Raw genomic sequence first — 144179 nt, forward strand, 5'->3', positions numbered from 1 at the left:
GGATAGGACAAAAACCATGTCAAAACAAAACAAGCATTAACAGAGCCAAAAGGCTGGCATCCAATGCTACATCTTGTTATATCACTGCCCCCAAGTCACAATTTATTCAGCTTAATTTCTTATGGCTCTGCTTCCTGTCAATTCAAATATATAAATGCCAAGCTTCTTGGGGCTCGCATTCTGCAAGGTCACGGTGGTGGTGTCTTTGTGTGTTTTAAAAGGAAAATGTCTTCCTCTGTATATGCACGTGTCCCTCTTTTTTGCTTGCGCGCAGACACTGGCTGGGGTTCATGTTTGATCAAAAGTGATTACACAACTGTACATAAGCAGTTATGTATTCTTCCAGCAGCCAGCTTCCAAGATTGACTGTGTTTTTTAAACATTATTAGTTTGAAGCATCTAAACCTTGAGTGGCAGCCACCTTTGGACCCTTCCACTTTCTATTATTGATGAGAAGCATGAACATCTTGTAAAATACCTTCCCCTTTTGACTAACAAGTTTTTAGTTTCTGTACTCCATGGGTAACAGGGTTTGAAGGATGATTATGTACACAGGAATTATGGAGCAGAAACGTATTCATCAGACTATAGCATGGAAGGGTTTCTTGAGTTCTGTTTGTGCAAAAATGCATTTAGCGGAAGTATATGTCACTCTCCGGACTATTTTGCTCTTGTTTCTAAATTTATTCTACTGGTGCTATGGTAATAATGTAATATTTAAGGAAACATAAAATGCTTAGTTTACAGTCTTTTAATTGAAATATTAAATTTATTTTGTAGCGTTAATCTGGGGTAATTATGCCCTGTTTTGATTGAAAGGGGTTTTAGTAATAATTCAATATATTGACACTGATAGTGTAGTCAATGGCATGTTTGTGTTAATCTCCATTATTGTATTTCTGCAATTTGTTCACCCCTCATCTCAAAGATCACAATATGTCCTTATTTGAAAGTCATTCCCCACAACCTAACAATACCAAGGGCCCGATTTAGAGTTTGGTGGAGGGGGTTACACTGTCACAAATGTGACGGATATCCCATCTGCCACATTAAAAGTTCCATAGGCTATAATGGAATTGTAATACGGCGGACAGGATATCTGACCCATTTGTGACGGAAGCCATTCTTCCAAACTCTAAATCAGGCTCCTAATCTCCATTTCATCTAGTAGTCCCACATACCATTTTCATTAACTCATATACTATCCCACTAAAAGTCACACCCAATGCCTACTAATTTATTCCACCACAGAGACACTTTAGTAAATCCATGGAGTGACCGCCTTGAGAGCATGGACATCATTTAGGGATCACCAGGGGTCGCAACTGCTTGCCCCTTATTACACCTGGCACTGCTTTTGCGACGCCTGTCCTCAGAGGTGTCAAAATCCGTGTCCGGAAACACAATGGATAGCTTGTCATTATAGACATTGTTTGGGTTTCCATTTACTTTGTTTTCTACAAGTTTTTTTTATTTCAATAATAATTAATTATACTTCATTATTCACTATGAGTGTAATAGAAAATGGGGTACAATAGCTGGAATATGGTTTTTCCATGCAATTCAGGTAAGTAATAAAAAATGCCTTTCAATCAATGTTGTGTGCGTGCTTGCGAGTGAGTGTGTGTTTACGTGAGAGAGTGTGTGTGAATGTGTGTGTATGTGTAAGCATGTGTGTTTGAATGAAATTGAAGGTCAAAGGGTGTGTGATGTCACTTCTGCTACCCCTGGCATTTTGGTGAATTGACGTTCACGCTTGAGAGCACAAGTTTGATTCTGATAACCAACAATAACCAATATGCACCAAATTAACTGCTAACCTTGGGTTCCAGAACAATGTATTGCCAGGTATAAAGTGCTTTAGTGCCTCATCAGAAGTAGTAAGAGATATACAATCACAATTACAATTATACTAACTCAACCGATGTACATTCTACATACCAGTCTTCTGAAGACGTCATATTTCTGCTCATTGTTTTCTGCCCAAGGCTCTCCACAGCATCATGTATTCTGTCTTACAAGTAATGGAGATCGTCACTGTCTAATGTGGCAGAGGCTTGCCCTGTATTAATGTCATATGAGCATTCACTGTGCCCCCTCCCACATACATACGGCCTTTCTCCCACCAGAACCCATCTTCCCAGGCGTCTTTGGAAATTTGCAATGAAGTGCAGCTACTAAGCCTGATGCATGTATAGAAGGCAGGTTCCCATCACACATTATACCCCTTCCATGCCAGAAGATATTGTAGCTGGACATGACATATGTGAGTTCCCACTATAACCTCAACTTCAAACTGAGGGGACTCATCCACTAACACAAGAGTAGAAGGTCTCCAACAACCCTAGCCATTTTAACTCACACTAGATTAATAATGCGGGGAATGACCCAATGAGGTGTAACGATGACCAGAGGGGTGATGTCCCTCATACGTCAAGTCCATGAAATGGAGAGAGAACATTTGGCGTGGAAGCGAATAGTAAAAAAAATAAAAATAAGAATGCAAGCACATCTTGTTTGTGCAGTAGTGAGGCACAGACATGCATTGTCTCCCCACATTTGCTGATGTGCAACATATGAATTAAATGCCAAAACCTTCAAGCCTGATGTAGGGAAATATATTTTTCTAGCCCAGCTGACGAGACTATTGGCTGAGCCCAGAAGAGACTATCCTGGCCCAGCTAACTTATCAGATAGTCGAACCCGGGAGAAACTGTCCACGCACAGCTGATTTAAATTGTTGTGCTGTTTATGACAAGAGGCTAGCATGAGCACATGGAAACAACGCAAACGACCAGAACCTGAAAACAAGCTGTTTGTGGTGCTTATGTTTTAGCGATTTATTAGCGCAAAAAGCATTTTGACACGAGGATGCATTTTGCTCTAAAATATAGCGCCAAATGCAAGTTTCGCTTTTCATGTAATTTCGGATGATGCTATTCACATGGGCTGAATGGCAGTCTCAAAAAAGACACCGAAGTGGTAGATTCCGAAGTAAAGTACAGCGCATGCCCTCTACTACAGAACTAGTGTAAACACTTGTAAATTACTCGCAAACACTTGGTAAACAGTTTTTTTCTGGAAAAATATGTTTTATGTGCGAAAAACCCAAAGCATGTATGGTTTTGAAAAAATAAAGTTGCTCCTCCTGATTTATTGAAAGGATTACCCTAAGTATCATACCCCCGCATATATGAGCACATCTATAGTTCCCATATATTTTCTAGAAAGTACATTATGTAACAACACTATTTTTATGAGAATTTCAACACTTGAGTGGGGGGGAGGGTTAGCTGGTTGGAGATATTATGTTGTGATAAGCCACTCCGGCACTTGTCTTGCTATCTATACATACATTACAAGTGCAGTAGACTGCGCTAATTTGAAATGACGGTTGTTTTCTGATTGATGATGGAACTTAAACTTAATAAAACATTTATGGTAAAAAACATGCGTTGTGATGCTATGTGTTGCCTTTGGTGCTTCAGTGCGACTTTATCTTTTTCAATCCTGAAAACCATTCCTACAGGCAGACAAGTGAGGAACTTCCGCTGTAAAACGAAGCCAGGTGCCTAGTTCCAGGAAACAGAACACCTAAATCAGTGATCAGTAAATCTAAAATCAAATATACAAATTTAATTTGTCCGTTCAGAGGTCTCTTCATACAAAAGAACGGCTCTGTTATAGCTCTTGCAACACAAACAATGCTGCACACAAGCCGGACTGGTCATTTATCCTTTGGGGCATTTCACTAGCTGTTCGGGCAATTGTTGGTTGGTTTTGGAAGGTCCTCAGCTATTGCTAGCACCTCTCTCCCTCTCTCGAGCTTATGAATTTTAGGACAGTTACAAAGGGGGCTGCACTCAGTGGATCCCCGGTTCAGCTTTAACATGTACTCCACAAACATAACTACCCCTGGGCACAACTAGCAGCAACAATTGATTGCTGACCACCAAATTCAGTGCATGAAGGTCAAGCACATTAAAATTGCCTCAAGCGCTTGATGTAATACTGTGAGATTGGGAATTAAGCAAATACTAAGTGAAAGGTATTCAAGATCCCAAGATCCTGCAAGGGCTTCAGACGTAACTGGTTGAGAATTAAGTTGACTATAGAGTTAGACATCACCATCCCATTACCACGAGGAAATGCTGACAATGGCAGTAACAGGAGAGACCAAGAGCTAAACGAAAAGTGCAAGACAGTCATCTTCTGAAAAACACATTGGGGAAGATTTACAAAATTGTGACGCAACACAATTTAGCCGGGGAAGTTGCTGCGCTGCTTTGCCTCAAAGGAAGAGAGCAAAAAGGTGCCATACTTACTAAGATATGGTGCAGTTCTGCTCTTTCATAGTGCTGGAGTACTTCTAGTTGCCTAGTGCCCTGCCACACACCCTTGTTCCACCATACAAGGATGCCTGCATTGTGGTCAGAATAGTTTTTGTGCAGGAAAGGGTATCTTCCTGCACATATGAGATACTTTCCTTAACAAAAACTATTCTTAAAGGCATATGCCTTTTTGTATGTGTGCTACAAAATGCAGCACACATGCAAAGAGAAAATAATAAGGAGAAATAAAGATATTTTTCCTTGTTATGCCAGCCTCGGGTAGAAATGCCATTTTGGCGCAAAGCCATGTCTACTGACTTTAGAAATTACCTGTTTGCATCAAAATGCATGTGAGGATGTGCAGGAACGCCCATGCTCCACCCATATAACGTCTCCCTGGCACAAGGTAAGTCAAGATCACACATTCTTTTTCCTATAAAGTCACGTGAAGCCGCACAAATAAGGCTTTCAGTGGCTTTGTAAGCACCAAAATAGATTTAGCATCAGGCTGTGCCAAAAAAGAGCCGCAATCCTGGCACAAAATCTTAGTAAGTCTAGGATGTAGGACGCAAAAACTGAACCACTAGAGAACAAAGTCACTGAGCAGCTTAAAGAAGAAGTCAATGGTTTGTTGAACAAAGATAGAACAGTTACGTGAAGCCGTACAAGGGCTGAGGTGCAGAAAAAATGAATCATTAGCAATGTCTTGTAATGGATCCTTCAGCTTTTGTAGTACCCCGTGTTCAAAGAATCCCATTTCCCAGTGGGTGGGATTACAGATCGTGAGTACAAAAGGGAGCAATGTGATTGATAATCATAGAATAAATCCCTTGGTTAATATAGAGCCGTGTGCATTTTTGTGCTAAATGTCATCCTCACAATAGAGCAAGGAAAAGCCAAAAGCTAAAAGAAAGAACAGCAAAACTAGGATCTGAAGACAGACTGCAATTGTAGACAAAAACTGGCCAACGGGAAAGTGGAAAATGTTACAAAATCGAAATTTGAGAAAACAACAACACGTAAAAAATACATGTAAATAATAGTTTTGAATATACATTTACACACACATACATACATGTCCCACTATTATATACATTTTTGGAACAGGAAGGGCAATGCAGTGATATAAAAGGCATATTAATTAATGTACCATTACTTACACGTGCTGTCCTTTGTCCCTCCTAATGACTATATGTGAGGAGTTGCGCCTTGCAGACACAAATTTCATTATTTAAAAATGATGATCCTATATAAACCCCACCCATCCTTTCCACCTCCTGATTTTGTTGTGTCTGCTAGACACCAACCTTCTGTGGGCTGTGGTGGAGCAGCAGCTCCCGCTTTGAGGACAGGATTGCAGGCCGCTTCGTGGAGCAGGTGGTCTAAGCCAAATGCCCTGGTAATTGTTTGGATTAGAGGCCAACAAAAGCTCTTTCCACCTTTTCAGTAAATGTGCAGCCCTTCTGATTGGATCATAGAAGCTGGGCATGTGCATTGCCCTGCTTCTAGGTCGCTCAGATGCAGAGAACTGGAGGAGGATAGAGGCAGCAGCATGCCTCTACTCCAACCAAGTAGTCTAAAGACAGTAAAAAAGCTGTAATTCTTATTTTAAAACATAGAGAATCAGAGGCGAAGGAGTTCCAGGCTGCTGCTATAGAAGGAAAGTGGCTTCAGAAGAGAAGGGATGTAGGATTGGCATATCCTCTCCTTACATGAGGAGGAGCAGAGAAGGAAAAAAAGACAGAAACAAGCTAAAACTCATGAATGGTGGTCTGTTTTATCAGTAAGCCAAGTACAGAAAATGATCCAAGAGGCTGTGTCTAAAGCCTTGAGTACACAAAAGGATGATAATAAGAGGAGAGCACCGGATACACCTCAAACCTCTGATTCAAACTCGGCGGGGGAATGTCCCAGTACCATTGCAGATGGAAAATATATTGCAAAAAAGCCTTAGTTCACTTCGTGGAACTTAACAGAGAAAATCTAGATTTGGAGAGTACTCCTCACCAGTAAGAGAAGGCAGCTTATTCCCAGAATATGCAACACCCTTAGTGCAAGCCCTGCCACTGCATGACAAAGTAAAAAAATGGAGTAAAAGGATCTTGATCAGCACAAAGTTCCACGACTTATGCAAAAGACCTGTGCTCTGGCTGAGGTGGAGGATGCAATCCCTCTCACTCTCATATGGTCATTAAGAGTGATAAAGGACAGTGCAGGTAGGTAATGGTATATTCAATGTCAAAGTGGGCTCTGTATTGGCTCCTTTTATCGGCAGATCTTCTTTTAATGTGGATGAATGTACTCCTTCAGATGCAGTTGACTGAAAGGTTGATAGTGCTTTAAAGAAATCTTTCACAGCAACAGTCTCACTTTGAAAGCAAATTACCTATTCGCGTCTTATGCATCACAGTCTATATTGAGAGGTTTTGAGATATTAACTGAGGCTATTGAAGAGGAAACAGATTGCTCATACATTCTGCCACAGATGGAGTTGCAAGCCAAATATTTAGCTGATGTTTCCTCTGACATTATTAGATCAACAGCTTTGGCATCCAGAGTGGCTGTGATGGCTTGGCGTATTCACTGCATACAGGATTGGAAGGTTGATTATTCAGAGAAATCAGCTTTTCTTAAAGTGCCTTTTGAAAGGAGAAAGTTGTTTATAAACATTAGATGACCTTATTACAAAGTCACATGAGGACTGCAAACATACATTGCCTTATAAATTTGCCTCATCGAAGAAGTTTAGATCATGGAGAGATGACTAGAAGGAATATTGAAGAAGGAATTCTAAGAACTATCAATCCCAATGCAGAAGATTCCAATCCAGGAAATCTTCAAAAGGACAGGAGTCTATTTCAGCTTCCGAGTCAAGTAAACAACACTTCTGAGAAATTACCTCCTCTCAAGGTAGTTTCTGAAGGGGGTAATTTGTTAGGATGTGTCGAGATCCGGGATCAACACATTTTTGGACCATATGTGATCAAATTCAGATCATTTGCTCCAGAGTCTGGCACCATTCCTACAGCCATACCAAAGGATCCATTAAAAAGAAATTTTCTATGGTCTGCCATTCAAGCAATTCTCAACAAGAAAGCAATTACTCCTCTACCTCTAAGAGAAAAAAAGGGCAAGGCACTTACTCTATCCTTTTTCTAGTAAAAAAGGTATCTAGTGAATATAGATCAGTGATGGACCTCAGAACTGAAAACAACAGTGGCAAAATCATCTACTTTAGAATGCTTTCACTCCAATTGGTAATCTCTTGGGTACCAGAAGGAGATTTTCTTATGACTATTAATTTCCAGGATGCCTATATGCAGATTCCAATTCATCCTGCTTATCAGACGTTGGTGAGCACCAGGATAAAGAATGAGCTGGCTTGTGGTTTGAATCCCTCAAATCTTCTAAAGGGAATAATTCTGTCAGGGAAGGAAGAGGTCATAACAACTGATGTCAGTGCATCAGGTTGGGGAGCATGATCTGAGAACTGACAAGTCCAAGGCTTGTGGCTAAAAGCACAATAGCTCAAGTTGTCCAATTGGAAAGAACTGAAAGTGGTACATCTGGCGTTTGAAGGTGTTTTTCCCTACTTGACGAACAGGACTGTTCTTGTCCGAACAGACAAGAACACCACAATAATGTATATCCACAAACAAGGGGTCACAAGAGTTTGTGTCCTCTGTCTGATAACAGATTGTATCTTTAAGTGGGCACAGATATGATGGTGTCTTTAGAAACAACTTTCATCAAGGGGACACTAAATGAGAGAGCAGACAAGTTAAGCCAAGAACTTCATACATTATCAAAGTTCTCCCTCAGTTGTCTCATGTTCCAGCATCTATGCCACAGATGGGGATGCTAGTGATCGACATTTTTGCTACACAACACAATGCACAAGTGCCATACTTTTGTTCAAGATGGATGAAAGAAGAAGCCTGTGGAATCATTGTCTGTGCTGCCAATTGCCAAAAGGGCTTCTGTATGCCTTTCCTCCCTTTACGGGCTCATTCAACTTGGTACTCTTAGTGACTCGGACTTAAGACAAGGAGTGGCCTCTCCCTCTGAAACCTTCTCTCTTGTCTTTTCCCCTGTTGCAGATTGCCAGCCTGAGGAAGTTCAGACTGACAGCTTCAAACCTGATTGACTAGGGTTTATCAGAGAGGTTGGTAGTGTCCATTCAAGCTTCTAGGAGAGTCTCTACATTGTGATCTTAGAGAAGACATTGTATCAGCTTTGCGAAATGGTGTGCTCGGGCACACTTAGGCCCATATTTATACTTTTCTTGCACAGCATTTGTGACATTTTGTGACGCACAAGCGGCGCAAATTTACAAAATATAATTGTATTTTGTAAGTTTGCGCCGCTTTTGCATCAAGAAATGGCGCAAATGCGATACACAAAAAGTATAAATATGGGCCTTAGTTCCTCAATTCGCCAGGTTGATTTACATTCTAGAGTTTCATCAAGATGGTTTTGAGTTAGGATTAATACTTTCAATTCTAAGGGCTCAATGGGCATTGTTAAGGGCATTTATGTTTCCACTATGTGTTTTAAGCAAGGATCGGGAGTTGGTGATCAGATTATTTAAGAGCTTTCTAATATACAACCTGTTGTTAGATTAGTAGTCAAGGCATACGATTTACTGTTGGCTTTGAGGGTATTAAAAATTGCTCCATTTGAACCCCTTGATTCCACAGATTTTAGATTGCTCACTTTTAAAACAGTGTTCCTTCTGGCCATAACGTAAGCAAGATGTTTGGGGGAATTACCATCTCTTTCTTTCTTTGCGTTACCCATTTTTGAGTTTTTGATGACAAGTTAGGTCCCAGGGTCCAACAGTCTGTTTGTCAATTTTGGCCCAATCAGAAAAGGAAGTAAACCCTCAGAGCAAACTCTGAGTAAATGGCTCAGGGCTGCTATTGCTTTGGCATATAAGGACGCTGTTGATGTCCCACCCTCTGGGGTAGAAAGCAGATTAACATGCAGCATGTCCACTTCCCTTGCTGAAATCCAGGGTGCCTCTTCAACAGAAATGTGTCAAGAAGCCACCCGGGTGGCATCCTGCACTTTTATGAGACATTAAACAGTTCTCCAAGAAACCGAATTGCAGAAGGTGTTTGGTTCTAAAAGTTCTGTAATTTATGCTGTAAATAGAAGAAGAGCGTTTTGTCAAATTAAGTTTATTTTGGTGTTATGGTATTTTAAAAATGGTTGTCCTTGTTATCTTCTGCTTGCTATGTTTCACATAGTAATTCAGAGGTGCAAAGGACAGTCCAAGGGGGTAATAACTAAATTATTTACTGATAATTCCATTACTCCATATGAGTGCGTTGTCCAAATTAATTACATATATTTGACCAGGTCAACCTGGGTGGTCGGGTGGGGTTTACCTGGGATCGTCAGTAATGAAGGGTGTGTCTATGAGGAGCAAAGCCCCTCATATAGTAATCAAACTGGGCAGAGGAAGCACTCAGAGTAATGTATTGTAATTACTGGTAAGTAATTTAGGCATTTGTTTTCTGTACACTACCCTGCCGCTCCTACGCGTGTCCGCTCCCCCTTTTTAAGTCCAGTTGATTTCAGTCCTGACGTCGTGTGCGAGGTCACATCATTTTGTTCTGGGCCTCCTCTTTCTGTCTGTCATCTGTTCCTGTCTTTCTCTGCCACCCCTCCCACTCACCCCCTGCCCCTGTACTGCAGTGTGCCCAGGAGTCCTGTCTCTTCGAACAGCTCCAGGAGAACTCGCTGCTCCTCCCGGCCGAAGTCTTCATTCCGTCTGGTAAGTTTCGGCGTCGCTTTCAAGCGAATTTGTGCAAACGCGCATTCTAACCATAATGTTAATTTTCTGCCTTATGACACATGACAAATCTTGTGCCGCATACGGTATCTTTCAATGCCACTCTTCATAGCGGAGATGACAAAGCAAAAAGTGCCTTCGTTGTTAGGAGAGACTTAAAAATACTAGAATTGTTGGTGTCACTGGAAAATAAGAGAGCACTCGGTTGAAATCCCTGTTTCCTATCTGTCTGTGATGATTTATTTTTTAGAAATGAGAAATGCCGTACTTTAAAATATGTTCACTTGACGTAAGAGACTAATTCTTAACAATAAAACCGTCTCGTGAAATTATGAAGTCACGGTAAAATGAACAAAACTGACTTTATGCGTTCTTGTGCCGAAAAGCATTAGAATGGCCTCCTATCCCTAACACATTTAACAGAGTGCCACGCGCATGCAGCTTTGGCTCGAGGACAGGGGTGCGGTAGGCCTCAAAAGTTGGAAAGCTTCTAGCTCTCCTTTGTGCATCTCTGTGACAAGGTGTCCGGGCAGAAGAGTGCATTTTACTTCATAATTCGTGTGCCTGGCTATCATATTGTTTGACTTTTCCATTATTCCCGTTTTCAGTGATAGTGTAACGAGCCATGTGACGCATTTGAAAAGGGCTTAAAATAGCTCCCGGGTGGACAGCAGGTGCCATGCATCTTTCCAACAGAAGTTGAGGCAGTGTGAGTTAAATATAGACTGCTTGTCAAATCTCCAGTGAGGAGAGGACAGCCATTCCTGGGATAGCCGAAGTGAAGAATGTTTGTATGTGCGTCAGCTGCTATTAGACAACTGGTGCCTTTTGGAAACAAACGTGTTTCCAGAAAATGACAATGTAATTAAGCTGTGGGAAACAGAAAAATGCACACTTTTTCACCCGACTGCCAATGGACGACACTCAAACTGTTACACTGCAAACTGGTTCGCCTCTGGGTGACTGCCACTAACGAGATTTTTACATGTTTCTGCTTCTTTGTTTTTTGTTTTAAGCCTAGTAATGTCATCCGGTCTATTTCTAAACATTCCTATGTTGTCAGCTTTAAAGAAAACGACATCACGGAAAGGCCTAATTTACAATCCGCTAGGGCAGTTAGTTTCTCATCCAGTGATATTTAAGAAGTTAAGCAGCAAATAGTGACTTAGTAAGAATGTTAGACCGGTCGTATTAGTATAAATGTTTTTAAGATTATCTTACCTCGGGTTCTGGATAAACCCATATGGAAGTTTTTACAATGAAAACAGAAGAATATAGAATGAGGAATAAGTAAACAGTTTGATTAATACAGGATGTGCAAACTGTCTCACGTCTTAAATTTACATTGGCAGGATTTAAAAACTGCATTGCAAGGGTGCTTGAAAGCTTTCCACTGAATTGTTATTTGGTAAATTGCGCACATTTAAACATATTAGGCGAAGAACAATGCTATAGACAATGAAAGGCCATGTGAAATCACCTGTATCACCTTTGGATTAGTAGGTTTTTTGGTGGGAGGGGGGATTGTACAGAAAAATCACATTTTACATCATTTTCTCAAGACAAAGTACCATGTAATTTTGGGCCAGAGTTTGCCAATGTTATTATTCCTCCTCAGCCATAACATTGATTCTTTCAGACTTTCCCCCACTTTAAAGCATAATGGACGATCGCTCTATATGCCTGTCAAGAAAGATCGAGCCCTAACTGTGAATCTAGTACCAATTTTCTTAAAATTCTCATCACAGCAAAATGTTGAAATATTTTGAAAGCCCAAGTGTCAGAACACACGAGTGGGAGATGACAGATCACGTTCGAAAGCTGTGGCAAACTGGTGACTAAGAACACCCATTTATTCGACATCCCTCTTCTGCTGGTGCCCAAGACCAGGATACGTTCTCTGGGAATCCTGTTCTCACTTGTGCTGAATATTGTTCCTTTGTTTTCCCTTCTTATGTTCCATTTTTTATCTTTTGCCCACTTAATTTTATCAATGCCCAGTGTTACTTCTCCTTCTCATCGCCATTATCATTTGATGCTTGTATAGCAGTGCAGAAAATCACAATGGACACCAAAGCACATTGTTGTGTCAGAATTTACACATTGTGAAAAGCAATTGTCTAAAAAGGTAAACAAACCAAATTCAATTGAAATCACAATTTGTTGATATGCCTCTTGCATACAGTTAGTTTTCTTTTAAATAATTTTGTATGAGTGAATGTTGTGATACAAGTATCAAATAGCATTTTTTGGCAAGAATTTGGCCCAAGATCGTTTTATACGAGCAACAGATTACATTACACAAGGTCTGATTTATTTTTAGGAATGGGAAATTAAAAAAATTGTCCACAATCTTAGAATGTTGAATCAATGCTAGGAGTTAAACTTGGTTTCCCACTTCCAAAGTTGGAAGCACTGGACATTAGGAAACTTATTCTCAATGTACCTTATTTTGTGAGGAATGTTAGAACTAGTCAGGTGATGCCATCTGTTTGTGAACCAGCATGTGTTAGGATGCAAAGACTTACCGTATCTATTTAGAGAGCCAAATAATTCATACAAGCTTGATTAAGAAGTTTCAAAATGTTTGGACACTCCATATTTATACTTTTTTAGCGCCGCATTTGTGTTGTTTTTTGACGCACAATCGGCGCAATCTTACAAAATACAATTGTATTTTTTATGTTTGTGCCGTTTTTGCGTCAAAAAGCGGCGCAAATGCGGCGCTAAAAAAGTATAAATACAGGCATCCATGTTTTACAAGAGACATTATACCTTCTATAAGATTTCACTGGAGGTAATTTGTCTCCAGTAAAACTCTAATTAAGGGAGAATTTCTCAACCAAAACATGATTTGTTGGTGTGAAGTTTGATATGTAGGATACTGGGTTTTCCCAAATGGAATGGCATGGACGATTTTAATTTTTCAAACATAACCTTAAACAAGTTTCTATGGATTAATTGGTTCTCAATTGAGTGGATGTCAGCCAATGAAGAAGTTGGTGTTTGAATAATGTGCACTTCGCAGTTTTCCATTATCTCGTCCCTCACTGGCACTGCGGTTTCAGATCCTTAAAATTTGTTCCCTAAGTGGGCATTAGTGAAGCACAGACAATGGGAATTTAAGTAAAAGGATCTTTTAGTTGCACTAAAACTTAAGTCATGAGGTTAGGCTAACTTAGATCGACTAGAAGAACGGAGTGTATTTTTTGCAGTGTCTCTTTATTAGACGTTAAGGGTTACTGCCCAGTGGACTCTGTGGGCCATGTTCAGAACATTTTTCAATCAGTAGTTTTGTTTTTCTTCAGTCAGAAATGTGACTTCTTCCTGAATTTGCAAGAGTAAAGCAAGCTCTTTCCCTTGAGCACGTATGGTTTATATAACAAAAATAACTTCTCTTCAGAAAATGTTTTGTGAATTGGGCTGCTACTGTCAAAATGCCACAGTGTTTCTAAATGGGCTGCAGAATCATTTGTTTGCACAGTGGTTCTTTATATTTTTTAGAGTTAATAAAATGTTTATTGAAATTGCAATTCAGTACAAACTTGGCAACCCTATGAAAAGAAAAAAAAATACCACACTTACCCACTGTTGGTATTTGGCTGGTTTGTGTTCTAAGGTTTGTTTTTCTAAAGAGCGTTACGACTTTGGAGTGGTATGACAGAGAACATTGTGCAACACATGGAAGGAATCCTGTAAGTAACTGGTTTATTTGTTGAGGGGGATGGAAACCCGACTCAGGCAACAACCACAGTCCTTGTCAGGGTGAACAAAGAAAAATCAATAAATTAATCTGTGCTTAACCCTCTGGTAGCTTGGCACAAAAGCAGTCAGGCTTAACTTCGAGACACTGTACAAAGCATTTATACAGCACACAACCAGTAATAAAGTGATAACACACCACAAGAAAAATACCAAACCAAGTTAGAAAGAATGAGTAAATGTAATAAATATAATGATACCAGAACAACAACAATTCAATCAGTAGAACTAGAGATGTGCAATTTCAAAGTTTTAGATGAAAATGACACCACTTACTCTCATTTGGTCATAATACACCGGGTGAAAGTCAAAAGTTCAGGTTGATAGCAATGGAGTGCAGGTCCAAAGGGACCAAGGTAGTCCCAGTGAGAAAGTTGCCTAGTCCAGCTGAAAATGTTACCTTCGCACAGTCAAGCACAAAGAGTTGCGTTCGTGGTGGAGGACGCCACTAAGAGCAGGGAAAGCATTGCAGATGATTGTCACTGTTGTATGAATAGCATGCTGGGTGCAGGGGGCTGTTATCGTTGTAGCACAAAGAGTCAGTTGGGCATCGCAGACAGTTGATGCTAGAACTTGAGGTTGGTGTTCACCATGGGCTGTCGTTGCTGTACTGTGGAGTGCAGATCTGAAACTGCTGGTGGTCATTGACTGTCAATGTAGAATGTACAGCAGGTCTCAACAGAGTTTCTCGTTGCCGGCCTTGGCACGAAGGGGTGTGTTTACAGTCGTGAAGAGGGAAACTTCACAATTTCACCTCTTCTTTTTTGGAGGAGCTCAAACCAATGCCAGACAAGGGTCCTGAACCTGGTGGGCACCTCTTGGGGATCAGGTACATATGTATAAACAAGTGGTACACTCTTCCAGCGAAAAAGAGTTAAACAAAAGCACAGGGAGACCCTAAAGTCAGAAGCAAGAGCCCTCACACATCCAGCTGGATGTCATGCTTCATCATAGGGCATGTTCCTCGTCAGACCAGCGCTGCAATGTCTGACGGGCTCTCCTAGAAGTGGGATCTTTGCCAGAGATCTTTTCCAGTGCTTATTCAAGATGACAAAACGGGCACTGCCGCCTCATGACATCAAAAGTGGAGAGTAGAACTAGAGAAGTAAAATTGACTCTAAACCCCTCTATCAATCATAAATTTATTAAGTCAGACTGGGGTTTAGGCCAAGATTATAAGAAAAACGGAAGGAGTGTCGTGAGTACAATGCTCAACCACTCACTCAGATTAATAACATAGAAGGAAAAGCACCATTATGTGAGTCCCTCTCTAATAGGTCGACATATTTTCACGTCTAACCGGTCCCAAGGGATCCAATGACGCTTCTTCAGGATCAAAACAAAATATTTCTCCTAAAACAGGGTACATAGAATTCTAATATTGTCTGTGAATGTCAGTCACTCTGTCTACAGTCATTTACTTTTCTAAATGCTGTATTCTAAATCATTACAATGTATAGTAGTCGCCCGTACTAGATTCAGTCAACGGCTCCCTAGGTAACACTTGCCATGGGACTGTTGCATTTTTGGCAACCGGTCCTGGTCTGCAGCAGACCTACCCCTCCAGCAACGGACATGCATAATGATGCTTTTCCGTCTATGTTGTTAATCTGAGTGAGTGGTTGAGCATTGTACTCATGACACTCCTTTCATTTTTCTTTTAATGTTGGCCTAAACCCCAGTCTGACTTAATAAATGTATGAGTGATAGAGGGGTTCAGAGTCAATTTTAATTCTCTAGTTCTACTTTCCTCTTTTGATGTCATGAGGCGGCAGTGCCCATTTTGTCATCTTGAATAAGCACTGGAAAAGATCTCTGGCAAAGATCCCCCTTCTAGGGGAGCCCGTCAGACATTGCAGCGCTGGTCTGACGAGGAGCATGCCCTATGATGAAGCATGACATCCAGCTGGATGTGTGAGGGCTCTTGCTTCTGACTTTAGGGTCTCCCTGTGCTTTTGTTTAACTCTTTTTCGCTGGATCAGTGTACCACTTGTTTATACAGATTTCATTTGGGAGGATGTACACTGGACCATTTAGTCTCCCAGCCCCCCTCTTTTTTGTTTGATGTAGATCAGGTACATACTCCAGCAGAGACAAGCAGGGCATGGGCAGGTCTAGTTGCGGGTCCAGGTAGGTCCAGTGCCACAGTCATCTGGCAGTTGGACTCTGGAGCTTGTTGTGTCAATGTAGCTCATACAGGAGGTCAGCCTACTAACCTCTGGAGTCTGTTAGACCTGGCATCTTTGGCATGGTCTCCCCTAAACCTTTTGGTTTCTGACCTCCTGCGTGATGACTTCATTTTTTCTGGCTTTAGGAGTCCCAGCACTTTACCACTGCTGACAGGAGGGAGGAGAATAAATTTGAATTAGACCTGGCTAAACTCAGATTGGAGAAGGAGATAGCTTAGGAGTAGAAAAGATTGGCCATGGAGGAGACAGAATCTTGGCTCAAGAGCTGAGCCTGAAGGAGCTGGACATAAATGCCAGGAGGGCTGAGTCCAGCAGTGATGGTGGCAGCAATTCTTCAGTGCCCCCTGCCAGGACGGTCCACATATCCAAGGGTCTGGTACACCTTAAACAAGTTTCTATGGATCAATTGGATTAATTAAATTGATTAATTGGACTTTGTAGTGGGAGACAACATAGACAGATGGTTTAAAGCCTATCACATATCTTTACAGATGCACAAAGTCCCTAAGGAGGATTGGGGAGTTAGTCTATGGAGGCACATTCCTAGTGAGGTGAGGGCCACTCTCCTGGCACTAAAAGGCAGAGACAGGATGAGGTATTCCCCAATGAAGGAGACACTAATCAGGAAGTTTGGTCTGACCCCAGAAAAGTACAGACAGAAGTTCAGAGACAGTCAGAAGCTATCCCAACAGACCTGGGTGGATTGTGTGGATTCCTTTTGCAAGACACTGGATGGTCGGGTGAAGGTAAAGGATTACCTGGGGCTGTATAACTTGATTGCAAAAGAACATATGTTCCGCCTTTCTTTTCCCAATCTGTGGCAACACCTTGTGGATAGTAAGCTCACTGACCCCAGGGAGCTTGCCAAGGAAGTAGATCACTGGATCAGTACCAGGGTCTACAGGAATGTACCTGGCAGTTACCCCAAAAAGAGTGGTGCAGGTTCCCCCCCAGAGACCGAGGGAGAGGTCATGGGAGACACAGACAGGTCCCAGAGTAAAGGGGGAAGAAAATGTTCTCATGACCCTTCTGAGAAACAGGGGAGGGTGTGGCCAAACTGGGGAACCTGCCTGAGTTATCCAACTGGCAGCAGGAAGGGCCCCACCAGGGAGGAGTTCTGCAAGGTGCAGGGTAAATGCCCTACTCTTGTGGGTCTTTGGCAGCAGGCTGAGACCCAGGCAACTGGTGATGCCACTGGCACACACCTGAATTACTGGAAGAATTGTCTCCTTTAAAGTGAGCCTAAGGCTCCTGAGCCTGGTGCAACATATGTGTTAGTGGTCCCCCAGTGCTACCGGGCCTTCCTACTGAGGCTGGCTCTCGATGTACCACTGGCAGGTCATTTGGGGCCAGAGAAGACCTCTGACAGGCTTGTCTTCCACTTTTATTAGCCCCACATGTTGAAGGCCACAGATGCATTCTGTGGGTCCTGTCCTCCCTGCCAGGTGAGTGACAAGACATGAATGAAGTGCAAGGTCCCCTGCAACCTTTTTCTGTCATTGGCACCCCCCTTTGAGAGGGTGGGCAATGGCATCATTGTGCCTCTGGATCTCAAGACAGCCATGGGCAACAGATTCGTTCTGATCTTAGTGGACCATGCCAGCCGGTACCTGGAAGCTACCCCCCTAAGGACTGTGACTGCACCTGCGGTGGCAAGGGCTCTCATGGGGATCTTTATTCTTGTGGGGTTCACCAAGGAGGTGGTTTCTGACTGTGGTACCAACTTCATGTCCAATTATATGAAGGCCGTGTGGGGTAACCTACAAGTCCTCCACTCCTTACCACCCCCAAACTAATAAGTTGGTTGAAAGGTTCAACTGAACCCTCAAAGTCATGATTATGGGTCTACCCGGATTCATTAGGCATAAGTGAGATGCCTTCCTGCGGTGCATCTTGTTTGCATACTGGAAGGTACCACAGAAAGGGGTTGGCTTTAGCCCCTTTGAACTTCTAGATGGGTACCCTGTGAGAGGGCCTTTCAATGTGGTAAAGAAGGGTTGGGATCAAGCTCTTGGGAGAGCCTCCGAGAATGTGGTCAGCAATATGCTGGCCCTTCTAACCAAACAGCGGCTTGCAAAAAGTCACCCAGGAGAATTTGGAAGCTAGCCAGGAGGACATGAAGTGCTGGTTTGACCAGAATGCCACTCTGGTTGAGTTTCAGCCTGGCCAAAAAGTGTGGGTGATAGAGTCCGTGGAGCCCTAAGCTCTGCAAGACAGCTGGTCTGGGCTCTATGAGGTAAAGGAGTGCAGTGATGTCACCTACCTGTTGGACCTCAAGACTCCTAGGAAGAGGGTCCTGCATGTCAATTGCCTCAAGTCCCACTTTGAGTGATCTGAGATTACCATGCTCCTGGTTGCAGATGATGGGATGGAAGAAGAAAGTGAAACTCTCCCTGACCTCCTATCTTCAAAGAAGCGGGATCAAGGGAGGGTGTCAGCCTCTCCCCTACACTGACAGAGAGACTGCTACCAGTTGCTAGGACAGTTTGCCTTTTTATTCTCCCTTAGCACAGGACTCATGACATGATGTGCCCATGATATTGATACTAGGGACAGCACACCTATAAAGAATAAAATGTACAGCTTGTATGATAAGGTGTGAGCCAACATTAAGGAGGAGGTCTCTAAGATGCTGGTGTAAGGGGTAATTGAGCCCTCTAACATCCCATGGTCCAACCCAGTGGTGTTGGTCCACAAGGCTGCCCCTCCAGGTGTCACACCTGAGCTTAGGTTCTGGGTGGACTATAGTGGGCTCAATGCGGTCACCAGGACTGATGCTTACCCCTTCCCCAGAGCTGATGAGCTCATAGATCAGCTTGGAGCTGCCAAGTTCCTGACTATCACAGCCAGTAAGTGCCAGACAGGGCATGGTTCAGTGGTTTACTTGGGTCACCAATTAGGAGGTGGCAAAGTGCAACTCCTCAAGGCCAAAGTTGAGACCATTCTGGCTTGGGAACCCCTCCTCCCCAAGACACAGACAGAAGTGAGACCCTTTTTAGGCCACATGGGTTATTACAGGAGATTCGTCAAGGGGTATGGCAACATTGTTGCCCCCTTGACAGAGCTGACTTCCAGGACACAGCCATGTCAGGTGATCTGGACAGAGGTGTGCCATAAAGCTTTTGACACCCTGAAGGAGGCCATGTGCACAGCAACTGTGCTCAAAGCCCCTTACTTTTCCCAAGAATTTATTGTCCAAACAGACACCTCCGAGCAGGAGCTTTCTCTCACAGCTAAATGAAGAGGGCCTGGATCAACACGTAGTCTTCATCAGTCGGAGGCTATTTCCTAGGAAACAGAGGGGGAGCACAATAGAAAGGGAAGCCTTTGACTGGACATTGAAGAAGCTAAGGCCATACCAGTTTGGTACTCACTTCTGCTTCAGGCAGACCACAGGCCCTTCAGGTGGTTAATGCAGATGAGGGGTGAGAATCCCAAACTGATGAGGTGGTCCATCTCCCTACAGAGACTAGACTTTCCGATGGAACACCATCCTGGAACAGACCACACCAATGCTGATGGCCTCTCCAGGTTTTCATGCCTTAGCAAAGAGAACTTTTAAAGGTTGTGGTATCTCTCCCCACTTTCAGCTGGGGGGAACATGTGTTAGACCTGGCATCCTTGGCTTGGTTTCCCCTAAACTCTTTGCCTTATGACTCCCTATTTACTGACTTCGTTTATGCAGCCTTTAATACTTTGGGCACTTTACCACTGCTGACCAGTGCTCAAGTGTATGTGTGCTTTCCCTAAAAACATGTTACCATTGGCTTTCCTGCACATGGCATAGATAATTTACGTGTAAATCCCTAGTAAAATGTACTACATTTGCTTATGGCCTGTAAATTGAATGCTACTAGTGGGTCTTTAGCAACTAAGTAGCCCTTTACACATGACTGAGACCTGTCATTTCTGATCCTGTGTGTGAAATTTTAAACTGCCATGTCGACCGGGCAAGTTAACTCTCATGCTAGGTCCCAAATCTTCCTTTTTAATACATTTAAGTCACCCAGAGGTAGGCCCTGGACAACCCCAAGGGCAGGGTGCAGTGTTTTTAAAGGATTGCACATGTACTTTTAAGTTTTACTTGTCCAGGTATGGAGAAACTCTTAAAATCATTTTTCACTACTGCAAAGCCTATCTCTCCCAAAGGTTAACATGGAGATTGCCTTATACATGTAAGTGTGATATCCAATTGGGAAGAGATGGGACCCCCCCAAGTTTTGTGTCGCTGGAATCACAATTTAAAATCACAACTTATAGTGAAGTCAGATTTTAAATTGTAATTCAGAAAATTAAACTTTTTGGAAATTGGCATTTTCGTGCTTCAAATCATCTAGTGCCTTCTGCCTGTCTCTGAATACACATTTAGGTGGGTGACAGCTGGGCTTTTCTGTATTCCCTACAGACAGCCACACACAAAGGGAGATTAGGTGTGGCTGAATGGCCATCAGCATGTTGATGGTGCATCCTGGGCAAGACGGGAGGGAGGAGCTGACACTTACACCTGAATGGGCTTGGTCCTGCGCCCTCACAATGGGCTGCATAAACTCCTGTAGTGTGTCTTGAGCCAGGGCAGGAAGGTCAGGGAATGTGTGGCCTTCAAAGGCCTCTCTCTAAAGTCACCCCCCTTCAAAGGCACCAGTGGGTATAAGAACTTGATTTCTGACCCTACCAAATCAGTACACTTCTGGACCTGAGAACATTCTGTCAGGAAGAAGGACTGCTGTGCTGCTGAAGGGACTGTCACTCTGCTGGAACTCTGCTGGACTTTGCTGGACTCCTTCTTTCCTGTGGCTGCCCTGATGCCTGCTGCCCTCCTTGCCTGGGAGTGAGAATGACTGGACCTACATCCCCAGGACCAAAGTGACTCCAAGGGTTTGCTGGCTTGCCTCCTGTTTGAAGTCTCAGGGGCATCAAAGACTTCTCTCAACTCTGCTACAGCTTCTGGACTCTGACAACTGTCAGTCCTACCCTGCCAAGTGGTACCACTCTAGTCCTGGGCCCTTGGAAGTCGGTTCTCCAGCGGTTTCTACAGAAATCCTTGCATCGTCGCCACTGCACCGATCAGAACCCCCGAATTGCTCCTTGATGCCGAAGCATTGCCGCTGAGGACAAGGACATCGCAGCACCACTGAGTGACTTGGAACCACACATCACCCTCGTTCCGATGCATCACCTGACAAGTGCACAGCTCGATGACGATGCATCCCTGACTGGATGGGCCGGAACCAACGCATCACCTTTGCATTGTCCCTTATCTGATCTTCAACATCGACATAATACTCCAGACAAGATACTTTTTCAGGGAAACAAGGTTGTTCCCTGTAGCCGGCCTGTGCTGCACTGTGGTCAGCCTGAACTTTTGGATTTACTGTGGTCTAGCATAACCAGATAGCCCCAGTTGGTGCTTTCAGTTTCTAAGCACTATATCTGCAGATAATCTTTAAAAATGTAGATCTCAATTTCTATTGATTGGATTTTTGTTGTTGTGGTCTTGTTTTGTCCATCAAACTAAGCTATATTTGTCTAACCTGGTGTGGATTCTTATTGTGTGGTGTTTTCACTGTTGTACTGTTTTAGGTTTTGCACAAATACTTTACCAATTGCCTCCTAAGTTAAGACTGCCTGCTCTGTGCCAAGCTGCCAGAGGGTGAGCACAAGTTAATTTAAGGTGGGTAACTGTCTTACCCTGACTGGGATTGTGGTTCCTGCTTGGACAGGGTACATACCTCTTCCAACCAGCAACCCAATTTCTAACAGTTACACAGGTTATACTGGGATGAAGGTAAGCAGGGCCAGTCTTCCTTCTCAAACAGCAAGGCAGTTGTCAGCAGCAGGGCAGTCCTTTTTCTGTAATGTCTAGAGGTCCAAGAGCGTTCTGATGAGTAGCACTAGTAGTCCAATACTTATACCTTGGTTCTAGCTTTTGCATGGGGGGCTGGATTCCCTGTACTACTCCCATTGCTGGAAAGTGCTTCCCCTGTCAAGGCTCCAAACCTTCTGGGGTGAAAAAGACACGGCAGGCCTGGTGTCAGTTTTGTTTGCGAATGCAGGAGGTACACCCCTTTGAAGAATAAGTAGGACTGGATACAGCTCCTCCTATTTACCCTGCCAGGACCGCCCATCCTGTCCTTTGCATCACTGTTTGGGAGGAATTCACACACCATTACAGCAGAACCACTTACAGTCATGTGACCCAGAACACTGTCAGAAGGCAGAATTGGTTAGGACAAGAAAATGCCAACTTTCTAAAAGTGCCATTTTCAGAACTGTGACTTAAAATCCGACTATACCATTAAAGAGGATTTAAAATTACAATTAATTTGAGTCTAAACAGCATATCTTTATCTGCTTCCAACCCAAAGTTAGCACCTATTAAACATAATAGGGTAACCAAATGTTAGGCAATTGGAGAAACAGACCTTACAATATTGAGTAATGACTTCAGGAGTTGTTTTACTCACACTACATGTAAAACCTAAACCTGCATGTCCTACTTTTTAAAAAATACAATACATCCTGCTACCTTAGGGGTGACCTCTATGTAACAAAACAAAGGTTTATTTTGCCAGGTCAAAATGGCAGTTTGAAACTGCCCTACAGACTGCAGTGGCAGGTCAGAGACAAGTTTGCTGCAGGCCCATTAGCAGCATTTCATTTATAGACCCTGGGCACATGTAGTACCATATACTAGGGACTTACAAGAAAATTAAATATGCCAATCAGGTGCAGGAACGTTTGACCATATTTTAGGGAGAGAGCACAAGCACTTTATCACTGCTTAACAGTGAAGACAAAATGTTTGGGGGAATATCACACCAAGGATGTCAGGTCTAAAACATTCAAACTACCTCAATAAGAATTCCTTATTTATTAGATCTCACCTACGGACAGTGTTAGCTGCCTGTTGTCAATGCCCTGCTTCTTATTTGATGTCTATCCTTACTAGTCTTGTGTTCATCACCTCAGCAGAGCGTCTGTGCATTCATTCTGATGTGAAGACTTCTATCCTTTAAGGAGACTTGAGTGACTGCTTTTTAGTTCTGTTTCAGCACTCCATGGGAGTACATCGCTTTTCTCTCTTTCTATATCTTTGTCTCAAATGCTCACAAAAACCCCACACCCTGACTTGTCCATTGATCAATCATCCATCCCCACCCCTGCTTCATTATTGTTTTATACTTTTTTCATATTACCTGCAGATAGCTTTTAGTTGTCTGTTGTCAAAGACCTATCGTGTACAATGCAAATAGAGAGTGGGCTTTGGGTCAGCCCATTGCGTATAAGTTGTTTGCTTCTTCAAAGATAATTTTCCTTATTCTTCATGTCTTTAACCCTTCACTGGAATATTATGGCCCTCATTACAACTCTGGCGGACAGTGTAATGTTGGCGGTAGGACCGCAAACAGGCTAACGGTAAGTACTGCCACATTATGACATTGGCGGTTTGGCACATGCCAAACCGCCAACGTACCACACCGTCCGCCACAGCGGTAATGACCGCCAGGCTGGAGACAGCCGTCTCCAGCCCGGCGGCTATCACTAGTCCGCCTGCGGGATCATGACCCCACATACCGCCATGGACTTTGTGGTTTTTGAACCGCCACCAAAACCATGGCGGTAGGCACCATCAGTGCCAGGGAATTTGTTCCCTGGCACTGATAGGGGTCTTCCCCCCTCCCAAGACTCCAACCCCAACACCCACAACCCCCTTAACACCCCCCCAAAGGTGGTAGGGCCCTCCCCCGACCTCCATAGGCCCCCCAAACATACCCCCACCCCTCACTCACGCACGCACACACCACTCACACACATACACACACACATGCACACATACATACAAGTTACATCCCCACTACACACATCACCCCCCGCAAACATACACGCACCCACACACCCCCTCTGAACACTCACACCTCCATTCACGCACACACCACACAACACCCTCTACCCCCCTCTCCTGTCGGACGATCACCTTACCTGGCGCTGTGGTCCTCTGGGAGGGAACGGGTTCCATGGGGGCTGCTCCGCCGCAAACACCCTGTCACCAGAACACCACCACGCCGAATACTGGCACGTAATTCGGTGGGCGGTGTTCTGATGAAGTGGCGGTGACGGAGGAGCAACCTTCACTGCATCGCCGACCGCCAGTAGGGCGGTTGGCAGCTCTCCGACCAGAAAATGGCTGAGGGTCGCCACCAGTCATAATATGGTTGGCGGGATATCGCCAACACTGGCGGTCTTTGGTCCGGCTAGACCTCGGCAGTCTTTCGTGAAGAACGCCAAGGTCAGAATGAGCGCCTATGTCTTTTCCATCTTTTTGAAAGGATGCCTTGTATACATCCATGGCTCACATTATGGACCTATATTCTTCTGTTTTTTTTGGAGCACTCCGTGGGAGTGCATGCTTTTTCTTTCTTTCTCTCTCTCTCGCTCTCTCCCTCATGTGCTTCTTCCTCCTCATTTCCTCACTCAGTGCTCAGTGTCCCTTCCCAGCTCATCTTTAGAAGCAGACCAACAGGTATATTTTGACAGATTTGATTAAACAGCAGACTTTATTGGGTTGTTTTTCTTTTATCTCCTTTATTCCATATATTGCATGAAAACCCAGGCACTGGCACACAGAGGCAGCATTTATGATGCTAGGGAAGCACCAGGCTACTGCAGTCATTCAGCCTGCATTTGAGGCACACAGGGCCGTATTTATACTTTTTGGCACACAACTGCTCCAACGCAGTTGTGCGTCAAAAAATTTAACGCCGGCTAACGCCATTCCAAAGCGCCATGCGGGCGCCTTATTTATGGAATGACGTTAGCCGGCGGAGCTGCCTGGTGTGCGTAAAAAAAAATGACTTACACCAGGCAGCGCCGGCGTAGGAGAAAATGGAGTTTGGGCACCAAAAAATGGGGCAAGTCAGGCTGAGGCAAAATTTTCGCCTCAACCCGATTTGCGCCATTTTGTTTGACTCCCAACCCCCATTCAAATGACTCCTGTCTTAGCAAAGACAGGAGTCATGCCCCCTTGCCCAATGGCCATGCCCAGGGGACTTATGTCCCCTGGGCATGGTCATTGGGCATAGTGGCATGTAGGGGGGCACAAATCAGGCCCCCCCCATGCCACACAAAAATAAAAATAAAAATACTTACCTGAACTTACCTTAAGTTCCCTGGGATGGGTCCCTCCATCCTTGGGCGTCCTCCTGGGGTGGGCAAGGGTGGCAGGGGGTGTCCCTGGGGGTATGGGAGGGCACCTCTGGGCTCCTTCCGAGCCCACAGGTCCCTTAACGCCTGCCCTGACCAGGCGTTAAAAAATGACGCTAAAGCGGCTGGACGTCATTTTTTTTGACCCGCCCACTCCCGGGCGTCATTTTTGCCCGGGAGTGTAAATACGGCGCACATGCCTCGGAGTCATTTTTTAGATGGGAACGCCTACCTTGCATATCATTAACGCAAGGAAGGTGTCCACGCTAAAAAATGATGCAAACTCCTAGATCTTTGGCGCTAGACGGGTCTAACGCCAAAGTATAAATATGGAGTTAGTTTTGCGTCGGATTTGCGTAAAAAAAAACGACGCAAATCCGGCGCAAACAGAGTATAAATATGCCCCACAGTATACTCAATCTGCTGAAGAGCCCCAAATGGACAAAGCATTTTTTCCAGTTCTGAGTAGTGTGGAAAGTAAATTCCAAGGTTTCCCTGCAAATTTCAAATTCCCTTATTCTTTGCCTTAGGCATCTGTTAAACTCTGTTATTTTTAAGCTGGATCACCTCCAAATGGCTTTTTAAATTCTGCTCAGTTTTCTGTGTGAAATTTGAAAAATAAACCATCCTGCTCATAAAGATTGAAAATATTGAATTTAGTGTTCAGTTTGGAGATAGTTTAGATAAAATATGTGTTTGCATTTCCTCAAGTCTTTAGATTTTTTTTATTTTGCTTTTTATAATAACGATTTACTCGCAATATGTTGGCTTTGCAAATGCTGCCTAAGGACCAAGAAGAAAGAGTTTCTATCTTGTTGAAAGACATTCTGGAACTGTAGCTAAATGGTGGCAATAATAATATTTCAACTGAAGGTGTAGTTGTATTTTATTTATTAAAGACTTTAATTTTATTTATGGTTTTTGTTAGAGATGGAATGACATAGGATTTGTTTAAATCCAGATTAAAACATGAATCTTACCAATACAAAATAATTATGTAAAGGATATCTGCAAAATGAAATATCCTTCCTGAGATATTAAAGGGTCAAATATGTTTTATTCAGGAGTACAGGTACAACACACAAGAGAGGTTTGCTACGTAAAGTCTGTAACACATACAACTCATATTAGCAAATTATTGAACATGGGATGTATGGTCAGTATGCCTGCTGTCAACATAATATTGTGAAATTAGTCCAAACACATAACAAAGCTCCCCTATCATAATTTAGTGCATTGGCTACCATCTAAGATACAGATAAAATATTTATTTATCTTCTGCACTGCAAGATGGCACAGAGACTAGTGCTTGCTGGTGACAGCTGGTATTATTCACCGGTCACAAGTTCTAATCCAGACAAGCTAACTTTGCTGTTCATCATTTTGAGGTCTATAAATTAAGAGTCATTAGATTGGTTAATAGTATAATTTGTTATTTACAGCACTTATAGGCAGCACAGCATTAAGTGCTATTTAAAAGCAGGTCACTTATTATTATAAAAACTTTGTAAAATAGATCCTTGTGTGGTGATGTGGAAGAATGGGCTGTAGCCAAGAAGTCTTGCCTATGCAGAGTTAGTACTGATGAGAAACAAGATGAGAATTTGAGAAGATGGAAAATATGCTTGACGCGGTAATTGATAGAGAGGATAGTGATGACCAAAAATTAACAGCATGTTTGTTCTGTGTATTACTTATACCAACAATTTGAAAACGAGTACCCACAAACTAATGTCACAGATTGAACATGGTAACTTACTGAATATGCCATTGGAGTGTAGAAGTTGAATGACATATAGGGGGTCATTCTGACCTTGGCGGTCCATGACCGCCATGGCGGAGTGCGGCGGAAGCACCGCCAACAGGCTGGCGGTGCTTCCTGGGCAATTCTGACCGCGGCGGTAAAGCCGCAGTCGGAAAAGGGGAGCCAGCGGTTTCCCGCCGGTTTCCCGCTGGCCCAGGGAACCCGCCATGGCGGCGCTGCTTGCAGCACCGCCATGGGGATTCCGACCCCCTTACCGCCAGCCTGTTTCTGGCGGTGTCCACCGCCGGAACCAGGATGGCGGGAACGGGTGCGTGGGGCCCCTGGGGGCCCCTGCACTGCCCATGCCACTGGCATGGGCAGTGCAGGGGCCCCCTAACAGGGCCCCACAAAGATTTTCACTGTCTGCTTAGCAGACAGTGAAAATCGCGACGGGTGCCACTGCACCCGTCGCACCCCTTCAACTCCGCCGGCTCCATTCCGAGCCGGCTTCATTGTTGAAGGGGCTGTCCCGCTGGCCGGAATGACCGCCGCGGTCTTTTGACCGCGGGGCGGTCTTTCGGCGGGAACCGCTTGGCGGGCGGCGACCGCCGACCGCCGCGGTCAGAATGTCCGCCACAGTGCCATATTCTGAATTAATTTATGGATTAAAATCCGAGCAATGTCAATATTTGTATTTTTTGTGCTATATGAAAAAAATCAAAAAGAAGCTGTAGAAATGTGGAAATTCTCTGGGGCTACTTAATAAAAAAACTTTGAGGGGCTAAACAAACCCACCCGGGCCCCTGGGGACCACCACCTCCCCGGAGCTACCTTAAAAAATGTGGGGGGTCCATGCGAATCGCCCCGGGCACCAGGGACCACCACCTTTCCGGGGCAACAAATTAAACTTAGGGGGGCCGCACAGACACTGCTTGGCCCTGGGAACCACCACCTACCTGGGGCTACATAACATCACTTTTTAGGGGGGCCGGGTGGCCCCTTCAGGCCCCGGGGTCCACCATCTCACCGGGGCAACATTAACTAAATATATGGGGGGGCGTACAGATTCCCTGGGCCCTCGGAACCACCATCTCCCCGTGGCTACATATTTAAAAAAGTTAGGGGGGCTGCACAGACCTCCTGGGTGTTGTGGACCATCACCTCCCCAGGATAACATTTAAAAAATATATTGGGGGTTGCACACACCCTCCCTCCAGTCCCGGAGACCACCAACACCCCTGGGCTACATCATAAAATGTGTTGGGGGGGCCATGTGGACCCCCTGGGCCCCAGCACCACCACCTACCCAGAGCTACATTAAATAAGTATAAAGGGGGGTGCGTAGACCCCCGAGGACCTTGGGACCACCACCTCCCTGGGGCTATATACCAAAATTCTTTAGGGGGGCAGGACAGACTCCTCTGGGCCCTGGGAGCCAAGACTTCCCCGGGGCTATGTAACATAATGTTTTAGGGGGTCTTGTGGCCCCTCCAGGGACCACCACCTCCCAAAAAGTACTTCCAAAGTCTTAAACTACCTTATTGTTACATATAAGTCATCGCTAAGGTGGCCATATGTGCCCCTAGGGTTGGGTACCATGTAACTATAAGCAGGGACCTTATAAACATTGTTTTATAAGCCCTGGTGAGGTAAAATAGCCAAATTTGCTTTTCCCTCACTGTAGTGAATGGCCTCCTTAGGCTAGAATGGGGAGACTTTATTTTAATATTCAATGTCCCCCTAAGTGACAGATACCTCAAGTTTGGTATCAAATGAATTGTTATAATAAACCTCACAACTTACAATCGTTGGATTTAATATAACTTGTTCAGGTAAAGAGTTTTAAATTCTACCTGAAAAGTTGTCAACTTCATCCCTGAAGTGCCCTTCTCTGATTGGCCTGCCTCTGGCAGCCTGGTCAGGCTGCCTTGATGAGGTGTGAAGTGACCTGGGCTGAACACAAAGAGATGTGTCTTGGGGAGGAGAACTCCCTTCAGCAGAAGGGGAAGCAGGAAAGGGGAGGGCTGCCAAACTGGTCTTCAAAGGCAGGGAAGGACATTTGGAGCAACCCAGCTCCTCCCTCACATCCTGCAAACCCAGACAATTAGGTGCCTTCTTGATTAGAATAGGAGAGGGCAGAAGAGCGGTGTGTTTAGGATTTTTAGCCACACCAATGGGTGGGCTCAGCCAGATGTAACCTCCAAAAATCAGTTTCAGCCATGATGGATTTTTGAAGAATGTTGCTCCCTTGGGATTGATTTTTGCCACACATACCAGGAAGTAGTCATCACGGGGGAAGGACCCTGCATCTGATTGGAGAACCAGGACCCCCTGTTTTTCACCCAGAAGCAAGGATAAACTGGCAGAGCTGCACCTACACATCAGATCCCTACAAGGAAGAACATCAGAAGAAGAAAGACTGCCCTGCTGGACCCCTGACCTGCACCTGGACACTGCACTCAGAAAGACTGCACCAGCTGCACACTTGGGCTTCACCATAAGAAGGACTTTGCCTGGCTTCAACTGGTTCAAGGAGGGACTCCCTGTTTGCTACAGGTGAAAAATTGCTAACCAGAGTCCCCTGCACCAACTCCTGAAGAAACTGACCAGATGACCACTCTCCAGTGGCCAATTTTCTCCAGATGTCCGCACCCTCAAGGAGCAACTCAGCACTTCTGGAACCTTGGGGTGAGCTGTGGATTCCTAAAATATCTTCTGGAAGAAGATCCAGAAGTTTGGAGAAGTTTGGAGAACTTTTTGGAAAAAGCTCCCTAAAGGGACCGACCTGCCACAGCAACTCTAGCCAGCCTTCCTCAACCATGACCTGGCATGACTTCCAGGTTCGTCCCGGTGAAGAATATCTCCCCCAAAAAATTGACTAAGTCCGAACGCAGAAAGTTGATAGGGACCTCCCGCACATGGTATCCGAATAGGGCTCCAGAGACATCGGATCAAGATTCAGGTTTGACCCGGTCAAAGGATTTTCATCTAAAAAAATCATCTAAGTCCAAAATTAGAAATCGGCACCAAGGGCTCCTGCAACGCGTATCCCAGGAAGGGCTCCAGGAGGTCGGATCAGACTGGCAACTTTGTCCTACTGAAGAAAATCTTCAATAAAATGACAAAGTCCAAAGGTAAACTTTTTACCGAGGACTCCTGCTTGATGTAGCTGAGCAGGGCTCCATCGGAGTCGGCCTTAAACGTTAACCCCGGTCAAGGTGTGACCAGATGACCAGATTGGCACTATTAGTTTCTAAGCGCTAAAAACATGAATTCTTTAAAAATTCATATCTCCGTTTCTCTTAGCATAGCAGACAGTGAAAAGCGCGACGGGTGCAACTGCACCCGTCGCACGGCCGCAACACCGCCGGCTCCATTAGGAGCCTGCTCCTATGTTGCGGCCTCATCCCCGCCGGCCCAGCGGGAGTGTCGCAATGGGGGCCACGGGCGGCCGCACGGCGGTTACCGCTTGGCGGGCGGGTCTTAATGACCCCCATAATCCCTCTCTCTCTATATATATATATAATATGTATATATTACCTAGTGGCGGTCGCCACTAGGTATTTATAGTTAGGACCTAGTTTCTATTGTATTTAAAAAGCATTTTTATACTTGCCTATATCTTTGGCGCCGCTTGCGAATCTTCATGAAACTTTGCAAACAAATTGCCAGTCATGTCAGCTGCTGTCTGGAAAGTTTCAGGTGATCTGTCCAGAGAGGGCCGAGAAAAAGAGCGGGTCCCAAAACACGTTGTCTCCATTAATTTTTCCATAGGGATTTTGAACAGCTATAGCACAAAAAATAGTGGATGGAATTACACCAAATGTGGCAGGAAGGTAGGTCCTGGTCCAGAAAGCAACCTTTTGTTGTTTTGGTTTAATTCTGTTCAATAGTTTTAGAGAAATTAAAGAAAATCTAAATTTGTATATCTAGGGAAGCAAAGGATCCGTGACTCCAGAGATCTGATTGGCTGATAAAACTATAACAACAAAAGTAGTTGAAGTGTTGTCAGCCATCTTGGGACTCTTTTTGTATAAACAAAAAGTAAAAAATAAAGAAAAGGGGCCAGGGCATGAACACCCTGACCCATTAGCTCCAAAGGGACCCCTGCTGGGCTAACACTCATTTTTCTATATTTTACAGACGGAGTCACAGTGGATCTAATGCCCCCGGGTGGGCCAAGGTTGGGGGCTTTCGTGTAAAAAAAGCACAGGGGCTCTTGGCCCCATCCCACTGCCCCCGGGGACCGCCACTTCCCCAGGGCTTATTAGTTTTACCCTGAGGACTGCCACCTCCCCAGGGCTGTTAACTATTGTGTCTGGGGGTGCTCTGCCCCCTTTCGCTGCCCCAGGGACCAACACCTCCCCAGGGCGTTTAGATAATAATAAGCTGGGGGCCTGAGGCCCCCTCGCACCCAGGGGCCCACCGCTCCCCAGGCAAAATGCAATTTATTTTCAGGGGGGCTTGCCCCCCCGATGTCCCAGGTACCACCACCCCGGGCAAATATTTAAAATAAGAAAGGGGTCCCTTTAGGACCCCCGCACCCTGGGGACCACCACCCACAGGGGCTATGTCCAAGTTGGAGGGTGGCCGCGTGGCCCCCCTCAGGGAACCCATGATGGCCCAAGGGACCACAACCCCTTGGGTGACCCGGCACATAGCTGTTTGCTGTGGCTTGACTGCAGCTCTGCAGCCAAGCCAAGCCACAGCAAACACTTTGGGTTTTCACAGCTGGACCTGTAAAGCGGGTCCCACTGTCAAAATCCGAAGCTTTCATCTCTGTCCCCTGTACACGTGCTGTCAAATCAGCTCCATGCTTGCTGAAGCAATGGCACTGCGAGGAAAGCCTTAAGTCTTCGCCTGCAGTGCCAGTTATTCCGTAAGGGCTTTTTGTTATTAAAAATATGTTTTCTTTAAAAAAACTATTAAATAAATAAATACATATGGACCACGTGGGAACCCTTGAGGGCTCAGTCACAGTCCTAGATAGCTGATAAAGAACTAAAAAATAACAAATAATATCAAACCAATATCTCTGTGTGAAGGTCACAGACCTTCACACTGAGCTTTGGGGGTTCGAGTCCAGCTGGACTCAGTTCTCTTTTTCTTTTCCTTTTTTCTTTTTTTTTTAAATTAAATATACACAAATATCTCATTCTAAGTATATGAGATAGATATTAAAGCCTAAAAAACCTCTATTTCCCTCTCACTTTCTTACTCTTTTCTGTCTCTCTTTCAATAAATTTCTCCTACTCACAGACCCACTCAGACACATACGCATCCACTCACAGACCCACTCAGACACTCAGGCACCCACTCACAAACCCACTCAGAAACTCACCCACCCACTTCCAGACCTACTAACATCCTCATGCACCCACTCACAGACCCCGCACACATTGACACACCCACTAAAACACTGATGTACACAGTCTCATACCCAGACAGATAATCTGACAGCCACTCTCATCCCCAGATACACCCTCTAACACCTATTCTCACACCCAGAGAAGCCGCGGACAACTCCCACTGCGCACGGCCAAAGGGCTGCGCACAGCATGGGTGGTTACGGGGTGTTGGCTGTAGGGCCTTACTGAAGGCCAGGTCTTGAAGGCAACCTCCCCTGTGCACGAGTGAAGGTCATGCCCGGTGCAAGGTTGGGTGCTTATAGGTGGTTGGCCTCTGGCCAACCTTTCGGCCGTGCGTGGCAGTGGTTAGATTAACATATAGTAATTAAAACTACTCTAGGTTAAAAATCCAGAGACATTTACTGAAAAAAACAAAGATTACAGGGACGTTATAGTTAGGACATAGAAAATCACTTAAAAAACCTAAGGTTACAGGGACGTTATAGTTAGGCTCACATTTTAAACTTACCAAGCCATTGAAACTTACCAGTTATAGTTCGAATTATCAAAAGGAACTATATCTTGTGCCCTAAGGTAACTATAACTTGCACCCTCGTCATGAACTGCTAATTACTCCACAAATTATGGCACTCATGACATCTTTGATAAGATCCTTGATAATATCTCTGTAATATTTGCAGTAAAATGTTTGAGGAAAAAACTGTGCATGGTGGGGGCGCGAGTTATAGTTACCTTAGGGCACAAGTTATAGTTACTTAGGATAACTCTGACTATAACTGGTGAATTTCTATGGCTTGGTAAAATGTGAGCCTAACTATAAAGTCCTTATAATCTCAGGGTTTCAAAGTGAATTGTATATATATATATCTATGTATATTATAGATAAATACATACAAACACATATACATAAAAATCTCTTCTCAATCATATGCCATGTTATGATTTGCTTCCATTACTTTTTCTTTTGCACCTGTGTAGCAATTGACAGCAGGGGCAGATGATTTTGGGAGCCATGCATGCCATAAGAGTATACTTTGGTAAAAGGTGAATAACAGAGATGTTTTTCAACTCAGAGTCATGAGTGACATCATAAACAGCTCAAGCATTGTTCTTATTTATTTATGTCACTTAGGGCCATATGTAGCAAAGGGTTTTCCCCATTCTGTGTCAATGGGAAAATGTGTTCGTACATATGGCCCTTAGAACCCTTAAGTGAAAACCATCACCAGTATTCAATGTGATCCACCTATTATTGTACATATTACATTTGAAGCCCTCTGCTCTCCACTTGTACCATCGTTACAGATTGGAATGATTATGGAAATGATTGTAATCTGTGCTTAATTTATAAAAAAAAAATTCAGGCCCTGTTTTTTTCATGGTAGCCCACCGAGCTGCTGGTAAATGCCGAGTTAGCCAAATACCAAGGCTGCCTAGTCTTGTTTCGGGCTTGTGGCTTTGTCTTCCACCACACAACACTTCTTGTCTGTTTATCTTACTTTTGCAAGTTTGTTTTAATCCCTGCTTTCTCACTTTGTCCCTCTTTTGCTATTTTTTGTTTTGTCCTTCTTTTTCACTTTTCCACCTCCCTCTTGCACTGGTTCATAGTCTGATGATAAGAAATAATTCCTGGTCATCAGGACGTTCAACCATCGTCACAGATTTTGCACTGACCTTAAGCCTATAACCTAAATCAGAAGGACACACAGAATAAAATTATTTTTACTCTGTAGGAAATGTGTCCTTTTCAAATACTAACACTAAATCCTAGTAACAAAGCTAAACACAGTGTTCGATTCTGAGTGTATCCCTGCTTAATGCTATTAAATACATTAACCAATCTCATGTTTTAATCAATATATTTGTGTTTTCTATTAGGATCCTTCTCCAGCATGGACAACTCTACCCAGTCATCTGACCCCAACCAAGAAGAAACAATAAATAGCACTGATAAAAAAGCGCTAAGTCAAAATATCCCCCAGGAACAAAATAGCGAGCCCCTTCTTCTTGATGCGGTAGTCCATGAGACGGCAGCAGGCGACAAGACAGTAAGTGCTGCCTCAGATCTTTCTGATGAATTGAGTCGACAGTTGGAGGACATTATCCAAAGTTATGGGTCCTCCTCTGCCCTGGAGGAGCAGACGAGCACTGGTGCAGTAATATGTCAGTTGAAGGAAGAAGAACCAAGTGTCACTGAGGATGGCGAGTGTGAAGAGGCAAGCGATGAGGCCGAGAAGGAGCAGGCTGGTGCTGAAGATGCCTCAGCATCCAAGGAGACTGGCACCAATAAAGAACACAAACTGGAGAAGAAACTTCTCAAAGGACTAGGTAAGCAGTAGTGCATGAACACGTGGTAGGTAGCCAGATGTGCGAAAGGAGTTGGTGGTGCAGGACTAGGGGCAAGAGGAAAAATTACGTAAGATTTAGACAACAATGAAACGTCCAAAGGTGCTAAGCGGCTAAGAAATCAGAAGCTCTATGCTAGGTAGCCCCAAATTGGTTACTTGGTTTGCAGTGTGACCTGTGTTTATTTATGTATTCATTTATTTAACCTCTTAAATGCGGGCGTCGGCACACACCCTCCCTGGTGCGGGTCACGACCAGTGGCCGACACCAGGAAGGGCATTAATAAATCCTCGGGTGCGTCGCACCCGAGGATTTATTTTTTATTTTTTTTCCCCCCCCGGGAGACACGGAAGCTACCGTGTCTCCCCCCGCCCCCCACCCGCCCCTTTGTGACGTCAGCGCGCCGCGAGGCGCGCTGACGTTGCAAAGGTGTTTTCCCCATGAAAGCAGGAAGCAGCCTTGCGGCCGCTTCCTGCTTTCATGGGGAAAACGGCCTTTTTCACGTTCGGGAAGGCCTCGTAAGAAAGGGGAGAGTCTCCCCTTTCTTACGAGGCCTTCCTGAAAGTGTTTCCTGGCCCCCGGTCGCAGCTGTGCTGCGATCGGGGGCCAGGAAACACTTTCAGGTTTCCTGGCTCCCCCGATCGCAGCACAGCTGCGATAGGGGGGGTCAGGAAACATTTTGAAAAGGCCTCGTAAGAAAGGGGAGACTCTCCCCTTTCTTACGAGGCCTTCTGAAACTGTTTCTGGCCCCCGATCGCAGCTGTGCTGCGATCGGGGGCCAGAAACAGTTTCAGAAGGCCTCGTAAGAAAGGGGAGAGTCTCCCCTTTCTTATGAGGCCTTCTGAAACGGTTTCCTGGCCCCCGATCGCAGCACAGCTGCGATCGGGGGCCAGGAAACCCCACTAGACACCAGGGATTTCACTTTTGGGGGGCAGCCCCCCCCCGGAAAACGGGCCGCCCCCCCCCCGGCATAATTTTCCTAAAAAAATAAAAAGGTAGGTGCCCCCTGGGGAGGGGGGGGGGTCGCGATCAAAAAAAAAAAAAATGAAATGACAGGGGGTCGCCCGTGGGCAGGGTGACCCCCTGTGGGGGCAATTTTTTTTTAGATGTTGTAGGGTTTCCCTGGGGGCCATTTTGGCCCCCAAGGAAACCATACAACAACTAAAAAAAAATATATGTATATATCTATATATATATATCTATGTAGATAGATATATCTAGGTACATGGATATATCTATAGATATATCTATGTAGATATATATTTATATATATATATATAGGTAGATCTGTATCAAAGAGATTTATAAAGCGCGCTACTCACCTGTGAGGGTCTCAAGGCGCTGGGGGGGGGACGGGGGGGAGGGAAAGGGGCTAGGAGGTTCACTGTTCAAAAAGCCAGGTTTTGAGGCCCTTCCTGAAAAGAAGTAGGTTTTGGGTCTTGCGAATGTGAGTTGTGAGTGCGTTCCATGTTTTGGGTGCAATGTAGGAGAAGGATCTGCCCCCGGTGGTGGTGTGTTTGATGCGGGGGTCAGAGGCGAGAGAGAGGTCAGCTGAACGGACGTTTCGTGTGGGGGTGTGGAAGGTGACTCTCGTTGAGGTAGGCAGGGCCTGTGTTGTGGAGTGATTTGTGTGTGAGGATGAGGATCTTGAAGGTGATCCTTTTGTCAATGGGGAGCCAGTGGAGGGATTTGAGGTGTGGAGAGATGTGTTCGTGTCGGTGGAGGTCGAGGATGAGTCGTGCTGCTGAGTTCTGGATGCGTGTAGTTTGCACTTGAGTTTTAGAGTGGTGCCGGCGTAGAGGGCGTTTCTGTAATCAAGCCTGCTGCTGATGAGTGCGTGAGTGACAGTTTTTCTGGTCTCTGTGGGGATCCATTTTAATGTTTTTCAGTATACGGAGTTTGTTGAAGCATGAGGAGGTAAGAGCGTTGATTTGTTGGGTCATAGAGAGGGAGGAGTCTAGGATGATGCTGAGGTTGCGTGCGTAGTTGGCGGGGGTGGGTGCAGGGCCTAGCGTGGTGGGCCACCATGGGGGGTCCCAGGTTTTTTTGGTGAGGGCCAAAGAGGATTATTTCGGTTTTGCTTGAGTTGAGTTTCAGGTGGTTGGCTGTCATATATACATCACTTTTGTCAATATGTGTGTGGTTTCCCTGGGGGGAAAAGGGTCCGACTTGTCTAGTGGCAGTTTTAGTGCCATAAAGAAGCGCAGAAGGTTTATATGCCTACTGCAAAGAGCACATCTGTATTTTATGTAAATAGCTGAGTACATTAGTAAAGTCTATGGAGAGATGAAGGGCACTTTTGCTGGGTGGTAATGAGGGAATCCGAGGAGGAGGGAGTGGGAGCACCAATAATGATTGTTGGACTGGGCGCAGGAGGTGCTAAAGACTGTGACGAATGGTATGTGACAAGGTGTTTTTTGAGTGTCTTGAAAGTACGTGCTGATTGAGGGAAGAAGCGCAGGTAAGGTGGCCTCTACTGTTGCACGTATCTCACACACACCATCGATTTTGTGACTGTCTACGTAGGCTAGTGTTTTAGAGCAACAGTTTAGCCAATAGCAGAGATGGCATCTTGATGGATGACTGCTGCCTGCACTCGGGTTATAGAGGACCGCTCTGACATAGGATCAGAGACTGAGACATCAGATACTGAGACAGCATCTGAGGGATAGGACAATGGCGCAGACTCTGGGAGTGATTTTTCAGTCAGAGGAGTCCCATTCGAAAACTCCTCTTCCAGTACATTATGAGGGAGGTGATGAGGACAGTCCTGCTGTCCCTTCGCAAGCTGTTCATGCAACTGGGTAATAGTGGGTTAGGCCAACCCAGAGAGCAGGTGAATGCGGCGGCAAGCAGAGAGAGAGTGCTCTCTTGGGAGCTCACCAATTTAGTTCAGCCCCAAATTCCACCACCCAAATCATATTGTGGAGACATCAAAATTGTCTATGGCAAAACAAACTGGTTTTGTAAGGCAGGCACCTGTGTTTTTGGTCCTGGATTCGGCGGCCATATAGAGAAACACACTAAACCCAAACATTTCTGGAAACTAGACATTCGGGGGAGTCCACAGAGGTGTGACTTGTGTGGATTCCCCAAAGTTTTCTTACCCAGAATACCCTGCAAAGCTGAAATGTTGAGAAAAAACTCTATTTTTCTCGCATTTCTGTCACACAAACTACAGGAATATGCTGGGATCCACAACATTCCTACCACCCAGTGACTCCTCACCTGTCCTGATAAAAACACTACCCCACTTGAGTGCCTACACCTAGTGCCTGTGTCAGGAATGGATCACCCCAGGGTCAACAGCTGCCTCACGTAAGGACCAACATTGACCGTTGTGTGATCTATTCCTGTCGCAGGCACCAGGCCTAACCACACAAGTGAGGTATCATATTTATCGGGAGACTTGGGGGAACGCTGGGTGGAAGGAAATTTGTGGCTCCCCTCAGATTCCAGAACTTTCTGTCACCGAAATGTGTGGAAAACGTGGTATTTTAGCCACATTTTGAGGTTTGCAAAGGATTCTGGGTAACAGAACCTGGTCCGAGCCCCACAAGTCACCTCATCTTGGATTCCCCTGGGTTTCTAGTTTACAAAAATGTGCTGGTTTGCTAGGTTTCCCCAGGTGCCGGCTGAGCTAGAGGCCAAAATCCACAGGTAGGCACTGTTTTCTATGAAAAAATGTGATGTGTCCACGTTCTGTTTTGGGACATTTCCTGTCGCGGGCGCTAGGCCTACCCACACAAGTGAGGTATCATTTTTATCGGGAGACTTAGGGGAACGCCGGGTGGAAGGAAATTTGTGGCTCCTCTCAGATTCCAGAACTTTCTGTCACCGAAATGTGAGGAAAACTTGTTTTTTTGGCCACTTTTTGAGGTTTGCAAAGGATTCTGGGTAACAGAACCTGGTCCGAGCCCCGCAAGTCACCCCTCCTTGGATTCCCCTAGGTCTCTAGTTTTCAGAAATGCACAGGTTTGGTAGGTTTCCCTATGTGCCGGCTGAGCTAGAGGCCAAAATCTACAGGTAGGCACTTCTCAAAAAACACCTCTGTTTTCTTCCAAAAATTTGGATGTGTCCACGTTGCGCTTTGGGGCGTTTCCTGTCGCGGGCGCTAGGCCTACCCACACAAGTGAGGTATCATTTTTATCGGGAGACTTGGGGGAACGCCGGGTGGAAGAAAATTTGTGGCTCCTCTCAGATTCCAGAACTTTCTGTCACCGAAATGTGAGGAAAACTTGTTTTTTTAGCCACTTTTTGAGGTTTGCAAAGGATTGTGGGTAACAGAACCTGGTCCGAGCCCCGCGAGTCACCCCTCCTTGTATTGCCCTAGGTCTCTAGTTTTCAGAAATGCACAGGTTTGGTAGGTTTCCCTAGGTGCCGGCTGAGCTAGAGGCCAAAATCTACAGGTAGGCACTTCTCAAAAAACACCTCTGTTTTCTTCCAAAAATTTTGATGTGTCCACGTTGCGCTTTGGGGCGTTTCCTGTCGCGGGCGCTAGGCCTACCCACACAAGTGAGGTATCATTTTTATCGGGAGACTTGGGGGAACGCCGGGTGGAAGAAAATTTGTGGCTCCTCTCAGATTCCAGAACTTTCTGTCACCGAAATGTGAGGAAAACTTGTTTTTTTAGCCACTTTTTGAGGTTTGCAAAGGATTGTGGGTAACAGAACCTGGTCCGAGCCCCGCGAGTCACCCCTCCTTGTATTGCCCTAGGTCTCTAGTTTTCAGAAATGCACAGGTTTGGTAGGTTTCCCTAGGTGCCGGCTGAGCTAGAGGCCAAAATCTACAGGTAGGCACTTCTCAAAAAACACCTCTGTTTTCTTCCAAAAATTTTGATGTGTCCACGTTGCGCTTTGGGGCGTTTCCTGTCGCGGGCGCTAGGCCTACCCACACAAGTGAGGTATCATTTTTATCGGGAGACTTGGGGGAACGCCGGGTGGAAGGAAATTTGTGGCTCCTCTCAGATTCCAGAACTTTCTGTCACCGAAATCTGAGGAAAACTTGTTTTTTTAGCCACTTTTTGAGGTTTGCAAAGGATTCTGGGTAACAGAACCTGGTCCGAGCCCCGCGAGTCACCCCTCCTTGGATTGCCCTAGGTCTCTAGTTTTCAGAAATGCACAGGTTTGGTAGGTTTCCCTAGGTGCCGGCTGAGCTAGAGGCCAAAATCTACAGGTAGGCACTTCTCAAAAAACACCTCTGTTTTCTTCCAAAAATTTTGATGTGTCCACGTTGCGCTTTGGGGCGTTTCCTGTCGCGGGCGCTAGGCCTACCCACACAAGTGAGGTATCATTTTTATCGGGAGACTTGGGGGAACGCCGGGTGGAAGGAAATTTGTGGCTCCTCTCAGATTCCAGAACTTTCTGTCACCGAAATCTGAGGAAAACTTGTTTTTTTAGCCACTTTTTGAGGTTTGCAAAGGATTCTGGGTAACAGAACCTGGTCCGAGCCCCGCGAGTCACCCCTCCTTGGATTGCCCTAGGTCTCTAGTTCTCAGAAATGCACAGGTTTGGTAGGTTTCCCTAGGTGCCGGCTGAGCTAGAGGCCAAAATCTACAGGTAGGCACTTCTCAAAAAACACCTCTGTTTTCTTCCAAAAATTTTGATGTGTCCACGTTGCGCTTTGGGGCGTTTCCTGTCGCGGGCGCTAGGCCTACCCACACAAGTGAGGTATCATTTTTATCGGGAGACTTGGGGGAACGCCGGGTGGAAGGAAATTTGTGGCTCCTCTCAGATTCCAGAACTTTCTGTCACCGAAATCTGAGGAAAACTTGTTTTTTTAGCCACTTTTTGAGGTTTGCAAAGGATTCTGGGTAACAGAACCTGGTCCGAGCCCCGCGAGTCACCCCTCCTTGGATTGCCCTAGGTCTCTAGTTTTCAGAAATGCACAGGTTTGGTAGGTTTCCCTAGGTGCCGGCTGAGCTAGAGGCCAAAATCTACAGGTAGGCACTTCTCAAAAAACACCTCTGTTTTCTTCCAAAAATTTTGATGTGTCCACGTTGCGCTTTGGGGCGTTTCCTGTCGCGGGCGCTAGGCCTACCCACACAAGTGAGGTATCATTTTTATCGGGAGACTTGGGGGAACGCCGGGTGGAAGGAAATTTGTGGCTCCTCTCAGATTCCAGAACTTTCTGTCACCGAAATCTGAGGAAAACTTGTTTTTTTAGCCACTTTTTGAGGTTTGCAAAGGATTCTGGGTAACAGAACCTGGTCCGAGCCCCGCGAGTCACCCCTCCTTGGATTGCCCTAGGTCTCTAGTTCTCAGAAATGCACAGGTTTGGTAGGTTTCCCTAGGTGCCGGCTGAGCTAGAGGCCAAAATCTACAGGTAGGCACTTCTCAAAAAACACCTGTTTTCTTCCAAAAATTTTGATGTGTCCACGTTGCGCTTTGGGGCGTTTCCTGTCGCGGGCGCTAGGCCTACCCACACAAGTGAGGTATCATTTTTATCGGGAGACTTGGGGGAACGCCGGGTGGAAGGAAATTCGTGGCTCCTCTCAGATTCCAGAACTTTCTGTCACCGAAATCTGAGGAAAACTTGTTTTTTTAGCCACTTTTTGAGGTTTGCAAAGGATTCTGGGTAACAGAACCTGGTCCGAGCCCCGCGAGTCACCCCTCCTTGGATTGCCCTAGGTCTCTAGTTTTCAGAAATGCACAGGTTTGGTAGGTTTCCCTAGGTGCCGGCTGAGCTAGAGGCCAAAATCTACAGGTAGGCACTTCTCAAAAAACACCTCTGTTTTCTTCCAAAAATTTTGATGTGTCCACGTTGCGCTTTGGGGCGTTTCCTGTCGCGGGCGCTAGGCCTACCCACACAAGTGAGGTATCATTTTTATCGGGAGACTTGGGGGAACGCCGGGTGGAAGGAAATTTGTGGCTCCTCTCAGATTCCAGAACTTTCTGTCACCGAAATCTGAGGAAAACTTGTTTTTTTAGCCACTTTTTGAGGTTTGCAAAGGATTCTGGGTAACAGAACCTGGTCCGAGCCCCGCGAGTCACCCCTCCTTGGATTGCCCTAGGTCTCTAGTTTTCAGAAATGCACAGGTTTGGTAGGTTTCCATAGGTGCCGGCTGAGCGAGAGGCCAAAATCTACAGGTAGGCACTTTAAAAAAAAAAAAGCTGTGTTTTCAATAAAAAAAATAGGATGTGTCCATGTTGTGTTTTGGGGCATTTCCTGTCGCGGGCACTAGGCCTACCCACACAAGTGAGGTATCATTTTTATCGGGAGACTTGGGGGAACACAGAATAGCAAAACAAGTGTTATTGCCCCTTATCTTTCTCTACATTTTTTCCTTCCAAATATAAGAGAGTGTGTAAAAAAGACGTCTATTTGAGAAATGCCCTGCAATTCACATGCTAGTATGGGCACCTCGGAATTCAGCGATGTGCAAATAACCACTGCTCCTCAAAACCTTATCTTGATCCCATTTTGGAAATGCAAAGGTTTTCTTGATACCTCTTTTTCACTCTTCATATTTCAGCAAATGAATTGCTGTATACCCAGTATAGAATGAAAACCAACTGCAGGGTGCAGCTTATTTATTGGCTCTGGGTACCTAGGGTTCTTGATGAACCTACAAGCCCTTTATATCCCCGCAACCAGAAGAGTCCAGCAGACAAAACGGTATATTGGTTTCAGAAATCTGACATCGCAGGAAAAAGTTACAGAGTAAAACATAAAGAAAAATGGCTGTTGTTTTCAGCTCAATTTCAATATTTTTTTATTTCAGCTGTTATTTTCTGTAGGAAAACCTTGTAGGATCTACACAAATGACCCCTTGCTGAATTCAGAATTTTGTCTAGTTTTCAGAAATGTTTAGCATTCCGGGATCCAGCATTGGTTTCACACCCATTCCTGTCACTAACTGGAAGGAGGCTGAAAGCACCAAATATAGTAGAAATGGGGTATGTCCCAGTAAAATGCCAAATTTGTGTTGAAAAATTCGGTTTTCTGATTCAAGTCTGCCCGTTCCTGAAAGGTGGGAAGATAGTGATTTCAGCACCAGAAACCCTTGGTTGATGGCATTTTCAGGGAAAAAACCACAAGCCTTCTTCGGCAGCCCTTTTTTCCCATTTTTTTGGAAAAAACAAAATTTTCACTGTATTTTGGCTATTTTCTTGGTCTCCTCCAGGGGAAACCACCAACTCTGGGTACCATTAGAATCCCTAGGATGTTGGAAAAAAAGGACGCAAATTTGGCGTGGTTAGCTTATGTGGACAAAAAGTTATGAAGCCCTAAGCGCGAACTACCCCAAATAGCCAAAAAAGGGCTCAGCACTGGGGGGGGAAAGGCCCAGCAGCTAAGGGGTTAATGACTTAATACTTGTAGTCTAAGTGTGTTTTCTTCTGCCTATTTCGAAATGAGAATTCTCATTTACACACAAACAAACCTCATCAAAAGCTGGTTTTAAAAAACTGATTTTACTCAAAGTGTAATTTCGGTATTGATCCACCATTTAATAATCCTACTGTCTATTCTGACGTCCTCAATTTTTGAATCACAAAAGTTTTGTATATATAGCATTAGCTGCCTCACAACATCAGCCCACCGAAAGTCATCTGGCAAAATCCCAAGATCAGGCAGAGAGACGTCAACCATTGAGGCAGATGCCCTAAAAGTCGAGCTCCACTGTTCCTATTAGAAGCACACGTGCATAAGGTTTGACAGTCTGTAATGACTCACTGAACAAAAAACAGTGGGCTGGAATATGGCTCTGAGTACTAACCCATGGCTGACTTTAATTCAAGCATTCCACCCATTTCTTTTTTGTCTGGGTGGCATTTTCTTTTCTCTTTTCATGCTACTTGCCGTTTTATGGGGAACAAGTGATGTGCTCAGCAGGTGAAGTAGGCGTTTCATGGGTATACCCTCATGATACCTTTCAAGAGCTCATTGACATTTTTCACGCAGAGCTGCACTATTGTTTGCCTACCTGCTTTTCAACATGTCCTGGAGGAACAAAACTGCCAAGCTTCATATACAGCTGCGTGCATTGTAATATGTCTCCAGGGATCCACTTATCCAACCTCTTTGGGCTGGGTTCAGAACCTGTTTGCCAGCCATTATCCTGGCTGGAGCACTTGATCGATTGGGGAGACTGTAGGGTATAGTGGCAGCCTGTCCATTTAATGTATGAGCTAAATACGAACAGTTGCGTGATAGCCTTTGGAATGGTCACCTTCTGCTTTATAACTGCAGCACATCAAATGATCACTGCCCAACCTTCCCTCCATCACAAATATCCTATATAGAAAAATAACAATACACTAATATTTGTTTTAGCTGACCTAGAGGCAAAATATTAGGAGCTGGTTTGTGGATGAGGGTTACTGTGCTGCAGCATGCAGGCCATTCAACAGACACTTCTGTTACCAAGGGCTTGCACCGCTTTTGTGTCATGCAAGGTAACAGAAGCCCTTAACTGGGAATTACTAAACCACACAAAGCCACATTGCGTGACTTTGTGTAGTTTAGTAAATCCAAGGTAATGTAAGGGAGTGCATTTTGCTGTCTTTGTGTTAATTTACAGCAGGGAGGCGTTCCATGGGTGGAGTGTGGGATTTCTCATGCATCCACCGATGGATTCTGGCACATTCCCAGATTAACAACAGTTGTAAACCTGGGAATGTGTCAAAATGGTGCTTTTTCTTTTTTTAGAAAAATTAAGGGCCTACATGTTGTCCCAGACCCAGGTGTAACACGGAGAAATACCTATTTCTCCTCCTTACTTCCTTTAAGGATTGTATTTGAGCAGAAAGATGTCCACTCCTGCACAAAAAATAATCCTACCCATAACTTAGGCACCCTTACACAGTGGTGCAAGGGTGTCTGCGTTGGCACTAGACAGGACACAGTGCACCAGCACAGAGTGGCGGGAGAAATGTGCCATATATTAAAAATGGCACATTTCCAATGTCTCCCTTTCACACTACGCACTGCAGCATGTTGCCTTGCAGAGCTGCATTGTGTAGCAATGTTTGTAAATCTGCCCCTTAGGTCAGGGATGCCCTTGCATAGGTCAGACTATGCATAGGCCTAGCAGAGTACAAAAACAGACCATGCAGCATTACCAGTGCAAAGAGCTGCCAGCATGCACTGCTTCACATTGGATATAAGAGGAAAAACTCACACTATATCCCTGTTAACATTCGTCATGTTATTCATCTTTTATAGAAAACACTTTCACCCCATGCGCATCTTGTTGCTTAGTTGCACATACACTAGACGAGCAGTGAAAATATCTAGAATGTTGTAGTGTGAACTGCAAAGTTTCAAGGCCCTACGAAACTGGAGGTTTCTGGAAACGATTGTGCAGTGGAAGACTGCTTCATGTGGATGGTGCTAGGTAAGCCTGGTACTTTGGCCATGCTTGCAGAAATAGTGAATTTTCAATTGAACTTGGTAAGCCGACTGCAATGTTCAAGAAGGCTGTAAGAGAGGACCATGGCCAATAGAAATGATGGAGCTGCACAACAACTATTTCGATGTGCACTACAAAAGGCTTTTAGTGCAACCCATGAGATGGTTTGCAAACACTGCAGCAGTGTGAGGGATAACATGATTACATTTGTGTGCACCTACTGTTTTGCTTACTGTAAGCAGTCCAACCCCAGGAACAAATCATTAATCCATCACATTGTGCTAGATCTGTTGAGCAATAGCACCCACTGTGCAGCTGTTGAGGGAGATGGTATTCCGAGCAGCCATATCCTACCTGGGCAGCAATGGGAGGCACATTGTGCCCTGATGCTAGAGGCATTCACTATTACCTTCATAGTGTATTAGCTCTGAAAGCCCTTCTCCCCCAACCCTCCCTTCGATCACTTCCCGTAGAACTCACTTCTCACACACTGCTAAAGCTCAGTACTTGGAAAATGATCTTACCACGATTGTACACAAAATCTGTTCTGTTCTTTCATTTCCTTTTCAGCTAAAAGGCACTACCTCAGACGTTTCATTACGTGTCATCATGCATACAGACAGCACTACGTTTACACAGGCATATCTGTTGTGGTGGCAGTTCAATGAGAAAAGCACAGTGAAAATCTAGGCCCTGGTTCAGAGTTTAGCAGGCCGGGCACTCCACAACAAATGTGGCGGGTACACTGTCTGTCAAACCGTTTGTGCACTTGCCCTACTTTAAGCTGGCCAAACCGTCAGGTTTCTGACAGCAGTGCTCCTGTCCCTCAACTGTTGGAAACCTTACACCAATGGCCTGATGGAGAAGGGGCTGTCAATGTAAGACCATCAAACTGCCCTGTTTGGAGTGGGCGGTCGAAAACCTATCTTGAACAGAAAAATAATACTAATGACCTCACTTCCTGGGAGAAAACACCCAGGGTGTCTGACTCATTAGTATTTTGTTTGCCTAAAACAAAATTCTGCTTTTGGAATTTGTTTTTGAAAACCAAAAAAGTTTGATGGGCAACTATGCCACCTGAAACATGGTGGCTGTTCACCAAGCTTTCTGTTCCTATTCTGGAGACACTAAAGCGGGAGACGTAGGGCAGGAGAGGCAGGCGAGGCGGTGATCACATAATATGGCGAGTGGTAGTTCATCGGGGTGGTAGATTTAATGTCCTCCGCCTCCCTGACAGATGGTGAGTGTTGGGAATGGCCCTTTTTTGCAGGGTCATCCCTAAACGTTTTGCCACCTTCCTCCTATTGCTTCTGATCTGTTTTTGCTGGTTTATTGTCTCTGTGCACTTTACCACTGCTAATCAGTGCAAAAGTGCAAGTGCTTCTTAGGTAAATTGTATTGGTGATTGGTTTATCCATGATTGGCATATATGATTTACTAGTAAGTCCCTAGTAAAGTGCATTAAAATTGCCCAGGAACTGTAAATCAAATGCTACTAGTGGGCCTGCACCACTGGTCGTGCCACCCATATGAGTAGCCATGTTAACATGTCTTAGACCTGCCACTGCAGTGTCTGTGTGTGCAGTTTTAAATTGCCATTTCGACCTGCCAAGGGCACCCACTTGCCAGGCCCAAACCTTCCCTTTTACTACATGTAAGGCACCCCTAAGGTAGGCCCTATGTAGCCCTATGGGCAGGGTGCAGTGTATTTAGAAGGTAGGACATGTGCTGGTGTGTTTTACATATCCTAATAGTGAAATTCTGCCAAATTCGGTTTTCACTGTTGCAAGGCCTATCTCTCTCATAAGTTACCGTAGGGGCTGCCTTTAAATAACTTTTAAGTGTAGTTTCCCTTTGAGAGCAGATGGAGATGTGGAGTTTGGGGTATCTGGACTCACAATTGAAAATACATATTTTAGTAAAGTTGGTTTTAAAATTGTCTGTTTGAAAATGCCACTTTTAGAAAGTGGGCATGTTCTTGCTTAAACCATTCTGTTCCTCTGCCTGCTTGTGTATTCCACGTCTGGGTCAGACTGACAGTTGGGCCGTTGTGGATTCACTCTAAACAGTGGCATAAAGGGAGCTGGGGTGTAGCCTGCATATCCTGATGGGACATTTGGGTTAGAGTGGAGGGAGGAGTGTCACTTACAGCTGAAAGGGCTGTGCCTGCCCTCACACAATGCAGTCTCCGACCCCCTGTTGTGTGTCTGGGGCCAGGCCTGGGCAAGGCAGGATCTTGTCACCAACAGAGACTTTCCTTTGAAATCTGCCTACTTCAAAGGCAGAAAGTGGTATAAGTAGTGGACCCAAAACCTCAGACTTTTAGAATCTTTCTGGATCAAGAGGAACCTCTACCAAGGAGAAGGGCTGAAGACCTGGAGGAGTACTGCCTGTTAGATGTGTTGCTTTGCTGGGTTGGCCTGCAGTTGCTGCTTCTGCCTGAAAAGAGAGCAAAGGGTGAACTTTGCTGTGTATCTTGCTTGACAAAGTTCTCCAAGGGCTTGGTGTAAAGCTTGCCTCCTGTTGGAAGTCTCAGGGACAACAAAGACTTCAGTTTCATCTTCCTACAGCACTGGGAACTGTGTGTTTTGCACTGTTCAGGAAGAAAAAACACTGCAATGCTGCCAACGACACCTCTGGCCTGCACTGTGACCTGCCAATGCTGCACAGAGCTGCAAGGCCCTGCTTTGCACCACAACCCTTGTCTCACGGCCATCTGACGCTGCCACTGAGTCGCTGCTTGCACCATTACCTGTGGGCCCCGCACTCTGGCATCGCCTTGCTAACACTGCAGCCTGGGCATCCCCGACGGTGACACTCCTGCTGACACCGGCGCCGCTGCCGTCACCGAGGCCTGTGGACACTGCTCGTGAGATACAAAAAACACCATCCCGTCCCACACTGCAGCCCCGGTCCACAGATGCTAGCACCATCGACTCCAGTGTTGTCAGCAATCATCCTGCCTGCACTGTGACCCGTTGGTGCCGCACGGAGCCTGTCACATGCCACACCGCTGACTTGGGCCTACCGACGACAGGCCTTCAGCAACGGTGACAACGCTGCCTGCACAGTGACCTGGTGACACTGCACATCGCACCACCCTGCTTCACATCTCAGCCCTGGTCTTACCGACGGTGTTGGATGCTATCACCGAGCCGCTGCCTGCACCATGACCTGTGGGCACCATACGTCGCATCATCCAGCTTCGCACTGCAGCCCTGACCCCATCCACGCCAGCGCTCCTGACTTCATCAGCCCAGAGTTCAATCTGCAGTGCATAGGACTTCAAGGGCCCGACGACCCCCGCACCGGCCTCCAGAACTGACACTGTGACGCCAGCGACATCGCTCTCCAGATCTCATTGCGAGGATCACAACATCCTGCATTTCCAAGGTAATGTTTACGGGGTCTTCTCAACACCATTGCTGGCTGCAAAAAACTGCGGCCGGCTTGAACTGTTGGTTTTGTTGATCGCCCAGGTGGAGCTATCAACTTCAAGGAACTGTATTTTTAAGTAATTCTTGCAAAATTCATATCTTTATTACTGTATGTTGGATTTTTCTCATTATGGTCTTGTTTTACAAAGATAAATATTGGCTATTTTTCTAAAACTAGTGTGGTGTCCTTTTGTAGTGTTTTCCACTATGTTACTGTGTGTTATGTGCAAATGCTTTACACATTGCTTCTGAGATTAGCCTGACTGCTCGTGCCAAGCTACCAGTGGGGTGAGCAAGGGTTATCTGAGCTAGCTATATCCCTTAGTAGCCAAAAAAATCTGATTTGTTGCTCCAAACTTGTTATATAATCCAAGGTCAAAGTTCAAGTTCCATCAATCCACCCCCACTAACCTCTATATTTAAGCACCAATTTTACGACTTTATGTTTGATATAGTAGCACGTCATCTAGTAACAATAATGCATGATGACACAACATACAGTATCCTCGCATGTGGGTACAAAGATGTTCTAAGAACCTGCATGACTCTCTATACCACCTTTTGTATCACAGTGGTGGTGGTTTCCATACTTAAGTATGTGGACCGAGACTATAACAATAGGTAATTATACGATTACAGCCCTGATGAAGTCATTGGGAAATTCCCGAACGAAACACGTGTTGGCTGTGATTCTGAACAAGGAGTGAAATAAACACTGACTACAAGATATTTCTGAAGAATATAATTTAATCTGGATTGATGGAACTTGAATTTTGACCTTGGATTATATAACAAGTTTGGAGCAACAAATCTGTTTTTTTGGCTACTTTGGATTTGGAAATTGATACTTATTTGGAGGACATTGATACACATGATGAATGTCATTCTATTTTTTTTTTTTTCTTTTTTTTCTGTAGAAATACATAAATCCAATTATGATCTAATGATTGCTTGTTTATGAGTACTGCCTTATTTGAATTTGTAACAAATCTACGAATATTGAATTTAGAGTACTGTATTTTACTTGTGTAAGAGTGCATATTGTAGTCAATGGTATTTACGAGTGCTTTAGCACATATCAAGACCCAGGGGTGGCTTTCGAGGGCGCACCATCAGAGGATATAACTGGTGTGATTTGACCTTATTACCCATAGCGCCTAATATTCTCCCAGTAAAGTACACCCACACTTAATTAGAATTTAGGTATATCTCTTATCCTGACTAGATTGAGGGTCCCTATTTGGACAGGGCGCAAACCGAATGCCAATTAGAGACCCCATTTCTAACATTGGTTGTCAGTGGTGAGGATAGGACTAGCATTTGCACTTGGCCCACAGTGACTGGTGTACACTACTACTATATCACAGACCATTACATGACCACATATTATTTTTATTTGTTTTCTCTGGTGTCCTTCTGGATATATTGTTGATACTTGGACTCTGGTTAGAGGGAGCACCGGTGAGGCCTTGGCAGAATGGAAACTGACTTCTGGCACCTATTCATCCATAAAAAGAGGGAGCTAAAAGGTTTCTGCAAGGAAAGGGGACTGACTGTGAAGAGGAGGTCCAGAAGGGAGGATCTTGAGTCAGCCCTGTTTTGGTATGAGTTGAAACACTGGCAAGCAACACTACCAGATAACTCTGAGGAGGAGGAGTACTCTGAGGAGGAATGCAGTTGTCCTGAAAGGGAACCAGAGAGAGAAGGATGGGTCCTAGCTCAGAAGCAGTGGATGAGAGAGTTGGATGAACAGCTCAAAAGAGCTGAGGCTGAGAGAGCCTTAGCCAAGGAAAGAGCAATGTCTGTAGCTCATGAACTGAGATGTGAAGAGCTAAAGCTGGAAGCCAAGAGGGCTGAGTCCAGGTCAGATGGTGGCAGCAAAAGTGTTACATCCAGTACTGAAGAAGTACACATGCCCAGAGACTTGGTGCCCAATTTGAAGGAGGGGCTTAACGTACACTAGGAGGTTAATGGGTATGAGTTAGCTCCAGTGGTGCACAGGGTCCCTGAGGTGGATTGGGGAACTGGCATGGGAAGTTATATTCCTTGTGGTGGGAGGGACACTCCACTGGCTCCAGGTGAGAGTGGCAGGGAGAAGGGTTCCCCCCAGGTAGAGGTCCTGGTTGTGGAGTGTGGAGACACCCCAGAAGAGTGTGCACTGAGTGTCAGGGACAGTCAGGTACTGTTTCACCAGTTTCAAGAGGGTGATGTGGGGTACTTTTTCAAGGCAGAAACACTGAATGGTTGGGTGAAGGGTAGTTTGGTTAACCCATGTGAGGGGCTGTATGATGTGATTTGCTGGAGAGCATATATACAGTCCTTGTTTACCAGAGCTATGCCAACACCTGGTGGAGTGTGAGTTCTCTGAACCCACAGAGATGGCATTGGAGGCAGGCATCTGAGTGAGTATCAGATGGTCCAAAGAGGCATTTGGGGTGCTCCAGAAAGGAGTGGTCAAGGTATTTCCCAACCAGGAGAGGCGGGAAAGGGTTGCAGTGTTCCAGGTAGGTCCCAGTGTTGTGGGATGGGTGAGGGATCCCATGTCCAGACTCAGCAGAGAGGGAATGGGGATGGGCTGAGTCCCAGGATGCCCAAGAACCAGTCCCAGAATCTGGATGGTTCCATGAGTGAACGGCAGGAGGGGAGCCTAGCCTGTACCGTAGGGCCATCCACTGAGAGGGACCCCATAGTGACAGGAGAAGTTCGGGGGGCGGCAGTCGCCAGCGTCCCACCAGTTCTGGTGTCTGGCAGTACCACTCCTAGTGAGGGGGTGCAGTAGTCCAGACAGACGGTTGAGAGGGGGTTGTGGGCCCCAGTGGAGACCCTGGTGGGTCAGGAGTCAGCTCTGATGTCAGAGCACCCAGGAATGACCTTGGTGATACCATTTATGGGCTGGGGGGATCCAAGCTATGCCAGGTGGGCAGAGATCAGGGACATGTGCCAGCCAGACTCTAGCACAGCCCTTAGGGAAGGTGTTTCCCTTCTGGGGGGTATGTGTGCCCCCCAGGAAGTCCTGAGTTGCCAGGCAGTGGTCCAGTCTGAGGGTACAGACCCTAGGCTGGAGGGTCAGGTTTAAGGGCGTAAACTGTGACCTGATGGAGGGGCAGTTTGCCCATTCACCCTCCCTGGTGTGACTTCTAGGAGTACTCTCCATGGTGGGGCGGTGCAGAACCCTGGGAGTAGGTGCAGGGGAGGGAAAGACTCACCCCTGACCCCATTTCAATCCAAGGGTACAGACCCAGGATTGAAGGGCCAGGTTCAGGGTGTCCCCCCTGACCTGGAAGGAGGGGCAACAGCTACAAGTACCCCTACCATGTTGGATTCTGGGGGAGGCACTCCTAGTGGGGGATGTGCAGGACCCCAGAAGCTGGGGTTGGGGGAGGAAGCCTCACCCCTGACCCTAGTCCAACCTGAGGGTACAGACCCTAGGTTGGGAGACCAGTTGCAGGTTAACATCCCTGCACTGGTGGAATGATTGTGCAGGACTGCTTCTACAAATGCCCTGACAATTCTGGACTCTGGGGGTGCTGCTCCTGGGGGAAGGGTACAGCACCCCAAAGGAGAGGAGCAGGGTCATGCTACCATCCTTGATGCGGTAGAAGGGAGAGTGGTCAAAGCGTGCCAGGCTGGGGCTATTGTCCCCCACTCTCCACAGTCACAGTGGTTGGAGAGCCTTGAAAGGCCAGACTCTCATCCCTGACAGCTGTCAGTGGTCACTGAGGGTTGCTGTCCTAGTGGACAGAGGTGCCCCTTGCGGGGGTGGGAACAGAAGTCACACCCCAGGGTGGAGTGGGCCACCATGGTGGTACTGTCTGCCCACTGTGATACATCTGTGAGCAAAGTAAGGTTAGGTGCTGCACAGATGGTATCTGCAGATGAGGAGAAGGGTTCCCCAGGGGTTAGCTTAGTGGCCCCTGAGGGTATGGACAGAGGGATCCAACTGGAGTCAGGAAGGCATAGAACTGGAACATGCCCCTGCTATTGCAGGCCAGGTCCCAGTTCTATCGCCCAATCAGGGAAGTCCATCAAGGTATTGATTGGGCTCCCCGGGCTTTGGGCTGGTGGGGGGTTGTGTTCGAAATGGCCTTTTTTGCAGGATCATCCCTAAGTGTTTTGCTTTCTTCCTCCTATTGTTTCTGATCTGTTTTTGCTGGTTTATTGTCTTACCACTGCTAATAAGTGCTAAAGTGCAAGTGCTTCCTAGGTAAGTTGTATTGGTGATTGGTTTATCCATGGTTGGCATATTTCATTTACTAGGAAGTCCCTAGTAAAGTGCACTAGAGGTACCCAGGGCCTGTAAATAAAATGCTACTAGTGAGCCTGCAGCACTGGTTGTGCCACCCACATGAGTAGCACTGTGAACATGTCTCAGACCTGCCACTGCAGTGTCTGTGTGTGCAGTTTTAAACTGCTAGTTCCACCTGGCAAGTATACCCACTTGCCAGGACCAAACCTTCCCTTTTACTACATGTAAGGCACCCCTAAGGCAGGGTGCAGTGTATTTAGCAGGTAGGACATGTTCTAGTGTGTGTTGGTGTGTTTTACTTGTCCTAACAGTGAAATACTGCCAAATTCGTTTGTCACTGTTGCAAGGCCTATCTCTCTCATAGGTTAACATGGGGGCTGCCTTTAAATAACTTTTAAGTACAGTTTCTCTTTGAGAGCAGATGGAGATGTGGAGTTTGGGGTCTCTGAACTCACAATTTAAAAATATGTCTTTTAGGAATGTTGGTTTTCAAATTGACTGTTTGAAAATGCCACTTTTAGAAAGTGGGCACGTTCTTGCTTAAACATTCTGTGCCTCTGCCTGCTTGTGCATTCCACGTCTGGGTCAGACTGATAGTTGGGCTGTTGTGAATTCCCTCTAGAAAGTGACACAAAGGGAGCTGGGGCGTAGCCTGCAGATCAGGAAGGGTCATCTGGCCTAGAGTGGTGGGAGGAGTGGTCAATTACACCAGAAAGGGCTGTGCCTGCCCTCACACAATGCAGTCTCTGACCCCCTGGTGTGTGTCTGGGGCCAGACCTTGGCAAGGCAGGATCTTGTCAACAACAGAGACTTTCCCTTAAAGTGTTCCTACTTCATAGGCAGAAGGGGGTATAAGTAGTGGCCCCAAAACCCCAGACTTTTAGAATTTGTCTGGATCAAGAGGAACCTCTGCCAAGAAGAAGAGCTGAAAAGCTGGAGGAGGAGTACTGCCCGTTTAATGGGTTGCTTTGCTTGGTTGGCCTGCAGTTGCTACTTCTGCATAAAAAGAGAGCAAAGGGTGAACTTTGCTGTGTATCCTGCTTGACAAAGTTCTCCAAGGGCTTCTAATGAGAACCCAACTCCCTCCTTTCACATGGTCTTGATATATTTCAGAAGCCTTCTTGTGAGCTACCAACAGGTGTTGCCGGTGATCCTCAGGCCATAAAAAGGCACAAGTTTTCCATGTGCCCTTAAGACAGACAGGTGTAATATGGAGTGAGTATAGCTGGAGTAAGTAACGACCTGGCTCGTCTGTGAGAAGAAATCATCACTGCTGCACTCTAGCTCCTATGAGTAAGACCAAGGATGAGGCTGAGGGAGCTCTTGGCTCTGGCAAAAATGATAGGTGGTCTAATGAAATCTCTACTAACAAATTTGGAGAAAGTGACATATGTAGGCAAATAAAATGTATGATCAAGGATAGATTGATTAGGTTTTGCTTGTCAACACTTGGAAATAGAATTTACCTGTGCCACTCTCACAAGCCTTTATCCATTTACACCTTTGCAGTGCAGGAGTAAAAAATGTATGGAGATTTGATAACTCACTTTTCTATATTGCTTTATGGGGCAACTTTAGTATTTATAATCACTGTAAGTACCAGACGTTGCTATTACCAAATTTGATGGCACTCAATTTATTGATGTCAGAAGAATGAAAGCTGAATCGGCCTTACAGTACTTCAAACTTGCACCGTGCAGGTCACACATACAGGGAGTGCAGAATTATTAGGCAAATGAGTATTTTGACCACATCATCCTCTTTATGCATGTTGTCTTACTCCAAGCTGTATAGGCTCGAAAGCCTACTAACAATTAAGCATATTAGGTGATGTGCATCTCTGTAATGAGAAGGGGTGTGGTCTAATGACATCAACACCCTATATCAGGTGTGCATAATTATTAGGCAACTTCCTTTCCTTTGTCAAAATGGGTCAAAAGAAGGACTTGACAGGCTCAGAAAAGTCGAAAATAGTGAGATATCTTGCAGAGGGATGCGCACTCTTAAAATTGCAAAGCTTCTGAAGCGTGATCATCGAACAATCAAGCGTTTCATTCAAAATAGTCAACAGGGTCGCAAGAAGCGTGTGGAAAAACCAAGGCGCAAAATAACTGCCCATGAACTGAGAAAAGTCAAGCGTGCAGCTGCCACGATGCCACTTGCCACCAGTTTCGCCATATTTCAGAGCTGCAACATCACTGGAGTGCCCAAAAGCACAAGGTGTGCAATACTCAGAGACATGGCCAAGGTAAGAAAGGCTGAAAGACGACCACCACTGAACAAGACACACAAGCTGAAACGTCAAGACTGGGCCAAGAAATATCTCAAGACTGATTTTTCTAAGGTTTTATGGACTGATGAAATGAGAGTGAGTCTTGATGGGCCAGATGGATGGGCCCGTGGCTGGATTGGTAAAGGGCAGAGAGCTCCAGTCCAACTCAGACGCCAGCAAGGTGGAGGTGGAGTACTGGTTTGGGCTGGTATCATCAAAGATGAGCTTGTGGGGCCTTTTCGGGTTGAGGATGGAGTCAAGCTCAACTCCCAGTCCTACTGCCAGTTCCTGGAAGACACCTTCTTCAAGCAGTGGTACAGGAAGAAGTCTGCATCCTTCAAGAAAAACATGGTTTTCATGCAGGACAATGCTCCATCACACGCGTCCAAGTACTCCACAGCGTGGCTGGCAAGAAAGGGTATAAAAGAAGGAAATCTAATGACATGGCCTCCTTGTTCACCTGATCTGAACCCCATTGAGAACCTGTGGTCCATCATCAAATGTGAGATTTACAAGGAGGGAAAACAGTACACCTCTCTGAACAGTGTCTGGGAGGCTGTGGTTGCTGCTGCACGCAATGTTGATGGTGAACAGATCAAAACACTGACAGAATCCATGGATGGCAGGCTTTTGAGTGTCCTTGCAAAGAAAGGTGGCTATATTGGTCACTGATTTGTTTTTGTTTTGTTTTTGAATGTCAGAAATGTATATTTGTGAATGTTGAGATGTTATATTGGTTTCACTGGTAATAATAAATAATTGAAATGGGTATATATTTTTTTTTGTTAAGTTGCCTAATAATTATGCACAGTAATAGTCACCTGCACACACAGATATCCCCCTAACATAGCTAAAACTAAAAACAAACTAAAAACTACTTCCAAAAATATTCAGCTTTGATATTAATGAGTTTTTTGGGTTCATTGAGAACATGGTTGTTGTTCAATAATAATATTAATCCTCAAAAATACAACTTGCCTAATAATTCTGCACTCCCTGTAGATGTCAGCAGCAAAGCCTTAACAGATAAACCATTTTACTGGGCAAATTATACTTCAAAAATAGAACATAAAGATTTTTAGATTTTTTTGAAAGATGGTGGCCAATATGCCTGATCTGAATACCAAAGAACAAACATGTTTTGTGCTTGGTACCCAGCCTTCATCAATGTGCATTGAACCAATTAAGTGATCGAGCTAACCAGAGTTAAGGCAAATCAGTTTCTCAACATCATGTTCCATGCAGAAAAGTATTTGACATAGTAAAATGGAACATTTGGTTGTCTGTTATGGTGAACATCTGTTTACATCTAAAATATGCTACCTGAATAAGATGCCTACAGGGTGCACTATAGGCTAATGTGGAACAGAATCACACCTTTATGGAAAACCACAATATTCACTAGAGCATGATGCAGGGCTGTCCCATTTCGCCAGTTTCCTTTGCATTATCTAACGAACATCTGGTGGAATACATAAATCCAATACCAATAGATTACCACCATCTCAGCAATAGGCTTAGCAACTGTCTCCCAATGATCATGAATTTGGAGAACAAAAGTCATATACAAATGGCGATTTGATTGAGTGGTCTGAAACTAATTACCTGTTTGTTTTAATGAAGTTAACATTAAAGAAGTTTAATCCCTGAATCAGATGTATACAAATTTATACATTATTAACTACTTTGCATCAATGTTCATCAAGTTCACACCACTTCAAATCTGTAAAATATTTTTTACTCATCACTTGTGTTCAAAAATCTTCTTAAACATTTTCTTTGAAACCCCGATTAACAGGATTGCAATAGGTGTAACTCAATCATCACTTATACATCTAGAGGAGGCACGTGTTTCGCATTGACACGGTTTTCCTCGGCTCTTAACAGATTAGAGGAATCACTAACATAATTTCTTTCACTTTAATTATTCATTTTGACAAGCCATATCAGCCATATAATTCCCTTGTTAAATATACTTAAACAACTTTATCTTGATTGTCTCAATACTTTTAACACCAATTCTGATCTCAATGGCAGTACCGTTAGTTTACATTTCTTCATTTTAAGTCGATATTATTCTGCATGAGGGCTCTTTCCATTAGTTTTTTTCAGTGGGCTCATCTCATCCTTATTCATATGGTCCTCTCAAAAAGAATATTATCAGTTAGAATCTTCACTTTACACCCATTGTTTGTTCTCTTGATAGGGTCTGGCAATATTGGCCTGCAGCAGGGCCACGGTTCAGCAATTAGTCTATCTAACTGCTGTCCTGTGAGTGTGCTGCATGACCAGGAGCCTTTTCATGAGGTTAATATGAGCCAGCTGAAAAAGTAATCGAAGGAGTCCTCATGCAGGATAAAATGGACTCAACGTCACAAATGTTTACATTGGTGCAATTATGTAGCAACTGCTGCCAGGCACGAGTAAATCTAGATTCTGACTATTGTGCTTCATTACAAGCCATAATTTAACATTATACAGATGGTTTATTGGACAGCTGTTGATAACCGATGATTTACTCTAATAGCAGTCAGACATCTCTGTTGAGAATGAAGACATCTGGGTGCATGGCTATTCATATCTCCTTCCTGTACAGCGTATTACATTTGTGTTTCTACATTGTTCATTTATTGCTTGTCATAGGTAAAGAAGCCACACTCCTTCTGCAAAGCTTGAGTAAGCTGAGTACGCCGGAAGAAAAACTTGAAGTTGTAATCAAGAAGTATGCTGAAATAGTAAGTGCACAATGCAACTCAACAATGCCTATGAAAAAGCATAGTTAGTCATTTAAAATACCAATACCATGTGCATTTGTTTAAAAAACTGTTGTCTTGAGGATCAATCTACATTTGCCTAGCTCTTAAAAGATTACATACTAAAAAAGTACGAACACTGAAACATAATTTACACATGATAATAATATGTACCTAATTAGACATGTTGCCATTTTTTTCATTCATCTTTTCTAATATTTAGCAAAAAATGATTTGGGATAATTATTGACCTCAATTTTATTTTCAGAACAACATTAATGCTTAATATAATACTTTCATCATAATTGAGTGAAATTCATATTTTAATTTCCTAAAATGTCAAAATTATGTATTTTTTAGTTATGCATTTCACAAAATTAAAAGAAAAATGTGCAGGTTTTCTTTTCAGAAAAAGCACACTCCCATTGATATTTTCAATATTTGTTAGAAATAAATATGAAATGTCAATCTGTGGGGCTGTTATCCACAAAATAATCGTGGTTTTCTTTTGTACATATGGTTACATTTAAAAACTTGCAAATTTCATAAAATGGTTTTTCCAAGAATTTGAAGGACTTTGGAAAAACGGAGTCCCACAATTTTGTGCACATGCTATATGTGCCATATATAATTCTGAAACTTACATTTTGACAAAAATAGATGAGCAGAAGTCCTGTTCCTCTAAGCTCACTAGATTTCCAGTAGAGATATTTACTGCCTATAAGATGGCTCTGTAACAGAAATATTTTTGTAAACAGAGTTTCAGAGGTCCATGGTTTTATAATATAATTAAATATCTCTGAAGGTTATTCTTTAAAGAATGCTATTGGTAAAGTACAGGATTTCAACTTCTGTGTCTTAAAACATTCTTTATAGAAGAGAGAATGTAGCGCAGTGGTCAGAGCGACTGCCTCAGAAGCTAGCGATCCGGTTTCGAGCCTTAGCTTTGGAACAACATCCTGTGATTCTGGGCAAATCACTTAGGGGGTGATTTTAACCCAAGGTACTGCCGTGAAATGACCGCACCGCGGTCAAAAGACCGTGGCGGCCATTTAAACATTTCCGCTGGGCCGGCGGGCGCTCTCCGAAAGAGCGCCCGCCGGCCCAGCAGAAATGCCCCTGCAACGAGGACGCCGGCTCAGAATTGAGCCGGCGTAGTTGCAGGGGTGCGACGGGTGCAGTTGCACCCGTCGCGTATTTCAGTGTCTGCAAAGCAGACACTGAAATACTTTGCGAGGCCCTCTTACAGGGGCCCCTGCAGTGCCCATGCCATTGGCATGGGCACTGCAGGGGCCCCCAGGGGCCCCGCGGACCTGCCATGAACAGGATGGCGGTAGGGGGTGTCTGAATTCAATGGGGCAGCGGTAAACCGGCGGGAGACCGCCGGTTTACCCTTTCTGACCGCGGCTGAACCGCCGCGGTCAGAATGCCCTCGGGAGCACCGCCAGCCTGTTGGCGGTGCTCCCGTGGTCGGTGACCCTGGCGGTCACCGGCCGCCAGGGTCAGAATGACCCCCTTAATCTCCCCATGCCCCTCAACAGCACATTGAGACCCTCACGGGTGATAAGCTGCGCTATATAAATCTACATTACATTACATATAGATCACAGAATTGTGAAATATCAGTAAAACCTGCAATGTACTGTGATCAAAAGCTAGTGGCATACAGCCCAATCTTCACTCCATGCCACTTCATTAAAATGTCAACAGTATATATTATGCAAAAGCTATATTGCAAAATATGTGGTCAGAGGTGTATCTTAATTGGTGACATTTGGGGGGTATTAATCTCAAATTTCCCAACTAAAAAAACAGAGGGCTGCAGGGTTATTGGGTGAGATGACCAAGGTTCATGATGGATTGTTCCTATGAGGATCAGGGTCATACTAATTTGCATTAGGTGGGCTTCCGGAACTGACTTAGATTTTTGTGGACAGGGAACTCCATCACAACAGGGACGGAACACCCTGTTCACCAAATTGAAGTTCAGCACGTCTGATTTTGAGTCAGGCATACCACATGTTTTACAGTGACAGTAAAATGTACTATGTCGGTGGAAAGTTTCCTCTGATGGCCCAACAGAGATGGAGCCATCGGTGATAAGCCATCCAACTTTCTGTCCAAGCCTAATACTGCCAGTGTTTGCGAATTCCCAAAAGTAGCAAATTTGCATCCATTCAAGTAATACTTCTATGGGTGCAGATGTACTACTACTAGGAAAGCCAGTCATTATATATATTTAAGTTCATGATCCAAAAAAATGAACAAGCTAAATCCTGTTTTTGAAATCGTGACAATAAGACACATAGGAGTCCTGGTTCAGGGCCCACGGCCCCAAATCCCAAGCCAAGAATACATTTATTTGGGGGCTGTCATACCCCCCACACTCCTCCTTAAGCTACGCCCGGTAAGTGGTATTTTCACACAAGAAACATGCATTGATATAATCCTTAAAGTCATTATTAGTTTACTATATTTATACTTTTATATAGTATTGCAGATTGTGGGCTGTCAACATTGGAATCTTTCCCCTTGGTACCCCATCTGACATCACAGGCAATGAGAACAGAGTATGAGTTTCTGTGAAGTCACTCAGAATCCCGATTTGATAATCTTCACTTTGTGTTGACAGCTACACATCAACACATTTCTGTCATTTACGAGGCTATCCATATTTAATATCAGAAGCAACCTTTGAAAGTTTTCTTTGCAGATAAAAATGGAGAGTACAATATTTTGTAAATGAAGGTATGTTTGGTTTAATTGTTACGTATTGAAGACTTTTCATTGTAAATTGTTCACTATTAGTTATTTGTGTTTTTATAATTGTTTTTCTTTTTTTGCAGTTTAGAATCTCTTTTAAATGTAAAGTTTTGTTTTGGTGATTTTAATTATTAGAGCAATTGATTTTTTTCTCTTTAATTCAGGTCTTAAGTTGAATAAATGTATTTTCGTGTAAAGACCTGTTTTTTTAGGAAGCAAAACCTAGTAAAAGCACTTTCTTTTAGAGTGTTGCGACTTCACAGCAGGAATAAACAGCCATGGCTCAAAAGCAGAAAATAACCATATTTGGAAAGATACAGAATTGTAGATGGGTAGCTTTAAAACAGATATGTTTTTCACCAGAGTGTTCCTAGAAACATCAAATAGACAACAGGAGAAAAGCATGAGTTGCCTATGACATCACCATAAACTCTTTGATGAAACAATGCCCATTATTCCCCAAACAATCCCCCTTCTTCAAACTTATGTACGGCAGCTCCATTTCATCCTGCTCAGTTCTCTTCACTTGAATAAGAGTAAAGAAGTCATGGGACTGCCATAGTTCAGCATGGCCTCACCTGCATCCATCCCCTGCCCTGTGTTACTCATGGTGCCCTGACACCAACCGTCACCACCCTCTGGCCACACCTCTCCTCCCCTACTCATATTTTAAAAATCATACAAGGCATCCTGCCACACTCCCACACCATCCTTAGCATTACCCTCTGATCCCCAAATATATTTTTTAAAACATGCTCCAATTATGCTGTCATCCATCCTCACCACCTTCAGCATTTACTCTCATCTTCCCCACCCAAATCAAAATGAACTGCCATCCCGACACCCAAGCCACACAACCCTTTTTTTCCAATTCCTCCTCATCCCCTACCAAATACAAAAAATAGCATCTGATTTAAGTTGCCCACCCACACCCCCTTGGTGCCTCCCCTGCCCCTCTCCAATGAAGCCAGACTCTCTGCTCTCTAAGAAGCACAGACTGGGCAAAGTGCTGACAGGCTGTTTGAGAGCCTCTAAGCTATAGAGAGGTCAGGACTACAGAGACCTGTGGCTACAAGTGAATAGTGTGATTGGAAGTGGGAGACTGCCACCCACCTTCACCCACATCACTGGATATTTGGGAACTCGAGAGAGCCCAGGTACCATTCCTGCACTTTGCACGGGTCTCAGGTGAGGCAACTGAACACTCAGGGAAGCAAGCATGCCGCCTTATGACATCAGACACAGTGAAAAACTACTTTTATGGCCCAGTGCTGTGGCGTAGTAGCAGTGAATAACTACATTTAGAATCTAGTGTTCATGCTTCTGTCAGCATCAAGGTGAAAGATTCAAGAACTAGGTCGGGCAAATTCTCAAACCTTATTCAAGAACCTTCCAGATAGAGAACGGGTGACCTGCTTCAGAAACTAAATGAAAAGTTGTAAAAACATTTGGTAATCTGGTGCAGAGCATGACTAAGGCCACATACTGCACCCAGAACCCACCTGGCATGAAGATTGAGCACAGCCAAAGCCCAAGCAGTGCGATAATTGATGTCGCACATAGCCTTTGCCCAGACCCAAAAGTGACTGGGGCAGGTAGGGAGGCGATCCGCTGATGACCAGAGGTCATACTTCATGCCCAGAGCTCACTGGGTACAGACAAAGAATGGAATTATCAAAATGCCAAGAAACACACGGGTCATGGTAAACTAACCTGGCATCAGACAAATGTACATCTCTGGTCTCAAACCTGTTGCTTTCATTTGTGCTACCTCTTGCTCCATTCCCTCAAGTCTTTCTTCACTTCTGCTTTAATTTAACCTGCGAGTGCCACAATGGCTGCACTTTATTTGAATTAAAGAGATAAAGCCCTTTTGCTGATATGAAATTTAGCTTTTCGCATTCCAGTAAACAAGCGCAGCTAGCCGCGCCCCTTGGTTATCAGACACCCTGAGTGCTGCCTATTCCACCCGTGCCGATTTCCTTCCAGGCCATTGGTGGTCAGAAATAATGTGATGTCGTACCATTATGTCATGTGTGTGGTCAAAGGGTGTGCAATGCCACTTCCGCTGCTGCTAGTATTACTGTGAATTGACATCAGTGGGTAAGTTTCAGGATCAGAAAGTATAAACGCTGACATTAAGCACCAACCCAAGCATAATATCAAATTCCAAAATTATTACGGGGAAAGCTCTGGAAAGAGTCTGATTGGCTAAAGAAGTTCCGAAAAGACAGCCCTTCTAAAAAACAAATTTTTCATTTGAGCTCGTCAATCAATAAGGACATAGTTTTAATTTATTAAAAATATATATTATTATTTTATGTCAGTCCAACTCTTTTTAATTTCCGTCTTTGCCTCCTGTCTCTCTAGGTAGAAGAGCACCGCGCTGAACAAAAACAGCTGAAGCTGCTACAGAAAAGGCAGGCCCAAGTCCAGAAGGAGAAGGACCAGCTGCAAAGTGAGCACAGCCGAGCAATCCTTGCCCGCAGCAAGCTTGAAAGTCTCTGCCGAGAATTACAGAGGCACAACAAATCACTTAAGGTAAGAGTAACCTTACTGCACGTGTGTAAACTAAGGGTTATCAAATTAACGCCCAAGTCGACCAGGTAGGCTGTCGAACTACAGTAAAAAATGAGCCAATTCACAAACAAGTCAGAAAGCCCAGCATGTAGGCTTCTACTGGGAGGGATTTCCGATTACCTGCCCTTACTCACAAATGACCAAGACCTTATGTAGATTCCTAGGTTATTCCCAGTGCTTAATTTGAGCCGGTGGGGGCTACCAGCACTCATGTTTTGGGACCAGCATTTATGTCCTCAACATACATTTCCCAGGAGAAAGAGATGAAATAACACTCAAAGCGGAAAGATGGAGGAAAATAAAGATGGAAAAACCATCACAAACTGAGAAAGGAGAAACCTGCAAGAGTGACCTAAATTGGCTGAGAGTGTCGGTTAAGGGATTTAAGAAACAGGCTCTTCATGTGATTTAGCAAAATGAGATATTTCTTCAAAGAGTGCAGGAGTTCCCTTATCAGCGGACAGGGGCTTGCTCTTGCAATCCCAAGGTGCTATTCTACGGGGTAGTGTGGTTGAGCAGCCTTAGGCTTATCAGAGAGGAGTGTTAAACATCTGCAAATACGCATACAGTCAATAAATGAGACACACAACTCAATAAGGAGATCCACACCAATTTACAGCAATAACAAGTATCTTTCTATATATTTAGGCACCAGAATCAATACAATCAGGTATGCACATTTTGCAAGAGTAATACTTTCAGGTTTCAAAAGTTGACAGTGCATTTTTCAGAAGCAGCAATGTTATCCTATGGAGAGAAAAACAAGTGCTGCATTCAGGTATAGTACAGTGACTTATGGGACCAATCTCGTGTGCTTAAGGTAAGTATTCGGCAAGGGTCAGAACCACACCAACAGGTCACACCAGGCAGCACTGGGGCGGCCGGGTGCAGAGGTGTAGGACAGCGTTGGATACTCAATGTGAGTCAATGGAGATCAGTCTAGTTGAAAAGAGGCTGCAGGTTTGGACAGAGAATCCAGTCAAGAGAACTAACAGGTGGGTTCAAGTCTTGAGAAGCTCGAGTACGGACGGACACCTTCGGTTCTCTTCTCCACAGGCCAGGGGCAATGGGTGCAGAGGTGTCCTGAGGCATCCAGTTTTCTCCACTGGGAACACTTGTGGTTAACAGGGCCTGTGGGTAGAGGCTGCAGGTAGCATTGGTGAGTCCACAGAGTGGATGCTTATCCCGCTAAGACCAGTCAAGGTGGACTTACCCCAGTGTTTCACTCAATAGATGCTTGCATCATGATGGATGCTTGCATCCTTCAAGATGGCTGATGTTTTCCCTTTCGTGATAGCCTTCACCCAGACGTCACATGATAGTACAAGTGTTTTTGTATCAACCCCCCAGCCCATACATACACTCACCGCTTTGGCAGGGGATAGAACCCCACAGTCTAGAAGCAAGTTGGGCTCCGATTGGAAACTTTTTCCTACGCAACACAGAAATCTTCTACCACACAATAGGTAAGTCGCTACTTGCCGGGTGGTCTCCCGCTAGGTAAGTCAGGTTTTCTGCCTCTAGTTTAAGCACCCATTATTGCTGTTTTTTCAGACCCCAATAGCTGTCATACAGACCCGGCCGCTTCTCTGAATAGCAACGCCTCTGCCACGCTGGGACAATGTATTCAATCAAATTAAGTTTGCATGAAGCAGACACAGGCTTGTGCCACTTCCGTGCCCTATGCTAGTGTGAACACTTTTAGCACGAAGGAGGGGTTATGATGAAACCTGCCATAGGGTACGCTGACACTTTTCTTCCCAAAGCTGTCTTTAAATTGTTCTAAGGTAGTATGTGGTTTGCCATCCTTTGAGTATGCTTGACTTTTTCTTGTCTGCATGCACATAAGGGAGAGTAGATATGCACTTCTCGATGCCCCTCACATGGCACTGGCTGAGAACCACTAGCACAATTCATAGTAGGACTAGCACTTGATGATTTACTAGTTGCAATATAAATGCATGCTAACACGACTAGTTTGGTGCTAATGACATACGAGAGGCATGTTACATCTTGTCTGTCTCTCTCAAACACTTACTTGAACTCCACCTTTTCTTTGGCTCTGCCCATTTTGATTTGGTTTTGAGCCACAACTTGCTATAGTATTTAGTGCCATGTTTTTAATTAAAAATATTGTGTATATATATATACATTGTATGTTTACTATGTACTTCACTCTCCCATGGTCCTGAAGAGACCCATACTTGAGAGGGGTTGAAACGCTTTGACACCTTTTTTGGAGGAGTTATCTAAGCTGAAATGATATTCACAAATATATTTGGGACTCACATATAAAATAAGTTGAAGGTAGTGTCGCCCCTGTGTGTTTTCCCCACAAAACTACCTCCTATGTGAACTGATCTCAATATTAAGGACTACAGTCACATTGTGTCATTGAATTGGAACACTAGAGTAAGACTGTATTTGACGTGAGTATACCTGTTTTAGCCAGGAGTCTGGCATGGTCTTTGCTTACATGTATTTGTGGTTTTTATTGTGTATGTTTCTGAATGTATATAGAGTACCTTCCACTTCAGTTGCTAATACAACAAGCAACAGTTTATTGCGCTATTGTGGTTAAATAGAATAAAATATTTTCTTTAGAATATGCCTCATACTATCAGTGACTAATTCACACACTTACTGTTGCAACTATGTGATCTTTCCCTACTATATACCATATTTTGTGTATACGACGGTGAGTCCACAGTGGGCAAGTCCAAGTGGGCTCTGTCGCCAGAGGGTTGGGGAACATCGTTGGCACTGTTGGCCCACTTCAGCTCAGACTAGGGAGCAAGGGTGCAGTGGTGTTTTCCAGTGTTGGGTTTTTGCAGTCTGGAGTTCTCTCAGGTCTCTAGGGGTGCCTGCAAGATGCAAGGAAGCAGCTCTGCTGCTCCATGGGAGTTCCTGGGTCTTTGTTGAAGGCAAGCAGTCCTCCCAGGCTTTTGGAGGCATAGCAGCTTGCAGGCGGAGTTGACATTGGCACAAATCAGTGGGAACAGCAGACAGGTTAGCAGGGCTGGGGCCAAGTCAGGTGCTTCTTCCTCAGGCTTTGCTTTTGTGACTCTTGTGGGTCCTTCTTTGTAGGTTCAACAGGAATCTGATTTCCTGGTGCCAGTTGCTCCCCTAAATACTGAATTTAGGGGCAAATCGGGGAGTGGAGGGTAGACGTCAATGGACTACTGGGGTCATTACCCTGGGGTCACTACATATCCCATATGACCACTTATTGTGGGAAGTGGGTATAAGTCTGCCCAAGAGTTCCTAAATTGGCCACCACCAAGCTGGCAAACATCTAAATGTTGTGTCCACATCAGGCAGCACCCCTTAAGGGTGGGACTGACCTGAGGGGTGGACACACCTCTTTGAATACTAAGGGCCAGATGTAGGTAGGCTTTTGCACCTCGCAAACGGCGAAAAACGCCGTTTGCGAGGTGCAAAAGCCCTCAAGCGATGCAGAAACACATTTTGCGAGTCGGAACCGACTCGCAAAATGTGTTTCCGACTCGCAAATAGGAAGGGGTGTTCCCTTCCTATTTGCGACTCGCACCGCGATTTAAGTTGATTTGTGACCGCGAAAGCGGTCGCAAATCAACTCGCAGTTACCATCCACTTGAAGTGGATGGTAACTCATTCGCAAAGGGGAAGGGGTCCCCACGGGACCCCTTCCTCTTTGTGAATGCTCACAAAATTATTTTTTCAGAGCAGGCAGTGGTCCTATGGACCACTGCCTACTCTGAAAAAAACAGAAACAAAAGGTTTCAGTATTTTTTTCTATTTGCAGCTCGTTTTCCTTTAAGGAAAACGGGCTGCAAAGAGAAAAAAAAAACTGCTTTATTTAAAAGCAGTCACGAACATGGAGGTCTGCTGACTACAGCAGGCCTCCATGTTTGCGAGTGCCTATACTCGCTATGGGGCCGCAATTTGCGACCCACCTCAGAATATTCATGAGGTGGGTCATTGCGACCCCATAGCGAGTTGCAGTCGGTGTCTGAGACACCGTACTGCATACCAATTTGCGAGGTGCAAATTGCGAGTCGCATGGACTCGCACTTTGCACCTCGCAAATTGGCGTTTTGCTACATCTGGCCCTAAATGTACAGCCTGTCCATGTGCCAAATGGACCCTAGGCAGGGGGTTCGCCATTTCTCCTTTGAGTGAAGCCAGATCTGTATACCAAGGGCGGTTGGCTTCTTTGAAGCCCCTGCCTTGGAATGCAGATTTGCAGGTCATCCTGTTGGGTGGAGTGTTTAAACGCCTATCCCAGAGCAGGCTTTGTCTTTTTACCACAGAGAGCAAAGGCTTTCACCCTTGGGGGTCAGAATCATGTCTGGTGGTGGCGGACTGGGTCAAACTAGTCAGTCAACACACTGGTAGTTGGTGGGTTTTCAGGGGGCTCCTCTAAGGTGCTCTCTAGGTTCATGCATTAATAAATCCATCACTTGCATCACTGAGGGTTTATTAATGCGAGATGTTTGATACCAAACATCCCTATTCTCAGTGAAGACATTATGGGGGTCATTCTAACTCTGGCGGGCGGCGGAGGCCGCCCGCCAGAGTTCCCCCCTCCAGAATACCGCACCGCGGTCAGAAGACCGCTGCGGTTATTCTGTGTTTCCCGCTGGGCTGGCGGGCGACCGCCAGGAGGCCGCCCGCCAGCCCAGCGGGAAACCCCTTCCCACGAGGAAGCCGGCTCCGAATGGAGCCGGCGGAGTGGGAAGGTGGACGGGTGCAGTTGCACCCGTCGCGAATTTCAGTGTCTGCACAGCAGACACTGAAATTCTTTGTGGGGCCCTCTTATTCTTTGTGGGGCCCCACGACACCCCATACCGCCATCCTGTTAGGATGGCGGTATGGGGTGTCTGAATCCCCATGGCGGTGCAGCAAGCTGCGCCGCCATGGAGGATTCAGCAGGGCAGCGGAAAACCGGCGGGAGACCGCCGGTTTTCCTCTTCTGACCGCGGCCAAACCGCTGTGGTCAGAATGCCCTGCGGGGCACCGCCAGCCTGTTGGCGGTGCTCCCGCCGACCCTGGCCCCGGCGGTCAAGGACCGCCGGGGTCAGAATGACCCCCTATGTAGCTGGGGACCTCATAGTGACCAGTGTCCAGCACACATACTTAAAATGGTTTCCCTGTGCACTCACTATGTCTAAGAATTGACAAAGACATTGCAGGGGCATATCTGCTCTTGCGGATATGTCCTCACAGTAATATATTGCACCCTGCCTTAAGGCTGCAAGGCTTTTTGTATGGGTGACTTAGATATATTGCATGCAGTTTTAGGGGACATGGCATACAGGCCGTGTGCCATGTCATTCTTTCAATGTTAGCTACAGGAAGGCACACAGTCTGCATGTTCTAGGTGAGGGTCCCTGAAGGTGGCACAATACATGCTGCAGTCCTTAGGGACTCTCTTTGGTACCCATGACCTAGGTACCAGGGGTACTATTTACTAGGGACTTCACAGGGGGACCAAAGGTATTGCCAATTGGGAAACAATTGCGCAGTTTTAGGGAAAGAGATCTACCACTGGGGACCTGGTTAGCAGGAACCCAGTGCACTTTTAGTCAAAATTGCATCGCATACCAGACAAAAACTGGGGGTGACCTTGTAAAAAAGGAGCACGTATCTACAGGGGATTAAAGAGGCATGAGATGAGTTTAGGACTACACAGCCTTGGAATTCAGTGCGCCTACATCTAACTGCAGCAACAGCAGCTGGGCTTCTGAGAAGAATTCTGGGCAGGGCACTTTCTTTTACTAGTTAAGCACTGGGTATTCCAGATAACCATAAAACAACACCAATAAGATTGTCTGATTAGCATCTGAAAACATAGATTGCAAGATCATTTTTGGGAAAAAACATTGGCTCTATAACAGAGACAAGAATATTTCGACCTTACACAAATATCTCATTGCAAAAATGTCGACCTCCCTACCCCACTATCGTGCATTTGCCCCAAGCATGCTAAAACTGGAGTAGGAATTGTAAATCACCCAATCCTAACAGAAATTTAGCTGGGTGTAGAAACTGAATAAACGTCAAAATAGTTTTAGGGAAAATATTTATATGAAGTCGAAATTGGGAAATTTATATTTCGAAGAGTATGTTTTCACAAAACATATTTTTTCAGTCTCTGTTTTCACCTGGAACGATCGGCTAGCACACGCTCTGCATGTTCAGGTTTGGGGTTGGAATGACTTTTACGCTTTATGTTTTTCAACCTGACTTTCCTCTACAAGGAAAATCCATGTGGAGAAACTTCTTCCACCACCCCCCGCCTCCCCGACCCCGATTAAATATTGGTGTGTTACATGTTCACACCGTGAAAACACGCTTACAACCACCTTTTGAATGGGTACATCTCAATGGTTTCGGAGTGGGAAAAGTGGGGTAAATTTGAATACCCTAAAGTTCCTTAACAGTCTCCCAAGTACCCTCTGTCCATACCCTTTCCCTTATCTCACCCTCAGGTACTCTTCTAGATAAATCTTAATAGGCAGACATTTCTTCAATAGTCAGACAGTTCTGCAATAGCAAGTGGACTTCCACATGGAAACCCCTATACTGTGAACCAGGCCTACCCTCGCATGTGGAAATCATGTTTTTAATGATTGGAAGCATCATCTACAGGCTTATATATTTTCATTGTGTTCAATATCTTACACTAAAAAGCACTCGAATTTGGACCCTCAAGTACTTTACTGGACGTAAATTTTTACGTCATGACAATAAGATATTTGAAACTTCAAGTCAAAATCATTTTCGTTGAGACATCAAGACTTTCAAAAAGAATCACTATCCAGCAAGTGCATACAGGTCACCAACGTGGAAGCCAAAGCATGAGGCCTGAAGCCTTCCCTCCACCTCTGCTTCGTGAAGTACGTCTGTCCGCACACCTGTGCCCAGCTGCACACCTTTATATGTTCTTTCACAAACGTATATAATATCAGCAAGAACAACAAAGACAACGCAAGGTACTGACAAATCAAAGCAACAGGTAATTGCCCAAGTATATGGACTGACAAAGTAGTCTTTCTTTGGTGATCAATGAGACCATATAAAAAAGGCGTGAATGTGTGGTAATCAAGTGCCGTGCCGTGCATTGTACAGTGTGCACATATTTTGAGCATAACGATTATCAATCAATATTTGTGATGCAGTTTTCCACATAATGGCATAGGTAGAAGTGTGTCTGTTCCCCACTAACAAAAGGCTCTGTGATAATTGACCAGAAAAAAATGTGCAGAGAGATAGGGGAGATGCAGGGCAATACAAGGCTCAGGTGGAAGGAGGTGGGGGGGTAGGGGGGGCGTTGTCTGCTCCACCCATACAGTCACACTTCCACTGGTAGGTATGACTAGATGCCTTCCCCCATGCCCAGGGTCTTTGTACATGGGCCGGAGAGGTTTCTACTCACCTGAGGGTTGGGGTTACCGGTAAAGCCTCGTGTCACCTTTTGCTCTGCCCAAGATGGGGCCAGACTGTGCTCCCCAACGATGCACCTGTTCTGCCAACAGCTCTCTTCTTCTTTCACTGGGTGAGGAATCACACCCAGTGAAACAGGGCCTGAAGTTTGTAGACCTGATCATTTCAGGTCTGGAAGAGCGATACCAACCCTGGGGATAGCGCTCCACTATACTTATAATTGATCTTGATGGCCTAATTAAGATAATTGCACTAAATAGCCAACATGCCTTTTGTAAATTTCTCGGTAGGAGTAAAGTGGGTCCCTTTTATGAAACAGTTTTTCTTACTAAATGTTTCTTGTTATTGCGTACCGTTTCTCTAAAAAGTGCTATTTGTGTTTCAACTGGGGGGACTATTTTTTGAAAAGGGGTTTACTAAACTGGTGCATGTTTTAATAAAGTCCCTGTGACTAGATGGTTTGCAGTAAATGTTAAAATGAAAAACGTCACTTCAAAAGAGAGGCTAAAAATTTATTTTCATTGATTAACCAACAGGAAGAAACCCTTCAAAGGGTAAGGGAGGACGAAGAAAAGCGGAAAACAATCACCAACCATTTCCAGGCCACACTGGTTGACATACAGGCACAGATCGAGCAGCAGAGTGCTCGGAACACAAAGCTGTGCCAGGAGAATGCAGAGCTGGCAGAGAAACTGAAGAACATTGTTGAGCAGTGCGAAGGCAGAGAGGAGGTGAAAACTACCCCCTTTTCACGTCATCCACATTTATTTAGAAAAAAAAATTATCTTCTTTTCTTTGAACAGCAATTTTGTAATTGTTTTTTTGTTACTTTACTTGTATTACGTATTTTAATTTACTTTTAAATTGTACTTACTTTCATGTTCCCTTCACTGAAGGAATGGAGTAGGTGAACACTACCCACAGGCCTCTGTTTCTGTCTAGCTAGGTGGAATTGTGAAATATATTCTACAGCCACCGAGAGGCATCCGTTGCCATAACACAAGCAGGGCTGGTTCTCAGATTTCTGGGCCATGGCTGAAAATGAACAGGTGAGGCCCCTCTAATTTGCATAAATTGTAACATCACAGGAAGTGACTTCGCAGGAATTGACGTCAATTGACCATTTATTCTTTGGAATCTTGAAGCATTTTTTCAAGAAGCTACTTGCCTAATGTGGATATTAGTAAAATGGCAAGAACATAAAATGAAAACCCTTATAAAATATTTACATTTCTTTAAATTCTCTGTTAATTGGAAATATAACATATTAATCAAACTTAGTGGAAAAGCCATGCCTAGATCTCTCCAAAGATGAACTCATTGGAAAATATAAAGAAGAGATGGCTAAAAAGAGAGAACAGTTTGTGGCCAGGGGAAAAAAAAGCCAAAAGCTACAATGAGTCAGTCACTGAACAGACAAGTAGTAAATTAAAACAACAAAACAAGATGGCCTTTTGTATAGTAGGATCTCTGTAGTCTACACCTGTAAAGAAAGAAAATCTAGCAAGGTAGGATAGGTACGTTGGGAGACAGTTGTCGTGGCATGTAACATTAGGCTACCAAATTCCCAAATTTAAAGATTTAAAAAATGTAAGTCGCATTTCCCTAAGAACCAGGGAGACAACTGACAAATTTGAAAGGGTACAGAACCATGACACTTCACTCATATTTAGCCAAAGATGTCATAACCAAGTTATGCCTATCTGCAGGTAAATCAATTGGGTCTTGGTTAAAAGTTAATTGAATAAAAGATCCTTTTTATTATCCACAAGTCAGTGCAGCCATGCCCCAGTGATTATGTTTACTGTATTTCTCTCCAGAACAAGTCCTGAGATCGTTCTCTACACTCTTTGGGACCAAGGACTTAGGGGGTCATTTTGACCCTGGCGGTCCGAGACCGCCAGGGCTAAAATGACGGAAGCACCGCCAACAGGCTGGCGGTGCTTCCTGGCCTATTACGCCGCGGTCGCACCGCCGGGGCCGGCGGTTTCCCGCCGTTCTAGCCCCGGCGGTGATAATCCGCCAGGGCAGCGCTGCCCTGGGGATTATGACCCCCCTACCGCCAGCCTGTTTCTGCCGGTTTGCAGCACCAGGAAGAGGCTGGCGGTAAGGGGTGTCCTGGGGCCCCTGGGTCCCCTGCACTGCCCATGCCACTGGCATGGGCAGTGCAGGGGCCCCCTAACAGGTCCCCGGCCAGCTTTTCACTGTCTGCATAGCAGACAGTGAAAAGCGCGACGGGTGCAACTGCACCCGTCGCACGGCCGCAACACCGCCGGCTCCATTAGGAGCCGGCTCCTATGTTGCGGCCTCATTCCCGCAGGGCCGGCGGGTGCAAACTTGGTTTGCGCCCGCCGGCCCAGCGGGAATGTTGTGATGGGGGCCGCGGGAGTGTGGCCGCATTGGCGGCCGCACAGCGGTTACCGCTGCCCGCCAATGTCATAATGACCCCCTTAGTGTACCAATACAAGATAGAGAACCCAATATTCTGCACCCCCTGTTGCAACTCACTGAGCATTATGGCCCATATTTATACTTTTTTAGCACCGCATTTGCGACGCTTTTTGACGCAAAAGCGCAGCAAACGTACAAAATACAATTGTATTTTGTAAGTTTGCGCCGCTTTTGCGTAAAAAAATGGTGCAAATATGGCGCTAAAAAAGTATAAATATGGGCTTACATGTTTGAGGTGCATATTAGGTAATGATCAATCCTGTAAGACTCTCACACTCTTTCATCATGAACTGACATACTTAAGAACACTAGGAAGCTAGGTGTATATAATCAAGACTTATTAAAATGAAAATCCTAACCTACTGCACACAGTATGAATAGTAATTATAAAAGTAAACATGACAGCAGCCACAATATTTGTCAACAGAAAGAACAACAGACAATAGTGTAATTTTTTGACTGTTTTTCTGCATCATTACCCCTGTCTCTATTTTCTGTGACTAACTAAGCTAAATTTAGAACCAAGAGGAGGCCTATTTGAGTTTTTATAGATGGTTCACACATGCATATCTTTCTGAACAATTGAAGTAGTGTTCAATAAAGAAATAACAACTGTATTTCAAATGTACATCTGAATAAATGAACATATATAAACTAAAGGGGGTACCTACAAATAAAAAATACATCAAGATTATAACTGCAGGGTAATGAAAATCCTTTGGCACTTACAACCTCCCTTGAAGTCATGTAAACAGTAAGTTACTGTTCCAAATGATAAAAAAAGGTAGTAACAATACTCCCTCCAGTTATCACCCTCTCTTTTTGCCTGATTCTTCACTGAAATCTTTGACAGGGTTATTTTGGGGAAACTGGAAACCTGGGCACAGGTAAATCTGTTCTTTCCAGACGTGCAATGTGGCTTTAGTCCTGGTGGGGGTACTGTGGAGCAAGCATTAAACCTAACCCTGATTCTTGGTAAATATGTCCAAGCCAGGAGAGAGGGACATATGGCTTTTATGGCTCTCTCCTATGCTTTTGATTTAGTGGACAGGGACAAATTCTGGGATACCGTGGACCTAGCGGGTGATGATCCCCCTCTTAAAGACTTTAAAAAAAATCTTCACCAAGATAACCACATTAGATCTGTTATTCTCAGTTGGGGGATTTAACACCCCCATTCCAGTTAATCGTTGGGTAAGACAGGGCTGTATTCTGGCCTCTTTTCTATTTTTATTTTATGTTAATGCTTTCGATTTGTCTTAAGCTCTTGTACCACCGACGTGCCTAAAATAGGCTCACGACCTGTCCCCGTTCTTCTGTACGTGGGCGATGCTGTCCTTTTTTTGCATTTGGCAAACAGTTTGCAAGCACTTTTAGATAGATTTCTCAGTTTTATGCAGGGGTCGAAGCTTAAGTCCTACAGTGATAAATCATACGTTTTAATATGTGGCCCTCAGAACACACACTCTAAAAGCTTTTTTATGGTTGACATGCCAATCACTAAAATTACGCCCTTTAGCTATTTGGGCATTTGATTTAATTTAATGCAACTCTGTCCTGGAACTGTTTACTTCTACAGCAGGCAAATGCTCCCACTAGTAACCGTTTTTTGGCTCTTAACTAACTAGATGAGAACGATTGACTGAAGGTTACAGAATTTCCTTGCCCCAATAATATGGTGAGTTCAATGGTTGGAAATGATCATGATGATTCTATTTTGGAAGTAGGAAAGGCTGCATTGGATACATCAAGCCCTAAAAACACTGAAGTTTTAACACTATGCCCTGGGTCTAGACCAGTGGTTCCCAACCTTTTGATTTCTGTGGACCCCCACTTTAACATTAATGGAACCCAGGGCCCCCCACCGAACCATCATGGGAATCCGGGGACCCCCGCCTGAGTCATTACTGGAAGCTGGGGACCTAATTTGTCAATATTTGTTAATATGTTTTAATTTTCTAGGCTCTCGCAGACCCCCTGAGAAGGCTTTGCGGACCCCCAGGGGTCCCCGGACCACAGGTTGGGAACCACTGGTCTTGACCATTATCTTTGATCAGTTGGAATATAGCGGGGCTTCGGTCTAAAACAGAAAACTCGGATTGGACGACTTTTATCTCATCCTACTACATAATTTGTCTCCAGGAGACTTGGTCAACGGGTACGTTTCTCATGGATGGATTTACTTCTTTTTGTCAGCCAGCTATAACCTCTCCAATGGGGAGAGCACGTGGCAGCCTTTTATTTCTTGTATCCTTACATCTGCCAAGACTGAATGTGTCTTTAATTTGGTCTTCTCCATATTTTATGGTCGTTTTAGTATCCCTTAGAGGACTAAAAGGTATTTTGATTTTAAACTTTTATAATAATATTCCCTGTGGTCTCCTTATGGGTAGTCTGGAGGAGGTAGCAGATTTTATTGATTCATTTGATGATTTGCAAGGTAATGATCTAATTGTGTTATGGGTTGGCGATTTCAATACTCCTTTGTGTTCTAAGGAGCCCTCTGAACTTTGTGCCTTCCCTGATGAGGGCAGAGAGTCATCCACCCATTTTAATTATTCTGCTGAAGGAGTTGATTTGAACTATTTTTTGTGTAAATTTGACTTGGTACATGTTTTGGAGAAACTGGCTTCAGATGCCTGTAATATACCTACTTTTACAGGGACATCGAAGGGGAGCACCATTGATTTCATACTTATTAGCTCCTCAGACTATCATCTTATTCATGAATTTAAGATTATGCCTCACTGTGCCAGTGACCATAATCCCCTTAGTATTAAACTGGATTTGAATATCAACCAGGTTTCTAAGAATAATGGTTTGAGAGCTAGCACTGTTTATAATACAAACTCTGGCTTACGACTAAAATGGGACAAAATAAATCCAAAAATATTTAATCAGGAAATTATGAGAACTAGGATTGATTCCATTAATATATGCCTGTCCCAGGAGTTAGATCATGAACGTATTGTCCATGAATTTGAGCTAAGTACTGATATTTCGCAAGCCTTAGTGGTGGACAGGCCTCCTAAGGGCCCGGTTGTTCATAGATGGTTTGATTCTGCGTGCTCTTCTGCTCATAAAAAACTTAAAGAAGCTCTCAATGTAGCTTCCCCTTCTCGCCATTTAGTTAAATCAGTTAGAGCCGATTATAATGCTGCTCTTGAAAAAAGGAAATCAGAAATTAGGTTTAAGGCTTGGGACGAACTTTTGGTCGCTTCTGAGTTGAAGGATACAACTAAATTCTGGAAGGTGGTAAATCACCCATATTTTTATGATAATAATACTAATGCTGATGATTGCCTCATTGCAGAGGATGTATGGGTGACTCATTTTAGGAAAGTATTTTGTCCAGTCAACGATGACAATGAGAACCTATACCTGGAAGAAAATATTACTGCACACCCTATCTCTGATTCCGATACAAAGGCCCTGGACATCACTTTTGATCTTCACGAGGTCCTAGGAGCCATTAGTCGGTTAAGGCAGGGAAAGGCTCCTGGCCCTGATGGGGTCCCTGTTGATCTCTTTAAATCTGAACCTGATCTCTGGGGCCCTCTAATTAAAAATGTGTTGAGCAGTGTTGCTAACAGTAATATACCTACTTCTTGGAAAGCGGCTACTATTATTCCCATTTTTAAAAAAGGAAATAGACAAGATCCCTCCTGTTACAGACCTATATCTCTTATTGACTCAACGGCTAAGATTTTGGGAAGTGTGATCTTATCTCGCTTAGAAGACTGGGTGAATGAGGCTCAGATTTTATCCCCAATTCAATTTGGTTTCAGATCTGGTCTAGGCACAGTTGAGCAAGTTTTAAACTTGCATCTGATACTAAGTAAATATGTAATTGCCAAAAAGGAGTCTATTCATATGGCATTTATTGACTTAACTAGTGCTTTTCATTTGGTCAACAGGAAGAAGTTATGGCAAATTATGGGAGCTTTAGGTTGTGATATGACCCTTTTGGAGCTTATTAAACGCCTACACACAGATCTAATGGTGTCAGTTCAGTTTGGCTCATCTGGTCAGAGAACCTCTCCTATTCCGTCAACAAGGGGCGTAAGACAGGGATGTATTCTAGCACCCTTTCTTTTCTTGATATACATAAATGGCCTTTAAGATTCATTGGTAAAAAACGGTAAGGATGTTCCAAAGATGGGCCAGAGACTGCTTCCAGTTTCATTATATGCTGATGATGCCGTTTTAATTGCTCGTACTGCAAATGGTTTACAGGGTTTATTGGATCTCTTTTATAATTTTATGCTGGATCTTGACCTGCAAGTAAATTATTCCAAGACTTTTGTTATGACATGTGGCCCACGTAACACTAAGTCCAAACAATTTACCATGGGAGGGCATATCATAAATAAGGTAAATAATTTTTGTTATTTAGGTATGTATATGAGTTCCTCTATGTCCTGGAGTACTCACCTCAATTTTAAGACCCAACAGATGGTAAGGAATAATGAAGCAATTTTTCGCTTTACTCGTAAATTAGGTCACAGACCTTCTGCACAGATGAAAACACTTTATAACACCAAATGTGTTGCAGCAGTATTATATGGGGCAGAAGTTTGGGGCTATAATAAAGTACCCTCCCTCCAATGTGTCGAAAATAAATTCTTGCGTAGGCTATTGATGGTACCTAAGTGTATAGCAAATATCATCAGTCATGAGGAAATTGGTCAATGTTTTTTGGGGGACAGGGTTTCTATTGCCCCTCTGTTGCTCTGGATTAGGTGTTGGCTGAATCCAGCAGCAAGCCTTGTTCAGGACTGTATTTCTGATTGTTTACAGTTGGACAATTCAAATAGAATTCCCTGGCTTGTGTATTTGCGAAAATCTTTTGGGAAGCTAGGGCTTAGGTATATGTTTGAAGAACCCCAACTGTTAACTACAAATTCTAGGTCTGTTTTGAAATCAATTCATCTTGAGTATACTTCAGATTTGAGATTTTATAGCTCCCTGAAATTGAAATCTTTTGATCCTTATGTCCGGATTGCCACGGCTTCATGCATGGAACCTTATCTGACCTGGTTCTCTTGCTCTAAATCAAGCTCTCTTTTGACCTTTTTCAGATTTAATATGATTCATTTTAAGGTGGCCTTTCCTAAACAGTGTATTTGGCAAAATTACTTACCACCTTGCCCTTGTGATTCTAGATCAAAGCAGAGTACTCTTCATTTTTTTGCTCCTTATATGCTACTTCTCGAAAGGCTTTTATTTTACCCATTTTATGCCAATTAAGACCCATTCATTATAAGGTAGCCCTATTATATTTTCAGTGATTGACAGATATTCAAACCTGTTATCATGTATTAAATTTCATCAGAGCTTCTCTAAGCATTAGGAAACTGATTATTTCGATCTAATCAGTATATGTTTGTGACAGTTTCCGTATAACGTTTCAAGGTAGTTGTTAATAGTTTTTGTTCTGAGTAAACTTTTGTAAATTTTGTACCTCTCTACGATTTTAAATTGTGTTTAGTATACCTTTTCGCCACCTGTAAAGGGGCATTTGGACTGGATGTTCATGTTCTGTGTTTAGGTAAATGTTTTTATGATATTTAATTACGCTCTAACTTATTTATAGATTTGTAATATGTGTCGGTGTTTGTACTTTTATGGCAATTGCCGAATAAAGTTCTTTGACTGACTGACTACAGAGGTCCCAAATGATGGAGGCAGGGTGTGAATCTCTGTTTAGGTTAGCGAGCAACTAGGGTCAAAAGCCTGCAAGAGAATTAATTCAGCTATTTAAAAGTAACTATCTCACTGTGGGCACACATGGGGTGAGTGTGTGAGGATATTTGGAGTTGATTTTTACCCACAGAATCCTGGAAGATTGTCTTAGTTTAAGCAATTCATTAGATATCTCCTGGATTTCTTATATGAAAGGCACTCTTCAAGACTTAAACCTGAGTTGCCTTTTTGAGATTCTGGAGAAGGTCAGCCCAGTTGTTAAGGTCCAAGTAAAGGAATTGTTTTACACCCACCAGGAAAGGTTGAGACTAGCAAAAGGCATTGATATGGCTTCAGTGCAGCTTTAAATACCTGTTTCCACATGCATGGTATGGATCCCTACTTAATGTGTGATAAGGGACCCAGAAAACAGGTTTTATTTAACCCGGCTTAGAGCCTAAACAATTCATTTCTTAGGGGCTTTTCCTGCTCCTGGGCATTGGTTTGCCTCATTACCATGTTGCCCATGTGACGAGACATCCACACAGTCTACCAAGCACTTTATGTTGTTTTGTACATTGTATTCTATCTTCAGAAAGCAGTTTTCACGTCCAGTTTTCAAAGGTAAATACTTTACGTCGCATCTAGAGGTTATTTATTGTACAATGATTAGAGTCACCTACAGAATACTTCGCTGTTTGACTTATATTATTCGGGCATTGAAGCTTAGGAAAAAATATGCTTCAGGATTTTTTTATGAGGGGTGGGATTTTTATTGTTGCTATGTTATTAACGGTTCTTACGATTGTGCTTTGTGGCTTTTCCAGCAGCGGCTGCAGCAAATGTCAAGGGGAGGAAGCGGGGGGATGACAGGGACAGGGAAAACAATAAAAAAAAAAATCTTGCCGTTCCCACCAATTCCTGCCCCCTCGCTCGTCGCTCCCCTTCTTGTGGTGTCCCAGCATCTGCTGGGACACCAGCACAGGCTACCCAGCAATCCTGATGCTGCTTTCATGCTAAACCGAGCATGACAGCAGCACCAGGATTAGTCTGAGCGGCTCAGAGTGCCGCTCAGACACAACCCGGGGGTCTATGCAGTTTCTCCAGCCTCGCTGTTTGACACAGCTGGAGTGGAGAAACCTAATTGCGCATGTGTGTTTGGCCAGCCTCAGATGGCAGACCAAACACGCATGCACACTTAAGTGCACTCTCTCCTCCTCTCACAACCCAGCCCCACCACTCCCTGCACCGCTGGCTGAGCCAGCAGATGAAAAATAAAGCAATAGTCAACTATTGTTTTATTTTTCATCTCCTGGCTCTTAGTCAGGGGGGCGACGCTCCTACGCTATTGCGCAGAAGCCGTTCCTGTTTATTTCTGTACTTTTATGATCGAACACAAGACCGAATAAAGATTGCAAGAAATAAAGGTTTAATGGATGGTTCACACATGCATACCTTTTCTGAACAATAGAAGTAATGTTCAATAAAGAAATAGCAACTGCATTTAAAATGTACATCTGAATAAATGAACATATATAAACTGAAGGGGATACCTAAAACTAAAAAAATGCATGAAGATTGTAACAGCAGGCTAATGAAAACCCTTTGGCCCTTCCAACCTCCACTGGAAGATCAGCCTCCATGAATCTGCTGGCCACGTACTCACATAAGCTCAGTGACTGGCAGATCACTCCATGTGCATTGATGTACCCTATGGAATGCCCCCACTTCTCAGCTAGCACCCTTCCCACAACCCCCTTGACCTGTACTCTACCCCCTTCCTCCCTTCACCTCCCATGAGAGGCCTCTCTTGAGCCTGCTACTCAAAGCAGAAATTTCCCCAGGCTTTTCTCTCACTTCTTAAGGCAGGGGTCTTCAAACTGGGGGGTGGGCGGGCCCCTATAGAGGACATCGGTGGGCCCCCATAGAGGACCTCAAGTGATGCAGGAGGAGGGGGGATTCCAGGCTCTGGCCAAAATAACCGTTATGCTAATTACAGGGCTTTGTTTTAAGCTTAAAAATGAGCAGCAGAAAACCGCCCTATAATGGGCCATCACTAACATGTTTTGTCATTTCAATCCTAGCTGGCAGTATGTGTTGAAAGGAAATAGACTCCAAATACTCTTTAAAACCCTCACCCTCTCTTCTAATATGTGGACACTTTTACGTGTTAATAAGGCCTGTCTAACCAGAATAGTATGTTTGGCATCATGTATTTGATTGCATTTTTGAAACATAACTGCAATGTTTAAATAAGTGTACACATATTTAAACTTTGTCAATTTAATAGAATAAATTCAGTAGGGGCCCCCCATGATTTGTTTTTCCACTGGTGCGGGTGCGGCATTAGAAAGTTTGAAGACTACAGCCTTAAGGTTTAAATACAATTGTGGTGGGAGGAGGCTCACGAAATACGGTGCTTGCCGAGGCCGCCCACTATCATTCCACAAATGCAAATGAGTTGGCTCACTTTGCAGACACAGTCTGATTTACTCTGTGGACACCACCACCCCTTGCTCTTTCTGCCTTTTCCTGCACTCCCCACTTCGGGCCCTACCACGTTCCCTGCTGTTTTTTCCCACCCCTCGGCACTCCCACCCACCTCCACCCTCCCTAACCCCCACTCCGGGAACTGTTTAATGGCGGTCACTGTGCGGCTGTGCAGTGGGCGCACCGTTGGCACGCCAAACGCAAGCTCATCAGTGCCTGGACCAAGCCCAGCACCAGGGACCCTGGTCCTCCCTCCACCGGTCGATACTTTGCCGCCGAACTCAAGACTTGGCCCCCCTGGAATCAGGACAACAACGGGGACAACAGCTGCTACATCTCTTTCCCCCTGATCATGGTGGGACTCTTCACCTACCACCACTTCACCTGCCACACTCAGACCGACACTGCACCAGCACAGCCTCCCTCCAGGCTCACAATGCATCTCCAATGCCTGCTGATCAATGCCTGCTCACTCTGCAAATATGTCACAGAAATATGAAACACCGTATCCATGCTCCAGTCAAACTTGATGTTTATCACCAAGACTTGGCTTACACCTGTCTCAGCACCAGACATCGCCTGCGCTGCACTACAAGGATACAAACTGATCCACAAGGACCGCCACAACAAACATGGAGGAGGCATTGCCATCATGCATAAGGACAACCTCCCGTTCACCACCTTCGAAGAGGAGGAGTCTCACCTCATGGAACAACTAAACTTCAAACAACCAGTAGAGGAATCCTCGCATACAGACCACCTGGACCTCGACCTACGTTCTTCGGGGTCACTGCTGACCTTCTCGCACCCCTAGCCATCCACTCAACAGACTACATGTTCCTAGGTGATTTGGACTTCCAACTGGGCAACCCCAATGACCACGACACCACTAATCTTCTAGACAACATAAACAACATTGGATTTAATTAACTAGTCACCAGACCCACCCACACCGCAGGACACACCCTGTACCCCATCTTCACAGCCAGTGAGAAAATCAAGTTCACCCACACAACAGAGCTTACTTGGACCAACAACTTCCTGGTACATTTCGCCATAGCCAGGAGCCCGGAACCACACCTCCACCTCCCCCTCTCCACAGATGGTGTAAGGTTGCAGATGGTGTAAGGTCACACAGTCACAATGGACCACCGCCCTCCAGCCCATCAAACCCTGCATCTCCAGCAACCTTGAATAAGACGCCAACAACCTCTCCAAATGGATCATCAATGGCGCAAACATAGTCGCCCCCGAAAGCAGATCCGCCTCTAGAAGATCCAGCATGTCCACCAGATGATTCACCCCCAAACTATGCACACACAAGAGAGAGTTCAAAAGGCTGGAAAGACGATGACGTCTCACAAGGGACCCCGCAGACCGCACCACCTTCAAAGATGGGTTAAACAAGTATCATCCCCACCTCAGAGGAGCAAAGAAGGCTGCCTTAATCAGCCGGATCGAGGGAAGCACCAACCGCCCGAAGGAGCTCGTCAAGATTGTCAAAGAGTTCTCCCACCCAACAGCCACAGAAAGTGGGATCCAGCCTTCCCAGACTCTCTGCATCTCTCGTGCTAACTACTTCCATGACAAGATCACAGCCATCTACAGAATTTTCCTGCTGCAACCCACCAACACAGATCAGCTTTTGACTCCATCCGAGAACTCCACCAGCCACATCATCACAGATTGGATGCCACTTTCCACAAAGGAAACAGTCGCCCTCATGACCTCAACCCATTCCGGTTCACCCAATGATCCCTGCCCCCCTACATCTTCAACCTGGGTCATAAGGACATATACAGGTTCCTCATACATATTTGAAACACCTCCTTCAAGACTGCCACCATCCCAGAAACTGGGAAACAAGCAGAGGTCTAACCGCCCCTGAAGAAACCCTCAGCCGACCCCAGCAAGCTCAAAATTTCTCTGCTCCCCTTCCCAGCCAAGGTCTTGGAAAAAGCCATCAACAAGCAAATCTCCAAACACCTCGAAAGACACAACCTGCTTGATCCATCCCAATGCGATTTCTGCTCTGACCACAGCACTGGGACTGTCCTCATGGTTGCAACAGATGACATCAGGAACCTCCTAGACCACAGATGGAAAGCTGTACCGATCCTCCTAGACCTCTATGCTGTGCTCAACACCATCTCCCACTTCAACCTTACTTCCAGACTCCACCACATCGGGATCCGAAGCAACACCCTTAAGTGGATCCATGCCTTCACCTCAGGCCGCACCCAGAGGGTCTATCTCCCACCCTTCATGTCAGAACTGAATCCCGCAGGGATTCTCCCTCAGCCCCAGCCTCTTCAATGTCTACCTGACACCGTTAGTCGTCTGCTCCCATGGACTCAACATCATCTTCAACGCCGATGACACACAACTAGTACTCTCCCTCTCCTAAGAACAGGACGCCACCTAGGAACAACTTCAGCAATGCCATGACACACATCCCCGAATTGATGAGATCCAGCTGCCTAAAACTGAACACCGTGGGGCGGCTCCTGGTGGCTGTCCACACTCGGACAACCCCCAACCCTTGTAGACCACAAACACAACCTAGAAGTCATCATAGACCACAAGCTTACCTTCAAACAGCAGATAAACACCGTGGCCTCCACCAGCTTCTATAACCTCTGCATGCTACGTAAGATCTTCAAATGGATCCCCTTTCAAACCAGAAAGACAGTCATCAAGGCCACCAGGCAATCATCACCAGCAGGCTGGAGTACGGAAACACCCTCTATGCTGGACTCCCCGCCCATCTCCTCGACCGCCTCCAGACCAATTAGAACGTGGCTGCAAGACTCCTCTTAGACCTCCCCAGAAAAGCCCACATCACCCCCCACCTCAGAGAGCTACACTGGCTGCCAGTACACAAGAGCCCTACACATCGCATACAAAGCCCTCCACAACATCGGGCCCAAGGTTATAAACCACAGACTCTCCAAGAATCCAATGCAGCCGCAGCAGAGGTCACTCATTCTCCTAACTCGCTGCAAAGTCCTGGAACGACTTTCACCTGTGAACATCGCACACCCTCCTCGACTTCAGGAAAAAGCTCTAGACATGGCTGTTTGAGGAGTAGACACAGACACACTAGCATCCTCCCAGAGTGCCTGGATACCCCCTGGGGTGACAAGCCACGCTTTACAAATTCATTGATTGATTGATTGCAATAAGCTAGACCAGGCAGGAAGGCCAGGTTATCAAGAGCAAGAAAAAAGATTGTCCCTGCAGATGGCCTCAGCCACAGGCCCATTTGTCAACTACGGCTTCTCTGCCTTGCCTGGGCTTTTTAGCACTGATGTCTTGCAGGATGGCCTACATTTCGTTATCACTTTGCAAGACACTTCACATACTCAGTCAAGGAAAACAATTTTTCGTCTTCCTTTCCATAGCCATCTTTTCTAAATCAGATATTTTTGAAATATATAAGTAGGCTGGCTGGATAAGGTACTTATGGGTAGTATTAGTGTGACATACTGTATTTGAGTCCCTGTACCTTTACCTCTTCCTAGAGTAGGCCCTAACTGCTCGCAATAGTCACCTTTGGAGAAACAAGTTTCTAAAATGAGTAATTCTTATACGTAACAAAAGTACCCACCACAGATGTCTCTAATTAACCACCTATTGCCCCAGGACCCAAAGTAAATATCTGCCAATATACGTTGGCCTTTTTACATTACATGAAAATATTTGGAGAGTGTAAACACATCTCACTACAGGTAGCAAGTGCTGTAAAAACACCTTGACAGAACGATTAACAAGATAAACAATTTGCTACAATGATCTAACACCATCAGTAGATGTGGCCCAGTGGTATGTTTTAGGCTCTACCACTTTACTCGAATACTCGAATATACTGGTAATAAAGATTGTATTATAAATCCAAGCAGGGTCCACAACATGGTGACATTTCCCTGGAAAAGTCAGTCCCATGGCTTTGGCATCAGAATCACTGCCACCCCAATGGTGGACCAAGAGACATAGGCCCATATTTATACTTTTGTAGCGCCGCATTTGCGTAATTTTTTGACGGAAAAGAAGCACAAACTCACAAAATACAATTGTATTTTGTGAGTTTGCACCGCTTTTGCGTTAAAAGGCGGTGCAAATGCGGTGCTAAAAAAGTATAAATATGGGCCATAATTTGTAATCTAACCTTCTCATTTGGCCCACTTTTGTACTCTTTGGCAACCACTTTTTGATCATATTCTTCTGTTCCTAGTTTGCTCCAAGAATGAGTGCCTTTATAACAATCTAAAAGTTTCTAGTAAGTATGTGGTAAAAATATTTGCACTGTTTATTATCTTGAGAGTTTTAACAGTGCCCGGTCTCACTGTCTAGTCATGAAAATGTAGTAGGGTGGTAAAGTTGTAGCTTTCGGGGCATGCAGTACTGTGGGGGGTATTCAAGGTGGGGCCTCTTCAAACAGGAAGCAGTGCTATTCGACCACTGTGTTAGACAGAGCTTCCATAAGTGGCATGTGCAAGGTCGCAGTAGCTGTGAGGGGACTGCCATCAAAGCCATGGCACCAGTGAATTCTGAGAGGAGGAAGTGATGTAGATTGCTCCACTTTGTGCCCTATGTTACACTGCTCCTCTCACTGTGACACCCTTGTGTTAGCTTCTTTGCCCTACAGGGTTAGGAAAATGGCTGCCTCTGCTAAATGAACTCTATTTGAAGAGGCCCAATTTACATCCAAAGGCTAGATGTTTTTTGCTATCAAGCTTGAGGCCATGAAGTGCATGGGTCTGGAGTCATGTCTCCTTTTCCACCATTTTGGAGACAACACCTTTCGCCGTCTTCTTGCCTAAAACTAACCTATGTGCTTGGTTGGTGGGGAGGTTATCAAGAGCACGTGCTATCGTCTAGTGTTAAGCTCTACTCAAGTCAGTTGGTTAATGCACCCACTGCAGAGATCTTGACAGAACGAGAATTTCACAGATTACAATCCTGACATAGTTTTTTCACCTCTTCATCTCCGCAAGGTCGATGCAAACTAATTATTGCAATTTTGTTAAGAATGGCACCTGCTTTGAAGCGCTATGAAATGGCAGAACCTGTATTACCAAGTGCTATATAAAAAAATGAGTTATTTCCAGACTGCCCCAACACACACTAGTTAAAGAACTCTAGGGGAGAGGATGTGGCATAAGGGCCAGAACTGCCAACTTTGGAGCTGGGGAACACAGTCAGACTTTCAGCACCGGCTCAACATCCTGTGATCTGGGCAAATCACTTATTCTCCCCTTTCTACCAAAATGAATGTGTTCTTGTGTAATTTAACCAGTGCTCATGTAAGGCACTGTGATACCTTCGTATTGAGTTCACGCTAACTGAACTCTGTTTGAAGAGGCCTACTTTACACCCAAAGGCTAGATGTTTTTTACTATCAAGCTTGAGGCCGTGAAGTGTTGGGTCTGGAGCCATGACTCTTTTGCCACCATTTTGGAGACAACACCAAGCTCAGCATTGTAAGCACATTGACTCACCGGAGCAGCAAACCAAGAAAAAAAAGTCACCCAAAGAACAGATAAACACAGCAAAGCGTAATTATACAGTAGTTAGTCCATGCTCCCAAAGAGAAAAAGGAGGGACAAAGAGGCATGACTGACCACTAGCATGCAAGGATTTTTAAATGATACTGTAACGAACAAATGAAATGGCTTGAAGTCCACAGAAGTAAGTATGCTAACAGTTTACAAGAGGCCGTATGCTTACGCTCTACCTCAAGAGAATACAAGATGGTCCTACGAGATCTGTGTATTTATTCTCTCAAGAGTATAAAAAAGCCAGAACCCACCTCTGTGAACAACAGAAGAAAAACCCCAATATGGGCAAAAGCTCTTTCTTCTTGTCCTAGCTCGTAGCCAGGTCCAGATAGACCTCGTAATGAAAAGTCCCGCATTTATTCAAGGCAGCACAGAGGCTCACATGATGCAAGGCAGTTCAGTACTGCACATGTGGGCCCTTAGAAGTGTAAATAAATACACATTTGCAGGACATTGTATCACTCAAATCCTTAAATCCTAAATGTGGAACTTAGCACTAGGAAGAGGAAGAGAAAAAAGGAAGAAGGGTAACAGCAGAAAAGAAATTCCAATAACTTTCAGTGAGTTTTTACACCCCTTTCAAGAACAGGCCTAAAAATCACCCCTAGCCACACCATGTGCAGCAGTAATGTCATTTATTGCCTTTACGTCCACTCTTTTGGGTGTGCACCATATAGCATGCACACAAACATTTAATGATGAATCTTTTTTCCAGCATCTTGATAAGGTGTTTAAACATCGTGATCTTCAACAAAAGCTGGTAGATGCCAGAGTGGAGCAAGCGCAGCAGTTACTGAAGGAGGCAGAAGAACGCCACACTCGAGAAAAGGACTATGTGAGTGTCTGTCATTCTTTCGATGTTCGTTTTATCTTACACACATATCTACTGCTTAAACGTTAAAGTCATGAACTCTAGGAACATGGGCATCTCCACCCATCTGTAAGACTTCAAGACTGTTGTTTGATTTTGGGATTCCTGAAGGTGTTTACAGTTTGAATTCCAAAGTTTATTAATTTCATTAATCTGGTGATTGGTGGTTTAACAGTCTGATATATTTCAGAAGGTTTAACACAAATGGAAAATGAAACACACATATTTTGCACCTTTTTGCTGCTGGCATAGTAATTGATTAATCAAATCAACTCAAAGGGTAGACATTTTACTTTAGTCTATTGCCTGCTATTTAAGTGGTAATAATGGTACCTTATAAACAAGAAGGATAAGACACACTAAACATGAATGCAGCAATAGGTGAATTGAAATGTATTCAAATATATAGTAGTGTCTCAGACCTAAAAAAAGACATCAGTTAATATGTTGTGCATCTAAGGTTTATGAGCATTATGCTGTATGCATGTGCAGTTTCCTCTGAAGGCTAGGCTATACAATATTGTGTCACACAGTTCTCAAGCTTTGAGATCCATATGTGAAAAGTTCATCCCTACCCAGTTTTTTTGCACTCTGGTATGTGTAGTCCTGAAATTGTAACTGTAATGAGACAGACAACACTACAAATACCAAATGGAAATTAAAAAACCTGGGCCAGACAATCTATTCATGCATCGACCTGTGAAGCATGGAGAGCTCTGATAAAGGCAATAAACTCTTCACAATCTGACCTCCAAATGCTCAATTTTGTTTCTTTTTTGGCTTCTCATTGGTGTTCCAGTGTCAAACTCTACAATATCTATTGGAATAGCTTCCCCGTCAACAAGAACGGCTGCAGAAAATTCCATACTGTATCTCTGCTCATCTGCAATAGGCTGTAAATATTTAGGGCCAGATTTATCATACTATTGCATTGCCCTTGCAACACACATGATGTCGCAAGGGCAATTCAACACTAAAGTCAGATTTACCAAGCAATACATGGCCACCTTGTGTGGTTCTGCATTGATTGGTAAATCTGAAGTAACGCAAGGCAGCACATGCCACTGCCCTGTGTTACTCTGCACGGGGGAGGTGTGCCAAGGGTTGAGCGTGGGTGTTCCCAAGGCATCCACCCATGGATTTTGGCACATTCCCAGATTTGCCAAGGCTGGTAAACCTTGGAATACGACAACATGCTTAGCCTTCCCAAGGGAGGCACAATGTCTTTATTTCTCTTCACTGTTTCCTGTTTTCTCTTTCTAAGTGTGCATTTTGCAGCTCACTTAGCACAGAAACAATCCTGCCTGTAATGCAGGTACCCTTGCTATTGTGCAAGGGTGTCTGTGTTGCAGGCAGGTTTTTTGTGCAGGAAGGTATTCTTTCTCATAGCTGGGGGCATAACAGTTGCCCATGGCTATTTTTTAATGTATTTCTTTCTCAAATAAGGCAATGTTGCAACCAGGCTACACGTGACTGAAGAGACGCAATCATCGCAAAACCGGTCTTGGGTTAATTGTGTTCTGGTTCAGGAAAGACCTGGTCTGGCTGTTTGGGCTGGACTATTCCTATTGGTGCAGAGTCAAGACTGATTTGCATATGGCTGGGTCCAAACAGAGGTGGCATGGTGGACAAAAGAACAATGGGTTGGATATTTCCCCAAGTGACTGCCGGAGGTTAGATTTATTGGAAGCATTCCTCCCATCTCCTTTTATATGTTTGATGTAAGGCCCTGAGTGGCAAGCATATGCTTAGACGTGGGCCCTGTGCTCAAAGTGCCACTGGAACCGACCTACACCTGACTGAAAAAAAACAATCATGGCAAAACCGATTGTGGGTTGTTTGTTCTCTGGTTTTGAGAGGAGCTAGCCTGGTAGTTTGATGGGGCTGTTGCTGTTGGAGCAGGGTCAAGACTGATTTACATATGGCTGGGTCCAAACTGAGGTGACATGATGGGCAAAAGAACCATGGGTTGAAATACTACCCAAGCAATTGCCAGTGGTTAGACTTAGTCCAATGATTTTTTCTCATCACCTTTTGTGCTTTCAATGTTACTTGTCAGACATGTTTCAGTCATCTCCATAAGCATCAATGAATGTTTAGTTTTTATGATTTTATTTCACTGTACAAAATATTTACATGCTTTTAGTCCAAAATCACGTTGAATCGATGTGCATAAGGCAACAACATCGATCAATTGTAATTAAATTATAACTGCCACTCCAAGAGACATTATGTAATTAGCATAGTAAATCAGTTGTATCACATAAATAAGGAATTTGGGTGTTATTTAGAAATTAGTGGAAATGGGCATTAGCTATAGATGGCAGAATACTCTGTCCAGCCAACTGACAGTCCACCCTCTCCATCTGGAGTCTGGCCAACAATCATGTTTCAGCCGGTGGAGTCCCCACTAGCCCCGCTGGCAGAAACCTTACACTGATGACCCAATGGAGAAGTACCTCATTGGTCTATCGAGTACTTAATCACTGACCAGTTCAATGGGCAACTAACCTCTAAATTGGCACACTGTATGGTAAAGCATAACATACACAAATATGAGAAAGAATTGTTTCCTACTGTAGTTACCTCTTATTGTGTTTCTCTAGCATTGTTCTATCATTTAAAGGTGTTGTAAAGATATGTTCTTGCATATCTGTCTGTCTTTCTATATGTGGTTTGTGCCATTATTACATCATGTCCTGATCAAAGTTTTTTCTTAAAATTGGGGTTTCCTGAAGGCTCAATAAAATAAATCCAAGTTTCCCAAAATCAAACTTGCATACGGCTGGCTCAGACGAGGACATAGTGGCAGGAAGGGGGTAGCCTATAATGACAATTTCAACAACTTGCTTCTTTTTCATCAATATTTTAACAGTTACTGAACCAGGCAGCCGAATGGAAAATACAGACACAAATGATGAAGGAACAGGAAACATTACTGAAGGCACAGGTAAAGAGTTCTACTATCCTTTATGGATTTATAAACCTTTTCTACATATAACGAAATATAACTAACTAATACTACACAGTTAACACTTCCATTTGGAACGTCATTCATTTTTAAAATTATGATAGTATTCAGAAATAAGGAGGACATGTGGGGATTGTCCTGCTTGCTTAGAGAACGGTTTCCAATTAAAGGCCAGGAGAAGGCATTACACATGACTTCTATGAGAAATATTATGTAGGTTCAAGAACGCTGAAGTGCAAAGCGAAAAATGGGGAAGGTTGAGGAGTATAGCAGTGAGTTGAAGGTTTCAGGTCTTGGTCAATTGATTGGATCTTAGTAAAGAAGTAAAAGTAAAAAAGATGCCAGCCTAAGCTTATTGATAGGCATTATTGTAAATATAGGGTGCAGAAAAAGTGAACTAGTGGTTGAGGCAGAGGAGTGGCAAACTTGAGAGATATATGAGGAACTGATGCACAGTAAGGAGTGCTGGTGACATTATTTTGTACCCAATTTATTTAGAGGACAAGTTTGGCTGATATTAGAAGCTGTAAGCAAGAGGTCCTTCACTACAGAAAGTGGTGCTGTGTTCATGAAATAGAGAGTAGAGCACTTAGATGCAGTAAGACAGGACTGAGTGAGAATACCAACTCATGAAACTCCATGACACTCTGTAATGCTGGGTGCTGTGTAGATTCTGGAGCAACAAATGGAGTGCGAAGTAGAGACATATATGCTGAGCATAGGGTTTGCTATGACCCAATGAATGAATCCAAGTGTATGATTCACCATTCATCATTCAATCACAGTATGACTTTCAAGCACTCTTGTGGTGGGATTGTTAAGAATTCTATTGTGGTGTGTTTCTCAAGAAGTCTTTGTCGGAGGCCATATCAAACACATCTCTTTTAATGTCATGAGCGGAATTTCAAGTTAAGGATGAAAGTACAAAATTACCATATATAACTTTATATTCTATACACAGATTGCTCTTTATTCTGAGAAGTTTGAAGAATTCCAGGGTTCTTTGGCAAAAAGTAATGAGGTTTTCAGTACCTTCAAGCAGGAAATGGACAAAGTGAGTATTACTTTCATCATTGGATTACCACTTGGATTCAATTAAGAGCTTTAACTGTCTCACTGCTGGATTGTCATATTTATACTCCAATAAAGTGGGATTTCTTGCTACAGTGGATCTTGATAGACATATTTTAATAGGTATTGGATCAAGCAAGACCATCATTTCATGTGTACATTTTAAAATGGCACCAAAGTACTTGGAGTGCCAAAAAGTGCCTCAGCAGGTATTATAAAGTTTAGGCATAATTTCAGCTCGTATGATGCGGAGAGAGAGAGACTTTGTAACTGACATGTGTTATACCCTATTCATAAATCCATGAATCACATTAGCTAGCAGAGAAAGCATGTCTTATGTTGGTGTGATTGGGATAAATCACCCCTCTCTATTTCATTATTGCAGTGAAAAATATGCCTGCAATAACGTCTGTAAATGTGTTTCTTTTAATGCTAAAATGTTTCCTATGTGACATATTCTACACTGACTTGCACAATGCCCAGTATACTGGTGGTACCGCCGCTCCCATTGATTAGAAGAGCTTTGAGGTCTACTAGCCCACGTCTATACCTTTTGTGCCCCCTGCAGCTGGACCCAATGAATCTTTTTTCAAGAAAGGCTCGAAGAGCTACTTCTACTTCCATGAATTTGGCAGAATTTTTTTTAGTGTAAAGGAGTGGTTTAAGCCTTGTATTGTCAATGTGAGACACTTCGAGTGACACTTACTCATGAGTAAAGCACATCAAAGACCAGTATTTTAGTGCTTGTTGGAAGGTTGATTATTAGTAGTGGTGAGTGTGCACCTTCCACTAGCAATAAGGCCACTAACGCAATATAAGGTCCAGTCAAGGTCTCAATACATTATCCCCTGGCGCAACTCTTGGTAGCTGGCTGTGAGCAGGCAGGGTTAACTTAGGAGACAGGTATGTAAATCATTTGAAAACATCAAGCAATTAAAAAGGTAACACACAATAAAAATCCCACACCAATTGATGAAAATAGGAAATCTGTTTACCTTTCAAATGACACCAAAATAAAAAAGATCCAATATAGGGACCAGAGAAAAGATTTTTTAAAGATTAAACACTTTCCAGTGCTTGAAAACCTACAGCGCCAGCTTGGAACACCTGATTGCGCTTGACATGGGACAAAGTCAAAGTTTGAGGCCAACCGTGATGGAGCCCTGCTTGGATACACTGTGCAGGAGGCCTTGGTCAAAGTTTTACCTTCCAACTTAGTTGTTTTTCTGGAGCTTTTTCTCTCGTCATCAGGCAGTGATGGGTAACTAACCTACACCCTGGTCAACCCCTGGAAGTCTCATCGACGGGGAAAATCTCTAGAGCTTCAGCGGGACATACCTGGAATTCAGGCCAGGTTGCAGTTCGTCTTCTGCAGCTTAACTCTCGTCAACAGGTCGGTCACCTGATGGAGCTTTTTCCAAAATTTGCTCAAAACGTCTCCAAACATCTTCCTGAAGTTCCCCTTGATGGTTCAAAGTGTCCAAAACACAAATCCAAGAATCTCTGAGACAGCCCTTGGAAGTTTGGAGCTACAATTCCCAAGTGCACCTGGCCAAATCCTTAAAAGTCCACTGGATGCACTCCAGGCTGGGGACTCCTTGAGGGAGATGGTACAGGGAAGTTCTGTTAACCTGCTACTTTCAGAGAGTCCACTCCTTAATCCTTTTAGAAGAAGGGTAAAGTTCTGACGCTGCAGTTCCCAGTGTGCAGCAAGAGCAGTCCTTCGGAGTGCAATCCTTTGTGGTACAGACCAGGGTTCCAGCAGGGTAGTCCTTCTTCTCCTTGTAGTTTCAGACAGCAGATCTGCGCTGCTATGCAGCTCTCATATATTTATTCAATCATCTGGTGTGAAAAGCAGGGAGGCACCCCTGTCTAATGAGGTACGGGGTGCCACCCAAAAAAATGACAGCTTCCTCCAAAGTGTAGCATAGTCTCCCGCAAAGCACTGCACATTTACAAACTCAAGATGGTGCATTCCTGTCCAGTAGAGCAAAACCTGGCTAATCAAACCCACTGGTGTGGCTCATTCCCATTAACATTCCCCCTTCAGGCCTTCTGCAAATTCCATTCCTGGGCCTGCCATCTGGCTGGGGGGGGTACAGGAACAGGGGGGTAGGCCTGGCTGGTATTCCTTACTGTCCTCTTCTCTTTGAATCCCAGTTTGATTTTCCCAGCCCCCTTTCTGGCATGTGCTCTGCAGCTGCACAGCTCCCCCACCAGATAACCTCTGCTCTGTGCAGGTCACTTATCACCTCATCAAAGCAGCTTGGTTAAGCCTGTTAAGGCTGACCATTCAGGAGGGGCTGTTAGAAGGATGAAATGGGGCCCACAGAAAAGAAAGTCATATAACTTCTCTTCTGTATTAGTTATGATTAATTCAACAGTGGCACCTTGTTGGATTTATCATTGCCAATCTTTTGAGCCCTTGAATGAAACTTTTTAGCTCCTTGCTAGCAATATTTATACTTATATCAAATATTCCAATGTTAGCCTTTGGCTCTACGTATCTACAATGGGGAAACACAAATTGGGCAGTTTTTTCCTCTCCAGGGAATATAAAACATCTTTTATAATGTCGATTGCATATATTTTACTTTCGAAGACAGCCTGCAAAGCAGGGTTGCCTTTAAAAATGACAGCAGGAAAAACTGCCATTGCCAATTATATTTATACCTAAGTACCATATACCTTTTTGATCAGAGCACTGGCCCTGGTTAGCAGAGCCCAAGGCAGAGTCAGAGTCAGTTACCGCCAGTATCAGTCAGAAAAGTTTGGGGTGAACAGGGCTAAAATGATGATTTCTTTCACAGTGCTTTTCTGTTCATTTTTTTATTACGCTATCCAGACATATTACACAACAATCAAAATATGCCTAAAATAAGCTAACCCTATTGCTATTGCCAATGATTGTTAGCAGTATCAGATCACCTAATAATAACAATCATTTTGTTGTGATTAATGTTTCAATTCTGAAAATATAAATCTGTGAATTGAACATTACTAGGTCTGTGGAAGTGTTAGTGCTCTTTATTTATATTCTTAAAATATACTCAGACCAAAGTAACTTACATATTTAGTTGCCAACAACATTTTATATAGGTAAATGGGAAGGCAGACACATGAATAATTAAGGGTTGACAGAACCCTGCTGAAATTCAAACACATGGTCAGAGGTTTTTACCTCTGTAACAGGTGCATAAACCGACTGAACTATCTGCAGAAGAAACATAGGCTTGGATCGCTCCGTCCTTCCCTGAGTATCCCTGCATACCTTATTGCAGGGATTCACACCTATGGTCATTAGTTCATGCACCTCTACAGTATGTTCAAAAACCCACTAGGCTATCTGCTGAGAAGGTTCAGGGTCATCTTCTCCTCTCTTTCCAGACTATACTCCAGAACGCAGAAGGCAAGGGCAGCCCTGCATTTAGTAATAATAGAGGAGCTGTCCTCTCTCCTGGCTTTCTGTGGCCGTAGTAGGTAATGCATCATATGGTGTCTCTTAGTAGGTTTTCATGCCTTCTCCCAAACAGGTCTCTTCTGCAGCCTCGGGTGAGATGCTGACGATGTACATAAACTGAGCACACCACACACATGCATATATAACTATCATACTATGTGCTCTGTAAAGAAGCCATTGATTGGAAGAGTAGATTCTCCAAATATGCTTATAAGCCACTGATCGGCATTGTGAAAAGCTCTCACTACAAATCGTTAGTCCAGAGCTCTCTATTGTGCTCCATCATGAACACCCATCCACAATCTTAACTTACCCCAGATGCGACTCAGTGCACAGTCTCAGCTGCAGCTCCAACTAACTCCTCCCTCCAACCTGAGCATCATCTCGCTGGCAGCAGGGAATAACAAACAGACTTCACAGCCTGGCTGGGGGAGTACGACTCACTGATACAATTATTTATAAATTAAATAGCTTAGCCGATCCCAGGACTATTTTCAAAGCAACTAGTTACCTCTCCTCGCCCTAGGCCTGGCTATTAATAACTACCTGAGGCAGTACAGCATGCACGCTAGCTGCTGTTTACATTACTCAACACAGCTTCCCGCACAGAGGAGCTAGTAATTATGTGTAACTAGTGTATTTTAGTGCTGTGATGCAGACAGCAGCACTAAAATGTGTTAGTCTAACCCTTTATATGTGGTACTTGCCAGGCCTGGGACTCTGTAAAACCACCTAAAGGTCCTGTAATTTAATTGCTATCACGTTCCTCACACCTTTCAGGTAGACTCACTTTACTGCAAGGCAGATAAAAAACATGTTTTACCCATGTTGCATGGAGTCAGCTGTGGAGTGGGTGGACGTTGGCTTAACACTCGAACACAGAGAATGAAATTGGGATGGAAGAGTGTGTCAGTCATGGTCACAAGAAGGACATGGGTGGATACTGTGAACTGGCAATGGCAAAAGATCTATGAATTCACATAGGCCTTGCCTTGGCCCTTTGATTGGCACAACGTGGACTTAGTGATCAATAATGGGTCCTTGTTAGACCTGACATGCCTTTGGGTGGTCACCCCTAACTTTTTGCCTGCCTCCCTCCACTTTTTGGACCCTGTTTTGCTGGCTTTTAGACTCTGCGCACTTTACCACTGCTAACCAGTGCTAAAGTGCATATGCTCTCTCCCTTTGTAAACATGGTAACTTTGGATCATACCTGATTGGACTATTTAATTTACTTATAAGTCCTTAGTAATGTGCACTATATGTGCCTAGGGCCTGTAGATTAAATGCTACTAGTGGGCCTGCAGCACTGGTTGTGCCACCCACTTAAGTAGCCCCCTTAACTTTGTTTCAGGCCTGCCATGGCAAGGCCTGTGTGTGCAGTTTCACTGCCACTTCGACTTGCCATTTAAAAGTACTTGCCAAGCCTAGAACCCCCCTTTTTCTACATATAAGTCACCCCTAATGTGTGCCCTAGGTAACCCCTGGAGCGGGGTGCTGTGTGGGTAAAAGGCAGGACATGTACCTATGTAGTTATATGTCCTGGTAGTGTAAACTCCTAAATTCGTTTTTACACTACTGTGAGGCCTGCTCCCTTCATAGGCTAACATTGGGGCTGCCCTCATACATTTTTTAAGTGTCAGCTGCTGATCTGAAAGGAGCAGGAAGGTCATATTTAGTATGGCCAGAATGGTAATATAAAATCCTGCTGACTGGTGAAGTCGGATTTAATATTACTATTCTAGAAATGCCACTTTTGGAAAGTGAGCATTTCTTTGCACTTAAATCTTTCTGTGGCTTACAATCCACATCTGGCTGGGCTTGGTTGACAGCTCCTTGAGCATTCACTCAGACACACCCCAAACACAGGGTACTCAGCCTCACTTGCATACATCTGCATTTTGAATGGGTCTTCCTGGGCTGGGAGGGTGGAGGGCCTGCTCTCACACAAAGGACTGCCACACCCCCTACTGGGACCCTGGCAGACAGGATTGAACGGAAAGGGGACCTGGTGCACTTCTTAGCCATTCTTTGAAGTCTCCCTCACTTCAAAGGCACATTTGGGTATAAAACAGGGCCTCTGCCCTACCTCATCAGACACTTGCTGGAGGAGAAACCTGAACCAGAAACTATATCCTGCCAAGAAGAATTGCCTGGCTGCTCAAAGGACTCACCTGTCTGCTTTCTACAAAGAACTGCTGCCTTGCTGTTGGCCTGCTGCCTTGCTGAACTCTTGTCTGGCTGTGAAAGTGCTCTCCAAGGGCTTGGATAGAGCTTGCCTCCTGTTCCCTGAAGTCTCAGGACCAAAAAGACTTCTCTTTTTCACTTGGACGCTCCGTGCGCCGAAATTTTCAACACACAGCTTGTTCCGCAACGAGAAAAACGCCGCACACCGACGCTGATCGATGTGACGCCTTGGGGACGACCGGAACTTCGCTGCACGGCCTCGCAAGGACAACGGCGCCCGACCTCCAGAGGAGAAATCGGCGCGACCCCTGCCGTGAGAGCGAAACTTCGACGCACAGCCCCGCAGAACGATGCGCAGCCGGAAAACAAGCAGGAGAATCCGCGCACAGACCCAGGACATCTGGTAATCCCCGCGATCCACAGAAAAAGACTGTCCGCGCACCGGAAAACGACGCACGACTTCCCCGCGTGAAAAATAACGGCGCAAGTCTGTGTGTGCAGGGGAGAAATCGACGCACACACCATTTTTCCACATATCTCTTCTTCTGCGGCCCTCTAAGGAGATTTTCCATTCCAAACCAGGTACTTTGTGCTTGAAAGAGACTTTGTTTGCTTTTTAAAGACTTAAGACACTTTATATCACTTCTCAGTGATATCTTTACAAATTCACATTGCAACTTTATTCGTTTTGACCTACAATTATCCTGATAAATATTATATATTTTTCTAAACACTGTGTGGTGTATTTTTGTGGTGCTATATGGTGGTATTTTATGATTTATTGCACAAATCCTTTACACATTGCCTTCTAAGTTAAGCCTGACTGCTCGTGCCAAGCTACCAGAGGGTGGGCACAGGCTAATTTTGGATTGTGTGTGACTTACCCTGACTAGAGTGAGGGTTCTTGCTTGGACAGAGGGTAACCTGACTGCCAACCAAAAACCCAATTTCTAACAGTGCTGATGGGGGATGATATCTTAGATGTCCAGTGTGTTAGTGAAATATTGACTGAAATTTATGAATGTTGTAAATGTGAGAGTCTATACCCTTTGAAAAGTGAACTCAGAATGTTTGTGCAAAAACTTGTGCAGGATGCGTTGAGAAACAAGGGTACAGATTACTGTGTAATAAACTGGATTCAGTATTTTATATAATTACACATAACACTTGGAAGCAGATTTACTTTTTTGGTGCAACACAAATCAGCAATCAAAGTTAATGTAATACATTGTGAAAAGTGAAAACTATTTATTAGAAAAATTCCCTGTTGCCCCTATCTGCTGTGCTGGTACATTATAAAGGCTGCTTAGGGCAAGCACAACCTTTGCACCATGGTACAGAGGTGTGTGTGTGCTGTCTAGCATAGGAGTTGAACCAAAAGCATACCCTTCCAGCACAAAATCCTATGCCTAGACAAATTCAGATTCTGAAACTTTCCACACAATGAGGGCCAGATTCACAAATATAAACTATCTTTTTATGTGCGGAGACTCCACAGTCGTAAGGATACTAGGTGTAAAATACCTTTGTGAATAGGAAAAAATCACAAACTTACACAAAAGTGTACGTTTACCTTTGTGAATTGGGCCCTGTGTATGTCCAGTGCATTGCAGCTAATATGCAAGGTGTGAAATTCTGAGAAACATTAAAACATTTCTCCTTTTAATGCCTGCTTCAGGGACACATTCATTTTTAACACAAAGCTCAGTCAGGTTATCGTTTCAAATATGGCTTTGTGTCAGAAACTATGGGTATTTGCATGCATTTGCCCAAGTGTTATCCAAGTAATGCCCTCATGGTGCAAAGTAGCACAAAGTGCTATTTGCACTGAGAAAACAGTGGCTTTCCAGTGCAAAATACATTTTGCTCTTGAAAGGAAATATCCTTTCCAGACTTTGCATCAATTTGTGCCGACGCAAAGTGTTTGTAAAATCTGGGTCTTGGCATTTTCATTTTGGCCACATTTATTAAACCTCACAAAAAACTAATTAAGATACATGAGAAAAAATCCATGAGTCTCCCACCCATGTTCAATTAAGTCAAGAATAACATATGTTGTGTTGTGTGTCGAGGGTAGTGATTCGTGGCTTTAATTTCCCTAGCGACTGTACCCTTATGATCTAGCTCAGGGATACCAGCTCCCCCCTCCTCAACCTATCCCTCAGTATACCGTATGAAGCTCAATATATAGTCTAACAAGTCAGCTTTGAACGTGAGCCGCTATACATAACATTCGAACCAGCAGCACGAAATCTAATCTCCCTATTCACTTCATAGATGACAAAGAAGATGAAAAAACTGGAAAAAGAGACGCATACATGGAAAACCAGGTTTGAGAACTGCAATAAAGCCATGCTGGACATGATTGAAGAGGTAAGAAATGATTGTGACACTTATTCCAAAATAACAATAATTAGTACCCTTTCATAGAGTGCTCTTGTAAATTGTTCATAGATAAGAGAGCGAGGGACAGAAATACAGGGTACAAAATAGGAAGAAGCTACATTGAGCTCAATACACGTGATGTCAGTACAGTGTGAGTGCCCAGTTACAAGTTCATATTACTGTGTTTTCAGAATCGTGGATATCAGGTTGAGAGAGGGTGAATCCCATCTTGTGTACATTTCTTGAAGCCCACTTTCCCTGGCATATTAGTATACGCATAGCCTGTATAATGTTTTATATAACTGTACCTGCCCCCTTGGAACCATAACTTGGGGCTGAAATGGGAATTGGCTTAGAGCGCTCCCTTAGTGAAATTATTTATTGTATTATAGTTGTATTCCTGCAGTTCTGTATCAGAATATGGTATACAGAAATATCGCCTGAAATCTGAGAGCCTGATTCACAAAGGTAATATTACACATTGGTGTAAGTTTATGGTTTATTTGGTTTTCACAAACTGCGAGCTAATAGTAATAGTTGGGACAGAGAACTGTGCACATACCTAGATAGACCTGTCCTGTCTTTTTACGTACGGAGTCCTCGGCCCCGACTACAGAGCCTCTGCTATCTTTACTATTAACTCGCAGTTTGTGAATACCAAAAAACTATAAATTTATACAGAAGTGAAAGTGTACCTTTGTGAATCAGTTGAATCAGGTCCCGAGTCTGAAAATCGGTTACAAAATATCAAACATTGGGTGTAGATTTTCTATTATTAACTCCAATTCAGTGACATTTTTATAAACAATTTTTAGGGTACGCTATTTATGCCAGAAGCTATTCTGGTACCAGACCATTTCATACCCCTGGGTTGGGCTGCACGCTCCTTTAGTGGTTGCTCTTGTAGGGCGGCCTAAATGGGAAGCTTTTCAATGATGTGCAAGATCAGCAGAATTGTGTCTTTATCATGTTGAATGTAGCTGGTCCTCCACTTACAGTGGAAGAAAGAAGAGTATGAAGCCGGACTTCGAGACGTTGCTGTATTCGGTTGCTCAGTGTATAAAAACAGTATGGATGGTATAGGAGTTTTTTTGGTGCTATGTGTGACTGTCAATAGGGTGTCTCTGGAAGTGTGTTGATGGCTTATGTGAGGAGTGCAGCAAAGAAGATTTAGAGATAGTTATGCATGTTTTAGTGCACACCATCCTTGAGAGCTAATTGATTCCAGTTCTTAGGAGGCAGTGCTTAATTGGAGCCAGTGGTTGAAGGAGGGGCCCTTATGTTTAGGGAGTGGCACATAGTTTAACTCATCTGAACGTGCCCAGAGAAAGAGAGAGAAAGCCATAAAAGGGGGAATTAAGAAGGAAGAAAACAATGTAAACCCGTGACAAAATAAGAATGCAGGGATGACCAAGAACCTGCAAGAGTGAAATAAGGAAAAAAGCAGGGAGTTCAAAGAGACATGAGGTGGAATCAAGACTATGCATCCTTTGTAATCAGCAACCTCGCCATTCTGTAGCACTGGCCGTAGGCTTCTGAGTAAATCTTTGGGCCCCAGCACTTATTCCTTACTAAATTAAGCATTGTATGAAGGGTATAATCCTCGGACTCTGTGGCCTCCAAGCCTCACAGGCGTTGATTTAGCAAAATGCCAGGGCAAGCCAAAATTACATCATATCCCGTTGACCCACAATGAAATCACAGGAGCTGCCCTTGTTGGCACTATAGGAAGTGATGGCATATCTCCTTTGTAATAGCATAAAATGAATTAAGTTCACTGCAGTAAGAACAACCTATAAATGTGCAAAATAATTCAAAAAGGTCTAAACTGATGAAATAATAAACAGTTTCTAGAGGGGATACTATATTATCATTCCTATACATACTATAATTTGGCTGATATTGTGATTTATCAGGGATTCAGCCTTAACATATCCTCAAATACCCACTGGAAGCTATAAGTTGCAAGGGCAGAGGCTTTGCAATGGCGAAGGAGCATTGCCCCCCTTTGGCTGAGCCAGCAGCAGAACAATAAAACAATAGTATACTATTGTTTTATTTTAATGCTGCTGACTTAGCCAGCAGCATGTGAAGGGAGGGAGGGGGCTGGGTTATGGGAGTGGGAGAGGGAAGGGATAGGAGGAGAGAGTGCACCTAAGTGCGCATGTGTGAAGAAAAGAGGGGAAAATTATAGGCATAGGCGCTAACAGAATCTCACCAAAACATTTCTTTAACAATAGATAGTAAATACGGTGCTCCCGAACTGAGGGTCCTCCCAGCACCTCCAGTGTTTCTCCAATAGGAAAAACCAAACTGATTCAAAAGGCCAGGGCACTCATGCCGAGGAGTTTCACACACACTCCTGAGACCTTACTCTGTGTCTCTTCTATACCTTATACCTCTAGCTTAATTATCGGGGAGCAAGACACAGCACACCCAACACAAGAATTTACCCAAAAGAACTGTTTTGTTTATAGATTGCACCGTAAAAGATTTTAGATCCATACGTGCTGACTTATGAGTACTCCCTCACGAAGACTCGGGGATAATAGTGTTTTGCCCCGTCACGTGATTCCCACTACTCTTTCTCTATTCATCGTACATTATCTTGAAGAGTTTTACTTGATTAGGATAAGGCATTTATTCATGTTAACACCTTACTTATATTTTGCCCTGAGGAAGTCAATGAGATTAATTTCTCTGAGACGAAACACGTGTTGGCTGTTGGATGTTGTTGTGATGACCACATATGGAATCTTTCTGATGTGATGAACATGTATGAAAACCTCGCACAAGAATAAAGACACTGAACTTTAACTCTGTTTGGATTATATATTGATTCTCCAAAGACCAAGAACCTAAGTGTACAGACTCTTATCTTATTTCATACGAGTGCCCTGGCCTTTTGAATAAGTGCGCATGTGTGTTTGGCTGGCCTATAGAAACTGCACAGGCCCCAGGGTTGTGTCTGAGCAGCAGTCCAAGACGCTCAGACCAATCCTGACACTGCTTTCACGCTAAGTTAAGCTTGAAAGCAGTGCCAGGATTGCTGGGGAGCCTGTGCTGGTGTCCTAGTGAATGCAGGGACAACACATCGAGGGAAGAGGAGCGCAAGGCGGCAGGATACGGTAGCATACGTGAAGGTAACTTTATTTATTTTTTTATTTTCATCACCCCTGCTGTCCCCCCGTCTCTCCCCTTGAGATTTGCGGCCACCACCGCTGATAAATTGTCAATTAGTTACACAGATGCTAGCCACAGATCCAAATATACAAGTACAACTACGACTGGTAGGTTTGCCCAGATGCACAGATCAGGAATAGCATTGGCAGTAGCAGCAGAGGCTGCAGTCATACAGCACAGCAGCAGCGTCATTTTCCTTCATCACAGAAAGCAGGTACAAAATGAGCAGTCGTAATGCACGCGCTCACACTGGGCCCATAGCTAAATATAGCCTCCTGAGCAGACCCAGCAGCATCAGTTTTCAAATGGCAGACAGCTGGCTGCACCTATTGCAACTATTAAGGAGCACCGCTTTACCCAGTTGTGGCTTTTAAAGGCAATATCACTTTTAGTTCTGGTTGTGTTTTCTTTTGCGAATACAGTAATTGGCATGAAACTCCCAGCATGCAAAGTGAAATTGGCCAACATTGTAGGAGTGAAGGAATGTGTTACACAAGCCATTGAGCCCTCAGTTTGTGGCTCCAATCTGAATTCCCCTGCTCTTTATGAAGAAGAGAATTGATCTATATAAACCCACTGAGGATTCAAGTGAACATCATTTGCTGTATGCTACCCAAAAATACTTATTTATAAAACGTAGTCTTGTTTATTCTCACAATCATAATTCATCAAACATGACTGTCCCTATTCTTTTTAAAATAAAATGAATAAAAATGTTTGTATTCCACTTATTCTTACAATCAATTAGTCCATATTTTAAATATATAATAAATCAATACAAAAAACATAAATCAGTCACTCAATATTACACATTAAAAATGCCAAAATACAATTTAATCGGTATTATACAACAAAACTGCCAATGCAGCATTTTGTTGGACTGCCTGGTCTACCCCACCTTCTTCAGGACAGAACGGTACAACGTTTTTTCACATTAAAAACTTTAATGATTTACAGAATTAATTTATAGGTAGCAAACATGATTCATTTCCTCCTCGGTCCATCGACATTTTCCATCTTCTTGTTGGTAGTTCTTTTGAAAAGTGAGTCTACCCATTATTGCTAATGATATTTTCACTGTGTCTTTCCTTCTGTAATTCACCCCTTTTATGAAGTTCCCCTTCCTCAGATAAGTCATCTTGAATGGTGCTCCTTTCATTTGAGAATGAATCTCGTAGGTGAGGTCGGGATGTGTATCCACCGTAAATGTAGAATTTTGGGGTCCTTTCTATGGTCCAAATTTTCAAACTTGACACTATCTGGACCAGCTACAGACAGCAACTCATCATACGCGGTAGAGAGGAGAATTTGACTAATATTGACAAGTGGAACCATAGCAGAGACCCCGAAATTCCAAATGTGAGGGGGTTACATATCCCTGACCTTCGCCAACAAGAGTAATCCTCAAATAAAAGGGATGCCAGTTGGTTAAAGAAGGTATTGCACATGACAAGTGATATCTTGGTAGTTGTGACAGTGTATCCATACACCTGTTGCTGCAGAATTAGCAGCAGTCGTCTAGCTAGTTAATATTCCTCAGTGTGTATTCAATTCAAAGTACAGGAAACTAAAAGCAATTCCAATATAACAACACAAGAAAGAAATAATTTGTAGTGTCAGTTTGTAATGTATTACAGAACGAAGATCACATGTTCCGTCCTTCACCTGCCAAGATTCCTGAGTCTCATTGGCCCCTAGCTTTAAATACTTTTCTGCAGCACACAGAAAACAGTTAGTGCCATAGTCACTAAGTTATAAAAGAAAAACATTCAGTGCTGATAGTTGGCATGTCTGGCAGTGCTGCTTCTAGTAGTGGCCCGCATATCACCTTTCTGCTCAAATTCGGAGAGAATTCAGGGTGTTGGAATACAGGAGGACCTAAAGGAGGGTGAAAAAATGGGAATTACAAAATGTGAACATAGGTCTTTGACAGCGAATTTACTTTCTTTTCTTGACTTTGTGGGAGAGTCCCAAAGTTATTTTCCTTCTATGACGAAAGAGGTGTCATTGAATTATTTTGACTTGTAGGGGTGGACCACCAGCTGAGTTGCAATTATAAAGTAACAATTCTCTTCTGTGAGAATCTTTGAAGTTTTTACTTGCAAGGCCCTTAGGATGAATGGCTTTGTGGGTAATGCAGAGTGCTTTGAAGATGGAGCATCTGGCCATTGGTAGCACATGAAGAGTTTGGAGAGCTGACGTCAAGGTTTTCCTTAGGCCAAGATGCAGAAGATGTCTTGTGGCCATATTTTGAATTCTTTTCATCTTCAGAGTAGTAAGTGCATTAACCCTTAGGTTGAGTCCATTTGTATAGTCTACAAGAGACATGACAAGGGTGAAGGAAGACTAGAGCTTCTACGGGAACCCTAGATGAAAGATGAAGGACAATGTACTGAGGTGTTCCCATGGTGTAGAAAGCTCTTCCTCTACCTTGGATCACCCAGGGGACCAGAGAAAGGCTTGAGCCCATGAACACTCTCAGATTCCTTACTTCAGTCAGTGTTGTAGTTTTTGTAGACTGCAATGGCCACCATTCTCTCCAGGTAAATTTCTCTGTTTTGGACAAGTTTCAGTTTAAGGTGGTTACTCGGCATCCATTGGTCAATGGCTTGGAGGCAGTTTATAGTCCTCTGGTATCTTGGTTCCTCTCGGTTTCCAGCTGTATGATGATTTTAGTGTCATTAAGCATAGCTCGAGCAGGTTAGAAAGAAGACTCTAATAAGTTCCAGCAGCATGTTTAGGAAGATGTTGGAAAGAAATGGTGAAATTATCCAGCTTCATTGCATCATTGATGAAAATAATTGATATAAATAGCAGTGAGATGATGCTTGAGCTCTAGCAGAGATAGAAGAATATCCAATTTAGGATTCCACTTTTGATGCCAACTTACTCTAGTATCAGTTTTGGATGGTATTGAAGTTTTTTTTAAACTGCGGACAAGTTCAAGTGGTGTAGCGTATCAACTCCATCTATGTCCTCTGTGGTCTTCAGAATTATTTGATGCCTCTCCTAGGTTAGGTACCTGTTTGATGGTTTGATAGGAGGTTGTTTTCTTCCAGAAAGTTGAAGACCACTCCTTCAGTCAATTTTGCTGAGTTGGCCATTGGAAAGTGTTTAAAAGCTGAAAAAGTCTGCAGGATCAAGATTATTATTTTTGGTGTGTGGTCTGATGTAGGAGGCTCTCTGGATTTAGCGGTAGGTGAGTGCGATTGATGCGTTTTAAAGAAGGACTTTTACTAAGGTAGCTGCAGTTGGTGGGAGTATATCCATGAAGTTTGAGAATGACATGGCTTTGACTGTGAGTTTATTGATCTATTTACTTTATTTGTGAGACGAAGAACTCTGTGAAGGAGGCCAGGGACCAATATATGCCAGTGGGTATAACCATGTTAATCTGAGTGGTCGGTGTCAGGCATCTTGCTCTTGGAAGTGGTTCGCTATATGGTACAGACACTTTTTTCTGTTTTGCAGTATGTTCCATAGATAAGCTAAAAAGATCCAGTTTCGTGTTAGCTCCTCAGGCTAAATTACATGTGTTGCCTTGGTGCCCAGACGAACACGCAATTTTGAACCTGCCTGCACCAACCCCTGTTTGTGCAAAATGACAATTGCACTGGCTGATCAGTTCAAGAACAACATTTCCAACATCTGGATATGACATTTTGCCCAAGTTAGTAAGTGAATATGCTAGTGCAAACTGTGTGATCACAAGTGTTCAATCACCAGTGCAATGCATTAACTTCAGCCACAAAGAAGTAAATTGACATAGGGCATAAATGCACTGAGATAAGATAGGTAAGGTTCCAGAAGTGTGTTCTTTGGCTGAGTTGTAGATTGTCAATGAAAATAAACAATCTTTTAGATAATATGCAGAAGATTGGACTTTTCAACTGGACTTCACTATATTGTATAAGAATTGATACAAAAAATGTTTAATGAACCACACATAAAATACCAGTTTGATGAAATTTTGATTAGTGAGTGCACCCCTAATTGTAATATTCACTACATTGGTGTTACTCAGGCGTCACTGTCTAATTTGAGCTCTTTTCTGAGGAACTCAGGAGGTTATGCACCACATAATGTTACATTGAGGAACTTATTTGGAAGTGTGTTGGCACAATCCACAGCTGCTTTTGTAAATTGAGGAGAGAAGAGGGGCCTAGTCATTCGCCTTACACATCCTCATGGAGTGAGGTATGCAGCAAAGCTCCAGGATGGCAAGTGTTAAAGTGCTGTGATGGTGACATTTTATAAAACATCTTTGTGAGCAGTGATGAGTGGCACACACATCCTAACCTGCAAGAACCTCTTCAGTGTCACAGCCTGCTAGAGAATGAGTTTGCATTACCCAGCCAATTGTCAGCTCTTTTTGCCAAGTTTCTTCAAAGATGAGGGCCATCTATTCACCTCCCACTACACCAACACCTCTTAGGAATCACCCCATGGATATGAGTACCATAAAGTGCATACTATGGCATACCCAGTGCAGCAGCAGGGTAGTGAGCCCTGAGTTATTCTTTGCCGGTGTCACATTTCACTTCCACAACATACCGCTATTCGGTTCTCGCATAATGTGTTACAAAGCATAACACGTACTGTCAAACACACCGTTTTTGACAAATGAAGGCTATTACATAGGAAAGTCATGGACTGTGAGACATAACCATGGTCGCACCAATGAACACCTTTCTATCGCTCATACAATTTTAGAGATTTGAATAGCACTTAATCAAAAATGGTCACAGTGGTTTAAAGTGTTTGAAATGTATTTGTAAGCTATAGGTGGAACAAAACATATTGCAGAAAGAAAAACAGTTATTCTGCAATACTGCAGAATTGTATGGGTGTGAGACAAACAAGGCTCCTTGACAATATTGTGCATGCTGACAACAATGAGGAGAAGCAAGACTTCTTTGTAAAGATAGAGGCAAAAAAGAACGAGAAAACACTCTGACACATGTATGACCTTTATATTGGAGAGTCACTACTTTTACTGTAGATACCAGGCTGTGAGTGAATAGTAGAAGCTTATGCAATCGGTTTGAGGATGTTGGGAAGAAAATGTGCCTTCCGGGGCCCTGATGAGATGACCTATGATCAGACTGTAATGCACATCACCCCAAGAGATATTGCTGTTGGATAGGGATCCCATTTTTTAAACGTATGCTCATTAAGATTGTAGAGCAATCAGCTAAAGAGATTAAGGTCCCAAAACCCTAAGCTTGAATACATCTCAGGTTAAAGCCATGATCAAAAACAAAGACAACAATAAAATAAAGGGAAATTCAATGGTCAAAAAGAGAGGTAATATTATGAAACGGAGTGTTATCATTGTGGATCAACTAGTCACATGGAATTGTTTAAAAATGGCCCTGCTCTTGCGGAAGGAAACAATGTATAAAGTGCAAAATGTCAGGAGAGTCCACACTAGGACAATAGGAGACTAAGGGCTTGATTTAGAGTTTGTCATACGGTTACTCTGTTGCAAACGTGAAGGATATCCCATTCGCTGTATTACTATCTACATAGGCAATAATGGGATCGTAATGCGGCAGACTGTATATCCTTCACGTATGTGACAGAGTAACCCCATCTGCCAAACTTTAAATCAGGTCCTAAGTAATGAATGGAAGTGTTAGACCTCAAGATAACCCTGCATGACAACAAAGAAACCATGAACCAGCCAACTTGTTCTGTGTGTGTTGATGATATACTCTTAGAATCTGTGGCAGGCATGGGATTTATAATCACCATAATATCATGAACTGTTATGCCACTTTAAACAAAATTGGAAATCTAAATAGGAACTGTATCCCTCGGACATACAGAACTAGAGAACAAAATTAGAAGGATGTATCTTTTGCATCAAGTAGTTTGAGTCATATATGGGTAGGAATCAAATATTGGTTGTATATAGGAGAGTGAGCATTCTATGGTGGAATGAATAGAAGTAACTAAGTATGAAATTATATCCATCTAGAAAAACCCGGTGTTTTCAGGGTAGCTAATAAAGAACTAACAGTAATCTTTTATGTGTGGTATCAGTATATTGCTGTCAGAATATTGGCTGACATAAATATTGTATGTTAAGTATTATTTACAAACATATCATCCATTTAGAGTTAATAATATAAACTATACATCCTCTCTGACAGTATGTTTGTAAAAAAGTTATGACATTTAATGGTGTATTTGGGACTGAACTAGGAATAGTAAGATTATTTAAACAAAAGAAGAGTAAAAGTTGGGGTAAAGCTTGTTACGTTAAAAGTTGGATATATTCCACTTTCATCTAGAAAGCCATGCTTACAGAATGTTGTGAAACATGTCTATTGTGAATGAATGCTGCACACTGGGTGTTATGTTTTGTCACAACCACAAAGTATAAAAACCCTAGAATATGTATGGACGTTTGTCCCCTGAACAGTAACATTGTCATAGACTGCCAACCAATACCTCATAGTCAAAGATGATTATGACCAGGTGAAGAGCAAAAGTTTTCACCAAAGTTAATTTTACTTTGGCTTACTACCAGATGAAGTTCTGAAAATGTTCATGTCCACTCACTGCTTTTGTTGCCTGGGATTGTTGTCCCAGTCATGCATATTCAGTGTGGACTAAGGTTAGCTTTAGCTGTATTACAAAAGGTAATTACCATTTTGTTTAAGGTATAAAGGGGTGAACACACATTCCAGAATGATTTTCCGATATTTGCTTTAACTGTAAAAGAGCATGTTTTAATGTATGTATTTGTTTAGTCACACAACCTATAGCATTTCAGCAAGTAATGTTGTATATAACAATAGCATGTCAGTACATAGCGCATAAGTTTAGTTGGATATAAATAGATGGAAGTTGGCTATGATGGATGATAAATGATAAACGAAAGATGAAAATACATACATGTATTATAACAATGTATTCCATATACATGCTTACAGTGGCAGATCTTTATGGAGCGGCAGTTTGTTAAGTTATTATTGTAAGATGAGATTTTCCTTGATAGCAGTTTCTAATAGTGCCGACAGATAAATTCAGCATATTTCTGAAATAATGTTTTTAGCCCAGTAACAGCAAAAACAGAATCTGGATGCTGCATATGGGGTGAGTGGTTGGTTGTAGCTACCCTAATAAATTACATAAGATGCTGTAAAGAATTTAATTCAGTGTGTCGACTTCCCAGTAGGAAAGGTTAATGAAAAAAGGAAGTGGGATACCTGGACCTCATGCTTCTCATTAACATTCTTATAGGTGGAGGATCTACCAATATATCTGCTATGGTGGCAAAGGTAGTTTGCAAGATTAATGAATGTGCATTAAGTGTTTAAAACATTCAAGGTAGAATAAATGTTTGACCTCCCAATTTGCCACATGGTCTTCAGACAAAGAGTACCAGCATCATATATGGGAAGATGAATCTGACTTGATAGATTTGTTGAATGCCTTAGTTGAAAAGGAGTGGTTTCAGGCTCTGAAGGATAATGAAAAATACATTGCGGTTAGGAAATTTGTCATAAAGGGATAGCTAAGAGATCTGTTTTAAAATGGATTGGCCAAATTGATTCCCTCATGGCTTGTTCTGTCATCGTACCAACTATGCACGCTCAGCTGCACTATGATATTAATCACTTTTTACTGTACTAAGTTGACAGCTTTGCGAGATCTATCTGACTCTCTGTGCATGCTAGGCAGAAGGTCCTGTTTCAAAGGGACCTATGACTCAGAAGTGGTTGTACACTGTACTCTTCAGTATTACAAAAATCATTATAATTATGCTGCAAAAAACGAATCACTAAGAGAAAGAACTTTGTGCAGCTGCACACAACCATTCATTAAATAAAGGGACCAGTATTCTTTGCAAATAGAACTGGGGTTTAGAGGTGATGTATTAGCATCATAATCATATATTATTGCAAGGAACACTTTAATTAATTTGACTTATGAAGGGCATTTAGGACTCACTGGATTGAGGAAGAGGTTGAGGGTAGTTTGTGATGGCAAGCCAAGTTTTAGGTCTATTCCTTGAAATAAATAAATAGGGACATTATATAATATAATAATAACTCTTTTGTACTTTAGCAATAGCATTTTGTTTTGTGAGACTGATCCCCTTTCCACAGGGCTCTGTGGTTTGACATCCATAGCCAACTCCAATCTCTATATAACCAACCAAACTGCTAGATATGCTATATATAGACCTACTAATATGTATTACAGCATTTCTTGTTTAATCGCGTTAGGTTGGGTGAACACACATATACATAACCTTTTTCTTTTTAATGCTCTTGTGCAGTTGAAGCCAAAACTGGCATAACTTTCTGGTTTGCAATATTCTTGGGAGCTGGATGTTTCTAGTCATTCAGTACTGAGGTGCTTCTGTGATTGTTGCAATCATTGCAAAATGACAATGGTAGGAAATACAATGAAGCACAATGAAGGTCATGGACGTTAGAATTAACTTATTATTCTCTCGTTACAGAAAACAATGAGGGCAAAGGAATATGAATGCTTTGTGGTGAAAATTGAGAGGCTCGAGAGACTTTGCCGAGCTCTGCAGGAAGAGAGGATTGAGCTCTACAAAAGAATCAAGGATGCCAAAGACAACCCAGAAGCAGTTGAAGATGAAGAGGAGGATGATTATGATGTAGTACAAGAAACAATCTTAGGAGATGAGAATGCCACAGGCACATCTGTAACAAGTGCAACCAATGCAATGCTACATACAACTGAAGAAAAAAATAGTGACAAAGATGCAGAAGCAAAACCTCTCGCCACTCAATGCCTGAAGGAGGCACACCCCTTAACAAAGGAAGACAGTCCCATAGCATCATGTCAACATGAAGTCACCAGTGCCATCTCTCTGAAAGAACCACCACTGTTTTCTGTAGTAGCAGATACCACTGAGAAACAAGCACCAGCTGCCCTCTCACCAAAAGAGCCAGATCTTCTTCCTGTGGTAACAGATGACACTGAGAAACCAGCATCAAGTGCCCTCTCACCAAAAGAGTCAGAGCATCTTCCTGTGTTAACTGATGCATCTGAAAAGCCACATGTGCACAGTGCTTCCTCTCTAAAAGAGTCATAACATCTTCCTGTATTAACAGATACGAATGAGAAGCTAGATATTTTGGTTCATGTAGAAAGGATCTGTAGGATCTGTTCCAGAACACCCTTCTCTTGATATACTCCACAGATCTGCAAGAGATACTGGTAAGGAAAGGGTGGATCAACTTGCATTCTGTGAGCATTTTCACATTCACAAGTTGTTTGAGCTAAGTTAATTATCCGGCAATCGATTTCTAATATAAATCGCTCAGATATTAGTAGGGAAAAAACTAATTGTATAACACCCAATGTATCTTTTAACATTCAATGTCACTAGCAGGAGGCAAACTGTATTCCTACTGTACCCCTACAGCCCCAATCTAAAATCACTTTTTCAGAGTTCAAAGTTCACAATTGGCTATGACAGACTACTAGTCCTATTCCAAAGTTATGTTTGCCAGAGTATCTATCACACTCCAAAAACAAAACTTCACACTAGCTTGTCCTGGTAAATGACCACCTGCAGATTGTTTACAAAGCTAATATTTCAGCTTTAGGTAGGAAGAACAAATCTGTAGATGTATTATTTTGAATGTTCATCACCTTTAGAAAATGGGGTTTGTTACAGTAACCCCATTTGTTTATTGGAGGTAATTTGTTGGTTGCAGGTTGATTATTGGAATACTGTTCCACACACCTGTCAATGAACTTTATGTTTTGTGGTCTCACTACAGACAACTGTAGCTGTCTGTAGCAGATAGCATTGAAATCAGTATTTTAACACATAACTTAGCTTTACCCCTTGCTCATAATTGGATGGCGTTCCCGTGTCAAAGGCTTTCCTTCATATTCTTTGCGTGGCCTGCTCTTCAAAAATGTTTGTTTCACTCTATTTTCTGATAGGCTAATTATATCCTTCCACTTCTGGTGTCGGGGAACTATTTTTTATTTGCATGTTTCTGTCACAGTTCACAGACTCCTCATGTATTTGTGTATGTCTCTCTGTGTCCCTCTCTCACTCTCCCTCCATCCTAACCTCCCCAGTCATCCCAGATATTAATCCTCTCACATGGCCTCAATAGTGCTCTCTCCATCCATCCACCGTCTATGCTGAAAACACTGAGCATTTCTGCCTCTTGCCATCTCTTTGTCAATCCCTCACCTGCCGCTCTTACTGTACCTCCCCTACACCCTGCCTGAAAACCTACACGCCTGAAAACCTACACGCCGGCTCACAGTATTAGCTGTGGACATGTTTGCTGAATTTAGGTGCATGCATTGGCAATGCCGATAGCAGCAGGTGGCTACCTTAGAATGGTGTAACAATGCTATTTTGTTCACCTGTTGCTTTATCATTTCAAGATGGTCATCACATTTCATCTAGATGCAACGCAATGGGCCATCTTGAATAGATATAAAATAACACTACAAGATGGCCTCCTGCCACTATTGGTTTTACCAATACTTGTGCCACAAATCTACAACCATTACCAATATCAATATGGGAAGCAAAGAAGCACTGACAAGACTGCCTAGCTTAGCAAATGCTTGTTTCTATGGACAAGCAAGAGTAAAGTCAGTGTTTGGGAGTGTGAAATGTCAGGTAAGGAGAGGAATAAAATAAATTAAAATGTTTGTGGTGAAAAGGAGCAAGCTGGCAACTGTACAGTTTCTCACAAGTCACATCTGTTCATGTTTTCTTTGGAGTCTTCGTGGTTAAGGTAGAGGCACATGTAGAGAATGTGAAATAAAGAGTGTTATGGGCCTGATGGGTACATGTGTTTGCAAAGGCTTTTGAAATACATTGATTTCGACTGCTTTTCTTGTGGAAAATCTCTAATTGCAGTTTATTTCCAGAAAGCTTGACAAGCTATGTGTGAGGAAAAAAGGCTTTTGCACTTGATGACCACTTTGATAAGCATGCTATCCTAGTTCACTGTTCAGTACATAAGTCTGGTAAACACAAGTACCTGAATAAAAGTAGTGAAATCCCATTTGACAGAAAAAGACAGATTATTTTACTTATCTGCTACTTGCTGTCTGAGCTATCTCTCTTTCATGAGTTAAGGAAAAAACTGTTTAGGTAAGAAAGTATATCTTGCCTCTGGGTTGTAAGCAACCTACAACTATTCATAAAAAAGCTTTGTGAATCTGGTCCTGAAACTCTTCAGAGATGTGTTAAGTCGATAGCCTTGCATATCAGATTAGCTGTATTTAATCTCAAACATGTCATCCAAAATCACCCAAAATAATTACTTAAAAAATGCGAAATTGCCAAAGCTTGTTTCACGCTTCATAAAGCAAAACATCTTCTTGCATATTCTCCGGGGATATACACATGCATGTGTCTGTGTGTGTATATACATATATATATATATATATATATATATATATATATATATATATATATATATATATATATATATATATATATATGACCTACTGGCAGTCGTCAGTAGGTAGTTATAGTTAGGACCATGTTTCCATTGAAAAAGTGTTTCTTTACTTGCCTGTATCTTTGGAGATGACCAATCAGTTGAGTGAATGAGAGATAACTTTTATGTTTTTAGAGTACTAGTCTCAAAACCATTTGCAGTCTTATAAAAAATCTATATTTGACCAATGTCTAAAAGATAAAATGAACATTTTTAAATGAAAGATAATTATAAAGAGAGTCATGCAGCATTTGGGTGAGGATAACTATCTGTTGGCAAATTGCATTGCTTGACTCAGAACAAAAAGGTCCCAGCACTCACGTAAGTGACATAGTAGCAAAGAAATTAATGTTTTATGAATCCATTATATGTATACATACTGATTGGATATCATTTATGTTTGGTATTGGCTATCCAAGAGGTGTCAGTTTCCAAGTTGTGACCACCACCCTTTCAAGTTTGATAGTATTCAATGGTCTGTCTTGTTGAAATGGTTAACAACTGTATTCCTTCAATGCTGACATGGTCAAGATTATGCATTTGGTATTTTGTAAGCTGACAGCAGCCAGGGAATAAGTTAGTGAGAAAATAGTTTCTGTCACCTATTATGGCTAAGAACTTGTTAACGATCTTGCGGAAGATCTTGTTATTCATTACAGTTTGGATATGTTAGGCTGGTAATATGGCACTAAATAAAGTTGTGGGTACAGCCGCTGGAAGTGTGAAATTATGAAAGCTTTCGGAAAAGATATCCAAGTTTTCAGAAATAAAAACAACTTTTGAAAATGGAAAAATAATGATTGTCTAATTGTTAGCCCCTTCAAATTTGAGATTTATATTTTTCATCTTCACTATGTGTAGTTTAATTGTCTTTTCCTTCACATAAAATATATTTATTGCACTGGATAGTTGGCCTGTGATTGTCTCCCTTCCACTGAATGGTTCCTGAAGTCATGCAGTTTTTCATTTTGATTTCAGTAGCTAAGAAAAACAGATTATTTTTTACTTTTTTTATTGCAAAAGCTTTGATCTTGCCTTTTTAATCTAACTCTTTGGATCCTATACTCTAGGCTGTGGTTGTCTCAAATTGCATATATAAAAGAAAATAACACTTTTAGCTATTTCCAGCATTAACCCTAGAATAACATTGTTATCCTTATTGAATTCAACCAATCTCTTTTCCTCTTTCAGTACTTTTAAAAGTTCAGTGATTTGGAGAATGTTTACAAATGGTCAAAGCTTCCTTAAGTGGAACAATGCAGAGTTGCTTCCTTATAACAGATTATTGACTCACAGGTCATGATGAAAAGCTTTATGGGTTGTGTATTGCCAAAAATAATTTAGTGTGTAGAATTCTGATCATAGTAGTTTATCTTGTCTGAAGAAGAAAGTATACTAGTGAACCTAAAGGTTACATCACTCAAATCAGTTACTTCAGGCACTCACAACACCCATAGCAGTATAGCATTCTGCCTTTAATTGCACAGAAACATTGGCACACGTTCTAGAAAAGTGATTCTCAAGTTTCCTTATGGTAGCTGACTGCAAAATAAAAATATTCCACTCTGCACTGACTGTTTTTATTCATAGCATACACTGGGTTGCAAATACTGCTTAGCCTATGAATTAAGAACCAAGGTTGCTGTATTGCTGAGTGTCTACTTTTAATATTTATGTGGCGGTGTTGGTTTCTTTAATATTTGAATATCAAATACCTGAAGTTTTCAAGATTTAAATTTTTGTTGTGTCTTTTTACACAGGAAATCAAATAGTACAATCACTTTGAGAAATAAGATATTATGTGAAGTTTTAACAAATATATAACATGTTTATTCACAAAGAATAAAGTTTTCTTTGGTTTTTAAACAATATTCTTTCTGATGGTGGTATCTAAACATCCTATATTATTTGAATCTCAATTAAAGTTATGAGCTTAAATACCACATTCTGAATCCGGTTGTTCACTGCTCCTACATCTCAGCAGTGAAAAGTAAAAGTATTCACATTCATGATCTTCAACTACCTTGCCCGGGTCTCTAGCAATATAAGCAAAGTAGTGGCATGGCAAATAACAGTGTCCTCCTTTTCCCACCTTTCCTAGTTCTTTGAAGAACCAAGTGACGGGGTGAAAGTGATGTGTAGACACATACCTGTTGTGATGTACAGCACTGGCTCTGTGCTATCGCAGTGAGAGTGAAGAGCATGGTACGCAGGTCAGGATGGGTCAGAAAGGTGCACGGGTGATGGGAAATGTGGCAGGACATCAAATACTTTTCAATAACTGAAATGTGGGTTTCATCATCATAATGACAGCCCCCAAATCTCTCTTTAACTTTGACAGGGCCAAAAGGATTATGCAGCAATGGAGGACCAATTCATGTGACCATAATATCTAAATTATGCACCAAGAAAAGGGAAATTATGTTACATTATGCAGTACATTTGTTACTAGATTTCTGTTGTTGTAACTTGAAAATTATGCACCACATTACGTGGCAAATGTGATAAATCCATACGTTTGTAATAAATGCCACCACCAAAGAATCACATACATCAACTGGCCTTGACCACTGCCCATTGTTTTACAAGCAATCTATTCATGTAACATAAATACATTCTACAAATTCTAATCAATGTATCTTGTAACTGCTTCTTGGAGAAAACAGTTTCACCAGTCATTCACTTCTATACTTAGAGACTCCTGTGACTCTAACAAAAGTAAGCGCTCTGATTGGCTGGCTGTTGGAATGTTAGAAAATAAATGTCCACCATTACTATTTACTGTGAAAAATTGGAGGTGTTAAGGAAATTAAATAAAAAAAGCTATATAAGGGGGCAGCAGAAAGACATGCTGTCTCTCTAAACTTAGCGAGTAGGTGTCTAAGGGTTAACTATTGTGAAGAAAATAAATCAATATTGTTTATAACTTGATTTTATGCTCTAACATGACTCTTGTAGGATCACGAATAGTAAAAAGCAGAGGTGAGTTCTCAATATACTCTATTAGTAGGAATGCATATTGTGGTCCTTGTTTATGAGAGGAAGTGTGTAAGAGATAAGTACTGTGATGAGTTGATGGTTACTTCGTATTTTTAAAAATGTTACGATCTTGTTAGATTCTCACGGGATCGTGAAAAGTTGAAAGGAGCAGGTGAATACACTGTACTATGAAACTTGCTGTGGGAAGGAGGGTTACTGGAGATGGTGCTTATTAGTCAATGTGCTAGTGTACAGCACATTTTCTTTGCCAGACCCCAGTGGATCCATTCTTGGCACTCCACATCATATGAGGCAGTTGACTTGAGAGAGGCTCGCAAGAGCAAACTAGGAAGCACTGCCCCTCAACCCCCTGACAGCACAACTGATTGCCTCTCTAACTCTCCTGCACTCTTGCAAACTCTTGCAAGAGCGGCTGGTTATAATGGGCTTCTCTGGCTCTTGCAAGAGTCTCATTAGTGAATTTAAGAACAAAAAAAGGGAAACAGTACAAAACAACATACATGAGGGTCGCTCTGTAAAGAGCTGTTTAGTTAACAGCTTAGAGACTCTTGTGAGTGTAATGGCACCTTAAAAATAGATTGCTGGCATCTTGTATCCATATGAGAGTTACAAGAACTGAACAAATGCACATTCATTACTGAAACATTGAATATTTATCTGTTTAATGCCCTGTTACGTAACAAGTAAAAACATACTTTTTACAAAATAAGATCTAAGCACAACATATATACAAAATCTTTTTACCATACATACACACACCTACATAATTAATTTACTTTAATAGAAACCCTAGACATTCACTGAAAAAAACAAAGGTTAAAGTAATGTTATAGTTAGGTGCAATACAAATATCTGTTTTTGATGAAAAAACACAGAAATTCACCAGTTATAGTTACCAGACCTAACTATAACTTGCGCCCCTATGCACTTCTTATGACTCACATATGACATCACTTATGACATGTTCTATGACTTCATTTATGACATCACGGATGGCATCTCAAATGAAATCATTGATGACATCACTGATGACATCTCAAATAACATCATTGATGACATCACTGATGAAATATCCAATATTTGTTTTCCTGCATACTGTTGTATAAATTTTTATAGCATTAGAGGTCTGACAGTAAGTACAAGAGAGCTCAGGAGAAGATCAGGTATCATTTCTACCAACACAGAAACAACTCCTTTAGGTGTTGAATACAAACATTATGTGCAACATTGACCCCATACCATACACTTTACACAAAGCGTAGTTCACATTATCAAACAACCATTGCCCTTCACTTTCTGACCCCCAGCTTCTCTTTCCCCTAAACAGCCCAGTGTGCAAGAGACAAAGAAAAGCAGTAAGAACACAGTGTTGTGTTTTCTTGAAATTTCAAAAGTGCTTTCTCTCTACCCATAATTGTTAACATTTTCCTCTTCGTTTGTGCGATTGTTGTATTTTAAAAGCTGCTGTTCTGTTCTACCTGTGACTGTTTAAATGTATCTCCTAGTTTTCCCCTATACCGTATTAAGACCCTCTCCTCCCTACAAGGTTAAAAGGCAAAATACACCTCAGTGCCTAATCAGAGTGTGTTCAAGAGACTTTTAATCTATTTTATGGTTTAAACTGTGTTTGGAAAGTGTATGTAGCACTTGTTTTTGTCTTTAAAAAGTGATCAGTTTAAGTGTGCAAAAAACAATATTTTAATGGCTTCAGAATTGGGCCTTCTCTATAGAGGTGAATCAGGAAAGTACAAAGTAAGGATTGAGCCTCTCTGTATCCAAGGAGATTCAGAATTAAAGAGCACCTCCCAGCCCCCTGCCCCACAGCCTGTCCTTAAGTTCATTTTCTCCTTATATAAGTTTGTACTGGTTGTTGTAACTGTGCTGTGATTGGTTGTAAGGGCTAGGATTTCTGTTGGACTAAGGGCTTAGGCTTTGAGTTTTGATTGGGTGTTAGGGATAGGGTTCTGATTGATTACTAGGGTTAGGGTGTCTACTGTACTATGGATATAGGGTTTGAGTTCTGATTAGCTGTTAAGGCTAGGGTTCGGATTGGTTACTAGGGCAATGGTTTTTACTCGACTAAGGGTTTAGAATTTGAGTTCTGATTAGTTGTTAGGCTTATGGTTCAGATTGGACGGCTAGGGTTCTTATTGGACTAAGGGCTTACAGTCTGGGTTTTGATTTGCACATAGGACTGGTTAATAGGGCAAGTTCTCCCATTGGCTCTAGGGTTTAAAGATTTAAGGGTTTAAGGGTCCTGATTGGTTAGGGTTAGGGATAGGGTTTCCTTTGGCCAATAGAGCTATTTATTCTATGATTCAGGGCATCGCTGCCCAGGCCTGTTAGTGCCAGGTCGGGCCTAGGGCAAAAGATGCTGCCCAAATTTTGTATTTACCAGCAATCACCTTAAGCCATCCACAAACATCCAAACACAATATCAGCAAAGGCATTCTACTCACATGCTGCAAACAAGCCTCATACAGATTTCAGTGTCTCAACAACCCCAAAAACAGCACCGATACACCCTTCTATCCCAACTACAATACTATGGCACTCTCATTCTCGTACAAAACACAAGTCTGACCTATATGACTAACAAATCCAAACATCACCAACACAACACAAAGCTACATTATGCATAAGTTTAATGCGTCCAGACACACACTTCCTGTTCATACAAAACACCAGATCTATACTCTACTTCCTCCTAACAGACCACTTTGACACGACAAAACGTATACTCAGCCTCCCATCATATTATCCACCACCCCTCTTCTCATCTTTTTACCGAAAACACATAACCAAACAAATCCTTACAAGCCACCACACATTTTACACCGTCCGGTGATCAAATCCAATACAAACACTAATAACTCTTTCCTATCCCCTCCTACATACCACATACACTCTCCTCCAAAACAGATCACCACCCCTGTACAATTCAAATACAACTGACCAGCAGTACTTTACATACACATTCTTCTCAGAAAACCACCATGCAATATATCTGATTACTCCATAAAACAAAACACACACACCAGCACATCTAAATCACACACACTTTCATAATAATTTCTGTCACAAATTAGAAACATACACCCACTCCCGCCTTTATGACTACACAAATAACATATATCCGAAACCGTCTTTACTCCCAAATTTTCTATATTCACCAACACCAACAACAAATACACAAACACAACGGCTCTTATTCATCTGCCCCTCATCCATTGCACAATTTAGAGCCTTAGAATATGACCCACATGCTACACCACCACCCCAACCCATACCCGGTCCACCCGAAACAGATGCAAAAAAAATAACATCATGCCACTCTTCACACAACTTTGCATCCCCTTGTCCCCAGCACCTCCTAGAATAAGTCAACCAAGCCTCTGCATTCCTTCAAACAAATATCACAAAGCGAATTTATGTATCTGGCCAAGGCAAGCAGGGTTCTTCTGACCCTTGTCCACCACACATTTTCAAGAACATTCTTTTATCTACTTCTGTTGCTACTGCAGTAGGAAGAATCATCAATAATTCTTTAACTATGGAAATCTTTTCAGAATACCTAAAGAAGGCATACATTTGCCCATTATTAAAGAACACAAACCTGGATCTGCATGACGCCCACAACTATAGATCAATTACAAATCAACTTATCCTGGGCAAACTGATAGAAAGAGAAGCATTTTCACAGATGTCACAATTATCAATACTTTCAGACTCTCAAATTGGATTCTGCCCAGGAAGAGGCACAGAATCTGCCCTCATCGCCATCTGGGAAGACTTTTAAAAAAAGCACACTGCAATGGAGTTGCTACACTACTTCACTTGGACTTCTCAGCTGCCTTTGACAAAGTTGACCGTGACACCCTAATACAAACACTCTACAAAGCCGGCATAGAGGGGATTCCCCTCAACTGGATCACATCCTGCCTTCAAAATAGAACAAATGTCATCCATACTTCCCCTTTCCCATCCAGACCATACTACACAAGAACAGGGGTCCCTCAAGCCTCAATCAGCTCATCCATGCTTTTCGACATCTACATGATGTCATTACCAGAATTGTTCAATGAGCTTCAAATCACATGCTACAATTATGCAGATGACGCACAAAATCTCCTTAAACTGGAAAGCCCGAAATACTTGGGGAAACTCACAAATCTTCAGTTGCCTCAGAGCCATTGAAGAGTGGATGACATGGAGCCATCGCAAACTGCGTGCCTCCAGAACAGAAATACTCAAATGAGGCGATTGGAAAATGATGACCCACTCTGCGCCTGGTCTGACCATCTGGGACCACCTCCTAAATTATCTAAGGAAGTGAGAAACCCTGAAATTACCACGGACTCCAAGTTTACAATGAATGCACAAGTGGACAAACTAGTAACATCAAGCCTCATCAATATGAAAACTCTGCAACCCATCTTCCCCACCTGGGATTTCCACACAAGACCAGGCTACTATCTCTCTTGTACTGTCTAAACTGGATTACACCAATGGCCTCTACCATGGATCTTCTCTATCTACAATGAAAAGACTACAATGGATTCAGTACTCTGCTGCCAGACTACTCCTACATGCAAAGCCACAAGCCCAGATCTCCCCTGCCTTGAGGGCCCTACATTGGTTACCATTTGCCAGAAGATCCACCTTCAAGCTGATTTGTGTCACCCATAAACAATACATGGAAGAGGACCACTTTTCATCAGGAATAAAATCACCAAATGAATTCAACAAATTAACCTCCGCTCAAGATTGGCACCTTGCCTAAAAACCCCACCATACAAGAAAAAGACAATAAGTGGTACATCTTTCTCTGTTCAAGCAGCCAAACTATGGAATTCATTACCCCAAAATAGAAGATCCATGGCTAGCTATCTTATCTCCAGAAGACGACTCAAGAGTTTGCTCTTTCCTACATAGCTACCATACTCCATCAGCAATGTACAGCATATCCCTGTGTATGTAACCACTTATAATTTGATTATATGTATATATCTAGAAATGTGTATTTCTTTGTACAAATATGTACAGTAACTATGTTTTTTCTTACTCTTAAGCTTGATTAGCAAATGTATCTATTACTTATTGTATATATATTTTCACTTAAAGCAAAGTGATTACTGTGGCTTGGCGGCAGCTTCAAAGCGGCTGCCAAGCCTCAGCAAACAGCTATGTCCTGGGGGTGGGCACCCCAGAAGATAGCAGGAGCCGGCCCTTGGGGGTAGAGGTCCCCTGGGCCATCAAATGCTCCTCAAGGGGGGGCACCCCCCTCCAACATAGAATAGCCCATGGAAAGTAGTAGCCCCATATCTGCAGGGGGTCCAAAACAGATCCCCTTTCTATTGTTTTTACAGTTTTCTCTGGGGAGTTGGGAGCCCCAGGGCTGCATGAGGGCCATGCGCCCCGTACCAAATTTACTAAATACCCTGGAGAGGTGGTGATCCCTGGGATTGTGGGGGCCCCTCCAGCCCCCCGCACACAATTTGCAGAATGCCCTGGGGAGGTGGTGGTCCTCAGGGCTGCAATGGGGCCATGCAGCTCCACTTATGGAATCTTAACAATGCCCCAAGGACATGGTGGTCCTCAGGGCTGGGGGGAGCTTGTCGGGCCTCTCCCACATTAAAGAAGCATTTTGTCCTAAGGAGGTAGTGGTCCCCAGGGTGTGGGGGGGCCACGTGGCCCTCACACCAATTGTAGTGAATGCCCCAGAGAGGTGATGGTCTCCGGGGCTACAGGGGGTCAAATAAGAAAAGAGGCCAGGGTAGGGACACCTGGACCCCTTAGCAATGGTGCCCCCAGAGCAAAAACAGCATGTTTTTTTACATTTTAAGTGGGAGATGTGGCAGTTCTGAGGATCCCTCGAAATTAAAAAGAAAACAACCACAGCGTCCTGCGCTTTTTGAAATGCAGCTCCCAGTGTGGCCAGGTCCCAGGGGCATTTAAATTTTGAGTGTGGGGGCTGTCTGGCCCCCCCTGTAGCCCCAGGGACAGACACCTCCCCGGGGCTAAACTAATAATGTGTGTGGGGCCATGTGGCCCTCAACAGCCCTGGGAACCACTACCTCCACTGGGCTAAAATAAATCAGTGAGGGGGGGTCCATTTCAGACCCCTAGGGACCACCAACTCCCCAGGACATATTAAGCAAAAATACCAGAGCACTCCAAAAGGTAGTCCAAACAATCATATAGCAAAGTCCATAAAGAAATTCTTCTTCTTCTTCCAGTGAATAATCTTTATTTCTGATGAGTATAACAATGCACAAAACAGCCAACATGTGTTTCGTCCAAAGGACTTTTTCAAGGCAAAGTGTAATACATGAAGATGAAATCATACGTGAGAGGACCGAAATATCAAAGTCCAGCGAAGAAGACCGCCACGGTTGTAATCCCCTCTGAAGCACCGCCAGCCTGGTGGCGGTGCTTCAGCCAAAACAGCCCTGGCGGTCTTGGACCGCCAGGGTTGTAATGAGGGCCATAGCGTCCTATGTAGCAGCTCTAGGAGGACTTGCGTTGTCTTGCCGTTTTGAAGAGTTGTCTGACTCTTTGATAAGAGATCAGATTGTAAGATGCACTTATGACAAAAGAATAAGAGAGAAATTATTAATGAAAGATCCCAATTTGGAAGAAGAGATACAAATTTCTAAAAGGATGGAACACACTGCACTTTGGCTGCAGGAGATGGATGAACCTAATAACGAAAATAAACAAAGCATTGTTGGTGAAATTAGAAATTAAACTGACTCACAAAGAATGAAGATGAACAAGGTAGCGATGTGTCTAGCTATTTCAAAGTTAGAGATCAGTTAAGCATACAGAATGGAAGATTTTTGAGAAGAGATCAGATTACAAGATGCACTTATGACAAAAGAATAAGAGAGAAATTATTAATGAAAGATCCCAATTTGGAAGAAGCAATAGAAATTGCTAATAGGATGGAACACACTGCAATTTGGGTGCAGGAGATGGATGAACCTAATAAAGAAAATAAACAAAGCATTGTTGGTGAAATTAGAAATAAAACTGACTTACAAATTAATACAGAAAGAAACAAATCTATAAACAATTGTGAAGAAATGGAAGGAGGGAAACAGAAAAAATGTGGCTGGAGAGAGATGAAGTGTTATCGGTGTGGTGCTTCAGGACACATCACTTCTAGCAAAATGTGTGCAGCCAGAAATGCGATTCGTTGCAGCTGTGGCAAAAGAGGACATTTTGCTAAAGTTTCTAAATTAAAGTTTAATGGTAGTGGTGGCAGGACAGTTCAGGAAATTCAGGATGTGTGTGAAAGTGTTGAAGAAATAATTTTAACTGTAGATGAAAAGCTTAATGACTGTGACTGGGAAGTGAAACTTCACATACGGAACTGTTGGATGAGCAAGTTAAAATGGAGAGCACTGATTTGTTGGAGAAACCTTTGTTGAACAAAGTGCCAATCAAGTTACTAGTGGATTCTGGAAGCTTGTTCACATTTATCTCAAAGAAAGTATATGAAACCGAATGGACAAATTCAAGGAATCAGAATTTGATGGAGCCTGATATAAAGGCTGTAGGTTATGCTGGGAAGAGGATCGAGATGAACGGAATGCGATGGATGACAATCTTCTTTAAGGGTAGAGCTGTTAAAGGAAAAGTATATATCACAGACTATAGAACAAATTTGTTGGGTTGGCGTCACCAAAGAGACTTGAGCATAGTTCTGGATCCCAGTGCTAGAGAACCAGTAATGATTATGGAAAAAAAGAATTGAAGAAGTGGGTGTAAAGCTCCGGCATCCTCTGATTGAGAAATATCCGAAAGTCTTTTCACCAAAATTGGGTCTCTTGCAGGGTTTTTCTCACAAGATAGTAGTGAAGAAAAATGCAAAGCCTGTGGTTCATAGAGTACGGAATGTTCCAAATCTGATGAGAGAGCCCCTGAGACTGGAATTAGAAAGGTTGTTACGAGATGACATTATCGAACCCATCGAGTCTTCAGAATGGCTTGCTCCTGTTGTAGTGGCGCCAAAGGATGCTGGAAAGATATGTATATGCATTGATCGTAGAGACCTAAACAAAAATATATGGGTTGATAGGCAACCTTTGCAAAACATTACAGAAATGTTGCCTGTAAAAGGAAAAGGGTGTATGTTTAGTGTTCTGGACATGTCGTCTCCTTATCACGAAGTGAATCTGCACGAGGATTCTAGACACCTGACGTCCTTTGTAACACCTTTAGGGGCTTTCCATTATAAAAGGATGGCATTTGGTCTAGCCTCTGCTACTGCCGTATTCCAGAGGATAATGGGGGAGATTTTTGGGGATATGGCTAAGGTGTTTTGTATCAGGATGATTTTTTGTTTGAAGAAGTGATGTGTAGACTAGAAAAAAAAGGTTTAAGTATTAAGGAAGAAAAATGTCAGGTTCGGAAACCAGAAGTGACATACTTAGGACAGACTCTAAGTAGTAGTGGTATTAAACCTAAGAAAAGTATTGTGGCTGCGATTGAACATGCACCTGAACCTGGCTGCAAGGATGAGTTGAGATCCTTCTTAGAACTTGCAGAATATTGTGCAAAGTTCATAAAGAACATTACGGAACTAGTGGAACCCTTGAGAAAGCTTATGAAAAAAGGCGTGGTGTGTGATTGGAATGAAGAGTGCAAGCATGCTTTCAAAGAAATAAAGAGGTGTATCTTGGAAGCTCCTACTTTGGGATTGTTTGATGTGACTGCTAAAAGCTGCATAGCCACTGATGCCAGTAGTGTAGGGATTGGAGCAACATTAACACAGGTTAAGAAAGGAGAAGAATATGTAGTGGGATTTGCTTCCAGAAGATTGCAGGGTGCAGACGTTTTGTATTCTGTGATAGAAAGGGAGGCCTTGGCTTGCGGCTGGGGAATCAATCACTTCAGATTTTACTTCTGGGGAATACCTTTCAAACTAAGGACAGATCATAAGCCACTAACATATATTTTTAAAGGTGGTCGAGGATTAGAAGGCAACGTAACGCCACGAGTTTCAAGGTGGTTGTTGTCTGTGATGGATTACAACTTTGATATTGAGTTTGTGAAAGGGAACAGAAATGTGGTGGCAGATTATCTTTCAAGAATGCCGATAATTGTGGATGAGGTCATCGGAGAAGAAATTGAAAACATCATAGAAACAGTTTTGGGAGAGCTGACAGTGAGTGAGAGTGAGTGGGAAAGCGCAAAAGCGAATGACCCTATTTTAAGGACGGTGGAGGATAAAGTGGTCAATGGGTGGAGGAGTGAAGATGAACAAGGTAGTGATGTGTTTAGCTATTTCAAGGTTAGAGATCAGTTAAGCATACCGAATGGAAGATTGTTGAGAAGAGATCAGATTGTTCCTCCAGAGGGTGTGCGAAAACACATTATTGACATCACGCATCAAGGACATTTAGGTTGAGGAATGATGAACGGAAAGGTAAGACAGTCATTTTGGTGGCCACGAATGGATGAACAAGGGAGTGATGTGTCTAGCTATTTCAAAGTTAGAGATCAGTTAAGCATACAGAATGGAAGATTGTTGAGAAGAGATCAGATTGTTCCTCCAGAGGGTGTGCGAAAACACATTATTGACATCACGCATCAAGGACATTTAGGTCGAAGAATGATGAACGGAAAGGTAAGACAGTCATTTTGGTGGCCACGAATGGATAAGCAAGTGGAGGAAATGGTGAAGAATTGTGTTGCATGTGAAAATAGCGATAAAACTAAAGTACTAAGGCAAACTCCATTAGCACCCGTGAAGTTTCCAGGTGGGCCTTGGGAGAAGTTGGCTGTAGACTTTGTTGGTCTGGTTTCCAGGCTGGGCGCGAGGAGTAGGTATATAGGGCCTCATTATGACCCTGGCGGGCGGCGGAGGCCGCCCGCCACGATCCCGCCCTCCAAATTACCGCGCCGCGGTCAAAAGACCACGGCGGGTATTACGAGTTTTCCCCTGGACTGGCGGGCGGTTCCAGTTAAACCGCCCGCCAGCCCAGGGGAAAACGACCTTCCCACGAGGATGCCGGCTCGTAATCGAGCCGGCGGAGTGGGAAGGTGCGACGGGTGCTACTGCACCCGTCGCGTATTTCACTGTCTGCAAGGCAGACAGTGAAATACATTTTGGGGCCCTCTTACGGGGGCCCCTGCCGTGCCCATGCCATTGGCATGGGCACGGCAGGGGCCCCCAGGGGCCCCGCGACCCCCCCTACCGCCATCCTGTTCATGGCGGCTTTCCCGCCATGAACTGGATGGCGGTAGGGGGGGTCAGAATCCTCATGGCTGCGGAGCGCGCTCCGCAGCCATGGAGGATTCCAATGAGCAGCGGAAAGTCAGCGGGAGACCGCTGACTTTCCGCTTCTGACCGCGGCTGAACCGCCGCGGTCAGAATGCTCATTGGAGCACCGCCAGCCTGTTGGCGGTGCTCCCGTGGTCGGTGGCCCTGGCGGCCACCGGCCGCCAGGGTCAGAATGACCCTCATAATGTTGTTAGTGGATTATCACACTAAATGGTTTGTTATCAAAACAATCAATCAGGTAAATACCTCAAAGGTTTTTTGAAGAAACTTTCATGGACAAAGGGATTCCTAAAACAATTGTATCAGATAATGGCGTACAATTTGTGTCATTAGAAATGACTGATTATTTGCAGAAGATGGGAATCATCCATGAAAGAGTTGCTCTGTTCCATCCGCAGGCTAATGGATTGGTAGAAAGGGTAAATCGTATAGTCATGGAGAATATTCAGTTATCATTGGCCAATCATCTTCCTTGGAGAAGGGAGCTGAACAAAATGATGTGGACATATCGTACAACTCCACATTCGATAAAAGGAGTGTCACCATTTGTATCTTTAAAAGGAAGAGAGCCTGGTATGAAAGAGTGTCCTGTGCGATTAAAGACAAAAGAAAAGGTAACAGTTGATAGAGAAACAGTAAGAGGAAAAGTTGAAGAGATGCAAAGGAAGAACATCCAACATTATAATAAGAGAATGGGTGTGAAACACAGTCAGGTAGAAGAGGGTGATTGGGTGGTGACAAGAAAAAGTGGAATTGTTTTAAAAGGGGATAGCAGATATTCTGCTCCTCAGTTAGTGAAAGAAGTTAAAAGAAACGTAGTAATCTTGGAGAATGGTTTGTCCTGGATTATGAGAAGTGTGTGTAAAATTAATCGTTAAATTAACAATTTTGTTTATTGTTATTGCTGTTGATATACAAGACTCTTTTTTCTTTTTTAGGCAAAAGGAACAGCTGTGCTATATAATGTTCCTGTTAGAAAAAAAAAAATATATATATATATATATATATATATATATATATATTTGTTATTATGCTTATTGTTTTTTTTTTGTGGTGTAAGGGGGGAGGTTTGTGGAGATATCTTGTAAAGAAGTGTTCAGTGAAGGTTGGAATGTAATGATGTAGGTGGTGACATCATATGGAATGTGGGGGCTCTGGAGGAGGTTGGAAGGAGAGAAGGCTGGAGCTGTGCTGAAGATGTCTCATTACATTTAACTTGGAATAAAGTAACATAAAAAGAAAAGGATCTGGAAAGAGTGATTATTACACTCCTGCTGGCAGAAAGTGGAGTTTTCATCTGTTTCCCATATGCGCGCAGGGAAACAGATGAAAACATTGCTCCCGCAAGCAGGGAGATGCTATTTCAAGCAGCTCCCTGCTTGTAGGAGCAATACTGGCACCCGCATGATGTGGGGAGCCGGTTAGGACAGGGGGGGCCTTGAGGCTTCCCCCACAGTCCTGTCAGTCTCTCTCCCTCTTCCATACCATAATGGGATGGAAGAGATAGAGATTGTTATTGCAATGGTGTCTCCATACAATGACTTCAAAGAGTCAGACTAGCAAGATATTTGGTAAGAATGTTATAGTTACGTTTTGATGGACAGCAGACTATGGCATTTCTGGCCTAGTGATAAAGCTTTTGGGCTGTCACTCAGTAGGCTGAAGGTTCAAACCATTGTATCTCATGACTGTGTCTTTTTATTTTCCAGTGTTTTGACTGTTAAACATTACTACTGATGTAACACTGAAGTAATTTTCCACTCAAAATCTTTGGGTCCATTGTCATAGCTAAGTCTGGAAATCACATGCTAAAGACAGTGGTTAAGGTCTCAGACCTGTACACTGAAGGTTGAGGGTTCAGGTGTATGTGTGTCTGTGGTCATTTCCCTGGGTCCCCGGGGCTGAAATTGGTCAGGGCAGGGGGGGACCACTGCCCTCTCTCCCCCTCAATTATTTTTTAGGAGGCCAGGCCCTAGGGGTGGGTCCCTGGGAGGGGGGCCACGTGGACCTGTGACCAACTTCTGCTGCACATGGCTAAAGCTTGTGTGCAGTGTGGGGTTGGTGGTTAGGAGGGTTGGCCTCAGGCTCTGGCCTCAGGCCAGGCCAGGCCCTAGGGCCAACCCCACCAGACTCGACCGAAGGATGTGTATGGTGCTAGAGTGAGTGAGTGGTTATGGGGGTTGGCTGTGGGGCCTTGGTGCAGGCCAGGCCCTGCAGCCAACTGCCACTGTGGACGGCCAAAAGCTGTGTGCGACTGTACAGTACAAAACCATAGAAATTGACTGAAAAAACAAAGGTTACAGGGACATTATAGTTAGGCTCACATTCTAAACATATAAAACCATAGAAATTCACCTGTTATAGTTAGAATTAACTCAAGTAATTATAAATCTTGCCTTAAGCTAACTAATACTCACACCCTCACCATGCACTGCTAATTAACCCACAAATTACAGCACTGATGACATCTTTGATAACATCATTGATCAATGTTATATTTGCAGAAAAGTTTTTTATGCAAAAACTGTGCATGGCGGGGGCACGAGTTATAGTTACCTTAGTGCACAAGTTATAGTTACTTGAGAAAACTCTAACAGGCACATTTCAATGAATATAAATATATAAATATATACATGTATTAAGCTCCAACAGATCCACAGGGAAAGGCGCGCTCTGCTCGTCGGTGCAGGCATCGGGGAAGGACCTGTTCCCATAAATCATTTGCCAGCTTAACAAATTAACGGTCATGATCAAGACCGAGAGGGTCGAAACGCGTTGGTGTCAGTTGGTGGGGGTGTTTTTTCATTAAATAAAACAGGATCAATCACAATTCTGTGAGTGCGGCATCTTTAACTTAAATGTTAAGCTGGCAAATATATACAAGTATATATATCTATATATATATATATATATATATATATATATATAGATATATATATATCTTCCCTTCTGGCGGTCACCAGTAGGAAGTGATAGTTAGGGACATGTTTCCATAGAAAAAGCCTGTTTTGACTTGCCTCTATCTTTGGTGCCATTTGATGAATCTTCATGAAAGCTTCCAAAAAAGTGCCCCAGTGTTTCTGCCTGCGCACAGAAATTTTTGTGATGATCAATCAAGCAGGAGCTGAGTTAAAGTGGGGTCAAAAAATGTGGGTTTCCCATGGGAGCTTTGAACACAACTACAGCCTGAACCAATGGATGGAATTACACCAAATTTGACAGAAAGCTACCTGTCGGTACGCAGATTATGCTTTTGCTTATTTGTGTAAACCCATGCAGTAGTTTAAGAGAAATTAAGGGGAAAAATACATTTGTATATCTAGGGCCGCAAATCCTCCTCAACAACTTTGCAAATATTGATGAGCTTGTGCAGTGAAATGCACAACTCTAATTGGCTGCCAACATTTCAATCAGGAAGTGTTGACAGCCGTCTTGGGACTCAGCTTCAGCCGAGTCCCTAAAAAAAAAGTGTAAAAAGGAAAAGGGGCCAGGGTAGGACTACCCGGACCCCACCAACCTTGTTATTGGGGTCCCAGAGGGACCCCAGCAAGGCCAAAATTCATTTTGAAAAAAACAGTTGCCACCAATTCATTAAATTTGCAGATTTGCGGCAACATTTAAAACAAAAAAAACAAGTTAATGCTACTGCACTTGTCTTTTTTTTTTTTAAGCCCCGTGTGGGCCAGGTCCTGGTGGAATACTTAAATATGAGAAGGGGGTACGCCGGGGTCCGTCTCTTGGGCCTATTGTTGCCCCAGGACAAAACAAATACAGGGGGGCTGCCCTGCCTCCCAGCAGCCCCAGGACTGCCACCTCCCCAGGGCAGAATACTAAATTGCTGCGGGGAAGGCTCACAGAGATACAGACAGGGAAACAGAGGAATCATTGATCTCACAGAGAGGGAGCTGCTTTTGTAATATTCATGATCCCCATTGGATTCCATTTTTAATAACGAGGGGAGAGCACTAGGTGAGAGGGACAGAAAATTCTATATAATTATGTGAAAAAACACCCAGTTTACACTGGGCAGCCCCTGAGAGTGCTCAATGCTATACTGTGTGAAAAAGATTTTGCTGCTAGTGCGCCCCGAGATCGGCTTGCATACCGTGCTCATGGGGTGTCTTCAGGGATTGGCAGGAAAGTGCTGAGGGAATCCTCTAGGGAATCCCTCTCAGTGCTTTCCTCACATGAGTATGACGCTGTCAGAGTGCTTAACATGCTGCTGTGACAGTGAGCACCCACTTCATGGGTCTCTGACGGTGCAAAAGAGCGCCCTGTGGTGGACCCGCTTTGTATCAAAAAGCGCTTGGGCCGAAGCCTGCCATGCTGTCTGCAGTAATTGATCTCACCTCTTAGCGTGAACCTTAAAGGGAGTAATCAGCAAGGGAACACAGAAAGATAATAATGCAATCAATTAGTTATTTGCCCACTAACACGAAGGAAAGAAAAACGATGACTTAACTGACTGGTGAGCAGTGAAAAAGAAGGAGGAAGGGACGTCATGCCAAAGTATACAGCAGATGATTATGTGATTGGACTGTGGTTACTATGGTGACCATTGGACTCATGGCACATGTAGTATTAACGTTTTTTGCTTGTTTGGTGTTTACGTATGTTCTTTCAAACTGCTGTGACATTAAAGTGGAGAAGAGTATGCATAATCCTCGCCTCCGGTCCTGACATAGAACTGTGGTGTGTTCCAAGGTGATCTTACCCTGAAAAAGGAAAGAAATATTTTCTGTAAATTCACATTGTCTTTCTCAGCCATATGAGAATAAAGCCTGACATTTGAAGTAAAACATGAACTTCCAAAAGGAGCAGAACAACTAGAGTGCAAACCTTCTTACTTAGGACAAAAGTGAGGCACACCTGAAGCCATCTTGATTGAATCAAACTGGTAAAACTTATAACATTTTATTTAAAAAGGAACAAAATGATGTGGTTCATTTTCTCATAGAAATTAGGGATAATGCTATAGAATGAAAAAATAGGACACATTTTAAGTTAATTCTAAAATATCTTCCTGTTATACTTCCAACAGGAGCAGTCTATCAGTTGATTCCCTTGTGTTCTACTGCAGCCTCCCAGAGTGTTCTAAGAAAGAATTAGAGTGCTAAATGTCATACTTATGACAAAAGCGTGGCACACCTGAAGCCATCTGGATTGAAACAAACTGGTAAAGCTTAAAACATTTAGGGCCAGATGTAGGAAACAGTTTGCACGTCGCAAACAGCGATTTTCGCTGTTTGCGATGTGCAAACTTCACAATGCAATGCACAAACCTGGTTACCAAATCGCAAAATGGGTTTGCAAGTCGCAATTAGGAAGGGGAGTCCTCTTCCTAATTGCAAGTCACAGTGCAATGCCAGATTACTTTGTGACCGGGAACGCGGTCGCAAACTAATCACATGGGTGCTAACCCATTCGCTAAAGGGAAGGGGTCCACATGGGACCCCTTCCCCTTTGTGAATGGCATTAAAAACATTTTTCCAGAGCAGGCAGTGGTTCTGTGGACCACTGCCTGCTCTGAAAAAATGAAACGAAAACGTTTCATTTTTTAGTTTTGTAATGCATCTCGTTTTCCTTTAAGGAAAACAGGCTGAATTACAAAAAAAAACTGCTTTATTTAAAAGCAGTCACAGACATGGTGGTCTGCTGTCTCCAGCAGGTCACCATCCCTGTGAGTGCCGCGAGTCTCAAGGGGGTCGCATATTGCGACCCACCTCATGAATATTCATGAGGTGGGCATTTGCGGCCCGCTTGCGAGTCGTAAACAGTGTCAGGAACACTGTAGTGCATAGGGTTTTTGCAAAACCAAACTTACCTACATCTGGCCCTTAATTTTGGAACTGAACAAAATGGAGGGGGTCATTTTGTCATAGAAATTATGGTTAGTGCTGTAGAGAGAAATGTTTTGAAAACTATACACCATGGGGAATCCAAGATCGGGTGACTGGTGGGGCTCTGGCCAGGTTCTGTTACCCAGAATCCTTTGCAAACCTCAAACTTTGCCCAAAAAAAACACTTTTTCTTTACATTTCAGTGACAGAAAGTCATGGAATCTGAGAGGAGCCACAAATTTCCTTCCACCCAGCATTCCCACAAGCCTCCAGATAAAAATGATACCGCACTTGTGTGGGTGGCCCAGGTGCCTGCAACAGAAAAATGCCAAAAACCTGTAGAGATTGAGGGGATAGCACAGCGACTTGAGAAGCACATACTGTTTTTTTTTACATCTTTTAGGCTGACTACGCTTTGGGGATCACACAAGTGAGGTATCATTTTACTTGGGAGACTGAGGGGAACGCTGGGTGGTAGGAAATTTGTGCCACAGTCGTGATCCTACAAAGAAAAGTGAGGAAAATATGCTTTTTTAAGCAAATTTTGAGGTTTGCAGAGGAGTCAGGGTAAGAAAATGTTGGTGGATCCAGGCAAGCCACACCTCCTTGGACACCTTGGGCTCTCTATTTTTATAACATGTCTGGGTTTAGTAGATTTCCCTAGACGAAGGCCGCACCCAGGACCAAAAAACATAGGTGCCCCACCCCCCAAACACAGGTAGTTTTGCAATAGATCATTTTGATGTGTCCACGTAATTATGTGATGTTCCAAACACTAAAATTGTGAAAAGAAACACACTTAAGTTATGTTAAAAAGACCCCTCACCCACCAACCAAGTTGGTGGCATGCTTCATTATCAGGGTCCCACCCGAGACACCTAGTGTGTTACAGGTGTGCTGCGACACCTGATTACAGCGAAGCAGGTTTTGTCATTTTCACCACACATACTGGTTGGATCTGGCACGACGGTGAGTGATGGTTCAGTGGATCAAATTTTATTAACAAGAGATTTCACAAAAATGAAATGCACTGTTAATTACTGAAAGGCTGAAAAACTGCAACAATGACTCACAGCTTGTGAGCTGTAAAGTCATGACAAGGCACCAACCGCTTTACAGTCCATTCACACACCTTCCATACATAACATGCACAAGACCATTTACGCTGCCAGCCCCGGGCCCAGCACATTACAACACTCACATCGACAGGCAGCACCACTAAAGGGCCCATCATTTTCATACGCCCACATGCCTGATACAGCATTCACACCAGCTGATGAGTGTGTGGACTGGCGTTTGGCAGGCACCACCAGCCAAGCGCCACCCCACCGCCAGCCAAGCGCCACCCCACTCACACCGCCAGCCAAGCGTCACCCCATGCACGCTGCCAGCCAAGCGCCACCCCACTCACGCCACCAGCCGAGCGCCACCCCACTCGCACTGCCAGCCAAGCACCACCCCACGCACACCACCATCACTTTTTTGTTTTTAAACAACAAAGAAACCACTAATTAGAAATAAGTAAAAAACTACAAACACAAAAGCTTGAACTGAATACATGACAGTAATGGCAACCATGAAACTGAACAGATAAAAATATAAAACAGCAGTTTACACTCACGGAATTTCCCAATAATTCTTCTGTGTGTGGTAGCTCCTGAAACAGCCACCCACACACAGCCGAGGCTTTGAAGGACAATCAGGGCAGTACATCCTAGTCTCCTTCCTGATACCTCTTTGAGCACAGACTCTACATCTCTTAGCAGGAAAGTTTTTTTTGGTTGTGGGAGGAATGTGCTCAGCAATGTGATGATCTTTCAATCTAGCCACATCCTCCACCACTGCTTCTCTAGGAACTCTTGCCTGTTCAAGCACAATAAGGCTCACTATGATAGACTCCTGAAATTTCACTTGACTCTGGTGAACTATCCTTGAACACAACAAAAGCATTAAAGGTTGCCAAGTGGAACAGGCAAACTGCTAATTTCTTATACCAAACATAAGACTTACGAGCAGCAGTGTAAGGTCCCAACCTCTGATCTACTCTATCAACACCACCCATGTGCTTATTATAGTCTAAAATGCACACAGGTTGCGCACTTCAGCAACTTGACCCCAAATAGCCACAGGTGAAGTACTTTCATCATTGATGGTAGTTAGCATGTACACATCCCTTCTGTCTACAAATTTCAGAGCTAGCAGCTCATCATTCAATGCCATAGAATATATTGCCCCCTTTGGGGAGCAACCCTTGCCCAAGGGGCCACCCCCCCCCACACAAAACACAGACTTGATACCTGGCGTTAAGTGGATTCTGCCCCCTTGAGGGCAGATGGGCTGCCAAAAAAAATAGGCCGATCTGCCCCCAAGGGAGGACAGAACTGCCCAATAATGCTTTTTACCCCTTGGGGGCGCCCCTTGCCCAAGGAGGCGCCCCAACACAAAAAAAAACTAAAGAAAAAATCCCTGGCGTCTTCATGGTTTCTGCTCCCCTGGGGGCACAAGGACCTACAAAAAATAGGCCAATCTGCCCCAAAAGGGGGCAGAAATGGCCTAGATTGCATTGCCCCTTTTGGGTGGTGACCCTTGCCCAAGGGGCCACTCCCCCACACAAAGCACACACAAGCACATGATCCCTGGTGCTAAGTGGAAAGGCATAAAAAAAATAGGCTGAATTGTCCCCAAGGGGGGCAGAACTGCCAAATACTGCTTTTGGGCCCTTGGGGGCGACTCTTGCCCAAGAGGCCGCCCCCCCAAACATAAAACAATTAACAATAACAAACAATCCCTGGTGTCTAGTGGCTTTCTGCCCCCTTGGGGGGGCAGATCAGCCTAAAAATAAGGCCAATCTGCCCCCAAGGGGACAGAAATGGCAAAAAATTGATTGCCACCAAAAGGAGAGCGACCATGCCCAAGGGCTCGCTCTCCCATGCCATAAAAGCACACACGCACACACACACACACGCACTAATTCCCTGGTGTCTAGTGGGCATTCCTGCTGCCCGATCGCGATGCAATCCGGCAGAAGAATGCTCAAAGAGACATTGTGAGAAAGAAAAACCCTTTCCTTTCCCTCGATGCCACTTTCACCCTTTCAATCACGTGCTGATGTCATGGGGGGGGACGGGGGTGGAATGGAAGCGATTACCCTTCCAGCCCTGACCTGTGGGGGTGTGGGTGGAGGGGCGGCCCTCAGGGGGAGCGCTAGCAAATATCACCCAAGTATAGCCCAATACCACAAGTGTGCCAAACACTTAATTTTTTTGTATTTTTGCAGTTTTATATAGTGAAGACTTGACCGAAAGGTATTGGAGTGCTTTAGGTGAGCATCAGTTACAGTAAACAAAGACACATTCATTTTGGTTTTAGGCATGGCAACATTAAGTGATTTGCCCTAAATCACAGGATTACAAAGCTAATGCTGAAACTCAAACCTGGTTCCCCCATTGCAAAGTCTGCAGCTCTGACCATAATGCCACATCCTCTCCCCCAAGTGTAACATATAATCAAGTGACCAATTGGAAAAAAAAACCTAAAAATAGCAAATAATTTTATTTAAAAGTGCTTTGTCGCTATTTGAGAACTCAGAAAATCTGTTTTCAATTTCGTTTTTTAGAGCACTAACCGTAATTTCTATGGAAATAAAGGCCTCTAAATTTCTATAATTTCTAAAGGAAATGCTTTAGGTATTACAGTTTTGACTACATCAAGATGATGTCAGGCGTGCCACACTTTTGTAACACATATAGAATGTTAGCAATCTAGTTGTCCATTAGAATACTGTGGAGATGCAGAGGTCAAGAGCGTGGACTCGGATTATTGAGGGCAGGGAGGAGGGTTCAGAGGCAACAAGTTGACCACCCTGGGCAGGCAGAGGGGCATTGACAGCACAATGGACCACGGAGGTCAGGGGAAAGGGGAGACTCCCAATGTTTTTAAGCCTAAAAAGGGCTTCATTTTATCTGCCTCCTGTCTGAAATCTCCTAATTTTCAATGTGAGTCAATGGGGAAAATCAATTCCCTGGTTTCTTTTTCAAAATCTCCCCCTTGCCAAGATAGAAATGTTGGCAGGTATGGTACACTGGATCGCGGAGGGCAGGAAGACTGGGGTAAGGACATGGACTTGGATAACAGAGGGCAGAATGTAGATGGGCAGGTGCACCAAACTGACTTTACAGGGGTTGCAGCAGCACAATACATGGCACATGGGCAAGCGGGACAGCAGTGCAGCACAATAGACCATGGAAGGCAATAGGGAGAAGACAGGGCCATGCACATGGAAAACAGAGAGCAGAGGGGGAAAAGGCAAGGGCAGCAATCTGACCATACTGGTTACACAGGAGGGACAGTTGAGCATAACAGACCATGAAAGGCAGGAGGGATGGTGCAGGGGCACGACAACAGACCAGACAAGGCAGGAGGGAAGGGATACGAGCCTTCACATGGAAAACTTGGGCAGGAAGCAAAGAAGCAAGGCCATGGAGGGCAGACGGGATAGGCACTGGAAGTACAACATACCATGGAGGGCAACAATAAGACTATAATGGCAGCAAGCTGACCACACGTGGCAGGTGGGAGGTGCTATGACAGCACGGAAGACCATGCATGGAAAGCCGAAGGGTTAGTGGCAGCACAACGGTCATGGTGGGTAAGGGGGAGGTGCACAGGCATGCACAAAGGACCATTGAGGACAGAAGGGAGAGGTAGGGGCTGGACACAGAGAAGAGAGGGCAGGGGAAGGGACTTCACAACAGACCAAGCAGGGCAGGCAGGAGGGCAGAAGGTAATGGCAGCAAAATGGACTATGGAGGACAGGAGGGAGGGGCCTGGGGGATGGAACGCAGACAGGCAGGGTATAGGTAGCAGGGATAGGCGGCAGTCGTTTGACCATGCTTGGAAGGTGAGAGGGCAGTGGCAGCTCAAGAGGAACACTCAGAGTAGATAGGAGGGGCAGTAGCATGTCCATGGAAAATGGTGGGCAAAAAGGAAGGAGCAGGGCTATGCACACAGACATCGAAAAGGATGGGGAAAGGAGAGAAAAGGCAGCAAGCCATACACTAAGGCTAAGCAGGAGGGAAATAATGGGGCATAGAATCGGCCAATGGAGGGCAGGAGGAGTGGGCAGGAATATGAAGCTAAATGGAAGGCAGTGGCAGCCCATCAGACCATGCAGGGCAGGAGGGAGGGGTCTGATGCATGGACTCGGACAACAGAGGATAGGGAGGAGGTGGATAGGTCAGCAAGCTAACTGTTCAGGGCAGGCAGTAAGGGCAGTGGGTGAACAATGGCCACCCAGGACTGTATTGAGGGAGCAGGAGAATGGACTTATACCCTGTATATCATATCACATTGGCCCCGAGGAGGTGGTGGTTCCAGGGGCTGCAGGGGGGCCACGCAGTCCCTCGCACACAACATGATTAATTTAGCCCCAGAGAGGGGGCGGTCCCTGGGGCATAAGACTGCCCTGGAGGGAGGCCTGGCGCCCTCCTCCTTTAAATGTTACATGCCCCCAGGACCAGGCCCACCTGGGGGCTTCTTAAAAACAAGTGCGGGAGTCCACGCTTGTGTTTTTTTAAGAAACAATTCCAGCAAATTTGTATTCTTGTGAATTCACTACAAAAATCTAAAAATAAAGGCCCTCATTACAACCCTGGCGGTCGGTGATAAAGCGGTGGTAATACCGCCAACAGGCCACACTAAAAAAAATGGAATCATGACCACGGTGGAAACCACCCACACAGACAGCCACTTTAACACACCAACTGCCAATGCGGTAGCAACAAGCACCGCAGCGGTAACCGCAACAGCCAGGCAGAAGACAATGTACCGCCCACAGTATTACAACAGGCCTATCCGCCACCTTTTACGAGGTGGTACCCACAACATCAAAAGCACTGCGGAAACAGTACACAGAAGGCAAAGGACTCACCTCTGGAGACTCAAGGAAGAACCACAACACCATGGAGCCCGAGTTGCACATCTTCCCCATGCTTGTATACCTCTTCATGCCTTACAAACAGCAACGCCAGCGAAGACGATCATGGTGAGTACTGCTGCTTAGCACACAAGGGAGGGGGAAGGAAAAAGAGAGTGACGCACACACGCAACACATAACACCCCCAACACCCCTCAGGAATAATGCAAGGACAAAAGGAATTGATTAAAGTGAGTGTAATAAGATAAATAAGTAGAAATACGTGTTTCAAAATCGAAACAGTAAATACATATATACAAATGGAGGGACACTGCCCAGTCCTCAATTTCCGTGGGCCACAGGGCCACATCACGTAGGCCAAGGCCCCACTTGACTCCTGCACCAACACGGAGAGAACACTGCAGGGGCATCAGGTCGAAAATACACAGGCACCTCAGGGGGACGGGGAACAGGGGACACTTCAGCCGGAAGATGGTACAACACCACTGATCCTGGAGGGGCCTACATGCCCATCACTCTGTCCTGGGGAGTGCAAAGCCACAGTTTTTCAAGTGGGTGGTTTGCCCACTGCTTGGTCCTGGGGAGTGCAAAGCCACAGTCTCTCCAGTAGGTGGCCCACTGCTTCGTCCTGGGGGTTGCAAAGCCACAGTCTCTCAAGTGGGCGGTTTGCCCACCGCTTGGTCCTGGCGAGTGCATAGCCACAGTCTCTCAAGTGGGTGGTTTGCCCACTGGTTCAGGAGGGGGCCTTGTGCCCAGTGTGCTTCATCCTGGCAAGGAGGGGGTGAGTGGATGGCTTCTTCCACTGGTTCTGGAGGGGGCCTTGTGCCCAGTGTGCTTCATCCTGGCAAGGAGGGGCTGAGTGGGTGGCTTCTTCCACTGGTAATGGAGGTGGCCTTGTGCCCTGTGATGCAGCACTTGGGGAGTGCAAGGTCACAGTCTCTCACCTGGGTGTCACACCTATAGGATTTGCAGAGTCCCGGACGCACTCCAGCCCATGGAGGCAGGACTACACACTGCCCGTCGGCAGTGATGGCTCCTCAGTAGTGGCAGTGGCGGTGCTGGTATCAGGGATGCCAGTGGTGGGGGGAGGCTCCAGCCCTTCCCCTGCACCCTTTAACGGCTGCCCACTGGGGCTCCTGCTGCTGGCAGTGGTGCTGCTGGGGGTGCTGGCAGTGGTGGGGGTAGGCTCCAGCCCTTCCCCTGCAGCCTCGGACAGCTGTCCACTGGGGCTGCTGCTGCTAGTGGCAGTGCTGGTGGCGGTGCTGGTGGCGGGGATGCTAGTGGTAGGGGGAGGCTTCAGCCCTTCCCCTGCAGCCTCGGACAGCTGCCCACTGGGGCTGCTGCTGCTGGTAGTGGTGCTGCTAGCAATGCAGGCAGTGGTGGGGGAGGCTCCAGCCCTTCCCCTGCAGCCTCGGATGGCTGAACCGCCATGGTTGGTGGTGGGGGCTCAGAATCAGTCCCAGCACCAGGCCTCCTGTCCTTCCTGCCTGCAGGCCCCTTGCCCTTCCCTTTCACAGTTGGTGGTGCCTCCTTGCCCTTTCCCTTGGCAGCTGATGGTTCCTCCTTGCCCTTCCCCTTGGCAGCTAGTGCATCCTTCCTCTTCCCCTTGGCAGCTGGTGGTGCCTCCTTGCCCTTCCCTTTGGCAGCGGGTGCAGGCACATTGTCAATGCTGATGGCTGGTTCCCTGGAGCCTCCCCCACCTGCAGTAGCTGCCAACACTACTGTGTCAATGGACTGAGTGGCTGAGGTGCTCGCCTGGGTCCTGACCACCCTGGCCTGACATGAAGGACGGGGGGAGAGGTAGGGAAGAGGTCAATGGTGGAGAGGAAAAGCTTCTTAGGGACACTGCGGCGGGAAGAGGGTGAAGGGTTGGGAGTGGAGGAAGAGGGAGTGGTTGTAGGAGGTGTCTGTCTGCTGTGTTTGGGTTCAGGTGCATGGGCTGGATGCTGTTGTGAGGTGGATGGCTGTTGGGTGTCTGACTGCTTGCGTTTGTGTACTTTGGGAGGAGGGGGCACAGACACAGTGGGAGAGGACACAGGTGACGTATGCATGGATGTGGGGTTGGTGACTGCCAGTGAGGGGTGTGTAGTGATAGGCATGATGGTGATGGGGTAGTGGATGAGGATGTAGTGCATGCAGGTGTGAGTGGAGACACTACTGGGTGGGTGGTGGATGACGACAAGGAGGGGGACACAGTGGAGGCAGTAGATGTTGGTATGTTTGATTCTGGATGGTATTTATATGAGTGCCTGTGGGATGATGTGTGGTCCTGTGTTTGCCTGAGCCACTCCTGTGTGTTGTTTTGGGTGCATGCTGGTCTGAATGTGTGCTTGGGATAGGTTGGGGTTGAAGGGAATGGGATTGGGTAGAGTAAGTTCGAGGGGGAGGCTAGAGACAGGGACAATGGCTGCCATCAGGAAGGAGGCCAGAGCCTGGATTGATCTCTGTGGGGCCACCATGCCAGAGTGAATGCCCTCCAGGAATGCATTTGTTTGTTGCAAATGGGCTGCCAGCCCCTGGATGGCATTCAGTATGGATGACTGTCCAACAGAGATGGATCGCAGGAGGTCAATAGCCTCCTCACTCAGGGCAGCAGGGCTAAATGGGAGAGGGCCTGAGGTGCGTGGGGCGAAGAAGATGCCCACCCTGCTGGGTGAGCAGGCACAGGAAACTCACTGAGGGGCTGCTGGGAGGGCGGTGCTGGTACGGGGGTTGGCAGCTGTACCTGTAGTTGGGGTGGGCACAGAGGTGTCCGGCACAACCAGGGAGCTTCCATCGAAGGAGGCATCAATGTCAAAACTGTCCCCCCTGTCTCTGCGGTGGTGCTCCCCTCGCCCTCCGTCCCACTGGTGCCCTCACCGTTGGTGGATTCGGCCTCCTAGGCCCTGTGGGATGCAGCTGCCTCCGTCGCCTGTACCTCTGCTCCTCCGCCAGATGATGCTAATGCACATAAGAACAGGGTGACAAAACAAAAAGGGGGGGGAGACAAAGGATACACTTGGTCAATGGCAGCAACACCACCACTGTTGGCGTACATAACACACACACAGGGAACATCCTTACGTACTAGGCAAAGCAGTACCAGTCACAATGCTAGTCACCAGGCCATGGACAGGAATACCTAACGCCAATAGCAGCATACTTGACACCCACAGACCCCTGCCCAGTAGTGGATGCCTACTAGCTTGGTAGGATGTGGTGTTCATCAGCCCCTGCCCAACATCGGACCTACCCTGCAATATCCGGCCTAGCCTAGGGGCACCCACAGGCCCCCATCCCCCATCCGGAGACCACCCCACCACTGGCAAGTAGTATATTGGGAAACTGTACTCACCCCTCGTGGCGGCTGTGATGCCCTCAAGCGCCCATCTAGCTCCGGATAGGCCACCGCCAGTATGCAGGCCATCAGGGGGGTCAGAGATCGACGGGCACCCCTTCCTCGTTGGGAGGCTATCCCCAGCTGGGTCTCCACCATCTTCCTTGCCCAGCGTCTCAGGTCCTCCCACCGTTTGCGACTGTGGGTGCTCCGCCTGCCATAGACCTCCTGTGTCCGCACGTCCTTGGCGATGGCACTCCATATACCCTTTTTCTGATGGGCACTGACCTGCAGAAAAAGAAACATAGAAAAAGGTATCAGTCATACCGTCCAGCCTGTTACACTCATGGCCCACCATAGCCCTCACGTCTCCTTACACACAGACATTGCCAACCATACATGCACCAGGTTGCCCATAATACTTCCACCAACCCCCCTACACAAGGCCATCACACACAGCACTCCATGCATCCATGCCCCTTGCATCGTGCTCACAGTGTACTCACCTGTTGGTCTGGAGGCCCATACAGCATTCGGTACTGAGGTAGGACCCCATCCACCAGTCTCTCCAACTCCGCAGCGGTGAAGACAGGGGCCCTTTCCCCAGTGACACAAGCCATGGTAGGATCCAGACACAGGTCACAGCAGCACTTGCAGTGCAGGTCCTCTCCTGTTGAAGGTCAGTTAGCAAGTGAGTGAACAGATAGAAAATGGCAGTCACATCTGCGGCGGTGCGTACCGTCACGACCGGCGTACATCACCATTGGCCACTGTAACCCATAGGGCCCAATGACAACCAATGAGGAGTTGCACGGCGGTATTCGACCGCCTCCCACCACGGCACACAACGTCAGCGGCATTACCTCATTTCCACATGTCCATCCACACAGGACAGACGGACGCCATTTCAGGAAGAGGGTAGGCCATGGCACCTAACTGCGTCACAGTACACATAGGCACCATTTGGGCCTATCCAACAACATACTGTTACAGTCACAATATGCAATGCAGTGTAGTGTTTGGAAATGTGGAATACTGACCAGCTGCTCACCGTTTTGCCCCCTAGATTACAACCACTGCAGATGAATAGGAGATGGAGACATCCCCCTGTGTACAGACCCCTGGTGGACTTGGCAACAATGGAGGACAGGCACATTATCCTCACCTATAGACTGGACAGGGCCACTATCACAGAGCTGTGTGCCCAATTGGAGCAAGACCTCATATCTGCTATCCGTCAGCCCACTGGGATCCCCCCTCTTGTGCAGGTCCTATCTGTGCTCCATTTCTTGGCAACTGGCTCCTTCCAAGTGACAGTGGGCTTTGCAGCAGGAATGTCTCAGCCAATGTTCTTATTAGTGCTGACCTGAGTGTTCTCTGCCCTGATTAAACACATGTGCAGCTACATTGTTTTCCCCCAC

General features: G+C 44.1%; 1 protein-coding gene across 1 annotated transcript; it reads left to right on the plus strand.

Annotated features, from left to right (window-relative positions):
* The first annotated feature begins 9967 nt into the window (after positions 1-9967).
* Positions 9968-116244, plus strand: TXLNB (taxilin beta). The gene is made up of 10 exons (XM_069234304.1): positions 9968-10113; positions 34275-34724; positions 57695-57786; positions 62938-63108; positions 71112-71306; positions 87478-87597; positions 90509-90583; positions 91566-91658; positions 99600-99695; positions 111373-116244. Exons 2-10 carry the CDS (start codon positions 34289-34291, stop codon positions 111976-111978), a joined length of 1884 nt encoding a protein of 627 aa, XP_069090405.1. The 5' UTR covers positions 9968-10113; positions 34275-34288; the 3' UTR covers positions 111979-116244.
* Positions 116245-144179: the final 27935 nt, after the last annotated feature.

Source organism: Pleurodeles waltl, chromosome 5 (assembly GCF_031143425.1).
Source record: "Pleurodeles waltl isolate 20211129_DDA chromosome 5, aPleWal1.hap1.20221129, whole genome shotgun sequence".
In the NCBI taxonomy this organism is placed as follows: Eukaryota; Metazoa; Chordata; class Amphibia; order Caudata; family Salamandridae; genus Pleurodeles; species Pleurodeles waltl.

Coding starts and splice junctions, on each gene's coding strand:
- TXLNB (XM_069234304.1), top strand. CDS start 34,289: ATGGACAACTCTACCCAGTCATCTGACCCCAACCAAGAAGAAACAATA. Junction 71,307..87,477: donor AGTGCGAAGGCAGAGAGGAG/GTGAAAACTACC, acceptor TCTTTTTTCCAG/CATCTTGATAAGGTGTTTAA. Junction 99,696..111,372: donor TGCTGGACATGATTGAAGAG/GTAAGAAATGAT, acceptor CTCTCGTTACAG/AAAACAATGAGGGCAAAGGA.